General features: G+C 43.7%; 3 protein-coding genes across 5 annotated transcripts; all 3 read left to right on the top strand.

Annotated features, from left to right (window-relative positions):
* The first annotated feature begins 4,169 nt into the window (after positions 1-4,169).
* Positions 4,170-9,613, top strand: LOC141097342 (uncharacterized protein C3orf38 homolog). 2 transcript variants are annotated; one of them, XM_073584434.1, is made up of 3 exons: positions 4,170-4,450; positions 5,333-5,526; positions 7,232-9,613. In XM_073584434.1, exons 1-3 carry the CDS (start codon positions 4,324-4,326, stop codon positions 7,766-7,768), a joined length of 858 nt encoding a protein of 285 aa, XP_073440535.1. In that variant the 5' UTR covers positions 4,170-4,323; the 3' UTR covers positions 7,769-9,613. The 2 variants fall into 2 exon arrangements, with proteins under 2 accessions (XP_073440535.1, XP_073440534.1); XM_073584433.1 differs by having other exon boundaries at positions 4,172-4,450; positions 5,330-5,526.
* A 24,417-nt stretch (positions 9,614-34,030) lies between these two features.
* On the top strand, positions 34,031-54,002 carry LOC141097301 (uncharacterized). Its single transcript, XM_073584359.1, has 6 exons — positions 34,031-34,132; positions 34,494-34,712; positions 35,948-36,166; positions 38,050-38,136; positions 42,314-42,415; positions 52,348-54,002. Exons 1-6 carry the CDS (start codon positions 34,031-34,033, stop codon positions 52,795-52,797), a joined length of 1,179 nt encoding a protein of 392 aa, XP_073440460.1. The 3' UTR covers positions 52,798-54,002.
* Positions 54,003-71,923: 17,921 nt separating this feature from the next.
* On the top strand, positions 71,924-124,036 carry LOC141097341 (uncharacterized). 2 transcript variants are annotated; one of them, XM_073584431.1, is made up of 13 exons: positions 71,924-72,096; positions 90,153-90,331; positions 90,459-90,843; positions 93,229-93,401; positions 93,522-93,882; positions 95,794-95,966; positions 96,084-96,230; positions 111,586-111,804; positions 114,157-114,285; positions 115,726-115,833; positions 116,326-116,433; positions 117,770-117,871; positions 122,941-124,036. In XM_073584431.1, exons 1-13 carry the CDS (start codon positions 71,973-71,975, stop codon positions 122,956-122,958), a joined length of 2,226 nt encoding a protein of 741 aa, XP_073440532.1. In that variant the 5' UTR covers positions 71,924-71,972; the 3' UTR covers positions 122,959-124,036. The 2 variants fall into 2 exon arrangements, with proteins under 2 accessions (XP_073440532.1, XP_073440533.1); XM_073584432.1 differs by lacking the exons at positions 115,726-115,833; positions 116,326-116,433.
* Positions 124,037-144,179: the final 20,143 nt, after the last annotated feature.

Genomic DNA, 144,179 nt, shown 5'->3' with positions numbered 1-144,179 from the left:
CCTTGGGACTTAAATTTAGTCCTTACAGCCATGACAGACCATTTGAACCTCTAGATTCGGCCTCACTAAAGGTTATATCACTTAAGGCAGCCTTTCTGGTAGCGATAACATCCGCACATAGAATAAGTGACATACAGGCACTTTCCAGATTGCCACCTTACACAGAATTCTTACAGGATAGAGTAATCCTAAGGCCGGACCCGGCATACCTCCCCAAAGTAGCATCACACTTTCACAGGACACAGGAGATAGTTCTGCCTTCTTTCCTCCCTAATCCGACCAATCCTAGGGAACAAAAACTTCAGGCGTTCGATGTTAAGAGATGCCTACTTAAATATTTGTCAGCCACGGATCCTTGGAAGAAGGAGAATGCATTATTTCTATCCTTCCAAGGTCCCAGGAAAGGATGTAGAGTATCAAAACGCATGTTAGCAAGGTGGATTAGGGAGGCTATCTCTCTTGCCTACACAGCAGGTGGTGGTCCGGCTCCACAGAATTTGAGGGCGCATTCCACTCGTGCCATGGCATCATCTTGGGCAGAGAGATCTGGAGTGTCAATTGACCAGATATGTAAGGCGGCCACCTGGTCATCTCCCTTCACCTTTTTTAACCACTATCGGTTAGATATGGGTGCCTCCTCGCATCTCACCTTTGGGCTAAGGGTGCTGCAGGCTGTAGTCCCTCCCTAAGTTAGTTTACATCTCTGTAATTATCTCGTGCTGTTATGGGAGTGCGAATAAAGTATTAAGTTGCGTACCGGTAACAGTATTTTTTGGAAGCCCATGACAGCACCCTTGGTTCCCTCCCTTGTTCACGTATAGGGGTGCACTCCTTTAGAAGATTGTCTCACGAATTTACTTTATGTGGGAGATGGTATAAAAAATTGTAAATAGGATAGATAGGTTGTATATATTGTGTATATGCTGTGTACTAACCATGGTAGCCTCTCAAGCTCTGTAATCCAACTGATGCGTGGGAGAGGTGCCGCCCTTTTGTATCTGTAGGTTTCCTGTTCCTGAAGGGTGGATCCCTTCTCTCGTGGTGCTGACACCTTGGGTTATACAGGGACCGGTAGAGCCAATGATTGGTGTGGGTGTCCAGAAATTTGTACTGTAATATATTCAGGAAACTATCCTGTATTGTTTGTGACAGGCATGAATGTCCACAACTGGGTGCTGTGATTCTCCAAATGGTCTGTCCTGCCCAGGGAGGCAAGTGTGTCACAGGGAGAGTGAACGCGCTGTTCAGGAGAAGCACTGAGGGTGCAGAGGAATAGCGCTTGGTCTGTGGCTGGACGCATGTGCTGCTGGTATGAAAGACGCTGCGTTCAAGGTGTCAAACCCGTGGGTCTGATGATTTCCTACATGAATGGTGCCCTTTCATCCTCACTAGCTGCTGCTTCCCAGACGTCTGTTTCTCACACATTATTAATGAATATACCCAGTATTGAATAGTGCCTACTTATGACAGCAGTTCTTTAATAATAATATATGGAATTTTCCATTACAGTTCCTCTCAGTTAAAACCAACTGTGAAAAAATTCTGTTTCTGATGAAGGTCAACGTTTAAAGAAGTAAAAGAAGTATATTTAACTGGATGCCTTTTACAATAAAGGAACTGTCAAATCAATTTTTCTTTTGAGTGCCAAGTATCTGTAGTAAGCTCAGTTCTGCTCCCATATCTCTGTAGTAAGCTCAGTTCTGCTCCCATATCTCTGTAGTAAGCTCGGTTCTGCTCCCATATCTCTGTAGTAAGCTCGGTTCTGCTCCCATATCTCCGGAGTAAGCTCGGTTCTGCTCCCATATCTCTGGAGTAAGCTCGGTTCTGCTCCCATATCTCTGTAGTAAGCTCAGTTCTGCTCCCATATCTCTGTAGTAAGCTCAGTTCTGCTCCCATATCTCCGTTGTAAGCTCGGTTCTGCTCCCATATCTCTGGAGTAAGCTCGGTTCTGCTCCCATATCTCTGTAGTAAGCTCAGTTCTGCTCCCATATCTCTGGAGTAAGCTCGGTTCTGCTCCCATATCTCTGTAGTAAGCTCAGTTCTGCTCCCATATCTCTGTAGTAAGCTTGGTTCTGCTCCCATATCTCTGGAGTAAGCTCAGTTCTGCTCCCATATCTCTATAGTAAGCTCGGTTCTGCTCCCATATCTCCATAGTAAGCTCGGTTCTGCTCCCATATCTCTGGAGTAAGCTCGGTTCTGCTCCCATATCTCTGTAGTAAGCTCGGTTCTGCTCCCATATCTCTGGTAAGCTCGGTTCTGCTCCCATATCTCTGTAGTAAGCTCTGTTCTGCTCCCATATCTCTGTAGTAAGCTCGGTTCTGCTCCCATATCTCTGTAGTAAGCTCGGTTCTGCTCCCATTTCTCTGTAGTAAGCTTGGTTCTGCTCCCATATCTCTACAGTAAGCTTGGTTCTGCTCCCATTTCTCTACAGTAAGCTTGGTTCTGCTCCCATATCTCCGTAGTAAGCTCGGTTCTGCTCCCATATCTCTGGAGTAAGCTTGGTTCTGCTCCCATATCTCTGGAGTAAGCTCGGTTCTGCTCCCATATCTCTGGAGTAAGCTCGGTTCTGCTCCCATATCTCTGTAGTAAGCTCGGTTCTGCTCCCATATCTCTATAGTAAGCTTGGTTCTGCTCCCATATCTCTGGAGTAAGCTTGGTTCTGCTCCCATATCTCTGTAGTAAGCTCGGTTCTGCTCCCATATCTCTGGAGTAAGCTTGGTTCTGCTCCCATATCTCTGGAGTAAGCTCGGTTCTGCTCCCATATCTCTGGAGTAAGCTCGGTTCTGCTCCCATATCTCTGGAGTAAGCTCGGTTCTGCTCCCATATCTCTATAGTAAGCTTGGTTCTGCTCCCATTTCTCTGTAGTAAGCTCGGTTCTGCTCCCATATCTCTACAGTAAGCTTGGTTCTGCTCCCATTTCTTTACAGTAAGCTTGGTTCGGCTCCCATATCTCTGTAGTAAGCTCTAGTCCGTTTCCTTATCTACTTAACAATCTTGGTTCCGGTATCGTGTCTATGTAGTCAGCTTGCTTCTGTCACAGTATCTATGTAGGCAGTAAGCTTGGTTCTGCTTCCATATATATGCAGCTAGCTCTGTTCTGTTCCCATATCTATGTACCACCGTATTTAAAGCCTATTATCTCTGCTTCTTTAATGCAGCGGCCAGAGATAAGCAGGGCAAAAGCACGGCAACTCGAGGGCCACTGCCTTGTGATTGCCCCCAGGCTGAAAAGTGCCAGCCAGCCCCTGGTGCCCTCGGTACCAGTCAGTGTGATCAGCAGTGCTAAATGGGTGCGGTTGGGGCATGGACATGGGTGTGAATAGTTGTGAAATGGGTGTGGTCAGGAGTGTGGCCTAAATGTTACCACAGCCTTTGTTCCTCTTTCCCTTCTTCAAAAGTTGGGAGGTGTGCAGGTATGTTTTGCATACATAGGGTCACACGTCAACTAGATTGCCACAGCATCGCTCAATGCACATGTAAGGCCAGACAGTCTAGTTGGAATGTGGCCGGAAGTGACCGCCAGCACCAAAGAATCCTCACAGTATGCATAGAGTACACCGCGACTGCAGACTTGTACCTATCCTAATGCCGGCCGACCCCTTCACGCTGCCAAATATCTCTCTGTGCTGACGCTACATCGCAACCAGGTATGGACTGGGACTAAAATTCAGCCCCGGCATTTGCAATCACACAGGCCCATGTTGTCCCCACCTCTAAGCACAAGATGGAGGAAAACAAGATTTACTAATGATACCTGTGGCCTGCTGGGGTAAGTGATGGAGTCAGCGACTTTGTTCTCCGTCACAACTGTTAACAGTATGGGTGTCCTGAGAATGAGATCACCGATTCTGCTAACAATGTAGGAGACCAGGCATCCCACAACCAGACAGGCCCTACTGGCATTTTCCAGAATTGCCAGATGCCCAGTCGGGCGCTGATGCAGATCAGTGGGATCTCAGTGTGATTACAAGGATCCCGCCGCGGCGAGTCACAGAGAATCTCTGCAGGGATCACAATGTGACCCCGTTCACCTGCATTACATCGCGATGCGGCCGTAGCAAACAGATCTTCGGCTGCATGACTACTAGCGGTGAGCCCGAGTAGTGTAGCCGTGTGACGTCACACCGCGCATATCACGTGACGTCCCACAGAACACCAGCGGCATCTCGTTTCCCAGGTGACGTCCGATCACGTGACAAGGACGCACCCGGAAGTGGACGCCTCCACTGTAGGTTTCGTTCTTAGCTGTCAGTTTTGGGGGCGGAAGTCCCGGTCCGGGCAGCACAGCGACAGTCAGTTACCCGACGGAAGTGAACCTCGGACATGGCGGGTCTCAGCCCCCGGGAGAAGGAGGGCTGCAGGCGGCTACTGGCACAGCTGGACACCGAGGACGTGTTCTCTGTAGCCGAAACCGTCACCAATCGCCTGATCCATGTGTTCAGCAGAGAAGGTGAGCGGACTACTGATCCCGGCAGGACGTGTGTGAGCAGTGCTGGCGTCCGCTGAGATCATGCATTGCAGCTATGAATGGCGCCCCCTGTGGTGGTAGAGGGATGTGTCGTGTCCCCATACATTGCAACCATGAACAGCGCCCCCTGTGATAGTAGAGGGATGTCTCGCATCTCCCCCATACATTGCAGCTATGTATAGCGCCCCCTGTGGTAGTAGAAGGATGTGTCCTGTCCCCCCCCCCCATACATTGCAGCCATGAATAGCGCCCCCTGTGGTGGTAGAGGGATGTCTCGTGTCCCCATACACTGCAGCCATGAATAGCGCCCCCTGTGGTGGTAGAGGGATGTCTCGTGTCCCCATACATTGCAACCATGAATAGCGCCCCCTGTGGTGGTAGAGGGGTGTGTCGTGTCCCCATGCATTGCAGCTATGAATGGCGCCCCCTGTGGTAGTAGAGGTATGTCTCGTGTCCCCATGCATTGCAGCTATGAATGGCGCCCCCTGTGGTAGTAGCGGGATGTCTTGTGTCCCCATGCATTGCAGCTATGGATAGCGCCCCCTGTGGTAGTAGAAGGATGTCTTGTGTCCCCCCCCCCCCATACATTGCAGCCATGAATAGCACCCTCTGTGGTAATAGAGGGATGTGTCGTGTCCCCCCCCATACATTGCAGCCATGGATAGCGCCCCCTGTTGTAGTAGAGGGATGTCTCGTGTCCCCATGCATTGCAGCTATGAATAGCGCCCCCTGTGGTGGTAGAGGGATGTCTCGTGTCCTCATACATTGCAGCCATGAATAGTGCCCCCTGTGGTAGTAGAGGGATGTCTTTCTTACACGTCCTTTCCTGGTGTCCAGTCCTCACCTTTCTCTTCTCTCTAGAAGCCTTTGATGCAATCACAGTATATAGTAAGAGTGCGGAGGAGCTGTTGAAGAGAAGGAAGGTTCACCGCAGTGCCATTTTCAAGTATCTTGCTGCAGAGAATGTCACCGTGCTGCCGTCAAGTGAGAAAAGTCAGCTCATCCAGTGTGCGCTGGATCACTGGAGAGGTCCGAGCATCCAGCAGACAAGTGAGAAGGTGAGCGGGCGTCAAGACGAGATCTCCATCCCCGAGACTGAGCTTATTCTTCACATGCTGACTGCGCAGATCCGGGTGTAGTGACAGAGAGATCCGGACATAACCCCCACGGGTGCTTTCACATTGAATTCCTGGGTTCCGTCAGAGCATTTGTCCTAACCCCCTTCCCCTGCAAGACGCATCCTGTAGTCGTACACTCCTGAAAATGATGCACATCAGAGTGCACGTTCGCTCTGCCTTCACCGTTAGTCTATGGCTCCGTCGGCGCATTGTCCAACCCCATGTTTTGTGGGGGGCTCGACCCACGATCGCTGAATGATTCAATCTGCATTCTTCTTCAGTGGTTCATGAGGTTATACAACACTAACTTTTCTCCAGTCCAGATAATCCGCGGAACCGGGGTCATAAGTCCCCCGTTTGATGGAACAGCAGTCGACCGTGTCTGCGGCAGTCCACTCAATTTATGAGACTGACCTTGATCTCGGACTACAGCAATCTGCCAGCTCCTTCGGTTCCTCAGACTTTGCATGGACCAGTAGTGCACATGCTCACCTGCTTTTTCATTCACATAGGACTATGGGTATCCATGTTCTTTAAGGGGGCAGGTTCCCATTGATCAGAAACTTGTCACCTTTCCTGTGGATAGTTGATGACATCCAGCTTTAGTTGGTGATGTCACATATGGTACCAGCCAGGTCACACACGTGATCAGCAGGTTTCGGGCACCTGTCCTATGTTAATGAGTAAGGGAGGTGCACGAAACCTGCTGATCACGACACGTCAGGGAGCAGCAGAAGTGATGTGAGTCGAGCAGGAATTCCCTATAAAGTATTATAAATGTCACCCAGCTTGATATCATTGCCGAAATACATAGGTGAAAAGCCATAGCTTTTCCAAGGTTCCCAGACCCCTCTCCCTGCTGAAGGATTCAAAATGCTAATTTGCCGACTGCTTTGTCTGATCAGGATATTGGTCTGTAAAATGCTTCTCAAACCCATAAACTCCAGAAATGTAAGGAGTTTCGGGGCTTCTCCCAAGATAATGTGGTTTGGGATTGATCTAAGAAATAGACACAGCCTGTCCTGCAGACCAGGACAAGTGGGGCGTCCTAAGCACACAAAATGTCCTGAAGCTAGGAATTGTGGTTCTACAAGAGTTTGGGGAACTGGAGGAAGGAGATCATAAGTGATCTGAGTATTACAATCCCCTCCGGATGACCAGAATGGAGGGTCAGCAAAACTCGAAGGGGCTCTTCAATATTTTAAAACTTTTCCAATTCCATCCCAGGGCAGGATCAGGAATCTTAGCACCACTCCATTTAAGTGAACGGATGTGTTTACGTTTTGGAATGGAGCTATATAAGGGAATTTTGCGATTTACCTAGAGAGAAAAGATCTGCCTTTGGAAATCCAGCAGGCCAAATGTATTTTTCCACCGGCATCATCTGCCTGGAAAAGAGTCTGGAGGCCCCTCACATATTAGATGGTCGATCCAGACAATATCACTTGGCTAGCCTTACTTTTTATCTGTGTATAAGGGGTCTTTAGAAATTGGTTCCTATAACTAGGTACACCTCGGTATTTTTAGGGTCACAGTCTGGTGATTGATCACGACCCCATGAGCGTTTGTGGTGGAACATTTCCTTTAACTGTAAGATGAATGTGTGAATTTTTAATTAAAATATATGGATTAATTCTGTTTTTAGGTTGAAAAAGAAGAATGTGAACCTCAGACGCTGGACTGTCAGTTGCTGGGAGAACAGTTTTGCAATTGGTTTTACCCCATGCTGAATTCTCAGAATCCATCTCTGGGGCAGGACAAGGGCGACTGGGGACCCCAGCACTTCTGGGAGAATGCAGAGCTAAAGCTGGCGTACAGGACTGCAGAGCAGGCCTTCGAGGAACACAATGGCTCTCAGATGGCAAGTCTACGTCTTCTGGCACTGACACGCGAGGAGAGACTCATATTTAACCCCAACATTGATAGCAGAGGCCTGAAATGTGTGCCATCTCCTCACGGGCTGGTGGTGGTGGCAGTGGCAGGAACCATCCACAGAGACAACGTCTGGCTGGGAATATTTGAACAGATTTTTGGGTTGATTCGCTGTCCAGTGGGGAAAAACTGGAAGATTAAGAACGTGAATCTCCAAATCCTTGGGCAGAACACCTTAACCTGTGAAGAGTCTAAGCAATTGCCCGCTATTACTTTACAGAGCAGTGAACTGGAGTTCTACTATGGCTGAACCCCGTGCTCTTTCCTAGGATCGGTCCGGAATACAAAGTGGACGACATACTAGTCATATCTAGTGAGGTCCCACTGGTGAATATTTATAGAGAATTGACCACTCATTTGTGCAGCTCTTTATTCGCTTCTATCGGATTTATCCAAGCGAGCTCATTGGATGAGGCAAATTATAGAAGATAATGGAGGACGCGTTGCACAAGAGTATCCACCTCGCCATTTATTCCCTGCTTGCATGTGGCTGTTTCCTCTCCCATCGAGGAGACTGGAGCGTACCCACACATGCTTTAGCCCCCTTTCCTCTTGACGATTAATGGGGTTTTGTGTTGCTGAAATTCCCATTGATCCTCCAAATGAAGGGGCGACAAGGCTCTTTATTAGTGATGAGCAAACGTGTTCGGATAACGTGTTATCCGAGTATTTTGGGTGTGCTTGGATAATATATTTGAGTCCCTGTGTCTGTCTACCACTGCAAAACATGCAGTCCAAGGGAGTCGAGCATTATATCCAACACGCCCAAGACGCTTGGATAACACACAAGTATGCTCGGATCACACGTTATCTGAGCACGTTGGCTCATCACTACTCCTTCTCTGTCCTCATTGTGCCAATACAATATGACACTATTGACTGGTATAAAGCCAATGGCCAGGACAGACACTACAGAGAAAACATAACAGGCTTCTCCGATCTCAGTCTGAACCCTTGGAAATGGATTTGGACACGTCCCCTGGTGGAGCCAAAGACTTCAATTTTCAGATGCGCAATTTTAGACTGGCCAGTCCGAATCCTGCATCTTAAGGGCCCAGACAGATGGAGTCATGAACGTGACGCCAAAATAAACTCTGAACACGCTCTAATAGTATGAGTCCCAAAAAGAAATAGACATACTTAATTGGCCCTCCTTACTCTAGTATTAACCCTATACAATATTGGAGTAACACCATCAAGTAAAACATACATTTTTATTGACTAAACAAAAAGATAAAACGTCAAATAACACAAAGCCAATTTAAAAATGGAGATTGTCAAAGAGTGGTAGGTTCCTCACAGAATGCATGTAACTGGTATTAAATCCAGAGTATAGATGGGAATGAATATGCCATGATTCACTGCCAAATGACTCCACATTGTATTAGTTAAGCGATGGAAGGTACAATTAAATACGTGTGTAGATACCCCGTAATATGGCAACAGGCACTCAAATATCCAGTGTGTGAATAGGCACAGATGCGTGCACTCACAATAGAGTGGAAAGGGAAATGATCAAGAGCGCATGCGTATGTGCATAGTCACACAGAATCACAACAAGTCTGCTCAGTGAGTGACTACATATCAAACACAGCAATATAATTACAACCTGTCTGGGCCTAACCACCACCCCCGATGCGCGTTTCGCACATGGTTTCTTCTGACCCCTCAATAAGAAGTTATGCGAAACGCACGTCAGGGGTGTTATTCAATATAAATTTAGTTTTGCTTGGCGATGTTCCTCCAGTTTTGTATAGCGTTAACACGAATTGTATTTCAGATTTACTAATACTGCCAGTGAGATCAGCGCGCTTACAGTGAATGAATCCACCCCAGATGTGTAATTGTATTCCTATTGGGCTGTAATATAACATTGTATTACATGGCATTGTTCACTTGGTTTGCAGTTTTAATGTTTTGCTTTATATTTTATTTCCTGTTTAGTTCTCATTGGAACTTTATTATAGCGGTGCAAGATCCACCGCTCAATGCCAGAAGTGACCCCCTGACGTTATATTATATTCCTGTATGTTTATTATGGCTTTTACATAATATACATTAAACCGCACTGGGAACCAGTGCAGTTATACTGGTAGTGTGATGTAAGATTTCGAGTTTAGCTCCATATATATGTGACGGGGGGAGGTTGTATGTTGCCTCTGTACTGCACCGTATTCCCAAGGTATTCTCATCTGCTTCTAGAAATAAGCCCTTGGGGTAGGTTCACATTTTTTTTAAAGTGCCTTTGCACCGAAAAACCGCCTGAAAAAGTGCTCAGAAGGCTCTTCGTATTTGTTTGTGTATTTAAAAAAAAAAAAAAAAAATTTAAAGAAAAAGAACCATGGAGTTCAGGCTTTTTAGCATCTTTTAACCACTTCAGGTTTCCAAAGACAACCAAGCGGTTAAAAGTGACCTGACTTTTCAGGAGTTTTTTTTTTCCCCCTTGAAGATGCTCCATACTTTACAGTAGGAGTCAATGGGAAGGCAAAAAGCCTGGAAATCTCTCTTTAAAGTGTTTTGTGAGCGCTTTCACCTAATATGAAAATGCTTAACTTGACCACCATGGGAGAAAACCATTAAAAAAAAAAATACTGAAAAAAGTGTACTTTAATATTAAGGATGGGTGATACGTTGCACGGCCCGAGACTAGTACCACAATGCTACATCATGGCACAATGAATGTGGACGTGGCTTCTGGGAGACCATTAACAGGAGCTCTGGGGTGGCAGAAAAAAAAATGGCACCTGAGCACCTGCCATACTCTATTGAGTAACAATCATACCCGAATACCCCTATGCTTGCTCGATGTGAAAAAGATTGGGGATTAAAAATTAAAAAAAAAAAAACCAAAAACCAAAGCCAGTGCCAGAGCTTGCCTCTGGCTGTATCTGCTATTGTAATGTTTCCCCACTTATCTGAATGTCAGACACAACCCATAGATCATGTGTCGTCATTCTAAAAAAGAAGTAAACCTTTATTTCGGATCGTAGATGATCCCTTTACCCCCAAGGTTCATGACCGGGCCAATTTTTACAATTCTGACCACTGTCCCTTTATGAGTTAATAACTCTGAAATGCTTCCATGGATCCCGGTGATTCTGACATTGTTTTCTCGTGACATATTGTACTTCATGTTAGTGGTAAAATTTCTTTCATATGACTTGCATTTATTTGTGAAAAAAAAACCCGGAAATTTGGTGAAAAATTCACAAATTTCCAATTTTGAATTTTAAATCAAAGATATGTCACAAACAATACTTAGTAAGTAACACTTACCACATGTCCACATCAGCACAATTTTGGAACCAAGATTCTTTTTTGCTAGGAAGTTATAAGGGTTAAAAGTTGACCAGCGATTTCACATTTCTACACCCTTTTTTTTTTTTTTTTTTTTTTTTTAGGGACCACATCACATTTGAAGTAACTTTGCGGGGTCTATATGATGGAAAATACCAAAAAGTGACACCATTCTAAAAACTGCACCCATCAAGGTGCTCAAAACCACATTCAAGAAGTTTATTAACCCTTCAGGTGCTTCACAGGAATTTTTGGAATGTTTAAAGAAAAAAAATGAACATTTAATTTCTTTTCACAAAAAATTTACTTCAGATCGAATTTTTTATTTTCCCAAGGGTAACAGGATAAATTGGACCCCAAAAGTTGTTGCGCAATTTGTCCTGAGTACGCTGATGCCCCATATGTGGGGTAAACTACTGTTTGGGTGCATGGCAGAGCTCAGAAGGGAAGGAGCGCCATTTTACTTCTTCAATGCAAAATTGGCTGGAATTCAGATCGGATGCCATGTCGCATTTGGAGAGTCCCTGATGTGCCTAAAAAGTGGAAACCCCCCACAAGTGACACCATTTTGGAAACTAGACCCCCTAAGGTACTTATCTAGATGTGTGGTGAGCACTTTGAACCCCCAAGTGCTTCACACAAGTTTATAATGTAGAGCTGTAAAAATAAAAAATCATATTTTTCCACAAAAATGATCTTTTCGCCCCCAGTTTTTTATTTTACCAAGGGTAACAGGAGAAATTGAACACCAAAAGTTGTGCAATTTGTCCTGAGTACGCTGATACTCCATATGTGGGGGAATACTACTTTTGAGGCACCATATTCTAGTTCAGATTTTACTATAATGGTTTGAGGGTGCCATGTCACATTGGCAGAGCTCCTGTGGTGCCAGAGCAACAAACTCCCTATATGTGAACTCATTTTACAATCTACACTCCCGAATGAATTAATCCAGGGTGCAGTGATCATATTGACACCACATGTGCCTCACAGAATTTTATACCACTGAGCATTACATTTTTACCACTAAAATGTTGTTTTGGCCCCAAGTTTTTAATTTTTCTATGGGTTAATAGGAATTTTGTTTACAACAAACTGAGGTCCATTTATTCCTGAGTGCGCCAATACCCTACATGTAATCGGAAATACAGTGCCTTGTGAAAGTATTCGGCTCCCTGGAACTTTTCAACCTTTTCCCACATATCATGCTTCAAACATAAAGATACTAAATGTAAATTTTTGGTGAAGAATCAACAACAAGTGGGACACAATTGTGAAGTTGGACGAAATTTATTGGTTATTTTAAATTTTTGTGGAAATTCAAAAACTTTTACGTTTATTTGTGAACCATTCCATTGTAGATTTTGCTTTATGTTTGGGATCATTGTCTTGTTGGAAGACAAATCTCCGTCCCAGTCTCAGGTCTTTTGCAGACTCCAACAGGTTTTCTTCAAGATTGGTCCTGTATTTGGCTCCATCCATCTTCCTGTTAATTTTAACCATCTTCCCTGTTCCTGCTGAAGAAAAGCAGGCCCAAACCATGATGCTGCCACCACCATGTTTGACAGTGGGGATGGTGTGTTCAGGGTGATGAGCTGTGTTGCCTTTACGCCAAACATATCGTTTGGCATTGTTGCCAAAAAGTTCGATTCTGGTTTCATCTGACCAGAGCACCTTCTTCCACTTGTTTGGTGTGTCTCCCAGGTGGCTTGATGCAAACTTTAAACAACACTTTTTATGGATATCTTTGAGAAATGGCTTTCTTGCCACTCTTCCATAAAGGCCAGATTTGTGCAGTGTACGACTGATTGTTGTCCTATCGACAGACTGTCCCACCTCAGCTGTAGATCTCTGCAGTTCATCCAGAGTAATCATGCGCCTCTTGGCTGCATCTCTGATCAGTCGTCTCCTTGTTTGAGATGAAAGTTTAGAGGGACGGCCGGGTCTTGGTAGATTTGCAGTGGTATGATACTCCTTCCATTTCAATATGATCGCTTGCACAGTGCTCCTTGGGATGTTTAAAGTTTTGGAAATCATTTTTTATCCAAATCCAGCTTTAAACGTCTCCACAACAGTATCACAGACCTGCCTATTGTGTTCCTTGGTCTTCATGATGCTCTCTGTGCATCAAACAGAACCCTAAGACTATCACAGAGCAGGTGCATTTATGCAGAGATTTAATTACACACAGGTGGATTATATTTATCATCATTAGTCATTTAGGACAACATTGGATCACTCAGAGATCCACAATGAACTTCTGGAGTGAGTTTGCTGCACTGAAAGTAAAGGGGCCGAATAATATTGCACGCCCCACTTTCCAGTTTTTGACTTTCCACAAAAATTTAAAGTAACCAATAAATTTTGTTCAACTTCACAATTATGTTCCACTTGATTCTTCACCAAAAATTTACATTTGGTATCTTTATGTTTGAAGCATATGTGGGAAAAGGTTGAAAAGTTCCAGGGGGCCGAATACTTTCGCAAGGCACTGTATTTTTCAGGCACAGTGCAAAGCTCATAAGGCAAGGATCGCCTGATTTTACGGGTAGGCCGGGATCACACATGCGAGAAATACAGCCGAGTCTCACATGTTAATACCCTGCACTCGGATCGGAGCGTGTGGCCGCATAGCAATACATGCAGCCACACGCTCCGCTCCTGAGTGTCAGCGGCAGTGCTGAGACTCATCCGAATTTCTTGCATGTGTGATTTCAGCCTTGTGATTATTCTTGCTAACCAGCCTTGCTGAAGCTGATAGCTGATGGTTGCAGCCACCAGCTGTGAGTTTTGCCTGGCTGGTTATAGAAAATAGAGGTGAACTCACGCCGTATTTTTTCATTTATTTATAGTGCAGGTGGCGGCTGATGAATACCCCCATCAGCTGCTCCTGCTGTCACTGTTAACAGCAGCAGGGGTAGGCTGATGTCTCTTTTATCACTTAAATATAACTCATCATTCTCCCATGCTCGTGTTGACTGCCGGCAGTGCAGGGAGAATGATGAGAGCCATGTTCAGCACCGGCGTTGGGTAACAGCGTTTACTGTAACGCTTTTTCCCTGGTGCCCGTCCTTGTGGTACTGATGCGGCACACGCATGTCACACATGTGCCTCGAGTATTTTTTATTTCAAAAAATAGTTTTTGCATCACCACATTTTGAGAGCTCTAATTTTTCCATTTTTTGGCCCACATTGTCATGTGAGGTCTTGTTTTTTGCGGGACGAGTTGACGTCTTTATTGGTACCATTTTCGCGCACATGACATTTTTGATCGCTTTTTATTCTGATCTATTGGAGGCAGAATGAACAAAAACCAGCGTTTCATGAATTTCTTTTGGGGGGGCGTTTATACCATTCCAGAAGTGGTAAAATTGATAAAGTAGTTTTATTCGGGTCAGCACAATTACAGCGATACCTCATTTATATCATTTTTTCATGTTTTGGCGCGTTTATATAATAACTTTTATAGAAAAAATAATTGTTTTTTGCATCGCTTTATTCTGAGAGCTGTAAATAAAATTTTTATTTTGACGCTGTGTGGCGGCTCGTTTTTTGCGGGACAAGATGAAGTTTTCAGAGGTACCATGTTTATATCTGTCTTTTTGATCGCGTGTTATTCCACTTTTTGTTCGGCGGTATGATAAAACATTGTTTTTGCCTTATTTTTTAGTTTTTTTATGGTGTTCACTAAAGGGGTATAGTGGGACAGTTTTATAGGTTGGGTCATTACGGACACTGCTATGCCAAATATGTGTACTTTTATGGTTTAGATTTTTTTTTTCATTCAAATATTTATTTAGTGATAGAATATATATTTTTTCGTTCTTTTGATTTTTTTTAATATACTTACATTTTTTATTTATTTTTTTTTATTTCTAACTTTTTTTTTTACTTAGTCACACTCTGGTGCTATCATTTTTTGCAGGCTGATCGCTTCTATAGCATGCAAATGAAGCAGCATCTGCATGCCATAGAAGCTGTCAGCTCTGCACCAATTTGCAAGGTCTGGTGACCCGGATGTCATCATGGCAACGATCGTCACGCCGCGGGGCCAACGATCCAAAGGCAGAGGAGGGGCTGTCAGCCCTCTGCTGGGTTCTGGAATGATGCAATCGTGTTAGATCGTAGCATTTTGGGGGTTAATGCGCCGGGAGCCGTCTGTGACCGCTACTGGCACCTTGTCAGCTGTCAGAATCAGCTGACACCAGGCGGCGATCGCCTGCGCACCCTCCGTCTGTGCTGCCGATCGCGATGACGTAACATTCCGTACCTGGTCAGATAAGCCCAAGTCATATGGACGGAATATTACGTCTGATGTCAGAAAGGGGTTAAAGAGGACAATTCATCATATTTTTAATGTTGAATGTAACATAGTGTAACAGTGGCTGCAGATTGGAATAAAACTTTATTTCTGGCATTATATGTCTCCAAGGAAAAGCCTGTTCTGTGCTCACTACAGAGTGATTACAAGTTGCTGTGAGCTTTTCAAAGGACACGGGGGGGGGGGGGGGGGGGGGGATACCACACATTTTTTTTTTTTTTTTCTTCTCCTGAAAGGAATTTATTTAATGGGGAAAAAAAAAAAAAAATTGTCCAGTGCACTACACAAAGCACCGATTATATATCTCACATATTTTCTGTCTTTTTGTATCTGTCTCTCTGTGTAAATGACCGAGAATTATTCTATGTAAAAGCTCACGTTAAGATCACATTGCAGTCGGATCACATTCACATGTAATCAGGTGCTAGGTGTTAATATCGGACTGTACTCGTATGAAAATCGCATGGCACTTGCATGACATACATCAGACTTTTCTGGACCAAAATTGGACCGTTTTTTTTTTTTTTTTTTTTTTGCACGGTTATGAGTATGAGCCCTAAGAAAAAATGTGTACAAGGGCAGCCAAGACACCAGGGATCTGTCTTACACACTGCCAATTAACTTTAAAGTGAATATAGGTTTAAAAAAAAAAAAAAGGCCCATTTCTGTTGTCCAGTGAGCGTTCCTAACAATATTCATTCCTGATTGTCAGCCGCCGCAAAGATGCTGCCAATCACCCAACTAAGGAGTAAATGTAAAGTGCTGCAGAATATGCTAGAACCATATAATTATTATTGTCATTTATAACCGCACATCACCCAGGGTAAACGTGATGAGCTGCTGCCACATGAATCTCCAGATTAAGAATCCACTGTTTTTGTTGGCCTGCGTGAATGGGCCAGTAAGGCTGGTTTCACATTCGCGGATTTTACATGCAGTGCATGGTGCCGCTAAGCCCCACCCCCTGCCCGCTCCTTGCTCGCCCCATTCGGTCATCGCCTCCTACTATCGCACACGGCTGCATGCGATCTGCGCACCCTATCTTTAGCATAGGGTGCGCTGACCGTGCGCTAGTAGGATTTTGGCGTGCGCTGCGCACTTTTGAAGGTGCGCCGGTGTGCACCGAATGCACCATGCTGCATTTTGGTGCACACGGCGCACCTTCAAAAGGCGATGACCGGATGGGGCGGGGCTTGGCGCCGTGCGCTGCATGTAAAATGCGCAAATGTGAAACTAGCCTAAGGCTACTTTCACACTGGCGGTTTTTTGCGCTACGTGCGCAGTCCAAACGCATACAAAAAATGCATCAAGCGTTTTGCATGCGTTTGCTTATTTTATGCGCATGCATTTTAACCAGTTTGTAGCCATATTGACTCTTAAAGCGCATGCGATTTTAAACGCTGACGTGCGCATGTCTGCGTGCCCATAGGCTGTAATGTGTTATTTTGTTGCATTCCGTGTGCATGCGTTTTTTTGAGACAGGTCGGACGGACCAAAAATGCAACAGGTTGCGTCTGGCGCGCCTGGGCGCACACCACAAAAAAAAGCATGCACAGGAAAACGCATACGAATGCGTGCAAATGCTAGACCATGCGCCCCCATGTTAAAGATAGGGGATCGGGACGAATGCGCTGCATTAAACGCTAGTGTGAAACCAGCCTAAGTGAGCGCTGATCAGCTTGTACTGTATAGTCAATGTTCTATCTCTACCAGCGCAAGTGCTCATTACTCGAGTTTGCCTATGGTGCTCAGTTACGCTCCAAGTATTGCGGATGCTCGACATGTTCGGGTCCACACAGCTGCATGTTTTGCGGCTGTTACACACTACACTCTACCTCTTTGCACTTGGCTGACTTTTATTAAGATCAGTTTATACTTCAGTTACATCAATTAGACTGTGGGGTGCGTGTACATCACCTGGGAAGGAGATGCTGCCTGGAGAACTGTGGTTGGGAAAACAAACCAGCAGGGTGCCTGACCAACGTCCTGGGAATCTGTGGGTGCTGTCCTTCATGTGGATGTTAATGTGACACCACCTACCTATCACTGTCTCACCACTTCACGTCAGCACAAGTCCCTAGTAGCAATGGCCTCTCCCAGCACGATGATGTGCTCTGCAACACGTTTTCAAGAAAGTTTTCAGGGAGATGACAGAGTTCACAGTGATGGCTGGGTTCATTAAATTCCCCAAATCTTAATTCGATCGAGAATCGGTGGAAGGTGCTGGGAAAACAAGTCTCGTACTCCGATGCCGAACCTCACAACTCACAGATTGCTGCTAATATTTAGGGTTTGGCGACAACATAACTAACATCTTCATGGGTCTTATAGAGTACTGGATCCGGCTGTTCAGCATGAAGGCGACCTGCCCAATATTAGGAAGGTGGTTAGAATGTTTTGGCTGATTGGTGTGTGCTAGCTTAAAGGGATAAGACTTCTTACTTTCTGGCCTTTGGCGGGGAGGGTTCTCCACCAGAGAGACAGTCCTGGTTAATAGCAAAGCTATAGTATTAGTTGAACTGTAAAGCTCAGCACGAGTTCTGCTGTAGCACATTCAGCTATCAGTGATTTGTGCTAGAGTCTATACTGTTATCACTGTATTTACACATAGAGATAACAGGACATTTGAACAAGCAAATGGCTCAGCGTAGCAGGAGTCATAATTAGGAGAGTGCTCTGAAAAATGCTGGGATTGTGATTTTGCAAAATTTATAACAGCAGCTTGATCAGGAGCTGAGAGGCAGGTGAGCAGATAACTGGTAGGGATATCAATGGGCTTGAGAAAGCTGACTGGGATGTTAGGAGTTAACTCCTCTCTTGGAATATAACTTCTGTACACTCGCGGCCAGGGTCTGGGCAGGCACTAGAGGCCGAGCTCCTTGGAAACCAGCTGTACACTATGAAAGACAAAAGCTCTCATTGCAGGAGATTGACAGCAGATAGTGTGAAGTACAGTATTCAGATGTACGGGATATCTTGTTCTTCAGACTACATTTTTGTGCTTGTGACGCCATTTTGTTTTACAAGATAATTTTGTAATTAGGTGAAAGTTCGCAGCTGTAATGAAACTAGACTGTTCTAGCTTGTACAAGATATGAGACCCTAAAAGAATGTGCTATTCTATTCTCTACATCACTTAACTAGGGACATATTCCGATTTTCTTGCAATACTATTGGCTTATAAAGTGAATGTATTATGATGATGTTATTGGTAGCTGAGTACTTTGCATAATTAAGCAAAAGATTATAAAAGAAGTGACTAAAATAAAGGGGACTAGTGATCTGCCTGGATCCTTCCGTACAGAGACCCCCCGTCTCTGTGTGGTCATTCCCAGTTGCTAGCAACGCCCTGTGAATTAATTTGGAAATCACTGGATCAACCGTGAAGGGTTAATTTAGCCCTCCCTAAATAGCTACCTCGACAGCTGGCTGCCCAACGTGGGGCCCCCGAATAGGGACGCCTCTACCCCGTAGGACAACAAGACAAAGGGCCCTCGGAGCAGACACGGGTGCTGGAAAATTGGGACTGATCATCCCCCACGACAACCACGGTAAGTTGGCAGTTATACTGTTCAGACTGACCGTTGGTGTGGTTTTCTTGTGCTTGTTGCTGTAAAGAGGATATGAGGTTTGTCCCCGTGGTGGGGTGATTCATGGGTGGAATCATATAGAGGTGCAGTCCCGTCGGGGGCCGTGTTCGAACCGTACCTCATAAGGGACGGATACCCCGGATTGACCAGTGATTGCGACTCTATAGTCAAAATATCCTGAATTCACTGTTAGTAATCAGGCGTGGTGAGTGATCGAAGATGGGTAGGATACATAACTCAGGTGTGTGTATGTGTATATATATATATATATATATATATATATATAACACCAGAGGTGTCCAGAGGGATAGTCTGAGACGCCCTCCTCCTTTCACTGAGTACCGTGAATTTTGGGCAATCCCAGAGAGCGGGATTGACCCGGTGGAACAGACTGATACGGCAGCTCCAGATCTGCGCACAACTTAAGAAAGGATATTTAGCTCTGAGAGAATCCGTGGAAGGAAAAGAAGAATTTTGTGGCTTGGCACATGAATTGTGTGATGAAGGTGTTAGGAAGAACAGAGGAAGTGAATTCTGATTGTTTCTGTTAGGCCTCATACCCATTGGCGATGAAATCGGACGATTGCATTGCGATTTTTAATCAAACCCATGTTAGTCAATGGGTGACATCTCATTTGCGATTTTTTTTTTTTCTCAGCCAAAATCGGTCTGAGAAAATCGCAGCATGCTGCGATTTGCCGCGATTTTCGGCAATACAAGTCAATGGGTGCGATTAAAAAAAACCGACCATCCGTTTTCGATCTGTTTTTAATGGATACATCACCATTCTGTGGTATAGAACACTAAATGGTCCTGTAAATGACTGTAGAAAAAGAGTAGCTGGGAAAAAAAGCGGATGAAAAATGGACAGAAAACGGATGGGGAAAAAAAAATCGCTAAAAAACGCATGACACTGGCATAACACTCCACCCTTTTCCAGTCCAGAAATTGGACCGTTTTTTTAATCGCCAATGGGTATGAGGCCTTACTGCTATGTTGAAGAAGGAAAAATTGTCTACTATTATGGCAAGGATTGGATGTATTGTGGTTCAAGAAAGTGACTGGTTAAGAAGGAACTAAGATTGAGACTAATGTATCAGGCAGATAAATAGTTAAAAGTGAGGATTTGAAAGAAGAGGTCTCCCTGCTAGATGATAATTGTACAAGGAGACTGAGAGTAGCAGCCCCCACCTTTGCTGATGGCACCTATTATCATCCACCGCTAGCCTTAGTCCCCGCTATGCCTAATATTGCTAGTGGTTATGAGTATACTCCCTTGACCCCATCCCAAATAGACACCCTTTGCAATCAATTACCCGATACAGAGACTTCCCCCATTGCTTTCTACAGGCAAATGGCAGCAAATCGAGAGATTTATTCCACTCCCCAAAGAGATCTATCACACATACTTCGAGTAAAAGTTGGGGAGGGGTATTTTCCAATTATTGAGGGTGGCATAATGTATAATGTGAATCTGGATGGGGAAACCTATGAGAGTGGTGTTGATTTCTGCAATGCTTTGAAGGTTTGGGCACAAGATAGATTAGCGGACCAAGCTACCTCTCTCACAGATATCACACAGGCCAAAGGGGAGACTGCCGAGAAGTTCTATGGGCATCTTATGGTAGTATTTAGAGATCTGGAATTCTCACTGTATAATTAAGCCAATACACATCTTTTTGTGGCAGTTTTGATGTCCGGCCTTAAACCCGAATTGCAAGAGGCAATAATTTCAGTTAGACCTGACGTTGAGAATTCCACTCCGGGCAATGTATTGAAAGTAATAAGTTTTCAGAACAATTTAACCCATTCTGCAGCAGCGAGGAAACAGAAAAATAAATCAACAGCGGCAGCTGTGACAGCCCCTGCTCTAACAGCAGCCTCCAGCCCCCACCATCGCGCCCACAGCAGCTGCGAGCACAGTGTGCCCTTCAGCCCACACAGCAAACTCTCACCCCCCCTCAGACTTCAGCTACTGGGAACCTTGCTCCTCAGCCCCTCCCTGCTAATTCTGGCGCTGTGCCCGATTCGGACACTTTCAGAGAGATTGTCATTCCCTGCTATTTTAATCGGAGTAGATGGCAGACCCAATTAATATACTTTTATAAACCCCATTAAACCCTTGCCCGAGGTTACTATTCAGTTTGTAATCTCCCCCACATGTCCAGTAAATTTACTAGGGGCAGATTTATTATCACAGTTCCGCTCCAGAATACAATTCCAAGATGATGGTCAGATGGCTCTAACGTTATATAATCCCTATGTAGATGAAGACAGTGAGGAAATCTGTATTTTGCATGCCCTTCTTACGGTTATGATGGCCCTGATAGGCTCAGATCCACCCCCAATATTGCCTGAGGATCAACGACTCATCCCATACCTCTCAGAGATACCATCTAAACTCTGGTCAAAAGGGCCAAATGATATAGGGAAAATGCCCGTAGAACCAGTAAAAGTGTTTCTCAAACCTGGTGCCTAATCCACATACTCCAAATACCCCAGGATGCTGCTTGGTTTACAGTTATTGATCTTACCAATGCCTTTTTTAGCATTCCGTTACACCCAGACTGCCAGTTTCTATTTGCATTCATTTATCAGGGACGACAGTTAATATGGACAGTTATGCCACAAGGGGCCCAAAACAGTCCCAACCAGTTTGAAAAAAATATGAACGAGTGTCTTTTGCCATTGCTGCCATTGTTAGCCTCCGCAAGTATCTGGCAGCACTGAACTGTCGGGTTTCGGCCTCGAGACTTCAGTTTTGCCTTGGTCAAGTGATATTCTTGGGTGACTGTCTCCTTCAGGGTGCCAGACACCTCGCAGAAGAAAGAAAAATAGCTGTCAGCTCCCTTCCTTTCCCAAAAGATGAAACTAGATGAAACTGAACTCCAGCGTTTTCTTGGACTATGCACTTATTTTTGTCAGTGGATACCGGATGCATCCTGCATAATGCAACCCCTTTACAACGCCTTGAAAGACGGTATAATGAACTATAAGGAAAGATGGCAGTGATGAGGATTACCTCCAATATGATTGTTCCCAACTTCTGACTGAAGAAACAGCTACTCCACCAAATGTCAGTGAGAATCCACTTCCAAATTCTTATCTGGTGTTATACACGGATGGTTCAAGATATGCTGACGTCCACACGGGATACGCTGTTACCACAGAGGACACTGTAGTGCACGCAGCTGTGCTCCCGCCCTCACAGCACGGGAAGCAGAACTCCAGGCTCTGTCTACTGCATGTACTTTGGCCAAGAACAGACGGGCTAATATATACACGGACTCACGGTATGCATTTGGTATTGCTCACGATTTGGGGGCTCTATGGGCCAATCGAGGGTTTATTACTACTGCCGGAACCCCAGTGAAAAATGCTGAAGCTGTTAAAACCCTCATGGACTCGATCAAATTACCTACTCAGGTGGCTATTAGCAAAGTTAAGGCGCACGGTCCTAGGACCAGTCCACAGACTGTTGGCAACACATTTGCGAATATGGAAGCAAAAGCCGCCGCTCTTTTACCCGTTGAACCAGCCATACTATGGTGACCACACGCTCTCAGCGTAAACAGTTACAAGAAGCATTGACCCTACAAGAACCTGAGGATCTACAACAGACTGACGTTTTCTGTCGGACCCTGCGAGACCGCTTAATGACAACGCAGAGAATGTTTCCAAAGGAAGAGGTGAAGCAATGGAAGACTGATGGGGCACGAATGGATAATGGTCTCTGGAAAAAGGACCAACTCGTGTGTCTCCCTAAGCGGATGTTTCCTGCTATTGCCATATGGGCACGTGGACCTATATATCAAAGAAAGAATCAGACCCTCGCACTGGTGCAAAAATTCTACTGGGCCCTGTTCTCCAGTTGGCCGGAAGCATTCCCTGTTACCAACATGACTGCAAAGACCACAGCGAAGAAACTGGTGATGGAAGTCATATGCAGATATGGGGTTCCAGAAGTTGTTGAAAGTGATCAAGGTCTGGCCTTTTCTTCTCGTGTACCAAGAAGTTCTGACAATGCTTGGATCCACTGTAGCCCTCCATACTCCGTACCACCCACAATCCAGTGGGAAAGTTGAGAGGCTGAACGGCACACTGAGGGGACAATTGACCAAAATGATGCAGGAGACTACGGCTCCATGGCCAGAGCTCCTACCCATTGTACTATACCACATTCGTATTGCCCCTATTGCAAAACATGGCCTGTCTCCATATGAGATATTGTTTGGTACTAGGCCCCCAGTTGCAAATTTCCAGCCTCAGCAGTTATCAGAAGAAACTGACCGTGCTGTTCAATATGTTATTCTGCTTAGTAAAAATCTTGCTAACACCTATGTTCTAGTTTTCTTTTCCAGATTCAGCAGAAACCGACACCTGTCATAACCTGAAGCCTGGTGATTTGGTAGTCGTGAAAAGGCATGTCAGGAAGCACGGACTAGAACCCTTGTATGACTGTCCCTATCAAGTTCTCCTCATCACCCAACAAGTCAATAGCAAATAAAGGGGCATAATGTTTTGGTTTTCCGCATTTTCCATATTATTATTGGTAGAAGTTAAAAGTTAAAGTTAGGGTACCGTTACACCTAGCGATGCACCAGCGATCCCGACCAGCGATATGACGCGGTCAGGATCGCTGGTGCATCGCTAGGTGGTCGCTAGTGAGCTGCCACACAGGCAGATCTCACCAGCGACATCACTGGGGACGGGCGTCGCTACTTACCTGTCAGACGCGGCGATCCTGCGTCCTTCCGCCTGGCTCCACGCGGCGCTCGTCGGTGCCACAGGAAGTGACAGATGAGGAATGGTCCAGGAGCTTCTTGCACGATCAGCGATAACCAGCGGGGGAGCCGGTCGGAGGTAAGTATCACATGCAGCGATATCGCTAGCAATATCGCTGCAACGTCACAAAATCGGTGACTTTACAGTGATATTGCTAGCGATATCGCAGTGTGTAACGGGGGCTTTAGAAGATATTCAAAGACTCAAGAGATCAATACGATAAAGACAATGATCGTAATAAGGACAGTTGGTGTTCAGACACCTCCTTTCTCAATCCAGCCAATTGCTTTAAGGGAATTGGGGGCTGGATAGCTGGGATCTTGCAAAGCTTGTTACACATTGCTGCCTGTATCCTTGTTGTATATGTGATGCTAAAACTTGTTCTTTGGTGTATTCCTGTATGTATTAGGAAATTCTGCACTAAGCCAGCTAATGATACCAAAGGTGTCGTTGCCCCTGCTCTTCTCTGCACCGGTCTTAAAAGGCTATTTGATGAAGATGTTGAAGCCAAGCACATGGCTACCTACAAAAGATCTCCACCACCGTCATCAAAAATTGTTATTCATAAATTATAGTATACAGGGGAATGGGTGCGCCGCGACAGCCATGACTGATAACACGGCATCACTCATGTGAATACCAGTACCCCTCGAGCTTATGGCTTGGGATAGCACCTCTGATGCTGCATATGTGTTAACAAAATTTATCTAGGGGGGATTGTGAAGTACAGTATTCAGATGTATGGGATATCTTGTTCTTCAGACTCCATTTTTGTGCTTGCAACACCATTTTGTTGTTTACAAGATAAATTTTGGAATTAGGTGAAAGTTCACAGCTGTTATGAAACTAGACTGTTCTAGCTTGTACAAGATATGAGACCCTAAAAGAATGTGCTATTGTTCTATTCTCTACGTCACGTAACTAGGGACATATTCCGATTTTCTTGCAATACTATTGGCTTATAAAGTGAATTACAACGATGTTATTGGTAGCTGAGTACTTTGCATAATTAAGCAAAAGATTATAAAAGAAGTGACTAAAATAAAGGGGACTAGTGTTCTGGCCGGATCCTCCCATACAGAGACCCCCCGTCTTCGTGTGGTCATTCCCAGTTACTAGCAACACCCTGTGAATTAATTTGGAAATCACTGGATCAACCGTGAAGGGTTAATCTAGCCCTCCCTAAATAGCTACCTCGACAATAGAAAAAGCAAGTCAAATGCAAACTTACTAATCTTCATGTTGCTTGACAAATTAAAGTAATTTAATAACTTGAGAATATCTCTTTTAAACCAGCTTTGAGTATTAGAGCTAATTCACATGACTGCAGTTTTAGTGTTGTCCTTGTCTACATCAGACTATACCTGGACAATATGATATTCGATGTTACAATTCACATGAGCGATTTTCCCCTCGACCATGTGTCTGTCTGGAAATTATTGCAGCATATACCATAATACTGGGTCCTATAGATGAGAGATGGATAGGACAAATTGTGACAAACAGAACATCAATCACAGACTGGTGCAAGGACGGTGATGTGGTGTCAGCCTAAATAATGTCCATAAATTGGTTGTAGCAACATACCCGCCCTCTTATCGACATATTCTTACTATTATAAGCTCATGAATTATCATTTGCTGCATGCAGAAATGCGAGACTCTGCACACAGAAGATTGTCACTGGTGACCCCTGCTGTCAGGAAATGGCATTACAATGAGATGCAGTTTCGGTTCCTTTTTCTTACATTTAAAGGTCCAGGCAGATTTGGTTGCTTCCTGCACTGTAATCTCCATAATACTGGGGGTCATGGAGCTGAGTGCACGAGAAAGAGCGTGCAGCAGGAGGCTCCTAGAGTTACTGGACACTGCTGCCTTAATCTCCCTGGCTGGTACTGTCACTAAGAAGAAGTCTACAGCATGCACAAGGGCAGGTGAGATGGTGGGCATGTGCCTTATATACTGCTAATCCGATAGTAGATGGGACAGATTTATTAATAAGTGTATGAGAGGTGAGCCTCAAGTGTCCCCCACCTATGATAATGTGTGAATATGTAAGAAATATGTATGTCATATGCTGCGTTGTGGTGTATTGTGTTGCATCAGAAACATTCTGGGAACTTTCCTTCCCTGTGGGTTTGAGCTGTTTTCATCAGCGCTGTCACCATCTCCTGTTTAGATCGATGACCTTGTATGCGCGGTCCCCATACCTTCTTACAGGTGGAGACGGTGTCAGTCAGCGAGTGCAGTCTTGATACTTTGCACTGACTTGATAGTGAGTGTTGTGGTGTGGAGAGCAATGTGTTATATCATTTTTGGTTGGGGTTTAGTATCATCCATAAAAGTGCGAGGAGTGAGCCAGTGGTGGGCTAGGAGACTATGACAGAAGAAAGCTGTGAATAGCCCGGTCTGTGCAATCGTTAGGACCCTTAGATCTGAAGAGATAGGAAGTGGAAGAGAGCACAGTAGGACCCTCAGAAATGTCACTGGAGAAATGCCAAAGAGATTGGGAGTCTGAATTAGAAACCTTAGCGTTTGGGAAAAAAATATTGAGTTGCTTGGAGACGATAATCCTTTCTGATCACAGGTAGAAGTGTGTACTAAAGACTGGTTTCTCGTCATCCTCTCCACATGCCATAGCAGTGTAAAACAAAAGCAGGTGTGCCAGGGTTAGAATAGGTGAAGGTACCTGGCTACAATTAATCGATAACCAAGTCTACTAGGGTTACTAAGGGGCTGTAAGTGACTGAAGGACTCCCATACATATTAGAATAATTTAGGCTAAACCCAATGATATCGACAAATTCAACCAACTGTCTAATGTGTATGGGAGCACCATCCAACTGATAGTTGCGAGAGATGCCGATTGTGCATATCCAATTTTGGACTGCTGTTCTCACTGTTCTCCTGGTGTCATGCTGAGTAATAAGCGAACATGCTCGGATAACTTATTATTCAAGGGCGCTTGGGTGTTATCCGAGTATCTCGGGAGTCCTCATATATCATGTTCGAGTTCCTGCTGCTGTATAATTTGCAGCTGTTAGACAGCCTCAATACATGTGGTGATTCCCTAACAGCCGCAAATCATGCAGCCTCAGGGACTTGAACATAATATATCAGCACGCCCAGATGCTTGGATAACACTCGAGCATTCTCGGATAAGACGTTATCTGTAGAGATGAGCGACTTTGCCTTTTTTTAGGGTCGAGTCGGGTTTCATGAAACCCGACTTTCTCAAAAGTCGGGTCGAACGAAATCGGCCGACTGAAACACGAAACCCAATGCAAGTCAATGGGGAAGCAAAGTCGTCAGGGAGTGGACGACAGTAAACACACCTACATGCCGGACCGCTTTTTTAAAGTGCGCGAAAACTCTCCCCGGACGCTGCACATGTCATCTCGTTGCCCACAGTGTACGTCCTTGCTCAGTGGCTGAAAAAAAAAGTCACGTGCAAGCATTCTGGGAAATCCGACTTTGGCGCTCGTTTTGCCGACCGCATGGCTGACTTCACGCTGTGGTCGGGTTTCGGTCGGCGAAACCCGACTTTGCCATAAGTCGACGACTTATGAATCTGGCCGACCTGTTTCGCTCAACTCTAGTTATCTGAGCCCGTTTGCTCATCACTGATGCCGAGAGCCGATGCGTCAGTCGCCAACTTTAACGTAGAGAACACAGGAGCGCTCGGCCGAATTAGCAGTTCAATGTATGGGAGTGTCGGCAGAGATGGCTGTTGGCTGAATGATCGGGTGAAGTATCATTCATCTGTCATTCATCTTATGTGTATGGCCAGCCCAAGAATGCATTGTTTAGAGAGTACCACTAAGTACACCAAGTTGAAGTTGACGAAAAGTTACTGTATTTTCTAAGGAAAAAAGCTGTCATCACTTTTAGATAATTTGACCTCGTTTGATAGATAATGTTCTAAATAGGCAATCTACAATTTCGATCTTAGCCCCAAAATATCACTCCAAAGCATCGGCCGCTAGGTGTCAACTTTTTATTTGATTCCAATGACTGTTGTCAAGTGTAATCTGTCTTTAGGAGCAGAGGCAGCAAGATGAATTACAGGAATTGCTTTGTCTCTCTGCTCCAGTTTTATGGTTGCTTACAGTCCTAAATTTGCCATAACTGGCCAGACAGACTGGTCGTACTAAAGAGCTCACTGATTCCACCGGGGTCCTGTTATAGGATGTCACTGGTGCAACAAGTCAGTTCTTGACGTTTTTTCCCTCCTGAATATCAACTGTAAGTGAAAAGTAAATGTGTTTCGGAATCGCAGCAATTCAGCCATGAACAGTCATACAATGCAGAGTTGTAGAGTGGGGTCACCGAGTGCTTATGGAGCAGAGGGCATACAAGTCACCAATACCCTGCTAACTCCATAACCACCACTGACATTAACATCAGCACGATGACTGTGCACTGGGAGCTGCTGCATGCAGCCTTACATCACCAAGCAAATTGCATGCCATCACTGGACTATGCAGATGTGGAAATGTGTAATATGCAGTAATGGATCACGCTTCTCTATTTGGCATCTGATGCATGGGTTTGGCAAATGCCAAGAGAATGCTACCTGCCTGACTGCATTGTGCTGCTTGCAAAGTTTGGTGGAAGACAGATAGAGGTTATTTTTCATAGGTTGACCTAAGCCCCTTAAATCTTGTAGAAGTAAAACTTAATGCTTCAGCATGGGAAGACAGTTTGGACAATTGTAGCTTTCAACTTTATGGGAACAGTTTGGGGAAGGCTCAGCATGAATGTACCCAATGCACAAAGAATGGTCTATGAAGGCATGGTTGGGGGAATCTGCTGTGGAAGAATATGACAGAGGTCTGACCTCAACCCCATTCAGCATCCTTAGGATAGACTAGACCGGAGGTTGTGAGTCTGGCCCCTCCTCCAAAGTCAGTGTCTGACCTCAGAAATGGTCATCACATTGAATTTTCAAAAATTCCCACAAACACCTCCAATATCATGTAGAAAGTCCCAATATATTTGTCTATATAGTGTTATTAAATACAGCATGTGAGTATAAAGCTATAGTAGATCATTGGGAAACTATGGGCCTAATTCATCAAAACTGACTGCCACAGTAAGATAAGCCAAATTCATGACGACCAGCGCATCTCTTAACAAATTTGATGCTGTTGTCAACTGTCGTGCACGACTGTCAGACATATTGCTCAAGTCAGAGACTGGAGTACATTTCCAGTGAAATTTAAGCCACTTTAGTGGCAGAAATTATCATTAATTACTCCAGCCCACTTGGTCACATTCAATCTCACCCCATTTCCACCCAATTTTCTAAAAGTTATCAGAGCTGGCCGAGAGTTACATAAAAAAAGCCCCCAAAATTTCGACAATTCAAGGTGTTTTACACCTGAATTTTGATGAAAACACCTGTATGAATAAGGCACAAAATCTCACTATTGTAAGCCTCATTTTTTTTGAAAGTCACTCATTTGCCTTCTGGCCATTATATAGACCTTGCCCTGAGTGTTATGACCTATAGGATTGTAGTGCTTTAGAGATGTCTGTTCTTCCTTTCCCACTGTAATGATTTCCTAGGTGAGGTCAGTATATTTGGCCTGATTTCTTGTTTGATCATTTTACTTTTTTCTGACTTCATTACATTTCTTAAAACATTTTTGCTTCATGTGATTTTATTTCTAGATGCCATTAATACAATAGTACAGAACAGTAAGAGCGCCTATGAGCTCCTAAACCGTAGAAAAGTTCTTAGTGGCATCATTGCTACTCACCTAAAAACTGAGGGTATTTATGTACCCCCAAATTTCACAAAGAATGAAGTTATCCAGAAAACTCTTGCGCACTGGAACAATCTGGTAAGTACATGGAGATTACTGAAAATTTCTGCCCATTGGTGTTTGTGTTTATTATACAGTGGGGAAAAAAGTATTTGGTCAGCCACCAATTGTGCAAGTTCTCCCACTTAAAAAGATGAGAGGCCTGTGATTGACATCATAGGTAGACCACAACTATGAGAGTCAAAATGAGAAAACAAATCCAGAAAATCACCTTGTCTGATTTGGCAAGATTTATTTTGCAAATTATGGTGGAATATAAGTGTTTGGTCACTAACAAAAGTTCATCTCAATATTTTGCTATATATCCATTGTTGGCAATGACAGAGGTCAAACATTTTCTGTAAGTCTTTACAAGGTTGGCACACACTGTTGGTGGTATGTTGGCCCATTCCTCCATGCAGATCTTCTCTAGAGCAGTGATGTTTTGGGCCTGTTGCTGGGCAACACGGACTTTCAACTCCCTCTAAAGGTTTTCTATCGGGTTGAGATCTGGAGACTGGCTAGGTCACTCCAGGACCTTCATATGCTTTTTACGAAGCCACTCCTTTGTTGCCCTGGCAGTGTGCTTGGGATCATTATCAGGCTGAAAGACCCATCCATGTTTCATCTTCAATGCCTTTGCTGATGGAAGGAGGTTTGCACTCAAAATATCACCATACATGGCCCCATTCATTCTTTCATGTACAGGTTTGCACTCAAAATGTCACGATAAATGGCCCCATTCATTCTTTCATGTACACGGATCAGTCATCCTGGTCCCTTTGCAGAGAAACAGCCCCAAAGTATGATGTTGCCACCCCATGCTTCACAGTAGGTATGGTGTTCTTTGGATGCAACTCAGCATTCTGTCTCCTCCAAACACGACGAGTTTTGTTTCTACCAGACAGTTCTACTTTGGTTTCATTAGACCATATGACATTCTCCCAATACTCTTCTGGATAATCCAAATGTTCTCTAGCAAACTTCAGACGGGCCCGGACATGTACTGGCTTAAGCAGTGGGATACGTCTGGCACTGCAGGATCTGAGTCCCTGGCGGCGTAGTGTGTTACTGATGGTAGCCCTTGTTACGGTGGTCCCAGCTCTATGCAGGTCATTCACTAGGTCCCCCCGTGTGGTTCTGGGATTTTTGCTCACTGTTCTTGTGATCATTTTGACTCCACGGGGTGAGATTTTGCGTGGAGCCCAAGATCGATGGAGATTATCAGTGGTTTTGTATGTCTTCCATTTTCTTATTATTGCTCCCACAGTTGATTTCAGCACACCAAGCTGTTTGCCTATTGCAGATTCAGTCTTCCCAGCCTGGTGCAGGGCTACAATTTTGTTTCTGGTGTCCTTTCACAGCTCTTTGGTCTTCACCATAGTGGAGTTTGGAGTCAGACTGTTTGAGCTTGTGGACAGGTGTCTTTTATACTGATAACAAGTTAAAACAAGTGCCATTACTACAGGTAATGAGTGGGAGGACAGAGGAGCCTCTAAAAGAAGAAGTTACAGGTCTGTGAGAGTCAGAAATCTTGCATGTTTTTAGGTGATCAAATACTTATTTCCCACCATAATTTGCAAAATAAATCAGACGAGGTGATTTTCTGGATTTGTTTTCTCATTTTGTCTCTCATAGTTGTGGTCTACCTATGATGTCAATAACAGGCCTCTCTCATCTTATTAAGTGGGAGATCTTGCACAATTGGTGGCTGACTGTGATGGATCTCAGGGGAAGGGGCTGTCATCTTCACTCGCTTCGGGGGAGGGGAGAGAAGGACCCAGCAGGGATCGGCTCTCTGGCACTAACAATTGCTCCAGATTAGTCAGGGAACTGCACCGAGGCAAATAGTCGCCAGAAAGGCTTCCCTTATAGGTACAAATTATTGAGGCGCTCCCAGTGAGGGGGGATATATCACCATTCCAGGCTGGGGATATATATATAAGCCTCCCGGCCGTCACTGCCAGTGTTCCTCACTAGCACAGTACAGTATTCTGCCACCAGTTCCTCGTTCAAAATAAGCCCCGTCTGACAGCAGGCTTATATCAGGTCAGAAACCAACCCGTGTAGCGTATAATTGAGCAGCGGAGCGTGCGGACGTGGGGATTCGTGTATCGAGATAAAACAGCAGCCCAAGATTCATTTTATATTTAATCGCCGAAAAGGCGCACTAGAAATATACAAGTATATATTTACAAGAACAATATACAAGTATACAGTCAGAAGTGTAGTACAAAGGTAGGGTATAGATAGGTTGCAATTACCGTGTTATGTAGCATGTGACCACAGGGAGGCACTGATTCATCACAGGTCCAAATCTTAGTTACAGGCTTTCCTGGCTGCGTCAGCTAACGTATCCTGACAGTAGAAAAATCAGTCCAAAGTGAGTTTCAGTTTTTGTATTGAAGAACTGAAATAAATTAACTTTTTGATGATATTCTAATTTAGTGAGAAGCACTTGTATAAGCAAAACATGGAACTAAAGCTTTGACAGTGGAGACATAATTGTTTATTTTTATGATCACATTGATATTGTCACATCACCGCCCACATCTGCTCCATCTATGTCTCCTTTGGTTACCAGGCACCACCGTATTTTGTAAAACATGTAAAAGAGAAAGTTCAGCTCACCCTCAAGGAGGACTTCATGTGGATCATGACATTCCGTCTCTGCAAGTTGTGGAAATGCTGAAGTTATGAAGATAGGATAATCCAGCTCTCACAATTATTGCGATATAAAAAATTAGTCTTTATTAGTTCTGCAATAAAACAACTTGTGTTCTTAAACTCGGTATATACATCGGATATACCGAGTTTAAGAGCACACATCGTTTTTGAAACGCGTTCAGTTCTTTGACACCCACTCTTTTTCACAGGTGGTGCACAACAATGTCTATGCAACTTTATTTTTTATTGGAGAACTAATAAATGCAAATTTTGTTTCGCAATCATTGTGAGAGCTGGATTATCCTATCTTAATAACTTCACCGTATTTTACCTTCAGTCAACAGCTGCAGGTCACACTCATCTGACAGCGTGGAAACTGCAGCTCTCTGACCGACGGTAATAATCTTACCACCAATCAAAGCCAGTGTTTGCCTCGCAGTTATGCAGATGACAGCGTGGCAAACAATGGATGTTCGGGCTCCTCATTCATTTGAAACTTTTTTTTAACTGTTCGGCCGAACCAAGCGGATCTGAACATCTAGTTGTCACAAAAATGGTACTTTAATGTCCAAAACACGCTAAAAAGTAAGTAAGTAAATGTAAAATAAGTCAATTATATAAAACCCATTTAATATAATTCTTAATTATTATTTACATGGAAGAGGCATCCAATCCCAAAAATAATTGATGGAAGTCATGTCAGCCGTTCATGACAGCATACTGACCACAATTAGCCAACATTAAAGGAGCAGCAAATGCCTCTAAATGCCATTGGTGTCAATAAGCCACGTGGTTACACTATTTATCCTGGAGCTTAGCATCTCACCCTCTATTCAATTATATACATGTGTGCTGGAAGATGTTGCAGTGTTGGATTGAGAAACCCAAAAGAAGAAGAATAGACAAGACTTGTCTACCACTGCTCCTGACTTGCTTAAGCCTGCACTTGTCATGGTCACTGTGTGTCTGGGCGCAGGTGTTACCGCAAGGCGAACCCATAACACACGTGACCCTGGATACAGCGCCTCCAGTGGGGCGAATTTAAATAATACATGCAGATGGATACACCGCCTCCACCAGGCGAATGTAGGTATTACACGTTAATAAACATTCTGGAAACCCCGCCTCCAGTACGGCGAATTTAAATAATAAGGGGGACCTGGGAAACATTAACAGTGGTGGGCCCTGCGATAGGGAAAAGGGAATTGGAGACCTCCTGAGCTCCCCTGAGCCAGTGTCCCTGCACTCCTAGCATTCCCTATGCCGGTTTCGAACCGGGCGCCGGACGCGTACCTCAACGCCCTAGCTCGCCCTGACACTAAACCCTCACTAGGGAATAGGTCGGTGCGGAAACTAATCCCACCACTGCACTAATAACACACATGAGGGAAAGAGACAATACAGGGGGACACCACTTAGCTTTATGCTCTGTGCTTATGCTCCTGCAACAGAGCCCTCCACCTGCGTGCGTCTTCTCCACCCGGATCCATCACCATAACAGGATCCTGCACCATAGTGCTGCCTAGGAGCAGAGTCCACCACCAGTTGCTGCAGCTTAATAACAGAGTTCCAAGGATGAGTTCAGCTTCTGCCACGAAGTCAAGCATGCTTGAGTCCAGCTCAGCAGCCAAGTCCCACATGGTGAGTGCCACTCTCCATAGTAGCCACTCCACCAGACCATGCAGACACTTCCCGCTGACACCATCACTGCGACTCCACCACGCCATGCCAGCCCTTCGTCCAGACACCATCGCTGACACACGTCCCCCCTGGCTAAGCTGCGCAGGACTCCTCCTCAGCTCCATCCTTTCACCAGGCTCTCACAAACTCAGAATAAATGAATCAGTATCACCAGCAGTGATTGCACACCCTGAGACTCCTTTATAGAGCCCCACACCTGATTCCTAATTACGTGCACATTAACTGAAACCTAAGGTGTGATACCACTAACCACCACTGGGGACAGTCAAATCACCTTGGCAACTTGCCAAAAGGATAAAAAGTTCACACAGTGCTTTTAAAACTGTCAAATCACTTCAGATCATGACAGCACTGCTCCAGATGATTGACAGGTTTGTCAATCACCTGAAGCCAGCAAGGTGTCACAATGGATTTATTAGGTCTCTACTAGTGATGAACGAGTGTGTTCGTTACTCGAGTTTTCCGAGCATGCTCAGGTGTTCTCTGAGTATCATGGGCGTGCTCGTAAATTAAGTTTTAGTCCCCCGCAGCTGCAAGATTTGCGGCTGCTGGACAGCCTGAATACATGTGGGGATTACCTGTTAGTTAGGAAATCCCCACATGTATTCAGGCTGTCTAGCAGCTGCAAATATGCAGCTGTGGGGACTAAAACTTAATTCACGAACATGCTCAAAATACTCGAAGAACACCCGAGCATGCTCGGAAAACTCGAGTAACGAACACACTCGCTCATCACTAGTCTCTATCTATAGTCTCCGACTTATCAAAATAAATATAGGTAATATAATTAGTCTTTTTGTTCCAGGAAAGCATCCCAGCCGTGATCTTTACTCCAATTAAAGACTCTGTAACTTCACCTTCAGTAATAACACCGCAGAAGATCTCCGATGTGCCAGTTTGGCAGCTTGGACGTAATGTTCCTTTGTGCCTATTCTCTACTGATATTTCCAAACTGTCCATACGTAGCAGTCAAATGGAAGAGAGAAAAGAACAGAGGTCACCATGTCAGACCTGCTGCCCACAGGTGAGTCTACAGAAGCTTTATGATATTAGAGTGACACATATAGAATGGTGTATTCATAAACTCACAGTGCAATCTTTCCAAGATCATCCATCACTGGTCTGCTACAGGAGTTTTATCATACAAAAGTGTAAAATCTGTGGTGTGGTTATGTGGAAATACCCTAGACTAGCCCTGAGTGCCTCCCAACACCTTTCTCCATTGTTGGGTCTTCAGGGGAGGATATGTGCACGCAGCTAAACAGTGTGTGGGCTTAATAGCCACTGCCCACTGATAGTTCTGTCACAGAAAAGTTGATATGGCCGACACCTGTTTTCAACCAAAACACAAGGAGTATGAATAATGCACTGGCTGAACATTTGCCACCAGGAATGTTTTACTCAGAAACCCTTTGACTGCACACAATTGGGGAGAGGTCTGTTGGGCAACTGGAATGAAGCATGGAGAAACCGACCGGTGACAAACCTCACATTGGACCATTCCTCGTAGGTCACTTCCTGCGGCGCTTCCTGTGGCGCCGACGAGCGACGCGTGGCGCTGGGCGGGAGGACGCAGGATCGCCGAGTCTGACAGGTAAGTAGCGATCCCCGTCCCCAGCGATGTCGCTAGTGAGATCTGCCTGTGTGGCAGCTCACTAGCGACCACTTAGCGATGCACCAGCGATCCTGACCGCGTCATATCGCTAGTCGGGATCGCTGATGCATCGCTAGGTGTAACGGTACCCTAAGTCAGCAGAAACTGATAGTCCCCAGCCAGTTTATAAAGTATGTTTACAATGAAATGGTAGATACACATTGTAGGGAAACGGAGCATGCCAGACTATAGGGTGATACCGTTATAAAAAAGATATATTAGATCCAAGTAATGTGCTCACCTGAGACAGTTGTGCAGGCACAACTCCTGTGGAAGCTCAATTACGGTTGCTGCTCCTCCCGTGGCTTGGGGATGAACTCCACCAGGAAAAGACAAATCATGGTTTTAAGCTGCGCTAACCAAAATGATTGGATCCTTGATCCAATAATATAGAAGCGTTTCTTATTCCACAACACGTTTCTGACGAGTGTCTTCCTGAAGTACAAAAAACAACTGTATTATGATTCATCATTTCAGGATGAAAAAAATAACCGGCTGCAATGTCTGATTTATGTTGCCAGTGGTCGAGGCCGCATAAATCTGACGACATGTCCACTTCAAATCTTCAAAACAAAATTAGGTAATAGGTAGTTTCTTTGTTCCAGGAAATAATTCCAGCAATGATCTTTACTCCAGTGAAACATCCGGTAACTTCACCTTCAATAATAACACCAGCGAAGATTTCTGATGTGTCATTTCAGAAGCCACAGAAGGTTTCAAGTAATGTTCTTATTGTGCCTGATATTTCCAAACTGTCCTTACACAGTAATCAAAGGGAAGGGGGAAAAGAACAGAGGTCGCCATCACAAACCTGTCACCCTCAGGTGAGTCAACTCAACCTTAGTGGAGCTCTGTGATATTAGAATGACACATATTGAATTGTGTATTTATATGTCTCCAGTGTAAGGTTTCCAAGCTCGACCATCACTGATCTGCTACAGGAGTTTCATCAAATTAAAATGGCATATTTTCTATAATGGCACAGTCATCTAATGGTAGTCCTCCCCCAAATATAAATGAATGGGGGGGGTGTCATGGGAACACAGACCCTATTTTAATTATCCTGTCATTTTGGGGTTGTTTTTAATATGAGTTTAAAATGGTTTACTGATGTTCAAACTGAGATCAAAAGGTCATTCTGGTAAGCTGTGAGGTCACAAGCAGGTTCATTCCAGTTATTTCCAGCTGTTCTTGGCGCACTTTTTATGGAATATGATTGGCTGTTTCATAAAAGACCGGGAAGATTTTTGGTATAAAAAGTCTACTTTAGACCAGTTATTCCATTCACCTCAGAAGAAGAAAGAAGATCCCACCCTCCCTCCCCCTTTTTATGTTTCCTTCGTTGTTTTGAATTTTTATTTGAGGGAAATTCGTCCAGCTATCTGTGTGGATTGGTTTATTACATCATTAACTTATTGCTATTTCGGGCATTAATTTATTAAAATATTATAAAGTCTATTATGGTTACCCTAAATAAACACCACGGCCATTATTCTTCCACAATTCTGTGTTCAGTGTTTTATTTCATATATACAGTATTTATGGGTTTTGTGTTACCATGAAGGGAAACAGGGAATTCATTCAAGAACTTCCACCACCACTACTTGATTTCTGTCAGCTTCCCCATAAGACTCATAGCTAACGTCAACACCGAACCTGTCCATGGTTGTGTTTGTTATTGCACCTCAAACTCCACGTCTTCTGCATCATATCGGCATCATAGATGCCAATACAGTTGAAAGCAGTGAAGGAGGAGAGAACGTCAGGTGATGCTGCCTTCCCCATCATTCCCCTCTGCTTCTGTCTCAGTGGTAGAGCGATGACGTCACTTCATTGTGCACCACGCTGTGCCAACAGTGGAGCAGATGAGATGCGCTGCAGAAGCCACAGCAGCTGGGGGAATGGGGAAAAGGTAAGTATTAACGGCCTGAACTCAGCGCATGTAAATGCTATCTGTGTGATTGTATAATATGTGAACATTTGGGGCCCCACTTTAAACTTTTGCCCAGAGTCACACATTGTCTAAAGCCGGCCCTTCTTGCTACATCCTTCAAAATACCTTCAAAAGGGTTATCTAATGTCTGAAGAAAACAGGAGTAAAACAAAAAATATATTAATCACAACTTTCCTCAAGTGATCCAACACTGATTCTCCATTGAGCCTCCTGGCCTTTGTTAATCACTGCAGCCAACCATTGGCTGCAGTGGTCACGTGCTGTACTGCAGACGTTATGGCTCCTACTGGTCATGCCAGTAAAGTACAGTACTGACTGTTTGTGACCACTGTTTGACTGTTTTTTATTAATTTGTTTTGTTTGGATAGCCATCTAAATTGGCCATACACATGACAAGAATTTGGAGACAGACAGATCCGTTCTGGCTGAATGAACTTGTTCTTATTGTCCTAGAAAAGTTTTTGAAGAACCTTAAAGTAAAATTGTTCTCTCTCACAGTATGTCATCACTCAGCATTCCATCACCTAAAAGCTTTATTTATCCTCTCCACCTTGTCATTGAGAAAACAGAGAAAAGAGTATGTTCTCACATACCCTGTCAGCAGGGTATTTGGGAGCTTGAGGAGGTCACCATTTGTAAAGCCATTTTTTCTGTTGATCCCACACACTGAAGTAATGTGACAAGTAGATATGTAGAATTTATAAGATCACACAACTGTAATAAAGTTTTCCATTGTTATTTCATATTTTACAGACTGTGCCACACATGACCGCTCACTCCAAGATTCAGGTAGTGCCGAAGACTGAAAAAGTGTCAGACACTCCATGCACAAACTATACGGTAACGATGTACAATGCACAATAATGGTGCATTATTTTAGTGAAAATATTTAGTCTAGCACAAATTAATTACAAAAAATATTTCCATACTGAGCGCAATGCTTGTCCACAGGTTATTTATTATTTTGCAGATCAGTCCCATTCACTGAGCTCACATGCAATATGTCATAGACAATATTAAGATTTCTAATGCCACTGTAGTGAAGGTGCACCCGCCCCTCTGCCTCCTTCCCTCTCACGCAGATTTCCAGTGAGGAAGAAAACAGCTGACATTTTGAATCTCCTAGACTCAGATTAGAACAATGGACATGAAGGAGCAGGAAATCTTAATTAACGTGCAGGAGCTCCTGTTAGGGCAAAAGTCAATAATAGAACTAAAGAGGATGTCTTTTGTGCATAGACAAATTAATTGAGACAGAAGAACTCTTTTCAGAGGACTGGACAGCAACATGGCAGTGCGAGGGGAATGTGTGTCACACCATTTGTCAGGATGAAGCGAAAGAGGTACCCATAGCCTACCAGAGAGGTGAGAAAATTGTACCCCGAGTCTGGCAGGATGTCGGGAAGGTGTGTTTCACGACCTTTTAGGGTTCTCGGAATCCAGGATCCCAAGTCTGTCAGGGTGGTGGGCAGGTGTGTCCCACAGCCTGTCAGACAAATAAGAAAATGCTATCCCTCAGAAAGACAGCCTATCTAGCCACTGTCATACGTGTCTGGAGAGTCAAGAATGCAGGTAGCACCCTGCCTTCTGGACTGTTATCATCTAGCAGGATAACGTTACTAGTGACTGACCCAAAATAGGTCCCAGAGGGTTCCTGTGAGCTTGATGCCTAAGGGTCACTTCTGGCTACCTCTAGCCATGAGTCTCAGATCTGTTTGGTGGTGCTGAGTAACCTCCTGGAGAAGCCCTAGCCGCTGTCACCCATGACCTCAGAGCCTAGAATGCAGGTAGCACCCTGCCTTCTGGACCTTCATCATCCAGCAGGATAACAGGGCCATTGATTGACCCAGAACAGGTCCCAGAGGGTTCCTGTAAGGTTGATGCCCTAGCATCTCTTCTGGCTACCCCTAGTAAGGAGTCTCAGATCTGTCCAGTGGCGCTGAGAAACCTTCCGGAGAACCCCATCTCCGAATCCCCGAAAGAGAGATCCAGGAAGGGTGGGCCGTAAGATAGGCCTGTGGGGCGATCTGCGAATCAGTCATCACACTACCTCAAAAAGGAGAAAGTGTCATACAAAAATATTAAGATTTCTAAAGCCAGCCCAGACTTTATGTCTCTGAAGGAAAATTATGAATATTGGAGTTTGTATAAATCTGAAAGTGGTGGGGCATACATTTTCAGCTTCAGGGCGAATAAGGGAAAACTATGCACATTTCTTCATAATTGTGACACCTGCTTATAAGCCCCAAATCAATGTTGGCCAAATAACTGACTCCAGCCATGTCATGTTTGATCTATGGGTAATGCTAAAATCCCAATAAAAATATGGCAGCGATCTCAAACTTAAGCATCATCCAGAGAGAAGTTATCAGATAAGTTGAGAATTTCATATAATCTTGAGGGGCTGAGAACAACCCACAACCCAGCCCACATGAGGTCATCAAGGAGGATGTGTGGGTGTAACTCAGGTACTGAAAAAAGGTCAAGCCAAATTTTGATCTTGGTTCCTGTAGAGAGATACACATCATGTATGCATGAATCCCGTTCGCTGAACGTCCCCAATCGAAGTGCTCTTCTTCGGCTAAATTGACCCATCTCTGTGAGCAGCATAGTAAGTTTCTTCCATTATTCCTTTTTATTTTATGTACTGTATATGCTGCATTGTTTTGAGTTTGCAGTCACTGAATCAGCGGTATATGTATATATTCAAAACATGCTCCTAATGCAATTACCAGGATAATCTTGGCAGTCCAACACCACACCACAATCTTGGCAGTTCAACTGCTCACCCCCGTGATGTGATTGTGAGGTTCCGATGGGTGACTATGGATGACAGAGGCTATATTGCTATATTATTACTATTATATAAAATAGAATATGGCGCAGTATGGGGCCACTTGACTTTAGATACAGTCTTTCTTCCAGGGTTTCAAAATATTGATTAGTAAAACACAAACAGATTCATGAAGAGCCACTTGGAGCCTTAACTACAAACTCTTCTTCCTCTTATTTCTCCTGGTGAAGAACATGGAAAGAAAAGAATATAGAACCCCCCCCCCCCACACACACACACACACACTCCAATTGTGATGCCCCGGGGCCATTTAGACCTTATCAAATGGACATCTATTATTATTATTCTTACAAACCGTCTTTCTACAAATGCACATAAAATCAATGTATAAACCATCCAAAGAAGAAAAGGAAAGTCATTCTACTGTCCTGCACCACGTCTATCGATGCAGTCCACCAGGCATCGGGATCATACACAGCTTACTATTATAAAACCACTAAGGTCAAATAATAAATTGGGAATATAATACATTTGCAATTGCTAAGGACTGAATGGCCCACAGAGCCTCACTATTTGGAGGGTATTCGCTCTGTCTTTTTTTTTTCACCCCTGTTCTTTATCTTTGTGTTTTCAGAGAAGAGGAGTTTGTAGTGAAGACTCCATATGTCCCTGGAGAAATTTGTTTGTGCTTTGCTGCTCATAATAACCCCTGGCTAAGCGAACAAATATCCGTTTTTTCACATTCACTTTTTTCCTCCCATCCTTCCAAGAGCCACGCCCATATCTTTATTTTTCCATCGACATAGCCATATGAGGGCTTGTCTTTTACGGGACAATTTTGAATGACACCATTCATAATAATGTAATGTGCTGCAAGAAAATGAAAAAAATGTTTCAATTATTGTATGGTTAAATCAACCCAAAAACCTGATTGTAAACCAGAAGTTTGTAAAAAAAACAAACAAACAAAAACAAAACATTTTTCCTTTTTCCCCCCCTTGAGACCTATAACATTTTTTTTCTGCTGACTGAACTGTGTCAAAGCTTTGTTTTTGCTCAGAAAAATGATCATTTTATTGATGCCAATTTAGAATACATTCAATGTTTTGATCGCTTTTTCATGTGTTATTTAGTGAGGTCTGGTGATAAAAAAACACACACTTCTGGCTTTTCCCTAGTACTTGCAGTATGGATTAATTAATTTTAATATTTTGATAGGTCCCGTTTTTTATGGATGCAGCAATACCAAATATGTTTCCATTTTATTTTTTTATTTTTAATGGGGAGAAATGCCAGTGATTTGAATTTTTATATTGTTTACAATTTCTTTCTAAAACTTTTTTTTTTTTTTCACTTTTTACTTTAATTTTATTCCCTTTTGGGAGACTACAACCTGTGGTGGTTTGATCGCTTCTTCAATAGACTGTAATACTAATGTTTTGCATTAAACAGTGAAAATGAAGGTCTCCTATGTATCACATGGCTGTTCATGGTTGGGATTCACAGGAGTTCCAAGGTGGCGGTCATGAGAGACTTTAGCAGGCTCTTGGCTTCCAAGGTAAACCATCAGGTGTCCGTGATTGCTCCATTTATATACTGCTGTCAGAAGTTGACGGCTGCATCGAAATGATTAATAGCAGAAATCGGAGCTTAACTTTGATGGCTGATGTTAAAGACAGATGTCGACTATGTAACACAGCTGGCACCTGCCATGTGGCAACTGTTACCACCCACCTTTCATGTCTACCATCTTTCCTCATAGACTGTAAGCTTGCGAGCAGGGCCCTCATTCCTCTTGGTATCTGTTATGATCCATGTGATTATTGTTATGCTACGGTATATTGTCTATCGTCTGTACAAGTCCCCTCTGAAATGTAAAGTGCTGCGGAAAATGTCAGCCTATAGAAATAAAATTATTATTATTATGTGTGGAGACAGCTCACCTCCTGAGCCCGCTCCCTACTTGCAGACCCCAGCGTGGACATATAAACACATCATTTTGCACAATGAGGCTAAAGAATGTTAAAACACTGGAAGAAGGACTGTGTCTAAAATAAAGTGCCCCTTACTGTGCCATATGCAAATTTATATATTGTGACTACTTTTGCCGAATGAGCCACCGCTAAAGCCACAATTGACGGAGTAGATATTTGATAATATGGATCTATTACTGTTTATTAGCATTAAATAAAAAAACTGACATTGTTTATTTCAAATTTTCAGCAATACAGCAGAAAAGTCTTCCAGCCTCCAACTGTACCTCCATCTGCACCATATAAAATAAATACTAAAGAAGTGGTGACTTCTCTTTCCTCAGCCACTAAGGTAAGACTTGATAAGAAAGGGTATAATGACATTTAGAAGTATGTGCATGTTCATTCACTAAAACCAGGGGAAGAGTCTTGAGGAGATCATTTGCATATTCCCAGTGCCTTCTGGGATAAGTGAAGAGTCTCCGCGAGCTCAACGATCACTGGGTTTTGGCCGTTGCAGCTGAAAAGAGGAAATCGGAAAACCAGGGGAAGAGTCTTGAGGAGATCATTTGCGTATTCCCAGTGCCTTCTGGGATAAGTGAAGAGTCTCCGCGAGCTCAACGATCACTGGGTTTTGGCCGTTGCAGCTGAAAAGAGGAAATCGGAAAACCAGGGGAAGAGTCTTGAGGAGATCATTTGCATATTCCCAGTGCCTTCTGGGATAAGTGAAGAGTCTCCGCGAGCTCAGCGATCACTGGGTTTTGGCCGTTGCAGCTGGAAATTGGAAAAAAAAGGAAATCGGAATTTTGGCTCATCTTTCATCGTTTTTAAGAAATCTCAAGATGGAAGAGGCCAGGAGCCATTTGGTGAGCTGCATTTCTTGCTACATGTTCACAGATTTACCAGTGGAAAAGCCAAACTTCGCATGCCACAAATGCAAGCTTGTGTCCCTGTTGGAGGAAAAGTTGCAAAATCTCGAAGAGAGGTTAGCTACGTTGAAGATCATTAAGGAAGGTGAAGAGTTCTTGGACAGAGCAGAATTATCTCTTCATGTTACAGAAAGAGAAGAAATTCGAAGTGCACCTGAAGAAACAGAGGAATGGAGACATGTGACCCAGAGAAGCAGGAGGATCAGGAGGCAGTCAGCACCCATACTGCTCAGAAACCAGTACCAGGCTCTCACGCAGGAAAACGATGAAGAAATACATCAGGACTTTTCCAACAAACAGCAACCTTGTACGCCTTCAGAGTCCTCCTGGATGGAGAAAGAAAAATGTTGTGAAGAAGAAACGGAGAGTGGTGGTCATGGGGGATTCCCTGTTGAGAGGAACAGAGGCCGCTATCTGCAGACCGCATTTAACTTCAAGAGAAATGTGCTGTCTTCCAGGTGCAAAAATTAAAGATGTGTCTGACAGGATATCAGGACTCTTCAGACCTACAGATGACTACCCATTCCTGCTACTACATGTGGGGACAAATGACACCGCAAGAAACGACCTGGAAACCATCTGCAGAGACTTTGAAGACTTAGGCAAGAAAGTGAAAGAACTGGGAGCACAGGTGGTCTTCTCTTCCATCCTCCCAGTGGATGGCCATGGAGCAAGGAGGTGGAATAAGATTCTGCAGGTGAACAACTGGCTACGTCGATGGTGCCGTCAGCAACGATTTGGATTTCTGGATCACGGAGTGAACTACTTATACGATGGACTACTTGCTAGAGATGGGGTGCACCTTACGAAGACTGGAAAGCATGTATTTGGAAGTCGCCTTGCTACACTTGTAAGGAGAGCTTTAAACTAGAACAACATGGGAAGGGAAGCAAAAGACCAGAAAAAGCCATACACCTGACAAATGCTATTGAGAACTCTGCTATTAGAAGTGGAAAGGAAGAACAAAGATGAAAGAATCTAATTAATAAAAATATTGGAGAAAGAGAAACCAATCACAAACTAAAATGTTTCTATACTAATGCACAAAGCATGGGCAACAAACAAGGAGAGTTGGAACTACTAACACAGGAAAAGAAATATGATGTCATTGGAATCACTGAAACTTGGTGGGACAATACACATGATTGGAATACAAGACTAGAAGGATACAACTTATTTGCAAGAAACAGACTTGATAAACGAGGAGGGGGTGTTGCATTGTATGTTAGAAACGTGTATATCTGCACAGAGATTGAAGCTTCAGAGACTGGGAGTTTTGTGGAAACTGTTTGGGTAAGAATACAAGGACAGAACAATGGAAAGGACACCATTGTAGGCATTTACTACAGGCCGCCTGTGCAAGCTGAAGATATGGATGAACTCTTTATGCATCAAATGGCCAAGTTCTCCAAAAAATATGACATAGTTGTCATGGGAGATTTCAACTATCCAGACATTTGTTGGGAATCTCTCTCAGGCAAAACTAACAGGTCAAGGAAATTCTTATCCTCTCTTGCTGACAACTTTATCTTCCAAAAGGTAGGGGAGAAAACAAGGGGAACTGCTACCTTGGATCTAATCCTTATAAACAGGGAGGAAATGGTTGAGGAGGTAAAAGTGGCTGGGACCCTAGGAGGTAGCGACCATGCTATTTTAGAATTTTGGATAACTAGAGGCGGAAGACATGTGAAGACTCAGACGTCAAGGTTAGATTTCAGAAAGGCAGATTTTAAGGGATTCAGAAAGAGAATTGGAGGGATCCAATGGCTGGATATCCTTAAAGACAAAAATGTCCAGGAAGGATGGGAAATCTTGAAAAATGAAATTCTCAAAGCACAGTTGTTAACAATTCCGAAAAGAGGGAAGAATAGGAAGCATTTAAGGAAACCAGGATGGATGAACACAGAACTTAAGCACATGCTAAAAAGAAAGAAAAAAATGTTTATAAAATGGAAAGAGGGAGGCATATCTAAAGAAGAATATAATGCTATCTGCAGAACCTGCAGGGCACAAATCAGATTATCTAAAGCTGAAAATGAATTGAGGCTTGCAAGAGATGTCAAAAGCAATAATAAAGGATTTTGGGGATATGTCAAAAGTAAAAGAAAAGTCAAAGATGCTATAGGATTTTTACAGGATGAAAATGATGAAATGGTAAGACAGGATGTTGAGAAGGCTGAACTTTTAAATTCCTATTTTGCATCTGTTTTCTCTCAGAAAGGAAATGTAACATCAACTGTTATTCACTGTCCTATTAAGGGAATAGAAGAATCCAGGATATCTATAAACAGAAAGATAGTGAGGAAACACTTAGCTAACCTAAATGAATTCAAGTCTCCAGGTCCAGATGAATTACACCCCAGAGTACTGAAGGAGATAGCAGAAGAAATTTTTGAACCCCTCTCCATAATCTTTGAAAATTCTTGGAGAACAGGAGAAGTGCCAGAAGACTGGAGAAGAGCAAATGTTGTTCCTATCTTCAAAAAGGGGAAGAAGGTGGACCCAGGCAACTATAGGCCGGTGAGTCTGACTTCTATACCAGGAAAGATCTTTGAACAAATTATTAAACAACATGTATGTCAATACCTGGATAAGAATGAAGTGATTAAACAGAGTCAGCATGGGTTTGTAACTAATAAGTCATGTCAGACTAACTTAATTTCCTTCTATGACGGTATCACTGATTGGGTGGATCAAGGAAATGCTGTAGATATAGTATATCTTGACTTCAGCAAAGCATTTGACAAAGTCTCTCATACAATCCTTATTGAAAAAATGACTAAGTATGGAATGGACAAGGCAACTGTTAGGTGGATTCATAACTGGCTTAGTGATCGGACCCAAAGAGTGGTCGTAAATGGCTGCACATCCAGTTGGAAGAATGTCTCAAGTGGGGTACCACAGGGCTCTGTCCTGGGCCCTGTATTGGTCAACATCTTTATCAACGATTTAGATGAAGGAATTGAGGGTAAACTGATTAAATTTGCAGATGACACAAAGCTAGGAGGGATAGCTAATACTAGAGAAGAGAGAGAGGATTCAAAAAGATTTAAATAAACTGGAGAAGTGGGCAGCAACTAACAGAATGGTTTTTAACAGGGAGAAATGCAAAGTACTACATCTGGGCAATAAAAATGAAAAAAGCATATATAGAATGGGAGGAATAGGGCTAAGCAACAGCACATGTGAAAAAGACTTGGGTATACTAATAGATCACAGACTGAATATGAGTCAACAGTGTGATGCAGCAGCAAAAAAGGCAAATGCAATTCTAGGATGTATTAACAGAAGCATACAGTCTAGATCACGTGAAGTCATTATTTCCCTCTACTCCTCTTTGGTCAGACCTCATCTGGAATATTGTGTCCAGTTTTGGGCACCACATTTTAAAAAAGACATCAACAAACTGGAGCAAGTTCAGAAAAGAGCGACCAGAATGGTGACCGGTCTGCAAACCCTGTCTTATGAGGAAAGGTTGCAGGATTTGGGAATGTTTAGTTTGCAAAAGAGAAGACTGAGAGGAGACTTAATAGCTGTCTACAAGTATCTAAAGGGCTGTCACATTGTAGAAGGATCAACTTTATTCTCATTTGCACAAGGAAAGACTAGAAGCAATGGGATGAAACTGAATGGGAGGAGACACAGATTAGATATTAGAAAAAACTTTTTGACAGTTAGAGTGATCAATGAGTGGAACAAGCTGCCACGAGAAGTGGTGAGTTCTCCTTCAATGGAAGTCTTCAAACAGAGGCTGGACAGACATCTTCTATGATTCTAATTTGTCCATGTTTTATAAGAAAATCTAATCTAACAATCTTGAGGATCAAACAACTAGGACAAAAACTGTAGTACATTTTAAAGACGACCTGACAACTGTTCTCATATCTCTTTTTCAGTAAAAACTTGTATTGCCCATTGTGGAGCACATTTTCTTAGAACTCTGTGTTTTGATGTTCCTCTGTTGTTCCTGCTACAAATCCATAAGTGAATTGACAATTGAATCTAACATTACAGTCCAATACCAGTAACTGATAAGACAGTCTTAAGTCCCCTTCACACATAGCGAGATCGCCTTCATAGCGAGAAGTGTCATGTGACACTTACCTCTGACCCGGCTCCCCGCTGGATATCGCTGATCGCTTGAGAACGGGATGGTCCATTTCTCGTCGTCGGCTACCTGCTGGTGCCGACGAGCGACTCCATGGACGCGGGCGGAAGACGTCACCCTCGCTGCGTGTGACAGGTAGGTGACGACCGCCGACCGCTGCTGCATCGCTGGTGAGATCTGCCTGTTTGGCAGCTCACTAGCGACCATTTAGCGATGCACCAGTGATCCTGACCGGGTCGTATTGTTGTCGGGATCGCTGGTGCATCGCTAAATGTAACGGGACCTTTAGAGTTTGTAGGAACAAATCCTGTGGACAATTTTCAGAAAAGGTTTTCTGTCTCTAAATGTAAATAAACATATTCTTAATAAAGGGATATTTAGAACTTAGTAAATTAAGTTTGAATCATGGTATAATAAAAAATCCCCTGTTAGTTCTTTTTCAATTCCTTGCAGGTTTTCACAATCTCTGCTAGTAAACAATTAATGGAAGCATTCACTGGATACTTTGTGTTGGGCACACAAGTGCACACCTCATGATACTTGACTTAAGCCAAACTTTTATCATGTCACCAATTAAGATTCTGATTCAATGACTGCAAGCAGATAGCTTAAAAACTGTGATATTGATATATAAAGTATGGTACAAAATTAAGAACTTGTAATCGGACACAAGACACGGTGGATGGGAAAACTTTTTCGAGTAAATAAGTGAAAATCATTATTAATAGGTTTGAATAAAAAACTGCCTGAAGTAAATTAATTGTCCTCCCATAGTATACTCAATGAACCTACAGCATAAGAATAGACACCCAATGGATAGATGTTCCACCATGTGTAGGTCAGCATAGCTAGGGGCAAATTTGGTGCCCATGATGGTCCCCCATTTTAAGGTATAAATTTGTGTTATATACAAATTATTTTTGTTTCAGAACATATTTAATTGAAACCTATAGAATTAAATTTTATTTCTGAAAATGTGTCTTTTTTAAATGGGTAAGAAGTGGTTTCTTACAAATGTGTCTAGTTAGCTTTAGACAGATTATCAGTAAGACCAGTATGTCAAAATATGATAGGTCTTTCCAGTAGGAGACAGCAAGCTTAAGACTTTCTTAAGAGGGTAATCTTCTGTGTCATTGAAAAATTGTATACTTCTCATGTTGGTTGGTATTGTCTAGTATATCAATTCCTTTTCCTGTATCTGCAATTTGTATTGTAACAGAAAAAGGGAGGTTGTTATGCTGGACATGCCTCCTATCATGACAATCCTACACTTTTATTTTGTGAGATAAAACCACATTGTGTATGTACAGTGGGTACGGAAAGTATTCAGACCCCTTTACATTTTTCACTCTCTTTCATTGCAGCCATTTGGTAAATTAAAAAAAAGTTTTTTTTTCTCATTAATGTACACTCTGCACCCCATCTTGATGGGGAAAAAAACAGAAATATATAAATTTTTCCAAATGTATTAAAAAAGAAAAACTTGAAATATCACATGGTCATTAGTATTCAGACCCTTTGGTCAGACACTCATATTTAAGTCACATGCTGTCCATTTCCTTGTGATCCTCCTTGAGATGGTTCTACTCCTTCATTGGAGTCCAACTGTGTTTAATTAAACTGATAGGACTTGATTTTTAAAGATACACACCTGTCTCTGTAAGACCTCACAGCTCACAGTGCATGTCAGACCAAATGAGAATCATGAGGTCAAAGAAACTGGCCAAAGAGCTCAGAGACAGAATTGTGGCAAGGCACAGATCTAGCCAAGGTTACAAAAGAATTTCTGCAGTACTCAAGGTTCCTAAGAGCACAGTGGCCTCCATAATCCTTAAATCGAAGAAGTTTGTGACCACCAGACATCTTTCTAGTCCAGCCAAACAGAGCCTTCGTGGGAGAGAAGCCTTTGTGAGAGGTGTAGAGTGCTCCACAGATACAGCAGGGAGATGGGAGAAAGTTCCACAAAGTCAACTATCACTGCAGTCCTCCACCATTCAGGCCTTTGTGGCCCAATGGAAGCCTCTCCTCAGTGCCAGATATATGAAAGCCTGCATAGAGTTTGCTAAAAACCTTATGAATGACTACCAGACTGAGAAATAAGATTCTCTGGTCTGATGAGACAAAGACAGAACTTTTTGGTGATAATTCTAAGCGGTATGTGTGGAGGCACTGCTCATCACCTGCCCAATACAATCCCAACAGTGAAACATGGTGGTGGCAGCATCATGCTATGGGGGTGTTTTTCAGCTGCAGGGACATGACGACTGGTTGCTATTGAAGGAAACATGAATGCGGCCAAGTACAGAAATATCCTGGCTGAAAACCTCTTCCAGAGAGCTCTGGACCTCAGACTTGGCCAATGGTTCACCTTCCAACAAGACAATGACCCTAAGCACACAGCTAAAATAACAAAGGAGAGGCTCCAGAACAACTCTGTGACCATTCTTGACTGACCCAGCCAGAGCCCTGACCTAAACCCAATTGAGCATTTCTGGAGAGACCTGAAAATGGCTGTGCACCAACATTTGCCATCCAACCTAATGGAACTGGAGAGGATCTGCAAGGAAGAATTGTAGAGGATCCCCAAATACAGGTGTGAAAAACTTCTTGCATTATTCCCAAGAATACTCATGCCTGTACTATCTCAAAAGGTGCTTCTACTCAATACTGAGCCTAAAGGGTCTGAATACTTATAACCATGTGATATTTCAGTTTTTCATTTTTAATACATTTTCAAAAATTTCTCAGTTTCTGGGTTTTTTCAGTCAAGGTGGGGTGCAGAGTGTACATTAACGAGAAAAAAATGAACTTTTTTGAACTTACCAAATGGCTGCAATGAAACAAAGAGTGAAAAAGGGGTCTGAATACTTTCCGAACCCACTGTAGATAGGAATAATTTGTGGATGTCTCCCACGCTGCTGTATGAAGAAGTTGTGAAATCTCAGTGAATCATTATTTATTTATTGAATAAAAACCACTTGAATGAATTATTCCTATCTTCATGCTTTTGGGTTTTATGACCCATGAATCCACAGAAGCTGTACAAATGATTGTTAATATATTTTAATCATAAATCATTTTAGTAGAATCTGATTAAAAACTTTAATTGTATGTCAGATAAAACTTTGTTGCGCTACTTTCACCCTAGGATGTTACATTGTGAATGTAGCACACGGTAGTTATTTAACAAGCTACTGTCACTGCACTGCCTTTTCACATCGTAATAAAACATGTAAGCGCCCATAAGGACATGAAAAGGGAGTACATTTTTGACCCGGAACATGATCCTGTGGCTTACGGCGCTCATTCTGTTACTCCAGTGACCCCTGCAATGCAATCTCAGAAAGCCGATGGTTGTTGCAGCATCCAATCTCTGCTAAAGATCAAAGCCTAAGGCTACTTTCACACTTGCTTTTTTTTGCTGCGCGTTTTTCCCCGCAAAAAAACGCATGGAAAAAACGCATACAAACGCATACAAATGCTGCGTTTTTTTCAAGCATTTTTATGAGCATGCATGAAAAAAACGCAGCGTTTTTATGCGTTTGTATGTGTTTTTAGTGCGTTTTTACCGCGTTTGTGTTTTTTTCCAACATTAGTTGGCCCCTCACACTAACCCAAACCATGACTTTACTAACCCTAACCCTAATCCTGACCCTAACCATAACCCTTAACCAAACCATACTAACCCTAACCCTAAACCCCCTTAACTAACCCTAACTATAACCCAAACCCCTAAGTTCCATTGTCTAACTAATGGTCACAAAAAAACGCATACATGAGCATGGCAATGCGCACATATACGCTCCCATAGACTTATAATGGGTGTCTTGCTGTAAAAAAAACACATTGCGCGCGCATGCGTTTTTTTGAGGCAAGTCGGACGCCCAAAAAATGCAACAGGATGCATTTTGTGCGCCCGAGCGCACACCACAATAAAACGCATGCGCGGAAAAACGCATACAAACGCATGTGTATGCGCACATAAGCGCATCCCATGCAAAATATAGGAAAAAAAAGCATGCTTTTTTAGCGCTAAAATCCAGCGCAAAAAAACGCAAGTGTGAAACCAGCCTAAGAGACTGTACAATAAATATTGTAAAAGAAAAGTTGAGAAATGTTTTTAAGTGTTTAAAATGTAAAACAAAAGTAAAAATTCCTACTTTTTTAAATGAAAATGTTGTTTAATAAAAATAAACAACCAAAAAACTATACGTCTGCTCTCACCACATCCAATGGAAACTATATTTTGTCACACAAACAAATAAGCGCTTAAACAGCTTAGTTGAGCTCTCAGAACATGGCAATACAGAAAAATATATATATTTTTCAAACAGTATTTATTGTACAAAAGTAATAAAACATAGTCGGGTGGACCCACAAAATCAAGGTAACACTTAATTTGTGCATTGAATGAAAAGCATAACATTTAAAATGTCAAACAACAAAAACAACATAATTGCAGGTTTTTGGGTTTTTTTTGTTTCTTCATGCCTGCCCATCACATTCCTCATAACTTACTGTAAAGCATAAAGTGGCATAACTTACTCCATAAATCTACATACATTTCTGGTGGTGGCTCATGCTGGGTAACAGATGGGCCTAATTTATCAAAGGGAATATGTCAGTGGGTGTTTGCTATGTAACCTGAGAGTAGCATGATGTCAATCCTGAGACCCTTTTTCCAGCAATGTCACTTACTGGTCTGCATACTATCATTTTCATACAATCACAGTTTTCTCTTGCAGTTCTAGCAGAGCTCAAATGCTGAGCCCTGTATATCCACGCTCACACCACTGATTGGCAGCTGTCAGTCTACAGAAAGCTACCAATCAGTGGGGTTTCAAAGAGCAGTTGACTAGTAGGCATGAGACACCAAATCCTGTCATGATAATGTCCTGCTGATAAAACACCAATTTTATTAAAATAGCAACACACAGCCTAACAAGTGAAACATCAGCTGAACCAGGGTCATTCCCCCTATATTATGCTGTTCTTAGATTACATAGTAAAAACCTTGTAACAGATTTCTTTGAAGTGGTGCACGCTGCTTAATGAATCCGGTAAGTGTACTCCGTCGATCGCTTCATTAAGACTAGCATGCCCTGCGCCAGTCTTAATGAATTGCTCTCCATATATTTTAGAAAATGACCAAACTATATTCACAGTAGACAATCATGGAGACTACGTCATGAAGCGAGGAAATACATGTGGGAACCATGCTGTGACTTATTTTGCTATTGTTTACAGAATAAAGAACATGCATCATATATTTGGCCAGTCGACTGTGAACAGTTTGCTCGTGATTTCTATAAGTGGTTCTATACTCTGCTGAACTCCCAGCATGAATCCTCCAGACTGCAGAAGAAAGACTGGGGCCCGGATCACTTCCTGGAGAATGCGGCCCTACAACTTATTTACATGTCAGTCAAGACAAAGTACAACGGTGGCAGAAGTGCGAGTTCACGATTACTTGCACTTGTTCAAGAAGACAAACTTTCTTTTCACCCAAATATTACTAGTAAAGGTGTAAAGTGTGAGAAGTCCCCAAAAGGTGTGGTGGTGATGATGGTGAGTGGTACCGTTTTCAGGGATAACGCCTTCTTCGGCACATTTGATCAGGTCTTTGAGGTAGTTTGGAACTCTACAAGTAAAAAATGGAAAATACAATTTATTGTTCTAAACATCCAGAAAAGTTAATAAGATTTATTTTCTAGCATGAAATAGTCCTCATAAATCATATATCCACAGCCAAATGCATCATTGATAGTTTCAAATATCTCTCAAAAACACTTTTTTTCTGTCGTCGTGATCTACAATCACTTCACAAGCCTGTTGGCAGATATGCAACGGATACAGGCTTATTTGTGTGCAGGAGGAGTTTACACTTTTCTGACAGTAGATGGCGATGTTGTTACTGTTATATGCTTAGTTGAATGTAATGCATATACTTGTTGTACTTTGGTTTCATATCTTTCTCTGGTAAAAGGTCTTTTCAGACTTGCTGTTATGCTGTATTAAGAAGCTGATGCTTTTACCTCATGTTCTGTGAAGATAAAAGTTGAATTTCACCATATACTGTAATCTACTCTCACAAGTTTCTGCTGTGATCAAACTACACAACAAAGCCATCCAACTCAAAGGATTGTTGATCACATAGGTTTCCAGAAAATGTCAATTGCGAAGTATGCATAGAATGTACCTAAACCCCTTGCCTTATTTCTATCAGTTGCATCATTTTCATTTAATTGTTTTTAATTGTTGTCCCTACTAAAATGTGAGGTCCTTTGTGTTTGAGATCCTTGATGTGATTATTCCATGAGGTCTACCGTCTTGGTCATCCTTATTAACTTACCCTTTTGGCAAAGTCTGGTCCCCGTTTACTTGTCTCTTCTGTTCTATCATAGATTTGTAATTTGTCTCACATGAAATGCCTGTCACAGGTTCTGCAGGTCCTGTATCCTGCTTCACTGAGGTGGAGCAAAAAGGAAGAACAGACTTCATCTTTAATAAAGAGATCCTTATGCTACATTACAGCGAGAACAGACAAAGACTCAGAAAACCACAGTTATGGCATCCACATCCCTTACTAACCTACTTGATATTGAGGAATTTTGATTGTTTTCTTCAGTAAAGATGACCATACACAGGGGATTTAGATATGAAAAGACTAGTAATGCCCCCCCAAAGGAAATCATTTGTGTGGTGGGATATAATTGTCCTTGGCAATGATTCATCATTTTATATCTCAGATGATATTTATGTAAAAGCTATGGTTGTACCATCCGCAATTAATTAAAAGTGTAACAAGTGTTTTAGAAACATATCTTAGTTATTTAAATGGCCATTTTATATAAAAAGTCATGTTTGAAGAAAGAGATCTGGTGTTACAGAACCCCCCAGCACCCCGAATAGGAGATCTATGCCCTTAATGCAACAACCGACCAGGTGCGACCCCCTGGGCAGAGGTAAATGAGATATCCCACGTCTGACCTACCCCCACCTTTGTAAATCCCACAGCTATTGTAATGTACATCTGGCGTCTTAATTGAAGCCTGTTATCTACTGGCACGACACACATTGATAGTCCAGCCCTCTGTATGTATATATATATATTCTGAGACTGATGAGTAAAATGTTGTCACACTGGAAATACATGGAGTAGCAGTGATCTTTTATATGTTCCCATGTTACAAAGCCTTTCGAACCAGCGTCCGTCATTCAGAAGTGAGGAAAAGCAGAGTGAACCTCCTGAGAAACGGGGTGGTAATATAAGAGGTATTACAGCACAGAAGACCCCGTTACACTGGTGGCAGCAGTGGGATATCTCGTTTACCTCTGCCCAGGGGGTCGCAGCCGGTTGGTTGCTGCATTAAGGGCATACATCTCCTATTCGGGGTGCTGGGGGGTTCTAGCCAATGTCTGTAGAAATGAAAGGAAGGAACAATTATTATTATTACTATTATTTAATATAATTACAATTATTTAAACACTTGTTACAAGTAAAGTTTTAAGAAAACCTAACTAAAGCCCCCCCCACTCTAGATAGCTGAAGGTCGAACAATGGTTCACCTGATTGTTTGTATGGCAGCTATCTTGGCCAACTCCCAGAGCTCTGCCGAGCACTCCTATGAGAGAGCCACTGCCAAACATCTCTGGCGGCAACTTAAAGTTAATTTGTCACTAGATTTTTGCTACCAAATCTAAGAGCAGCTTGATTTAGGGACATAAATCATAATTCTAGCAATAGGTCACTTACTGGGCTGCTTGCTGTTGTTTTTATAAATTCATTGTTTTATCAGCAGGAGATTATCCCTAAAAGACTACTCAACCTGCTGCCAGGTAGTCCAGCCATGACCTCACCACTGAATTGCAGCTTTCTGCATGTAAAAAAAGACATTAAAAAACAACCTCAAGGCAGAGTGCCCATATGAAATATGTGGTATAAAATCACAGTCTTTAAAAGAATAGTAACACCACCATATGTGCACACGTGGACAATATAGAGAAAAAATAGGGAATAACCAAAGCACACAGAAGAAAAAAAAACGAAATATGTCCAATAGTACAATATTATATGCTTTATTGATAATACAGAAAGATATATAAAAGAAGGGGGTGGGAAAACAATAGGGCACAACACAATTATTGCAACCCAGCTGAGAAAAATAGCTACTACCAATGTATCAAAAATAAGCTTATCAACACCATAAAGGTGCCGCTACAAAGGGTAAATAAAGTGCAATAAGGAAAAGTGTTGTGTGCAGAGTAAAGTGCTAAATGGTAGCCATAGTGCAAATTGCAAAGATGATCCAAGGGGGGCCCAAAAGATACATGTCCAAATAAAAAGAGGAAGTAATGCGGACCACAATATTAATAAGATTATATGAGTATAGCCAAAATTAATGCCTCTGGATGGATTACCTTAATGTGCACACACGGAAGATGTACACTGGATGTGCCAAGCCCTGACGCGCGTTTTGGCATCAGCCTTCGTCAGAGGCTTGGCGCATCCAGGGGACGAAGGCTGACGCCAAAATAGATAAATGTTCCAGCCTGATGTTCACAGAGCCCATCTTTGACAAGGTTTTAACCTCTCTTGGGGATGAGTCTAGCGCCAACCATCTCAACTTGGCACATTGGCTTCATACAAGATGGACATCTTATTTTGCCCCAGTAAACTCCCCTAGAGCTATGTCAGTAGTGGTGACAGTTCCTCTGTAATTTATGCTTTTCTTAATATCTGTACCTATTGTTATATTTATGTCTATAAATATATCTATATTTATCATAGATTGTAAGCTTGCGAGCAGGTCCCTCATTCCTCTTGGTATTTGTTATAATCTATGTGATCATTGTTATGCTGTAATGTCTATTGTCTGTACAAATCCCCTCCGAAATGTAAAGTGCTGTGGAATATGTCGGCGCTATAGAAATAAAATTTATTATTATTATTATGTGAAGGCTCATTTATAAAAAAATGTAAAGTATCATTTCATGTCTTCTTTCAATTTGATTTATTGGCTTATCACTCAACCCCAGGGCTGCCACTAGGAATTTCGGGGCCCCATACTGGCAAAATTTTTGGGGTCCCCTTGAGACTCCGCCCAGGCTCCACCCCAGCCCCGCCCTTTACCCCTCGAACTGTCCACAGCCCCACTGCTCTCTCTTGGAAAAACTCCACTTCTCACCAATCACACATTAACAGTTCCCATCAGCAGATCAAACACATAGCCAGCAGCTCTTGTTATGGCCAAAAGATTTTTTAAATCTGCCACCACGACACGGTAGACTCTTTTGGCTGGGCCCTACTCTACTCTAACCTATTAAACATTTGCTAAAATATCCAATACAATTTAGGTATATTTTTTATTTATTTTTCAATTTTTAAAATGACTAATAATATCACATCTAAAGGGACAAATACCACCACACCATGCCCAGACACCATATTACCACCACATGATGACCAATAATGCCACATACAAGGAACAAATACAGCAACACCATGACCAGACCACATATTACCACCAGTGACAGAATAAAAGCACATACAAGGGACAAATACCACAACACCATGATCAGACCACATATTACCACACATGGTAACTGGATACTACAATACTGATCATTAATAAAAAGAACATATTACTATCACCATACAGTAAGAGCCATTATACACAGGAGATCTGTACTTAATATGTAGTGTCTGTGTACAGGTAATACAGTGATCACCAGTGACATTATATACAGGAACTCTGTATATAGTGTCAGTGTACAGGTAATACAGTGATCACCAATGACATTATACACAGGAGCTCTGTATATAGTGTCAGTATACAGGTAATACAGTGATCACCTGTGACATTATGCACAGGACCTCTGTATATAGTGCCAGTGTACAGGTAATACAGTGATAACTGGTGACATTGTACAAAGGCACTCTGTACATAGTGTATACTGTCATTGTACAGGTAACACACTGACTCACCAGTGACGACTCTAGGTGAAGTCCTTCATCTTTGCTTTTCATCTTTCATCCAGCACAGATCGCCATCACGTCTTCCAGCCAGGGCTCGTCTCTGCAGATAATAACACAGTTATCTAGAGCTCCACTTGCAGAACACATTATTTAATTTTTGTCCCAACTTCTACACTACACCAGATGAAGAAAAAAAGGTGACATAGTGTCACTCGGCACAGTAACAGAATCGCCCCCCCCATTTAAAACAGTATCCTCAAAAAATAAAATAAATACATCACTGAAGTAATAATATCCCTTAAATATCCCCTATGGTAATAATATCCCCCATCCTGGCTCCAGCCATATTTTCTCTCATCCTGCCCTCATGAGTATCCATTCTGCCCCCACATGATCTCCAGATCCTGCCCCATCTGTCTACATTGTATCCATCCTGCCCCATGATCCTGCACCATATGTCTCCCATCCTGCCTCGTGTCTCAAATTCTGCCCCCTCCTGTGTCTCACTGTCACATTTTGCCCCCTCCTGTGTCTCACTGTCACATTCTGCCCCCATGTCTCGCATTCTGCCCCTTCCTGTGTCTCACTGTCACATTCTGGCATGTCTCTCATTCTGCCCCCATGTCTCACATTCTGCCCCATGTCTCGCATTCTGCCCCCCCCATGTCTCGCATTCTGCCCCCCCATGTCTCGCATTCTGCCCCCATGTCTTGCATTTTGCCCCCATGTCTTGCATTTTGCCCCGTCTCTACATATTTGTGTGTCTCCAATCCTGCCCCGTCTCCATATTTGCCCCTGTGAGTCTCCAATCCTGCCCCCTGTCTCCATATTTGCCCCTGTGTGTCTCCAATCCAGCCCACTGTCTCCATATTTGCCCCTGTGTGTCTCCAATCCTGCCCTCTGTCTCCATATTTGCCCCTGTGTGTCTCCAATCCTGCCCCCTGTCTACATATTTGCCCCTGTGTGTCTCCAATCCTGCCCCCTGTCTACATATTTGCCCCTGTGTGTCTCCAATCCTGCCCCCGTGTCTCCATTCTGCCAGGGAAACATATTGCCCCTTTCAATAATAAAATAAAATAAAAACTTTCTTCTTACCTGACCTCGCTCCTGCGGTGAAGATGCTGTGTGAGCTGAAATGATCTGTGGTGACGTCATCGTCATGTGATCAGGGGGCGGAGCTGATCAATGCTGAAGGCCTGTGATAATGATGACGTCACCACAGGTCCTTCAGCACTTCTCTAACTTTTGGATGTTGGGCACTGTGGCGGCTCTGCTGATGTGTGTGCTGCAGGCCCGGCCGCAGCGCACACTTGGAGTCCCACCGCAGCGCACACTTGGGGCCCGCCCGGCGCACGATGACGCACAGCACTTGGGGCCCGATGACTGGCAGCACAGGAGCGGGGCCCCTGATCTGCGGGCCCCCTTCCGTACTGCTGTTCACCAGGCCCCATACAGCAGTAAGGGCTGTCATGCCCTGATGGCAGCCCTGCTCAACCCTTTAATGAAATAGGATTTTTTTGCTTTTCCACTTTCCTCCACTTGTTCCAAGAGCCCTAACTTTTTTATTTTCCTTCGACATAGCCTTATGAGGGCTTGTTTTTTTCTCGAGAGTTATAATTTTTAATAATGCTATTCATTTACCATATACTGTAAAAGAGGAAAAAAATTCAGAGTGAGGTGAAATTATGAAAGAAAACACATTTCTGCCACTGTTTTTTGGCTTTTTTTTTGCGTTCTTTCTTCAGTAAATATAACCTAGAGACATGATTCCCCAGATCAGTATGATTACGGCTGTAACAAACTTGTCCAGGTTTTAGGTTCTATTATTTTAGTGGTGGAAAAAGTAGTGAAATTAAAAAAAGGAAAAAGTTTGTTGACACCATTTCCTCAGATCAATAACGTTTTTATTTTTTTAGTCAATGGAGCTATATGACTGCTTGCTTTTTTTACCCTGAGCTGACTTTTTTGATATTTGTGTACATGTGATATTTTCATTGCTTTACAATGCATTCTTTGAGGCGGAAGTGCAACGACTGAAAAAAGGCAATTTTTTTCATTTGTTTGCATTTTATGGTTATATATGGTTTAAATACTCATTTCATAAATTGATGATTTTTTTTTTGAACACGGCAATACTAAATATATTTATTTTACTTTTTTATTTTTTAAGCCAGAAAACGGAGGGGGATGTAAACATTTATATCTTTTTCAAAACTTTTTTTTTTTCATTTTCACATCCCCCTAGGGGAATTAAACCTGCAATTTTTCAAATACTTGTACTATATTTTGCAACTCTACAGTAATGCAGTATATAGTGCTATTGCAGTTCTCCTGTAGAGGTCAGCCTGTGTCTGATCTTCATAAGAGGACCAACATGACAGTAAGGCCTCCTTCACACGTCCGTGTTGCCAGTATGTGTGGTATCGTTTTTTTTTTCACAGATACCACCCTTATCCATTATAACCAGAGATGTAGCTATGGGTTCAGCTGAAGGGGGTGAAACATCTGAGTGGGCCCCTAACCGGTAATCCTGATTACAACTATGGTGCCGCACTATAAAACAGTATCCACATTTTGCTCCTAGAAAGTACAGTAGTAATGCCCCTGTGCACCCTTGACGGTCACAATTCTCTCAGTGTACTGATAACAGTAATGCCTCTAAAGTGCCCACTTACCATCTAATAATGTCTCCTAAGTCTCTCAATGTACAGCTTCTCTTTATACATTAAGCCCACAGCTCCTCTATACACAGTATAATTGACCCACAGCTCCACTATACACAGTATGATGTTCCCACAGCTTCACTATATCCATTGTGAAGGACCCACAGCTCCACTATACACACTATGAAGGGCCCACAGCTCCGCTATACACAATATGAAGGGCCCACAGCTTCACTATATCCATTGTGAAGGACCCACAGCTCCACTATACACAGTATAATGGGCCCACAGCTCCACTATACACAGTATGAAGGGCCCACAGCTCCGCTATACACACTATGAAGGGCCCACAGCTCCACTATACACAGTATAATTGACCCACAGCTCCACTATACACAGTATGATGTTCCCACAGCTTCACTATATCCATTGTGAAGGACCCACAGCTCCACTATACACACTATGAAGGGCCCACAGCTCCGCTATACACACTATGAAGGGCCCACAGCTCCACTATACACAGTATAATGGGCCCACAGCTCCACTATACACAGTATGAAGGGCCCACAGCTCCACTATACACAGTATGAAGGGCCCACAGCTCCGCTATACACACTATGAAGGGCCCACAGCTTTCCTATGCACAGTATGATGGACTCACAGCTTCCCTATACCCAGTATGATGTTTCCACAGCTCCACTATATCCAGTATGAAGGACCCGTAGCACCACTATACACAGTATAATGTGCCCACAGCTCCGCTATACACAGTGTGAAGGGCCCACAGCTCCATTATACACAGTATGAAGGGCCCACAGCTCCACTATACACAGTATAATGGGCCCACAGCTACGCTATACACAGCGTGAAAGGCCAACAGCCCTGCTATACACAGTGTGAAGGGCCCACAGCTCCACTATCTACAGGATAATGGTCCCACAGCATGACTATACACAGGATAATGAGCCCACAGCTCCCCTATACACAGTATGATGTTCCCGTAGCTCCTCTATACACAGTATAATGGGCCCACAGCTGCGCTATACACAGTGTGAAAGGCCAACAGCTCTGCTATACACAGTGTGAAGGGCCCACAACTCCACTATCCACAGGATAATGGTCCCACAGCACGACAATACACAGGATAATGGGACCACAGCTCCCCTATACACAGTATGATGTTCCCGTAGCTCCTCTATACACAGTATAATGGGCCCACAGCTGCCCTATACACAGTGTGAAAGGCCAACAGCTCTGCTATACACAGTGTGAAGGGCCCACAACTCCACTATACACAGGATAATGGGCCCACAGCACGACTATACACAGGATAATGGGCCCACAGCTCCCCTATACACAGTATAATGGGCCCACAGCATGACTATACACAGGATAATGGGACCACAGCTCCCCTATACACAGTATGATGTTCCCATAGCTCCCCTATACACAGTATAATGGGCCCACAGCTGCGCTATACACAGTGTGAAAGGCCAACAGCTCTGCTATACACAGTGTGAAGGGACCACAGCTCCACTATACACAGTATAATGGGCCCACAGCTGCGCTATGCACAGTGTGAAAGGCCAACAGCTCCACTATACACAGGATAAAGGGCCCACAGCTCCACTATACACAGGATAATGGGCCCACAGCTCCACTATACACAGGATAATGGGCCCACAGCTCCACTATACACAGGATAATGGGCCCACAGCTCCACTATACACAGGATAATGGGCCCACAGCTCCACTATACACAGGATAATGGTCCCACAGCACGACAATACACAGGATAATGGGACCACAGCTCCCCTATACACAGTATGATGTTCCCGTAGCTCCTCTATACACAGTATAATGGGCCCACAGCTGCGCTATACACAGTGTGAAAGGCCAACAGCTCTGCTATACACAGTGTGAAGGGCCCACAGCTCCACTATCCACAGGATAATGGTCCCACAGCACGACTATACACAGGATAATGAGCCCACAGCTCCCCTATACACAGTATGATGTACCCACAGTTCCACTATACACAGTATAATGGGCCCACAGCTACGCTATACACAGCGTGAAAGGCCAACAGCCCTGCTATACACAGTGTGAAAGGCCCACAGCTCCACTATCCACAGGATAATGGTCCCACAGCACGACAATACACAGGATAATGGGACCACAGCTCCCCTATACACAGTATGATGTTCCCGTAGCTCCTCTATACACAGTATAATGGGCCCACAGCTGCGCTATACACAGTGTGAAAGGCCAACAGCTCTGCTATACACAGTGTGAAGGGCCCACAGCTCCACTATACACAGGATAATGGGCCCACAGCTCCCCTATACACAGTATGATGTTCCCATAGCTCCCCTATACACAGTATAATGGGCCCACAGCTGCGCTATACACAGTGTGAAGGGACCACAGCTCCACTATACACAGTATAATGGGCCTACAGCTGCGCTATACACAGTGTGAAAGGCCAACAGCTCTGATATACACTGTGTGAAGGGCCCACAGCTCCACTATACACAGGATAATGGGCCCACAGCTCCACTATACACAGGATAATGGGCCCACAGCTCCACTATACACAGGATAATGGGCCCACAGCTCCACTATACACAGGATAATGGTCCCACAGCTCCGCTATTCACAGTATGAAGGGCCCACAGCTCCCATACACATAGAATGTAGCCCTCAGACTATATAATGGCCTCTGCATTAGCCCTGATGTCCTGTGTTTTCGCCATGTGCTATCCGTGTACTGTCCGTGTTTAACATTGCAAAGTTTTGGAGAATCTTTGTAGTTTATTTCTTTGTTTCTCCATATAGGAAAACATTAATGTCACACTGATGAAAAACATTTGTGACATCGGTAGTGTTTTTTCACATACATGTTTTATATGGACGTCTGAAGGAGGCCTTACAAGAGTCTTCAGCAGACAAGGGGCTGCGCCTGCAATGGTATCATCTAAATGCCGCTGTCAGAGATTGACAGAAGCATATAAATCATTAAACTCCTGTCCCTGTAGTTACAATCAAATGCTGACTGTATAACACAGCCGGCAGCTGCCGCATTTGAAGCAGGGTCAGCTCCTCAGCTAGATTCATACTTTGCTTAATGACCTAAAATTAAAATGTACAATCATGCGTCATTAACCAATTAAGGTGCTATCACCACTCCTGGCATGTCTATGTTACTAAAGACTTTACAATTAGTATTTTATCTGTTTCACAGAAAATAATTCTGGAGCACTTTTTCGAAAAACTCTGTGAAAATGCTCAATTGTCAATTTATGCCACAAATGCTCCAGATTGTGTCATAGAGAACATATATACGGCATATATACTGACGAGAGAAGTGTCGGGAATTATAACAGGTCGTCTTGTTGTGGGAGCAGTAAAATACTCTTACAGGAACAACACTTGGTTGTTTTCCTTTTCTGGCAGAAGCTGAAGTCACAGGGGAAAATCCTTCCCTTATAATTAAGTTGTTTTCATTTGATTCATTCCTTTCAGCAATTATCACCATAAAGGGAGATTCTTTTTTTTTTTTTTTCAAACTAAGTGTAAAGTTTAAAAAAAAAAATCTTTCAGAGCCTCAATTACCCGGCAAAGAAATAGACTGTAAAAGATAACGTGCTGCTTGGCTGAAGCCCATGAGCTGCTTTCTGCTATATGTCAACTAATAACCATGCCTAATAACAGAGATTAGACATCAATATCACATCGCTGGTGATCTGACCAGGGGCACATTAAGGCTTTGTGACCACGTATGCAGACAATTTCTGCTTCAAAACTGGACTCCTTCCCAGAAAACGCTTTTTTCCGCACGCCTCGTGACTCATAGAAAATAGCTAAAAACACGGACTTTTCCGCAAAATTAGACCGTGTGCCCACGTTGCGTTTTTTAAGCGTTTCCGCTGCGCTTTTAGACGCGCGTTTCTGCCGCGGAAACACTTAAGAAAAGCATCCAATGTAATCATAATGGAATCCGCACATGTTGTGCTAATGGTGCGTTTTTTTCCGCTGCGGAAACGCTAAGCGGAAAAAAATGCAGCATGTTCATTAATTCAATTGTCTTGCAAAAATGCATAGGAAAACGCATGCTGAAACGCTTAACAAAAGCGTCAAAAATGCTTACAAAAGCGCGTCATAAAACGCATGCGTTTTCCCGGGAAGAGGGTGTGTGTTTCCGCTCAGGAATATTCTGCATGAAAAGCGCTACGTGGACAAATAGCCTTAATGAGCATGCTGCGTTTTTTTTATCACTAAGCGTTTTTTGCGTGGAAAAAAACGCATCAATGTGCACAAAAAGTGCGGAATTCATTTAAAATGAATTGTATGCTTCTTGTATGCATTTTTGAAGCGTTTTGACTAGGACAAACGCTTCAAAAATGCTTACGTGGGCACACAGCCTAAGTGTAACCAGGACCACGGGCAGTTTAACCCCTTTCCGACATTGTCAGTAATAATACATCCACAAGCCCAGGTGCTTATTTATGCAGGACGAATAATTACATCCACGCAATCGTGCGCGCACACAGGCTATGCGCACGCTATCGCCACCGGTTGTCAGCTGATTCTGACAACTGACACCCAGGAGCGGTCCCGCACCGCTCATGGCACTTTAATCCACACAATGCTGAGATCGAACATGATCACAACATTCCGTGAGCAGGCAGAGGGATGACAGCCCCTCTACCTTTGGATCGCAGACCCGGCTGCGTCATCATGGGGTCCCGATCATTGCCATGGTGATCCAATGTCGCCATAACAACATCTGGGTCACCAGAGCTAGTAAAGTGGCTAGATCATGCTCAGAGCATGATCAGCAACTTTATCTGTCAGTGCAGAGCTGACAGTTTGCATAGCATAGGGATACAAGTGATCAGCCTCCAAAAATTATAGTCCCATACTGGGACAAAGTAAAAAAGTAATGATTTAAAAAAAATAAATAATAGTAATTGTAAAAATATTTAAAATAAATAAAAAAATAACAATAAGATATTGTACCCACAAATAAATATTTATATGCAAAAAAAATATAAACAATAAATGTACATATATTTGGTATCGCCATGTCCAGAGCGACCCTACCAGTGGAATACCACCAATGGCAGCAGGCCACACGACTGCTCTGGGGCCCCGAGGGGTGAGGGGGCCCGCCGGAGTCAGACTGCAATGGCTGTGCCAGGGGAGACATACCGCATGTGCAGCCGGTGCGGCTGCATCGGGGCCCAGAGGCTCCAGTGGGCCCCTGCAGAAAGGCTAATAATGAGGACAATCTGCCCTGTTTATCTGGCCCCGAGGCTCCAGGGGCCCCTGGCCAGATTGTCCTCATGGGTGGTGGGCAGGAAGAGATCCCTGCAGCTTTGCTGCTTACAAGAGAAAATGGCAGTGGAGCTGCAGCAATCTGTCCTGCTTCCTGCCCGCGCTTCCTGTCTCACCCAGCAGTCAGCGGCATGGCTGGATGACATCATCAATCAGCGCCATGGCCGCTGTGCCAGTGAGAGGAAGCTGCTGGCGATGGTGATGCTGTGGCTGTAGGAGAGCGTGAGAGGTGCTGTCTGCTGTGTCGTACGTGTGTGTCTGTGTGCGTAGAGATGAGTGGTGGTGTGTGCATGCGTAGTGATGTGAGGGAATGTGCAGACAGGTGAGTGGTGCTGTGTATGTCTGTGTGTGTAGGTGGAGGAGAGGGCAATGATGAGGGTGATGGGGAGAAGGGAATGATGTGGGTGGGGAAAAGGACAATGATGGAGGTCAAAAGGGCAATAATAGGGTGGTGGGGAGGAGGAAATGATGGAGGTGGTGGAATGGGCACTGATGGGGTGGTGGGGGAAAAGGCAATGATGGTGGTGGTGGAAAAAGGCAATGATGGGATGGTGGGGGAGGAGGAAATTATGGAGATGGTGGAAAGGGCAATGATGGGGTGGGGGGGAGAAGGCAATGATGGCAGTGGAAAGGACAATGATGGGGGTGGTGGGGAAGGAGGCAATGATGGAGGTGGTGGGGAAGAAGGCAATGATGGGGGTGGTTGGGGAGAGGGCAATGATGGGGTGGTGGGGAGAAAGCAATGATAAGGTGGTGGTATAGGCAATGATGGGTTGGTGGGGAAAAAGCAATGATAGAGGTGGAGGAAAGGGAAAGAAGGAGGTGCTGGGGGAGAAGGCAGTGATGGGAGTGGGGGAGAGGAGGACAACGAGGGGTGTGGGGAATTGGGAAGGGAGGATAGGGGATTTATAATGGATTTAGGAACAGGAGGAGGTGGAGGAAGACGTTATTATCACTTATTATGTTTATCACAGTCCCTTAGTATATAGTGTACTCACTTATTATACATAGCAGAGCCCCTTAGTATATAGTGTACTCACTTATTATGTATAGCGCCATCCATCAGTATATAGTGTAGTCACTTTTTATGTATAGCACAGTCCCTTAGTATATAGTGTACTCACTTATTATGCATAACACTATCCTTAGTTACATAGTTTCCTCTTTTATCATGTATAACACGTCCCTTATTACATACCATCCTCTCTAGTTATAGTGCCATCCATTAATATATAGCTTCCTCTGCTGTTATGTACAGTGCTGTCTCTTACATAGTGTATTCTTGTTATTTTTGTTATTCACCGCGACATTTGTTACATACTCCGCTCTCTTGTTAGATATAAAATGACTGCTGATGGAAGAGCCGGTGACCAGACTACCAGTCCATCAGCTCCTCCATTAGAAAAGAAGCTTTCTCATGCTCCATTAGCCATCATTGCATTGTATATCTAACAAGAGAGGACGGTATGTCATAAAAACAGGGCTCTATATAATCCAATATGTAAGGGACGGTGCTGTACATAGCAAGAGAGGGCACTGTATAAGGGACAGCAATATACATAATAAAGGAGACTATGTAATATACAGTATATACATGCATGTGTGTGGGGATATATATATATATATACATAGCTTGCCTCCTGGCTGATGTAGCTTTCCAGCCAGAGAGAGCAGTATATGCTGGGCCCGGCCGGAAGTAGTTGCACATGTGAGGGTGGCTACCGGCTGTTGGAGGTGGAGCGAAAGGAGCTGAGGCTGTGTGGAGATGTAAAACGATGAGCTGGTCCGGCATTGCATTTTTTTTTTGGGGGGGGCATTCAGACTTTTGCTATGGGGCCCCATGATTTCTATGTATGCCCCTGGACCCTACCTGTAAAGCTATCCCACTTATTAACCCCTTTAGTGAGCACTCTAAAAAATAAATAAAAAACAAGGCAGAAAACAATGCTTTGTCATCATACTGCCAAACAAAAAGTGAAGTAAAACGCGATCAAAAAGCAGATCTAAATAAAAATGATACCGCTGAAAACGTCATCTTGTTTTGCCATACAGCTCCATTAGTGAAACAATAAAAAAGTTATAGCTCTCATAATAAAGGGATGCAAAAATTATTATTTTTTTCCATAAAATAGTTTTTATTGCGTAAAAGCGGCAAAACATAAGAAAGCTATATAAATGAGGTATCGCTGTAATAGTACTGACCCGAAGAATAAAACTGCCTTATCAATTTTATCACACTTGGAACAACATAAACCTCCCCTCAAAAAAGTCATGAATTGCTAGTTTTTGTTCATTCTGCCTCCCAAAAATCGGAATAGAAAGCGATTAAAAAATATCATGTAACTGAAAATGGTACCAATAAAAACGTCAACTTGTCCTGCAAAAAACAAGACCTCACCTGACTCTGTAGGCTAAAATATGGAAAAATTATAGCTCTCAAAATATGGTGATGCAAAAAATTAGTTTTTGCAATAAAAAAATAAAAAGCATCTTTCAGAGTGTGACAGCAGCCAAACATAAAAACCCAATATAAATCTGGTATCACTGTAATCGCACCGCCCAGAAGAATAAAGTTACTTAATCATTTATATCACATGAGGTATGGAATAAAAATAAATAAAACCAATTCTTCCCCTTCTGTTGATTTTTTCATTCTGCATCCCAAAGATCGCAGCAAGGCTCGGCGCACATTTATACTGCCCTCTGTGCTGAGCGCTTACACTGGGATTTCCATGTAATTCTCTGAAATACGTGATTCAGATGGAACCCTCGATGATTCCCTATTATGAGGCAAATGGAGGAACTGTGGACACCATAGGACCTGTGATCCAGCAGTATCCTTCTTTTTAGGATTGCATAAAAGTGCCGTCTGCCACAGTTGTGTGCCCTTCTGAAAAGAAGGACAATGCTGAACAGAGGCCAGATGAAGTCCAGTGTAACTCTCCTGCTTCATTATAGTGAATGGATCCCTCGGGTGGGTTTCACCTGAATCACGTCACTCAAAGATTTAGATGGAAAACACAAAGTAAGTGTTCAGTGTAGAGCTCAGGATAAATGTGATCCCAAACGTTATGTAAAATGTTCCCAATAAAAGCTTCAACTCAATCAACATAAAAAATAAGCTCCCACTCAAGTCTATCATCTGTTAACGAAAATATATGGGGCTTCCATGTTACTGGTAGCACAATGGCTCTGGAAAAGCGAAATGACTCCTCAAGTCCTAAAAGAAATCCAGTGAATTCTGTGCTTCCAAATCCAAATGCCCCCTTCATTCTGAGCCCCACGGTGTACCTAAACCACATATAGCGTCCACATGTTTGGCATTTCTGAAGTGATGAGAGCTCGCCTAACATACAGGTACATGTCTCCATAAGCCCGGGCTGGGCATAATGTACTGGTGACTGCAACGTACTGGTCATTACAGCGTACTGGTCACTACAATGGCAGTTTGCAATTCTCACTCGGCAACATTCATTGCTACGTGTTTCTGGAAAATACCCATGGAGTCAAAATCATCACTATACCTGTAGATAAATTCCCAAAGGGGTATAATTTCCAAAATAGGGTCACTTGAGGGGGGATTCTGCTCTTCTAGCAATTAGCGGCTCTGTATATGGAGTCCGCAAACTGTTCTTGTAAAATCTGCGCTCCAGGAGGCAAATAGCGCTCTGAGTCTCTCCATATGGCTAAGCAGTACTGTACAGCCACATATGGGGTATTGTCACGTTCAGTAAAAATTGTGGGACAAATTTTGGTACCATTTGTACCCACTTCTCATATGAAAATGTAAAATCTGAGGCTAAAACAAAATTTTGGTGGTAAAAAAGGAAGTTATTCTTTCTTCTTTGCCCAATGGTATAAAATTCTGTGACACTCCTGTGGTGTCACTATGATCACCCCTAGATCAATTATTTGAGAAATCTTGTTTGTAAAACGGGTTCACATATGGTGGGGTTCTGCTGTTCTGGCACCTCATGTGCTCTCCCATTGGACCATGACACCTGCAAATCATAACAGTCACTCCTTGCCTTTTGAACTTTGCATTGCGCCTGAAAAATATTTCCCAATTACATGTAAGGAATTGGTGCACTCAGGAAAAAATGAACCTCAGTTTGTTGTAAAAACAGTTTCCTATTAGCCCTTACAAAAATTAAAAACTTGGGGCTAAAACAACATTTTAGTGGTAAAAATGTAATTTATTCTTTCTTCACTGCTCAATTCTATAAAATTCTGTGAGGCACATGTGATATGAATATGATCACTGCACTCCTAGATGAATTCATTGGGGAGTGTAGATTGCTAAATTAGTTCATATATAAGGGGTTTCTGTTGTTCTGGCAAATCAGGGCCAATATGACATGGCACCCTCAAATCATTCCAGCAAAATCTGAACTCCAATATGGCGCCTCTTCCCTTCTGAGCTTTGCACTGTGTCACAAATGCAGTATTCCCCCACATATAGGGAGTAATAGTAATAGTAATTTTTACTGTTATGAAAATGCAAAATTTGGAGCCAAAATAACATTTTTGTGGGGTAAATGTGATTTTTTTCATTTTGACGGCTCAATGTTATAAACTTCTGTGAAGCCCCTGAGGGTTTAAGGTGCTCACCACACATCCAAATACATTCCTTGAGTGGTCTATTTTCCAAAATGGTGTCACTTGTGGGGGGTTTTCACTGTTTAGGCGCATCAGGGGCTCTCCAAATGGAACAAGACGTCCGCTAATGATTCCAGGAAATTTTACATTCAAAACGTCAAATGACGCTCCTTCCCTTCCGAGCCCTGCTGTGCACACAAACAGTAGTTTTCTCACTCATATTGGGTATCGGCATATTCAGGAGACATTACACAAAAAATTTTGGGGGCCATTTTTTCCTGTTTCCCTTGACAAAATAAAAAAAATTTAATTAAATTTTTTGGGAAAAAAGTTAAATGTTCATTTTTTTCCACATGCCAAAAAATTCCTGTGAAGCACCTGAAGGGTTAATAAACTTCTTAAATGTGGTTTTGAGCACCTTCATGGGTGCAGTTTTTAGTATGGTGTCACTTTTGGGTATTATCAATCAAATGTGAAGGGGTTCCTAAAAAAAAAGAATTGGAAAATTTTGCTTAAAAAATGAAAAATCACTGGTCAACTTTTAACCGCTATAACTTGTTAACACAAAAAAAGTTGATTCCATTATTGTGCTGTTGTAAAGTAGACAAATGGGAAAATGTTATTTAGTAACTATTTTGTGTGACATATCTCTGTGAATTAAGGGCATGAAAATTCAAAGTTTGAAAATTGGAAATTTTCAAAATTTTTGACAAATTTCCATCTTTTTCACAAATAAACATAAGTCATATCAATTTTTTTTACCACTAACATGAAGTAAAAAATGTCATGAAAAAATATTCTTGGAATCACTGGAATCCGTTGAAGCGTTCCAGAGTTATTACCGCGTAAATCGACAGAGGTCAGAATTGTAAAAGTTGGCCTGGTCATTAACGTGCAAACCACCTTCGGGGCTAAAGGGGTTAAAAGGCGTCGACCCTGGGTACTCAATGTATCACGTGGCATGTCACATGATTCACTTTGATAGATCATGTGATGGGTCATGTGAGTAACACACGTGCTCCAGTGCACATCTCTAGATCGAAAACAACAGAGACAGCGACGCGCTATCATAATATAGCACTATACATAAGTGCAAGGGTGCAAGATTAATTTTCCCAATGGGCCACATGAAAGACCATGACTATTGCAGAGGCTGAACCGATAGGCTGAAAATAATTCTGCTCAATATTAATTTTAACATATTAGTTTTTATTATTTTTATATCAATTGCATGACTTATTGAGCAGAATTAAGTATGCTGTCATCTCCCAATATACAATATGAGCCCACACTTAACCCCCTCTTACAATATGAGCCCCTGTAAGGTGCACAGGGTGGTAGTCATGGTCGAGAGGCTGCCTTCCCTCTGTACGGAAGGGGTGTTGGTGCTCTCCATAGTCACTCACTCGAGCCTTGAGCTCCAGATGTTGCAGGAATATCCGCAGGGAGTTTGGTAAGGCCTCATAATGCCCAGCACAACTTGTACCGGCTTCTGCTAGCAGCCCACTGCACCTTGGACTTGCCCTAGCAACTGTCACCATCAGAAAACTAGTTTCTAAGATTTCAGAAGCCGTAAAATTTTTGCGCAGTCGGCTTAAAAAAAAATATTCGAAAATCTCCTCCTATTTATTTCTATAAGATTTCCACTTTGCTGTTCATATAAGTTTTTTGAGCATTTTTTTTGCTTGAAGGGGCTTTTTAAAAGGACCTGGTGGAAAAAATTAAAGTACGTCACTTTTTTCAAAGCAACTTCTGATGGAATCCGCTCCAAGCTAGACACTGTCCAATCAAAAGGCTAAAAAAAACCTCTTATAAAATACTTTAAAGCCATTTCAGATAAAACCCCAGGAAAGGCAAACATCCTCCAAAGACTGCCCTGACGTTCTTTCTACTATCAGAGCTATGCCACCACCTCCGTGCTGCTCTGTTCGGGTCTATATGACTCGAAATTAAATTTGAGACCCTGCTGATTATTTTTGCGATTTTGAAACTTGTGATTAATTGACTTTTCCTCATTTGAGGGGTTTAATAATGAAATAGGTATTCAAATAAAACACTTACAGTCGCTTAAATCATCATTTTAATAGGTGGGTTATATTGACCCAAGTGCAAGTGTATAGTAAATGCAAACAGAACAGCAGGGTTAAGGCGTGCCTAAAATTGGTCACTGGTGACCTCTGTTGTCAGGAACTGGTATTACAATGAGCTTCAGTTTCAGTTTCCCTTTTCCGGCATCGTTCCCAAGTTAGCTGCTTCCACTATAGCTCCATAAGACATTAAAGACAGGGGTAATGGGGCTGAGTGCACAGGAAAGAGCGGGCGGCAGGAGGCTGCTTGAGTTACTGGACACTGCTGACTTATTCTCCCTGGCTGGTACTGTCACTAAGAAGAAGTCTACAGCGTACACAAGGGAAGGTGAGATGGTGGGCATGTACTTTATATACTGGTAATCCGATAGTAGATGGGACAGATTTATTTATTTTATATAAGAATTTATAACGGAAATGTAAAACTGTAATTGTCTACCGAGACATACTGGAATAAATACACAGTATATATGTTAACCTGATGTAAATGCCGCTGTTCTCCAATATCCGGAAATGTTTATTTTTTGTTCCTGCGCCTCTCCATTCCTGAGATATGATCTTGTATATGAATCTAGTCTTTTTAGTAAAGTGGGTGTGATCTTCAAGAAGACCCTCAAAGAGAAGAGTTGAGGTCTTGAAGACCACGTCCACTTACCCATAGAGGAGGCCAAAGTGGCCCCTGGAGCACTATATGAAGAAGAGAAGGTGGTGTGATACCCTGAGAAATGATCTTCTGGGAAACATTGTCTCCTGGCATTCATTTCAATAATACAATGACATCTCCAGCCCAAATATTTTTGCATACAAAGCTCCCGCCCCATCATCCCTTGTGGTGTTTCCTAATGGCAGTGGCCTTTTTCAGCAGGATGATATTTCCTTGTCAGATTGTGAAAATTATTCGCAAATGATTTGTGGAAAATCTTAAGGTAAAGGTGATGGCTTGTCCTCCAATTATCCCAGATTTCACTGTAACTGATCGGGATCGGACACAGAGAGAAGAGGTCCCCTGATCAGGACCAGAAACAGGCCCCTCTTTTTGTCTCAAAGAAAAGCTGCTTGCTGCTTTGGAGGTGGAAGTGGGCCCCTTACGTTTTGGGCCCCTGTGTGCCTGCACAGGATGCAGCAGTGGTATGTCTGTCCATGCAACCAGGGGCATAACTATCCCAGTTGCAGAGGTTGCGACTGGGCCCGTGCTGAAGGGGGGCCCACCCACCCCAGTGCCTAAGTCATCTGGATGGGCATCCTCAGCACATTTAGCTGAAGTGTGTCGCAGCACAATGACCTTCCGACTCCTTGTGCTGCAATACACACCATCCGCCAATCAGAGGCTGGCAGCTGATGTTGGCGTGCCAGGCATTGCCTATGTGCCGGCTACAGAGGAGGACGCAGCACGTCGTGAGATTGGGGGAGCGTGAGTACAATTTTTTTTATGCAGAGGCAGAACGAGGGGTGAAGTAATTATTGAACAAGTAACCAATTTTCTAAGTAAATACAAGTGCTGCTCACTAAATTAGAATATCATCAAAAAGTTCATTTATTTCAGTTCTTCAATACAAAAATGGAAACTCATATATTATATAGAGTCATTACAGAGTGATCTATTTCAAGTGTTTATTTCTGATAATGTTGATGATTATGGCTTACAGCCAATGACAACCCAAAAGTCATTATCTCAGTAAATTAGAATAATTAACAAAAAAACACCTGAAAAGGCTATCTAAGCATTTCAAAAGGTCCCTTAGTCTGTGTTAGTAGGCTCCACAATCATGAGGATTACTGCTGACTGGACAGATGTCCAGAAGGCAGTCACTGACATACTACACAAGGAGGGTAAGAAACAAAAGGTCACTGTAAGGCTGTGTGCACACGCTGCGGATTTAGGTGCAGATTCATCCGCGCAGATTTTGTAAAATCCGCAGGTGAAACCGCAGGTCAAAAGACCTGCGGTTTTACCTGCGGATTGCTCTGCGGTTTTGCCCTGCGGTTTTTCATCTCCTCAATGGAGGAGATGGCAAACCGCAGCAGAATCCGCAGAAAGAATTGACATGTCAATTCTTTCTGCTGATTGAAAACCGCAGATAATCCGTGCGGAAAATTCTGCACCATCTGCATTGCGGTTTTTGATTCCCATAGGGAATCATGGTACTGTACACCGCAGCAAAAACTGCTGCGGGTCTGCAGCGGCCAAACCGCTGCGGAACCGCAGCAAAATCCGCAGCGTGTGCACACACCCTTAAAGAAGCTGGCTGTTCACAGAGTGCTGTATCCAAGCATATTAATGGAAAGTTGAGTGGAAGGAAAAAGTGTTGTAGAAAAAGGTGCAGCGGGATAACCACAGCCTTGAAAGGATTAAGAAAAGGCTATTCAAAAAATTTGGGGGCGATTCACAAGGAGTGGACTGCTTCATTGCTTCAAGAGCCACCACACACAGACGTATCCAGGACATGGGCTACAAGTGTCACATTCCTTGTGTCATGCAATTCATGACCAGTAGACAACCCCAGAAGCATCTTACCTGGGCCAAGGAGGAAAAGAACTGGACTGTTGCTCAGTGGTCCAAGGGGTTGTTTTCAGATGAAAGTAAAAAAGTAAATTTTGCATTTTATTTGGAAATCAAGGTCCCAGAGTCTGGAGGAAGAGTGGAGGGGACACAATCCAAGCTGCTTGAGGCCTAGTGGGAAGTTTCCACAATCAGTGATGGTTTGGGGAGCCATGTCATCTGCTGGTGTAGGTCCACTGTGTTTTATCAAGAACAAAGTCAGCTCTTCATGCTTCCCTCTGCCGACCAGCTTTTTGGAGATGAAATTTTCATTCTCTAGCAGGACTTGGCACCTGTCCACACTGCCAAAAATACCAATACCTGGTTTACAAACAACAGTATCACTGTGCTTGATTGGCCAGCAAACTCGCCTGACCTTAACACCATAGAGAATCTATGAAGAAGATGAAATCAAAGAAGAAATCTAAGAAGAAGATGAGAGACACCAGATCCAAGAATGCATATGAGATGAAGGCTGCTATCAAAGCAACCTGGGCTTCCATAACAGCTCAGCAGGGCCACAGGCTGATCGCTTCCATGCCACGCCACATTGATGCAGTAGTTGATGCAAAAGGAGCCCTGACCAAGTATTGAGTGCATTTACTGAACATACATTTCAGTAGACCAACATTTCGGATTTTAAAATCATTTTTCAAACTGGTGTTATAAAGTATTCTAATTTACTGAGATATTGACTTTTGAGTTTTCATTGGCTGTAAGCCATAATCATCAACATTAACAGAAATAAACACTTGAAATAGATCACTCTGCTTGTAATGACTCTATATAATTTATGAGATTCACTTTTTATATTGAAGAACTGAAATAAATTAACTTTTTGATGATATTCTCATTTAGTGAGAAGCACTTGTATATTCCTAAAAGTGCTATTGACATGAAATTCTCACTAGATGTCAGCAACATTCCATCCAATCCTCACAGACAAAGAAATCAAACCATAGATGTCCATAAATTATGTAATGTGTAATAGTGAGAAATGACACAGGGAAAAAGTTTTGAACACACTTACCAGGAATGGACCCAAGATGGGGGACAGATATACCAGTATAGCGAACATATACCAGGATGATAGATATGTACACCAATGGGAAACATATATACCTGAAAGGAGCCCAGGAGGGGGACATTATGACATACTGAAGGGGGGGAGAGGCAACACGTGTGTCTTTATAGGATTTAGAATGCTACAAGGGCCCATACATCTGACCAACAAACAGGGAAGGAAAACACGTCTAAATTTTGCATCGGGGCCCATCGCACGCTAGTTACACCATTACCTGCTACTGATCATCTGTGGGATGTGATAGAAAATTAAGTCCAATCTTTGTAAGCCGCATCTAACATCTTAAGGAAGGTTCTGCTGCTATTGTCTAGGTTCCAGTTACTGTAACGGTATGAGGAATGAGGATTTCTTCAAGATTTTGGAGATTTCTCGAATTTTTTCGCCCCTTTAGAGCTTTTATGAGGTCAGACTTGATATTGGCTGAGAGGGCTAGGCTCACAATACCCTGTCTAGTTAATCTCTAAAGTGTTGGATTAGGTTGAAGTCAGGGCTCTGTGTGTCTGATCATGTCCTTCCACAGCAAACTCCCCCAGCCATATCTTTATGGACCTTGCTTTGTGCACTGGGGCATAGTCATTGGGAACAGAAAAGGGCCTTCCCCTATCTGATTTCACAGTTAGAAGCTACAATTGTCCAAAATGTCTTGATCTGCTTAGGCATTAGGAATTTCCTTCCACTAAAATGTACAGTTGGCACAATGCAGTCATGTGGGTAATGTTCTCCTGATAATTACCAAATTTCTCAAGGGTCTATGAGAAAGCTTAGTGAAGTAATAGTGAATCGGACACAAGATTCCATCTGATGGTGCCAAGTTGGACTAAGCGGGAAGAGTATTATTTATCATCTAAAATAATGTGGAAGGACAAAGATACACAATTTAAGTTAAAATATTTGTTCCCAAATAGAAGTGGTGAGAAGACCTGGGGAGTGAAAACAATGATTGCTGCCATAGACTATGGTTAATTACTATTTAATATACTTGATGACACTAGCTCCAAGCCTATAAGTTATAGTATTATTTCTTTTGTTCTGCATTACCTTTTAAAGAGTAGTGTTTTTTTCTTGCGTTAAGTTATATGTTATATGTTAAGTTATATGTTTTCTTATTGTTTGCAGAATTTAAAGAAGCTTTTTGTATGTGACAAATTTAGCTCCTAAACTTTAGCTTAAAAAAACCCATTTCCATTTTCATTATTAGAGAATTTTGAATAAATGGAGGAGGAACTGGAGCAGGATCTTCAGTTCTTTTCCAAAGTGGAGACATGTTACAGTTGCTTTCACTCTGGAGGATATACTCTGGCCTACATTATTTGGATTATTCACTGATTTCAATGGGCACTGGGTAATACTTAATTTAATCATTTACCTTGCGGCACTGTGAAGATTTTAAACATTGGTTATGTGAGTTCTTTATAATTTACATGATTTCCTATTTAATTTCATATCTAAGTCTAACATCCTTCCTAATTCGAATCTCCCATTTCCATCTCCAAGACTTCTCTTGTGCTGCTCCAGTTCTCTGGAATGCACTACCCTGAATGATCTGATCAATATGTAACTCCCATATTTTCAAGCATGCTTTAAAATCACATCTCTTTAGACAGGTCTATCACCACACTTCACCAATCTAACTCTTCTCTGTTTCCTCTTTCTAAAATGTTCCTCCTTTTCATCTGTCTCCACATCCTCCATTCACCCAATAGCGCTTGGTAACTGTACTTAGATACTGGCTCATGATTGGATCATGCATCTTTATGTTTGTATGTATTATAATGGTGGATAGACTGTACATGGCAAGTACATTTAACCTATTGTGTCCCCCCTATTTCCTTATAATTTGTAAGCAGCGTCACAAAGCTAAAAGCGCCAAGCCATGTGGCTGCTATGGGGTCCATAAGTTGGTGAGAGCCCAGTGCCAGCGTACCTTCAACTGTATTGGCATCCTTGAAGCTGCAGTTGAAAGCAATGACGGTGGATGGAGTGTCAGCTGACAGTAATGATGGAGGAGGGAATGTCAGCTGACAGCAATGATGGAGGAGGGAATGCTAGCTGACAGCAATGATGGAGGAGGGAACGCCAGCTGACAGCAATGATGGAGGAGGGAATGTCAGCTGACAGCGATGATGGAGGAGGGAGCGTCAGCTGATGCTTCCTCTTTCATTATTCTTCCTCAGCATCTGATGATGTCACTACATGGTGCCTGCTGCTCTGAGGTATGTGGTGCTTCATAGCACTTGCTGCAGAGACCGGAGCAGCTGGAGAAAAAGGAGTAGATGTGATTATTGTATTTTTTTAAATTATGGTGACCATAATGCTATAGGGAGGACTATGGGGAGTGCATTATACTTTATTGTGGACTATGAGGCGTGCAGTATACTGTATAGAGGACTATAAGGAATGCATTATACTGTACAGAGGACTGTGGGGAGTGCAGTATAATGTATGGAGGACTATGGGGAGTTCAGAATACTGTACGGAGGACTATGAGGAGTGCAGTATATTTTATGAAGGACTATCGGATGCATAGTACTGAATGGAGGACTATGAGGCCCAGTGTAAGCATCGTTCCTATTATGCTGTGTTCCGGACTTTGCCCTTACTGTTGCCCTTAAGCCTGGCTTCATTCGGCCATACTGGTTCCTGTGACATCACCGCCTGTTGGTCCCGCCCGCCGGGTTTAAATAGCTTTCCTGGACGTGACTACCTTGCTTGTATATCTCGTCCTGTACCTGATCTGCTAGCTGGGAGTTGCACGCTGTGCTACCTCCTTCCTTCCTTCTGAATCCACCTGGATTACCTGCTGCCTAACCGCCGCCGCCTGGACCTTCTGACGGTGTCTGCCTGAAGGCTCCTTCCAGCCCTGCCTCCACCGCTCACCGCTCCTACAGCACTCACGGTATGCGCTGAAGATCTTGACTGCTGTGTGCGTTTCACCTGAGAGACTTATCCCTGCTACCTTTACTCACTCAGTATCAATTACCTAGTGACTTTCTCTGCCACTGCACTGTGCCCGAAGATCCCCCTCCCGCAAGGGAGAGGGCTAAGTGACTGTCCTTGCCTGCATTCTTAAGACTGTGTCTGCTTACATCTACATAGTGCTGGTGTACAACTTGCTATCTACTGGACTGAGTTCTGCTGCTGTTACCACTGCTGTCATTGTCTGGCTCCGCCAGCACCTGTGCTGTTCTGTGCTGCTTGTTTAATACAAACTACTTTCACGTATACCTGTGTCTGTGACTCTATCATCTAGCCACTGTCTTCATAGAAACCTACTATACATCATTACAAGATATACAAGCCCCCAATATGGAGACCGCAGGTGTAGAGTCCCTGGAGAAACGTGTAAGCAAGCAGCTTGCTTTGATACGGCAGGATGTGGCAGGCATTAGGACCCAGCTGGACACGCTGGAGCAACGTATCGAACACAAAGCCGGGGCAGCAGAGGCACAGTTGCAACGACTGGCAAATCGGATTACGGCGCTGGAACAAGCAGCTCCTCTTCAGGGTGATCGTGTTCTGGCGTTGGAGCAAGCGATTCCTATGCAGCTCGATCGGATTGCTGCTCTGGAACAGGCCCCAGCCGCGCAGGTAGCAGGTGCTGCCCGGGATACTACACCGACCTTCCCGAAGCTTCCACCCTTCCGGTTCGCTGGTGAGAGGGATAAATTCCGAGGATTTTTGAACCAGTGCCGGATCTTCTTTGCTGCTCATGCCCCACAGTTCACTACTGAACGCTCCAAAGTTCTGACTATAGTCATGCTGCTGTCTGGTAAGGCGCTCGCGTGGGCCAACCCTTTGATTGAGACCGACGACCCCCTGCTTAACTCTATGGACAATTTCATTGCCGCAATGACGCAGATGTTTGATGACCCGAACCGAGCTAATACTGCTGAGACGACGCTGCTGACCCTTCGGCAGGGGAAGCGTTCGGTGCTGGAGTATGCATTGGACTTCCGTAGATGGGCTTTAGACACCACCTGGAATGGGGCAGCCAAGCAGGCCATCTTCCGCAGGGGATTGTCTACGGCAGTTAAGGATGAACTGGCACGCGGGGACTCGCCCGTGCTTCTTGGGGACTTCATCAATCACTGCATCCGCATTGACAATCGACTCTCCGAGCGCAGACAGGAGCGCTGGTCTGATCTACGGTTTAATAACACTGTTCCGTTCTCTTCTCCCTCCAGAGATGTCACCAGCAGGAGGAATCCCGAGCCCGAGCCCGAACCGATGCAGGTGGATGCCGTACGTAGAAATCCTCCTGATGCCCGCAAGGAGCATCGCTTTAAGGAAAACCTGTGCTTCTACTGCGGGGGGACCGGTCACTTCATCTCCGAGTGTCCAGTCAGGAGACGTAAGACGGCTGCAGCTATCATTGATTGTAACTCCGAGGCGGGGGAGTCCTGCGTCCTAGATCTGAACAATTCGGGGGGCAGAGACAATCAGAGAGACCTGGACTTTGCCGATATGAATTCGCTGGCATCTCTTCCATTGAACGCAGTGGTGATCTCGATGACATCCGTCGTTTCCTCCTACTCCGCTACTTAGAAGAATTCCCACTATTACCTATCCTTGAGGGTCTGCTTCCGGGGTCGGTGTGTCGAGAGCGCCGCCATGTTGGACTCCGGGGCCAGTGGGAACTTCATGGATATCGCGTTTGCAAGGAAGCATGGAATCAGGGCAGTGAAGAGGGAGTCGTCAGTCTTGATGGAGACAGTAGACGGGTCGCCACTTACATCTGGACCGGTAACCATGGAGACTGAGTCGGTGAAGGTATGCATTGGAGAGGAACATGTGGAACATTTGTCCTTTTTACTAATATCTTCTCCTCACTTCCCTATTATCCTGGGGTTACCTTGGCTCCAGGTTCAGAATCCTCGCATCAACTGGGAGACCAGGGAAGTGCAGTTCCCTCCAAGTTCTAACAGCAACCCTGCTATTCCTAAGGTCGCTGCTATCCCCAATTACCACCGGAGTATCAGGATCTGGCAGAGGTATGTGACAAGAAGAGGGCAGATATGTTACCTCCCCACCGGCCTTATGATTGCCCGATAGAACTGGTATCTGGGGCGGAGATCCCATTCGGGCGTATTTACCCTTTGTCTGGTCCTGAATTAAAGGCCTTGAAGGACTTCATCGACGAGAATCTCGCCAAGGGCTTCATCCGACCGTCTACTTCTCCTGCAGGTGCACCAATCTTCTTCGTGAAGAAAAAGGATGGGGGTCTGCGTCCTTGCATGGACTACCGTGATTTAAACAAGGTAACGGTCATGAATCGGCACCCGCTACCCTTAATCTCTGAACTACTGGAGAGGGTGAAGCAGGCTAAGATATTCACCAAACTGGATCTTCGGGGAGCCTACAATCTCGTGAGAATTCGGTCTGGAGATGAGTGGAAGACGGCCTTCCGCTGTCGTTATGGACACTTCGAGTCACGGGTCATGCCGTTCGGACTACGAAATGCTCCTGCAACCTTTCAGCATTTTGTTAATGACATTTTCCGAGATGTGCTTGATGTATTTATGGTTGTGTATCTCGATGACATTTTAATCTTTTCCAGTGATCTCGAGGAACATCGACTCCACGTAAGGACAGTGCTGCAACGCCTGCTGCATAACCATCTTTACATCAAATTGGAGAAATGCGAGTTCCACAGGGCAACAGTGCAGTTCCTCGGTTATGTCATCTCTCCACAGGGTCTCCAGATGGACGATCAAAAGACCAGAGCGATCCAGGAGTGGCCAGCGCCAGGATCGGTGAAAGAAGTTCAGAGGTTTGTGGGATTCGCCAACTTCTATAGGCGCTTCATCCATAACTTCTCTGAGATTGTGGCACCCATCACCCAACTGACTAAGAAGGGGGTACCGTTCCGGTGGACTCCGCAAGCCCAGGAGGCGTTCACACGGCTGAAGGACAAATTTGTGTCGGCTCCCATCTTAAGACATCCAGACCCAGACCTGAGCTTTACTCTTGAGGTGGATGCATCGGATGTCGCCATCGGCGCAGTGTTGTCACAGAGAGGAGGTGAGAAGGCAGTTCTTCATCCTTGTGCCTTTCTTTCTCAGAAGCTATCCCCGGCGCAGAAGAACTATGACGTAGGGAACAAGGAGTTACTGGCGATTGTGACGGCATTCAAGGAGTGGAGACACTTGCTGCTGGGGTCCTCAACTCCGATTACAGTTCTTACCGACCACCGAAACTTGGAATTCATGCAGTCCGTAAGATGTTTGAACCCACGTCAGGCACGTTGGAGCTTGTTTCTAAACCAATTCAACTTCATCATCTCCTACAGGTCGGGGGCACGGAATGGTAAGGCAGATGCGCTATCTAGGATTGCTGCTCCTGAGGAAGTGATTGAGTCGTCTCCTAGTACTGTTGTGTCTCCCGCTCATTTCATCTCTGCAATCCATCATCAGGATCTTCTGTCTGAGATCAAAGCAGCATACGCAGCAGATCCGTTGCTAAGGCAACCTACCCCCGAAGTAAGCCTAAATTTCAGTGGAGGAGTGTGGTTACAGGAGAATCGGCTGTATGTACCAGAGGTGACAAGACTTGAAGTCCTCCGACTGATCCATGATTCTAAGATTGGGGGACATCGTGGAATAACGAAGACCCAAGAGTTCCTGGCTCGGTACTTCTGGTGGCCTTCGTACCGGAAGGACGTGGAGGGATACGTGTCATCCTGCGAGGTATGTGCTCGGTTCAAGACGCCTCGTGCGTCGCCTTCCGGGTTGTTACAACCCTTGCCTATACCATCTCGTCCCTGGAGATCCATCTCAATGGACTTTATTGTTGAACTACCGGTCTCCAAGGGTAAGAACACCATTCTAGTGGTCGTGGACCGCCTCACTAAGGCAGCACACTTTATCCCTTGCGCTGGATTACCCACAGCAAAACAGACTGCAGACTTGTTGATTCAAGAGGTGGTCCGTCTGCACGGGGTCCCGGATGAGGTGATCTCGGATCGTGGGGTGCAGTTCACGTCTAGGTTCTGGAGGTGTTTCTGCGCGGATCTGGATATTAGAGTAAGTCTGTCTTCGGCTTACCATCCACAGACCAATGGACAGACGGAACATACGAATCAGACCCTGGAGCAGTACCTCCGTTGCTACTTAAGTCATCTGCAGGACGATTGGGTAGATCTGCTTCCCCTGGCAGAGTTCACATATAACAACTCGCAGCACTCCTCGACTAAGCAGTCACCGTTCTTTGCTAATCAGGGTTACCACCCAAGCATCTTGCCGCAGTTCCCCAAGGAGGCTGCAGTGCCTGCTGTGTCTGACCATCTTTCCTTCTTACAGCAGAATTTGGAAGCTCTAAAGACCACCTTGACGACAGCGCAGGAGAGGTATAAGAGAGCAGCAGATCGTACCAGGAGGCCGGCTCCGGTGTATAGGGTGGGAGATACGGTCTGGTTGTCTACCAAGAATCTGAGGGTGAGGGCACCGACTGTCAAGCTTGGACAGAAGTTTGTAGGGCCATACAAGATCGTGGCTCTAGTGAATTCGGTAGCGGTGCGTCTGAAATTGCCCCCTGCCTGGAAGGTTCACCCGGTGTTCCATGTTTCCCTACTAAAGCCAGTTGTACCAAATTCCTTCCCAGGGCGTACTTCCTCTCCTCCAGCTCCAGTGCTCGTTGATGGACATGAACAATATGTCGTGGAGAAGATTCTGGATTCACGGATCTTCAGAAGGAAGCTGCAATACCTGGTCAAGTGGCAAGGATACTCTGTCGAGGAGAATTCCTGGGAACCGGTGGAGAATATCTGTGCTCCGCGGCTGCTGGAGCAGTTTCATCTAAGGTACCCGGACAAGCCTGGTCGAAGATTGTCCGGAGGACATTCTTTAAGGGGGGAATAATGTAAGCATCGTTCCTATTATGCTGTGTTCCGGACTTTGCCCTTACTGTTGCCCTTAAGCCTGGCTTCATTTGGCCATACTGGTTCCTGTGACATCACCGCCTGTTGGTCCCGCCCGCCGGGTTTAAATAGCTTTCCTGGACGTGACTACCTTGCTTGTATATCTCGTCCTGTACCTGATCTGCTAGCTGGGAGTTGCACGCTGTGCTACCTCCTTCCTTCCTTCTGAATCCACCTGGATTACCTGCTGCCTAACCGCCGCCGCCTGGACCTTCTGACGGTGTCTGCCTGAAGGCTCCTTCCAGCCCTGCCTCCACCGCTCACCGCTCCTACAGCACTCACGGTATGCGCTGAAGATCTTGACTGCTGTGTGCGTTTCACCTGAGAGACTTATCCCTGCTACCTTTACTCACTCAGTATCAATTACCTAGTGACTTTCTCTGCCACTGCACTGTGCCCGAAGATCCCCCTCCCGCAAGGGAGAGGGCTAAGTGACTGTCCTTGCCTGCATTCTTAAGACTGTGTCTGCTTACATCTACATAGTGCTGGTGTACAACTTGCTATCTACTGGACTGAGTTCTGCTGCTGTTACCACTGCTGTCATTGTCTGGCTCCGCCAGCACCTGTGCTGTTCTGTGCTGCTTGTTTAATACAAACTACTTTCACGTATACCTGTGTCTGTGACTCTATCATCTAGCCACTGTCTTCATAGAAACCTACTATACATCATTACAAGATATACAAGCCCCCAATATGGAGACCGCAGGTGTAGAGTCCCTGGAGAAACGTGTAAGCAAGCAGCTTGCTTTGATACGGCAGGATGTGGCAGGCATTAGGACCCAGCTGGACACGCTGGAGCAACGTATCGAACACAAAGCCGGGGCAGCAGAGGCACAGTTGCAACGACTGGCAAATCGGATTACGGCGCTGGAACAAGCAGCTCCTCTTCAGGGTGATCGTGTTCTGGCGTTGGAGCAAGCGATTCCTATGCAGCTCGATCGGATTGCTGCTCTGGAACAGGCCCCAGCCGCGCAGGTAGCAGGTGCTGCCCGGGATACTACACCGACCTTCCCGAAGCTTCCACCCTTCCGGTTCGCTGGTGAGAGGGATAAATTCCGAGGATTTTTGAACCAGTGCCGGATCTTCTTTGCTGCTCATGCCCCACAGTTCACTACTGAACGCTCCAAAGTTCTGACTATAGTCATGCTGCTGTCTGGTAAGGCGCTCGCGTGGGCCAACCCTTTGATTGAGACCGACGACCCCCTGCTTAACTCTATGGACAATTTCATTGCCGCAATGACGCAGATGTTTGATGACCCGAACCGAGCTAATACTGCTGAGACGACGCTGCTGACCCTTCGGCAGGGGAAGCGTTCGGTGCTGGAGTATGCATTGGACTTCCGTAGATGGGCTTTAGACACCACCTGGAACGGGGCAGCCAAGCAGGCCATCTTCCGCAGGGGATTGTCTACGGCAGTTAAGGATGAACTGGCACGCGGGGACTCGCCCGTGCTTCTTGGGGACTTCATCAATCACTGCATCCGCATTGACAATCGACTCTCCGAGCGCAGACAGGAGCGCTGGTCTGATCTACGGTTTAATAACACTGTTCCGTTCTCTTCTCCCTCCAGAGATGTCACCAGCAGGAGGAATCCCGAGCCCGAGCCCGAACCGATGCAGGTGGATGCCGTACGTAGAAATCCTCCTGATGCCCGCAAGGAGCATCGCTTTAAGGAAAACCTGTGCTTCTACTGCGGGGGGACCGGTCACTTCATCTCCGAGTGTCCAGTCAGGAGACGTAAGACGGCTGCAGCTATCATTGATTGTAACTCCGAGGCGGGGGAGTCCTGCGTCCTAGATCTGAACAATTCGGGGGGCAGAGACAATCAGAGAGACCTGGACTTTGCCGATATGAATTCGCTGGCATCTCTTCCATTGAACGCAGTGGTGATCTCGATGACATCCGTCGTTTCCTCCTACTCCGCTACTTAGAAGAATTCCCACTATTACCTATCCTTGAGGGTCTGCTTCCGGGGTCGGTGTGTCGAGAGCGCCGCCATGTTGGACTCCGGGGCCAGTGGGAACTTCATGGATATCGCGTTTGCAAGGAAGCATGGAATCAGGGCAGTGAAGAGGGAGTCGTCAGTCTTGATGGAGACAGTAGACGGGTCGCCACTTACATCTGGACCGGTAACCATGGAGACTGAGTCGGTGAAGGTATGCATTGGAGAGGAACATGTGGAACATTTGTCCTTTTTACTAATATCTTCTCCTCACTTCCCTATTATCCTGGGGTTACCTTGGCTCCAGGTTCAGAATCCTCGCATCAACTGGGAGACCAGGGAAGTGCAGTTCCCTCCAAGTTCTAACAGCAACCCTGCTATTCCTAAGGTCGCTGCTATCCCCAATTACCACCGGAGTATCAGGATCTGGCAGAGGTATGTGACAAGAAGAGGGCAGATATGTTACCTCCCCACCGGCCTTATGATTGCCCGATAGAACTGGTATCTGGGGCGGAGATCCCATTCGGGCGTATTTACCCTTTGTCTGGTCCTGAATTAAAGGCCTTGAAGGACTTCATCGACGAGAATCTCGCCAAGGGCTTCATCCGACCGTCTACTTCTCCTGCAGGTGCACCAATCTTCTTCGTGAAGAAAAAGGACGGGGGTCTGCGTCCTTGCATGGACTACCGTGATTTAAACAAGGTAACGGTCATGAATCGGCACCCGCTACCCTTAATCTCTGAACTACTGGAGAGGGTGAAGCAGGCTAAGATATTCACCAAACTGGATCTTCGGGGAGCCTACAATCTCGTGAGAATTCGGTCTGGAGATGAGTGGAAGACGGCCTTCCGCTGTCGTTATGGACACTTCGAGTCACGGGTCATGCCGTTCGGACTACGAAATGCTCCTGCAACCTTTCAGCATTTTGTTAATGACATTTTCCGAGATGTGCTTGATGTATTTATGGTTGTGTATCTCGATGACATTTTAATCTTTTCCAGTGATCTCGAGGAACATCGACTCCACGTAAGGACAGTGCTGCAACGCCTGCTGCATAACCATCTTTACATCAAATTGGAGAAATGCGAGTTCCACAGGGCAACAGTGCAGTTCCTCGGTTATGTCATCTCTCCACAGGGTCTCCAGATGGACGATCAAAAGACCAGAGCGATCCAGGAGTGGCCAGCGCCAGGATCGGTGAAAGAAGTTCAGAGGTTTGTGGGATTCGCCAACTTCTATAGGCGCTTCATCCATAACTTCTCTGAGATTGTGGCACCCATCACCCAACTGACTAAGAAGGGGGTACCGTTCCGGTGGACTCCGCAAGCCCAGGAGGCGTTCACACGGCTGAAGGACAAATTTGTGTCGGCTCCCATCTTAAGACATCCAGACCCAGACCTGAGCTTTACTCTTGAGGTGGATGCATCGGATGTCGCCATCGGCGCAGTGTTGTCACAGAGAGGAGGTGAGAAGGCAGTTCTTCATCCTTGTGCCTTTCTTTCTCAGAAGCTATCCCCGGCGCAGAAGAACTATGACGTAGGGAACAAGGAGTTACTGGCGATTGTGACGGCATTCAAGGAGTGGAGACACTTGCTGCTGGGGTCCTCAACTCCGATTACAGTTCTTACCGACCACCGAAACTTGGAATTCATGCAGTCCGTAAGATGTTTGAACCCACGTCAGGCACGTTGGAGCTTGTTTCTAAACCAATTCAACTTCATCATCTCCTACAGGTCGGGGGCACGGAATGGTAAGGCAGATGCGCTATCTAGGATTGCTGCTCCTGAGGAAGTGATTGAGTCGTCTCCTAGTACTGTTGTGTCTCCCGCTCATTTCATCTCTGCAATCCATCATCAGGATCTTCTGTCTGAGATCAAAGCAGCATACGCAGCAGATCCGTTGCTAAGGCAACCTACCCCCGAAGTAAGCCTAAATTTCAGTGGAGGAGTGTGGTTACAGGAGAATCGGCTGTATGTACCAGAGGTGACAAGACTTGAAGTCCTCCGACTGATCCATGATTCTAAGATTGGGGGACATCGTGGAATAACGAAGACCCAAGAGTTCCTGGCTCGGTACTTCTGGTGGCCTTCGTACCGGAAGGACGTGGAGGGATACGTGTCATCCTGCGAGGTATGTGCTCGGTTCAAGACGCCTCGTGCGTCGCCTTCCGGGTTGTTACAACCCTTGCCTATACCATCTCGTCCCTGGAGATCCATCTCAATGGACTTTATTGTTGAACTACCGGTCTCCAAGGGTAAGAACACCATTCTAGTGGTCGTGGACCGCCTCACTAAGGCAGCACACTTTATCCCTTGCGCTGGATTACCCACAGCAAAACAGACTGCAGACTTGTTGATTCAAGAGGTGGTCCGTCTGCACGGGGTCCCGGATGAGGTGATCTCGGATCGTGGGGTGCAGTTCACGTCTAGGTTCTGGAGGTGTTTCTGCGCGGCTCTGGATATTAGAGTAAGTCTGTCTTCGGCTTACCATCCACAGACCAATGGACAGACGGAACGTACGAATCAGACCCTGGAGCAGTACCTCCGTTGCTACTTAAGTCATCTGCAGGACGATTGGGTAGATCTGCTTCCCCTGGCAGAGTTCACATATAACAACTCGCAGCACTCCTCGACTAAGCAGTCACCGTTCTTTGCTAATCAGGGTTACCACCCAAGCATCTTGCCGCAGTTCCCCAAGGAGGCTGCAGTGCCTGCTGTGTCTGACCATCTTTCCTTCTTACAGCAGAATTTGGAAGCTCTAAAGACCACCTTGACGACAGCGCAGGAGAGGTATAAGAGAGCAGCAGATCGTACCAGGAGGCCGGCTCCGGTGTATAGGGTGGGAGATACGGTCTGGTTGTCTACCAAGAATCTGAGGGTGAGGGCACCGACTGTCAAGCTTGGACAGAAGTTTGTAGGGCCATACAAGATCGTGGCTCTAGTGAATTCGGTAGCGGTGCGTCTGAAATTGCCCCCTGCCTGGAAGGTTCACCCGGTGTTCCATGTTTCCCTACTAAAGCCAGTTGTACCAAATTCCTTCCCAGGGCGTACTTCCTCTCCTCCAGCTCCAGTGCTCGTTGATGGACATGAACAATATGTCGTGGAGAAGATTCTGGATTCACGGATCTTCAGAAGGAAGCTGCAATACCTGGTCAAGTGGCAAGGATACTCTGTCGAAGAGAATTCCTGGGAACCAGTGGAGAATATCTGTGCTCCGCGGCTGCTGGAGCAGTTTCATCTAAGGTACCCGGACAAGCCTGGTCGAAGATTGTCCAGAGGACATTCTTTAAGGGGGGAATAATGTAAGCATCGTTCCTATTATGCTGTGTTCCGGACTTTGCCCTTACTGTTGCCCTTAAGCCTGGCTTCATTTGGCCATACTGGTTCCTGTGACATCACCGCCTGTTGGTCCCGCCCGCCGGGTTTAAATAGCTTTCCTGGACGTGACTACCTTGCTTGTATATCTCGTCCTGTACCTGATCTGCTAGCTGGGAGTTGCACGCTGTGCTACCTCCTTCCTTCCTTCTGAATCCACCTGGATTACCTGCTGCCTAACCGCCGCCGCCTGGACCTTCTGACGGTGTCTGCCTGAAGGCTCCTTCCAGCCCTGCCTCCACCGCTCACCGCTCCTACAGCACTCACGGTATGCGCTGAAGATCTTGACTGCTGTGTGCGTTTCACCTGAGAGACTTATCCCTGCTACCTTTACTCACTCAGTATCAATTACCTAGTGACTTTCTCTGCCACTGCACTGTGCCCGAAGATCCCCCTCCCGCAAGGGAGAGGGCTAAGTGACTGTCCTTGCCTGCATTCTTAAGACTGTGTCTGCTTACATCTACATAGTGCTGGTGTACAACTTGCTATCTACTGGACTGAGTTCTGCTGCTGTTACCACTGCTGTCATTGTCTGGCTCCGCCAGCACCTGTGCTGTTCTGTGCTGCTTGTTTAATACAAACTACTTTCACGTATACCTGTGTCTGTGACTCTATCATCTAGCCACTGTCTTCATAGAAACCTACTATACATCATTACACCCAGTATACTATATGGAAGGCAATGTGGGGTCCAGTGTACTATATGGAGGGCTATATGAAACCCATTAAATTATATGAAAGGCTTTATAATATTTGAAGGGCTATGTAGAAGCCTTTATACTTTATGGAGGGTTATGTGGGGCTGATTATACTGTATGCAACCAGATATGCAGTGTGAAAGTTTGTGTGGGGTCCATCATATTATATTGAGGGCTGGGTGGGGGTGATTATACTGTTTAGAGGGCTAGTGCAAGCCATTTTACAGTTTGGAGAGCTGTGGGGCCATTATAATGCATGAATTGCTGTGTGGGAGTTACATATTTTGTTGGGGTCACCATACTTTTCCGGGGGAGTTATGGTAGGGTACAGTAGGATCATCATGTGTGTGGAGGATACTGTTGAGGAATTCACTGTGGGGGTATCTTACAATGTCTGTGGGGTACAGATTTGTTGGCATCGCACTTTATGGGTGTAATGAAAGGGGAATCTAGGGCTTCAGTAGGAGGAAAATTACTTTGTAAAGGTTGCAAAGTTTGAGATATGCTCGTCTGTGACCCTGACGAATATTTTTTTTCTTTTAGAGTGGGGGGGAATTGGAACTTCTTCTATGGGGTCCCATGAATTCCATGTAAGTCCCTGATTAGAAGCTTGTGAGCAAAGTCCTCACTCCTCCTGTAACTGTTGAACTGTGAGTTACTTTTAAATGTTTTTATTATCTAAACATGTCCCCATCTAATTATAAAGTGCTGCAATTTTTTTCGTGCTATAGAAATAACATTATTATTATTCAATTATTGTAAAGCTTTGTTACCTAATTAAGAAAGTGATGCTTATAATACAATTAAACTTTTATGTTGCTTTACTATTAGATGCCATTGATACAATAATACAGTACAGTCAGAGCGCCTATGAGCTCTTAAATCGTAGAAAAGTCCTTCGTGACATCATTGCAGCTTATCTAAAAAGTGAGGGAGTTCCTCTACTATCAAAATTCACAAAGGCTGAAGTTATCCAGAAAACTCTTATATATTGGAACAATCTGGTCAGTGTAAGTATATATTTGGGTTTTACTAACAAGAGGACTCTCAATTCTAAATATTTTTGTATTTTACTAACGAACCCAAATTTTTTGCGAAGAATACTAGAATAGAATTTTGCTTTCTCCAATGTTGCAGGATTCCTGTAAACATTTTATTCCATCATCAATGACACAACGACAGGAAGATTCTGATGCCGATTCCTCTTATCCGTTCTATTTTCATACACTGAAATCATCTACAAAAAGCCCCTTAGAAGATGACAGCAAAACATCAAATCTTGACGCTCTGACACCTTGGAGCTTTAACAATGAGATGCATCTCTCGTCCAATTTTACAACATGTAAAAGCACAAACAAAGTTAATTGTGTACCTTATAATTTCCAAAATATGGGAATCATGGGGCTGACTGGGCAGCAAAGTGCCGGCAGCCGGAAGCTTCTGGAGTTACTGGACACCGCAGACTTATTCTCCCTCGCTAGCACAGTCACTATGAAGAAATCCACAGCGTGCACATGGGCAGGTGAGATGCTGGGCATGGGCCTTAGATACTGGTAATCAGCTAGTAAATGGCATGGTTATGTATTAATAAGTGTGTGTAATGTACGGTGTATATAAGGGCATATAGCTAAAGTGAAGAATTGATAAATGCTATCTCGGTCCCTTTATAAAACTAGTGCGAGTCATTCTTTTTAAGATTGCAGATATTTCATACCCCGGTCAATGGCCTTATAAAAACAAGCAACTTTACAATTCACCTCTCATTAAAAATAATCTTTGTCCTCAAATGGAATTTTAAATTTTATAATTTAATGCTTGTCACCTAGGTAGCCTTTTACCACTTGCCCGCTCAGAGGTGGCTGGTCTCCTAGGCAAGGAATGTGCATTTGCAAGCTGTTTGCGCTACAGCTTTGAAGGGCAGCTTAACTGTATCCGGCCAGCTACTGCTCTGATGCTGCAGAGGCAACGTTACCTCTGCAAGCTGCATGGGAGAGAGCACACTACTATACACACCAGATAAAACAAACGAAAAAACCGAGGAAAATGTCCAATCATTAAAATTTCTTTATTTTATTATTTAACAAACAAATGTATACATTATATATATAATTAAAATAGATTAATAAGGGGAGGTCAATGCCAAAAATGAAGGCACAGCCAGGGGACAGCTGTAAATACTTAGTAAAAATGCACCCACAATAATGTCATACAAAATCTAGTGAAAACAAAAATGTATAATAAATGTATAATATATAAATATATAAACATATATATCAAGTGCAAAACTACAGATGATAAGTGCAAGCAAAAAAGAACTGTGTAAAAAAATATATATTAAAAAAAAAAAAAAAAAAAAAAAAATGTAAAATAAAACTAAAATAAATATACAGAGAAGAAGATTAATTAATAATTAATAATAAATATATTACCACAAATAAAGTGCAATGTGTTGAAAAATAGTGAATAAAAAAGTGTACAAAAAATCCCTGTATAAATATATATATATACACATATATTTAAGACCAAGTGCTGAAATAATAAATAATAAATAAAATAAATAAATAAACTAATAAGCTGCCGCACATAAAGTGCGATGTGCTGCGGTGATACAGGTGATGCGGTAAATCAGCGCTGATTTTTGCATTGCTTTACTCTGAGACATATTACTTTTAATTTTTTTCTCTTATGGAGCAGTATTGTGGTTTTTCTTTTGCTGGACAATATAACGTTTTTAGTGGTACCTTTTTTATTTAAATTCATATTTTTGAGCTCGTTTTCCTGCACTCTGTTCAGTGGTGCGATGATATAGCTTAGTTGTTTTTGCCTTGTTTTTTTATTTTTATTTTTATTTATATTGTTCACTGAAGGGGTTCACTAGTGGGATAAATTTAATATGTCGGGTCATTCTGGACGCAGCGATACCAAATATGTGTACTTTTATTGTTTTTTGTTTTATTTTTGCATAAATAAATGTATTTATTGGAATATTATTTTCCTTTTTTGTTCTTTTTTTTATCTTTATTTAAGGATTTTTAGAATATTTTTACACTTTGTAATTATTTTGTTTTAACTTTTTTAAACATTTTCCCAGGATGGCACATTATTGTATAGTAAAGGATCGCCGATCTCATACTCTGCAATGCTTCTGCACTTCAGGGCAACAGAATAGCGTCTGACAGGCAGGGAAGGAGGCACGTCAGCGCCTGCTCTCAGCAGCCTCTCACAATCCACCTTCCCTGCAGTACCTAGAAGGACTCATCTTGCGCCCAGGGGTCACCAGCACAATGCCATCGCATCACTCCGACTCCCCGTGCGATGCTCCTCGGTGTTGCAGTTACTATTGACAGCGGCAGCAGATTGGTGCTAGCACTGATCGTGGACATTGCTGCAGGGTGTCAGCTCTCACATAGAACTAACACCCGCACCCATTAGCTGCGGCGCCCAGTGTGAACCCTCGCGATAGCAATGCCGTCCATATTCTTCTCTTTGTGGGAACTCAGCTCCCGCAGAGCAGTGTATGTATGGCATATGTCGAGACGGAGGTTAAAGCAGTAAATATAAGAAAATCTACATAAATTTGATATCCCAATAATCCTATTGACCTGGAGAGGCAATATACCACTCAAAGAATGGCATAAAAACAAAGCATAAAACAATTTATTTTTAAACTTTACAATGTACTCGGAAATTTCCCACTACATTAAATAGTAAAGTGAATGGAGTCATTTACAACTACAACTCAATTTGCAAAAATACAGGTCCTCATATAACTATGTCGGTAAAAAATAACTAAGTTGAGGCTCTTAGTCAAAGGGGAGAAAAAGAACAAAGTTGATCTTTTTGCTGTTTATTTGTAGGAGGAAGGTTTGTCGTTATCTTAAACATGTTCTTGTTCTTTTATTATTAGCGGCCATTGATACCATAGTACAGAACAGTCAGAGCGCCTATGAGCTCTTAAATCGTAGAAAAGTTCTTCGTGACATCATTGGCGCTTACCTAAAATATGAGGGCATTCCTCTACGCCCCAAATTCACAAAGGCTGAAGTTGTCTTGAAAACTCTTACATATTGGAATGATCTAGTGAGTATGAGAGATTCTTAAAATAAATCATGTTTATTGGTCTTTACATTTATGCATATGTTTTAGTAAATTAACCTAATGGTAAAGAATACTAAAATATTGCTTTCTCTGATGTTGCAGGATTCCTGTCAACCTTTTGCAGAAGCTTCAATTCCAACTTCAATATTGCAAAGACGGAAAGCTTTGCCTTCTGATGTCTCTCACTCATACTATTCTCATACCTCTAAATTGTCTACATATACCCCTCTAAAAGATGGCAGCAACACCTCCAATCTTCGAGCTCTGACAACTTGGAGCTCTGACAATGAGCTGCAGTTCTCATCCGCCCTTCCTGGCTTTAAAAATCTGGAGAGGTTTAGGGGGATGAATCCACATGAAAGAGTGGGCAGCAGGGGGCTGCTAGAGTTACTGGACACCACAGACTTATTCTGTCTGGCTGGTACTGTCACTGAGAAGAAATCAACAGTGCGCACACGGGCAGGTGAGATGCTATGCATGTGCCCAGCATACTAATTATTGAGTACAACATATGGTATAAAGTCATGGCCGAACGTGTTGGCACCCTTGAAATTGTTCCAGAAAAAAAAGTATTTCTCCCAGAAAATTATTGCAATTACACATGTTTTGTTTGACACAAGTTTATTTCCTCTGTTTCTTATTGATTAAAAAAAACAGGAAAAAATGTAAATTGGACATAATTTCACATAAAACCCCAACAATGGGTCAGACAAAATTGTCACCTTTCAAAAATTGTGGGTAAACAACTTTGTTTCAAACATGTAATGATGGGTCAAACTCACCTGTGGCAAATAACAGGTGTGGGTAATATGAAAATCAAACCTGAAACCAGATAAAAAGGGGAGAAGTTGATTCAATCTTTGCATTGTGTGTCTGTGTATGCCACACTAAGAATGGAGAGCAGAAAGAGGAGAAGAGATTTGTCTGAGGACTTTAGAACCAAAATTGTTGAAAAATATCAACAATCTCAAGGTTACAAGTCCATATCCAGAGATCTTGATGTTCCTTTATTCACGGTGCGCAAGCAGTTTACAACACATAGCACTATAGCTAATCTCCTTGGACATGGACAGCAGAGAAAAATTGATGAAATGTTGAAATCCTGTATAGTCCAGATGGTGGATAAGCTGTGCCAATCAAGTTCCAAAGAAATTCAAGCTGTCCTGCAGGTTCAGGGTGCATCAGTGACAGTGTGAACTACCGTATCCGTTAACATTTGAATGAAATGAAGCACAAAGGCAGGACACCCAGGAGGACTATAAAATATATGTGAGTAAGCCAAAATCCTCCTATAAAGAGTCTTGTGGACAGACGAAACCAAGATAGAGCTTTTCGGTGAAACACATTTTTCTACTGTTTACCAAAAATGGAATGAGGCTAGCAAAGAAAATAACTATGGAGGTTCAAAGCTGCTTGGGGTTTGTTTTGCTGCCTCTGGCACTGCGTACTTTGACTGTGTGCAAGGCATCATGATATTTGAAGATTATCAAAGGATTTTGAGTCGCTATGTAGTGCTCAGTGTCGGAAAGTCTTAGGTCATGGGTCTTCCATCAGGACATTGACCCCAAACATACTTCATCAAGCATACATAAATGGATGGATATAAAGTGCTGGAGAGTTTTGAAGTAGCCAGCAATGAGTCTAAATCTAATCCCATTAAACACCTGTGGAAAGATTTTAAAATTGCTGTTGGGAGAAGGCACCTTAATATGAGGGACCTGGAGCAGTTTCCAAAAGAAGAGTGTGCCAAAATCCCAGTTGAGAAGTGTAAGAAGCTTGTTGATGGTTCTAGGAGGTGTTAGATTGCAGAGTGTGTAACCAAATATTAAGTGGAGGTTGGTAAGAATTTTCTCTGGACCATTTTTGGGGTTTTGTGTGAAATGATGTCCAATTTCCCTTTTTTTTCATGTGTAATTGCAATAATTTTCTGGGAGAAATAATTTTCTAGAACAGTTTTAAGGCCATGACTGTATATAGAGAGTATATAAGAGTATATAGGTAAAGCAACTCATTGTTAATCTGTTTCTCTCTACCTATCGGTCCCTATTTAAAAGTTCCTTCTTTATAAATGGAATGTGTCATCAGAAAACTACGTCTAGTATGATGCATAATGCTCAGTACAAAAATGTAAAAATTGGTGCTTCAGTTTTTTTAAAAAAAATATAATGATATGTTTACTCAGATAAGCCCCTGTTATGAATCTGCAATTCCTAATGTTCCACGTGGTGGTGCCGCAGAGAAGCCAAACATTTGTTACGTGTGGTCATTCTTATTGACCAGAAATCTTGTTTCATTGTCGCCCTTTTTGTTAGTTAATTGTAGAAGTAAAGTATGCGATAATATTGAACTTGTTCCTTGTTCTTTTATTTTTTAGAGGCCATTGACACAATAGTACAGAACAGTCAGAGCGCCTATGAGCTTTTAAACCGTAGAAAAGTCCTTTGTGACGTCATTGCTGCTTACCTGAAAAAGAAGGGCATTCCTCTACCACCAAGAGTCACAAAGGCTGAAGTTATCCAGAAAACTCTCATGTACTGGAACAATCTGGTATGAGAAATTCCTGAAAAACAAGCATAATATTTGATCTTTATGAATATTTTTGGTGTGACTTAATAAATTAACCTGAATTTATTTGAAACAAAAAACTTTTCTCTGATGTTGCAGGATTCCTGTAAATCTCCTTCAATAATGCAACAACAGGAAAGTTCTGCTCCTGATGCCTCTCATCCATTCTATTTTCATTCCTCCAAATCGTCCACATATATTCCCCTAGAATATGCCCACAAAACAGCTGTGAAACCATTATTGGAGGTACGTTACAGTACATGTTAGTGAAATATCAATATATTAGAGGAACCTATTGTGTTGCACTAGTTGTTGCTTGTAGTATACTTGTATGCATGTCACTAAGGGCCCCGTCACACATTGCGACTCACTAACGATCCCGACAATGATATGACCTTGTCAGGATTGCTGGTGAGCTGCCAAACAGGCAGCTTCACCAGTGATCAGCACCAGCGACAGGGGGGTAACAAGCGACACACGTCGCTTAGTTACCCACTGTGTACCTTAGTTACCAGCGCGCTGATGCAGGGAGCTGGAAACCAAGGTACACATCAGGGTTCTAAGCAGCGCGCGGCACTTAGAAACCCGATGTGTACCTTGGTTACCAGCTCCCTGCACCAGCGCGCTGGTAACTAAGGTACACATAGGGTTTCTAAACGCTGCACGTCGCTTAGAAACCCAACGTTTACCTTAGTTACCAGAGCGCTAATCGCTAGTTTCCCGCCTGTCACACGCATTCCAGGACGATCAGCGATAACCGGCAGGCGGGCCGGTCGCTGGTCAGTGTCACACACAGCGATCTCGCTGGTGAGATAGCTGTTGCGTCACGAAACTTGTGACTCAGCAGCGATCTCGCTAGCGGGATCGCTATGTGTGATGGGGGCTTAAGACGATACTTTTCTACAAAATGTAGACCTTCCTTTGTATGCACTTAAAGGGAATCTGCCTCTACGTTTTTGGTATCTGAGAGCAGCATTATGTAAGAAAAGAGACCCTGAATCCGATGACTGACACAATCAGAGTTTTTAGATATAGCAGAGCTGAGAAATCTAACCCAGCCCACACCAGGTTCATTATGTACATAGTCTATAGACAGTTAGCTGCTCAACTCAGGATAGAGTTTGGTCGGACTACTTGGCACAAATCTGCTAGTTGCAGCAGTGATAATGTCCTAGAGATAAAACCTTCATTGTGGGAAATTCCCACACAGCAATGGCATAAAGTGAGACTAGGGACTTTTTTTTTTTTAAGTGGCGGAGGAATACAGTGCGGAAGGATACCTACCTTCCGTCATTGGATTCCTGCAGCCCGTAGAGAACGGCAGCATCAGCTGATGCTGCAGTTCTCTACCCAAGATCGTCGTGGGACACACTCGTGGACTGCTTCGGATCGTGGGTGAGTATTTTTGTGGTTTGTTATGTTAATATTTATTCCGTAAAAGACAATGGCTTCGGGGAACAATGTGACAAGTATTGGTAAGTATGTTACTCTATGTTATATGTACTGTATGTCTATGTATGTATTGTATGAATGTATTGTATGTAGCATGTATGTAGTATGTATGTAGTATATATGTGGTATGTATGTAGCATGTAGTATGTATGTAGTATGTATGTAGCATGCATGTAGCATGCAGTATGTATGTAGCATGCATGTAGTATATATGTAGTATGTATGTAGCATGTAGTATGTATGTAGCATGCATGTAGTATGTATGTAGTATGTATGTAGTATGTATGTGGTATGTATGTAGCATGTAGTATGTATGTAGCATGCATGTAGTATATATGTAGTATGTATGTAGCATGTAGTATGTATGTAGCATGCATGTAGTATGTATGTAGTATGTATGTAGTATGTATGTGGTATGTATGTAGCATGCAGTATGTATGTAGCATGCATGTAGTATATATGTAGTATGTATGTAGCATGTAGCATGCATGTAGCATGCATGTAGTATGTATGTAGTATGTATGTAGTATGTATGTGGTATGTATGTAGCATGTAGCATGCATGTAGTATGTATGTAGTATATATGTGGTATGTATGTAGCATGTAGTATGTATGTAGCATGCAGTATGTATGCAGCATGCATGTAGTATATATGTAGTATGTATGTAGCATGCATGTAGTATGTATGTAGCATGTAGTATATATGTAGTATGTATGTTGCATGTAGTATATATGTAGTATGAATGTAGCATGTATGTAGTATGTAGTATGAATGTAGCATGTATTTAGTATGCATGTTGCATGTAGTATATATGTAGTATGTATGTTACATGTAGTATGCATGTTGTATGTATGTAGCATGTATGTAGCATGTAATTTTTTTTTTTTTTTTTTTTTTTTTTTACATTCAACACATTAGCCGGATGATGGGACTACTACTGTCCCATCATTGGCTAATGTGTCAATCACTGTCATGGTAGCAGGCATCGCCCGATGGGACTTGTAGTCCCATCGGACGATGCCTGCACAGACCCCCGAAGCCTGCACAGACCACCGGCAGGCCGGCACAGCCCCCCGGAGCCTGCACAGACCACCGGCAGGCCGGCACAGCCCCCTGGAGCCTGCACAGCCCCCCGGCAGGCCGGCACAGCCCCCCGGCAGGCCGGCACAGCCCACCGGAGCCTGCACAGACCACCGGCAGGCCGGCACAGCCCCCCGGCAGGCCGGCACAGACCACCGGAGCCTGCACAGACCCCCTGGCAGGCCGGCACAGCCCCCCGAAAGGCCCGTACAGACCCCAGAGAGGCTGTACAAGGCAAAAACAGGGTTTTTCTTATTCCGATACCGGAAGTCCCATAGACTTGAATGGGACTTCCGGTATCGGAATCGGCGATACCGATACTTTTTTTTAAGATCGGCCGATCCATTCCGATCCGATACTTTGAAGTATCGGATGGTATCGCTCAACTCTAGTCACTACGCTATAAGTAGACTTGTGTAAGATAGGTATTCTAGACTGCCTTCTCTTTACTCCTAGACTCACCATGAGATTGTCAGATTCGCTGTTAGCAGGGGACAGATTTCCACATTCCTCTGCAGATGTGGTATCTGTTTCTGGAGCCATTTCATTTAGAGTCTCTACTTCATCTGGTGCAGTAGGCTGATGAAAGGTTAGGACTGGTACTACTATTGCCTGATTTACTTGCGTCCACGTCCGAGAAAATTCTCCAAGTATAGTTTGAATCTTTTCTTCCACCTCTACTATGGGTTGTGGAGCGTTTTGGACTTCTTTCTTGTCCTTGAATTGATCAGGGCACATCTTTAGATGATCTCTTGAGACTGCTTCTAAGGTTTCTCCTCCATCTTTGCTGATGATACATACTTTGGTGTTATTAAAATCTGAAGGTATCACGGTGTATGGCTCTGCTTCCCACTGGTCATCTAGTTTGTGAACACGTCTCTTTCTTTTAAGTACTTGTGCTCCTGGTGTCAAGGGAACTGCAGGGGCATGTTGATTGTAATTTCTTTCCTGCCTCTGTCTTGCTTGGGACAAACTTTTCTCCACACATTCTTGTACTTTGCGGTATTGTTGCTGCCGCTCTGTATCCCAGTCTGCATCTGGTGATGTTTTCTCAGGTGTTAAGACTCCCATGTCTAAATCAATAGGTAACTTGCCAGGTCTTGCTCTCATCAAGTAGGCCGGAGTGCAATTTGTAGAGTTTACCGGTATATGATTATATAGATCTACCAGATCAGGCAACTTCTCTGGCCACTGGTTTAGTTCTTCCAGAAGTAAGGTCTTCAATAAGTCAATGACCACCTGGTTCATCTTCTCACACATACCATTTGTCTGTGGATGGTACGGCGTCGTTCTGATTTTCTTGCAACCATACATGTTACAGAACTCCTGAAACACTTCTGCCTCAAAGGCTGGACCTTGGTCAGTGAGCACTTGTTCAGGGTATCGGCGTGGTCGACAAAAGTGCTGCTGAAATACCTTGGCTGCTGTCTCGCTGTTTGGTCTTTAATGGTATGACTACCAAGAACCTTGAGTAATGGTCCACGATGGTCAAAGCAAAAGTGTAGCCATTCCTACTCGGAGTTAACTTCACGTAATCCAAGGCTACCAGTTCAAGCGGCTGTTTTGTGATGATCGGCTGTAATGAGGCTCTCTGGCTGCTACGGTCTTTTCTGGGCAGGTTGCATGGGCCACATTCTCGGCACCACTGCTCAATGGAACTCCTCATGCCAACCCAGTAGAACCTTTCACGAAGTAGAATTTCCAACTTCTTCCAGCCGAAGTGTCCTGCTCCATTGTGGTACACCTCTAAGACCATTGGTGCATCCCTCTTCGGGACTACCACCTGCCAAACCAGTTCGTGTGTGCGCGAGTTGATGTTCCTCCCACACAGTTTACCCTCGTAGATGAACAGCTTGCCTCTTTCCTTCCACAGTTGCTGTGCTTCCTGTAGGTCATCTGGACTAGGGTGTGCATCAGCTTCTGCCAGGCACTCCTTTACGAGGCGAACAGCTGGGTCACTGTCTTGTCTCTGACCATTCATGATGGGGTAATGGGTTCAATGTTACCTCTCGTACGATAAAGCGCTTGTTCCTTACTCCTTGAGAACGCTGGGCTGCAATTGGACGGTGGAAGGCTGGTAACTCGATTTCTTCGAGTCCTTTTGGATCTTCTCCCCTGTCTGGTGAATTGGGCATCCTGGACAGCGCATCCGCTTTAGCGTTCTTATGTCCTGCTCGGTACTTGATGGTGAACTCGTAGTTGGACAGCTGGGCCATCCATCGCTGCTCAAGGGCCCCGATCTTTGCCGTTTCAAGGTGGGTTAGCGGATTATTGTCTGTATAGATGGTGAACTTTGCAGAAGCCAAGTAGTGCTTGAAGTGCTCTGTTACTGCCCAGACTATGGCGAGGAACTCCAGCTTAAAGGAACTGTAGTTGTAGGGGTTCCTCTTAGTGGGACGAAGCTTCCTGCTGGCTTAGGCAATCAATCTCTCTCTGCCTTTCTGCACTTGTGACAGCATTGCTCCCAATCCCACGTTGCTGGCATCAGTGTAAAGTACAAATAGTTGGTCATAGTCAGGATAGGCCAGGACCTCATCTCCTGTGAGGCCAATTTCAACTTGGTGAAGGACTCTTCTATCCTTTTGTTCCACTCGAATGGAAAATTTTTGTTCTTGGCCTTCTTGGATTGGCCCACTAGAAGATCTTGCAGCGGTGCTGCTATCTTGGTGAAGTTCTTGATAAATCTTCGGTAGTAGCCTACTAACCCAAGAAATTGCCTCACTTCATCGATAGTGCTGGGTCTTTTCCAGTCCCGGATAACGGTGACTTTGTCAGGATCGGGTGCCACACCTTCTGCGCTCACCACATGGCCTAGGTACTGCACCTTGGGTTTCAAAAGGTGACATTTGGACGGTTTTATTTTCAGGCCAAAGTGTGACAGGGCTTCGAATACCTTGGCTAGGTGCTTCAAATGGTCTTCATAGGTTTTGGAGAAGACGATGATGTCATCCAGGTACAGCAGAACGGTTTCAAAGTTTTTATGTCCAAGGCAGCATTCCATTAACCGCTGAAATGTTCCTGGTGCATTGCTGAGCCTGAATGGCATGTACTTAAACTCGCAGAGGCCCATTGGTGTAGTAAACGCTGTCTTCTCTTTGTCTGCCTCTGCCACAGGAACCTGCCAATACCCGCTGGTGAGATCTAAGGCAGAAAAATAATTAGCAGTTCTCAGTGCAGCTAGTGATTCCTCAATTCTAGGCAATGGGTACACGTCTTTATGTGTAATCCTGTTAATCCGCCTGTAGTCTACACACATTCTCATAGTACCATCTTTCTTCTTAACGAGGACTAATGGAGCTGCCCAGGGGCTACAACTTTCTCTGATTACTCCAGCCTCCTCCATCTCTCGTAACATACTCTTGTCACATTGGTAGTGTGCTGGGGGTACAGGCCGGTGTCTCTCTTTAATGGTTGGATGATCTCCCATGGGGATATGATGTTGAACCCCTTTTGCCTGCCCAAAATCTAGAGGATGCTTGCTGAAGACCCGTTCAAATTCTCGAGCCACCCGGTAAGCCCCATGCTTTTGGTGTGAAGGGGTGGAGTCAGTGCCTACATGTAGCTGCTGACATCAATCCTCCTGTTGCCCTTGAGAGCCATTCTCTTCCACTTTGTCAGACGGAAGCAATGGTTCTAGTGCCTCTATTGCATTGTTACTGACGGTGAACAATTTAGCAAGGGTGGCCTACCGAGGTAACTGGACCTCTCTCTCCCCACAATTTAAGATGTCTATTGGTACTCTCCCATTGCGGACATCAACTACCCCTCTGGCTGTCAGGATAGTGGACCTACTATCAGAGTACATGGGTTCTACCAGGGCTTGGTAATCTTGATCCCTTAGGCCTATTGCTGCCCGACACCAAATTAACATTTCACTTCTGGGAGGTACTGCAATGGGGAAAGGATCACTTACTCTGACACTGCCGACTTCTCCACCAGACAGCTCTACCTGTTGTCTCTGCATCAGGGCTCTGATCTCCTTTTGCAGGACCCGTTGCTGACTGGAGCTGGCGGTCTCGGCTACCTGTTGTAACAAAACAATAATTTCTCCAAGACAATTTTCAATTACATTAGTGCCTAAAGTGATCATAGGATGGCATTCTCGTTTGTCAATATCAATTATTATCAAACCTTGCGATTGCAATTCTACTCGGCCAGTTTTGATGGTCACCTCTTTATATCCCATCTGAGGCAAGGGCTGACCATTGCTGGCAAAAATAGTAAGGTCTTTATCTGGGCTATGAGTAATGTCTGAATCTGCCTAGTACTGCTTAAAAAGAACATATGGTATCGTTGTCACCTGGGAACCGGTGTCCAGTAAAGCGTTCATCGGAAAATCGTCAATCACGACAGGCAGGACTGGTCGCCCTCCTACGTACTTGTCTCGCCAATTTGGTGGGCCTGGTCGTCTTACTCCAGGGGGTTGGCCCTTTGCCCCAGGGGTTGCTTGTTTAAATGACAGTATCTTGCTAGGTGTCCTGCCTTGTTGCAGCGGCGACAGAAGGGCTGTCCGTCCTCGTCGTAACGATCGCTGTCTCTCCCTCTGGTCGGCGGGATCCTCTTCTGCTGTCGCCACGGGACGTCTTCTGGACTGGAGGCTAGCTGGATCTTCTTTGGAATCACTTTCAGGGACTGCACAGTTTTTGTGAGTGTAGCCACACTTTTAGTTAGTTCCTTGACTTGGAGACGTAAGTCTACAGCAGAATCATCATTTTGGGATGGCTTGTCAGTCTCAATAGAGGTCTTTTGAAAGGAGGCTGTCTCCTGCTGGTATGTAATTGCTGGATGCTTAGAGGGCTCTGTGCTGCTAGGGTTCGGTTCATGCAGCACTCTGATGGCTCTATCCTTAAAGTGTGCAAAGTCCAATTCAGGATTTTGTAGTGCCATTATGCGCAGCTGTGTCCTTTGATTGTGAGACTGGAGTCCCTCTATGAACTGCTCTGTTAATAATCTATCTTCATCTTGCATGCTCTCAGGATCAACCTGTTTTACAGCCCATAGTGTCTCCTGAAGATTAAGGGCATAGTCCCGTATACTGTCCTGCACTCTCTGTTTGCACCCAAAAAATCTCATTTTTATCTCTGTTGCAGTACGGGTATCAAAAGTGTCTTTCAGTCTGACTAAGATTTGTTTGACAGTTCTTTTATCAGTGTCTGGCCAGGACTTTACTTCCCTCTGAGCCGCACCAGTTAACTGGCCAATGAGGATACTGACTTTTTGGCTTTCTGACAGGGGGTACACTTTGAACAAACTACATAGTCTTTCTTTAAAATCGCTCAGGGTGTGCGACTCCCCTGAGTACTGTGGTAAGCAGGCCACTCCTGGTATATATTGCATTGATAGCAGCATTATGGAGGCTGCGGCTGCGACCACCGCTGAATCTTCACCCGCGTTGGGCATTTTTCTTCCTGCTTTTTCACTTGCTCACTAACGTCAGAGCATGGGCAGGGGCTTTGCGTCGTGCTTTATTTCTGGCTCTGTCCAAAATGGCACGTCCCTCTCTGCTCGCACGCACTGTGTGACGCAGTTATGGTGGTTATTTAAAGCTCATTAAAGTCTATAGCACACAATTTAATAAAGTCTATGGCGCACAGTACCCAGCTTTGGCTACTTTCACATTTCAGTTTTTTGCTATCCGGCATGATGCGGCAAAATATGTAAAAGCCGGATCCGGTGCCTGTTACGACCGGATCTGGCTTTTTGCCCGTACACTTTCATTGTCGCCGCATTACGCCGGATAGCAATGCGGCACGTCTGGCTTTTGCCGGATACGGCAAGAATTGCCGGTCCGGCGTCTGGAAAAAACGTTGCATGCAACGTTTTTTTTTTGCAAACGCCGGACAGGTTTTTCATACTGCGCATGCCCGGAAGACCTTCTCTGCCAGGAATATATCCAGCAGAAAGAAGGATCCGGTGTCAGCTTTGCGGCCGGATCCGGTAGTCCGGTATTTCACCGCATCCTGCCGGATAAAGAAAACTGATGTCTGAAAGTAGCCTTTGCCAGGCTTCTTTATCCAGCTTTGCTAGGCTCGCTAAATCCTGTTCGTGACACCAGTTGGAGCACCCTGAGGGGCCTGGGGGTACTCGATACCGGACCCGTCGACTTCCATGAGGGACGGTGTCACGGCGGCGGTGACCCTGTCCGTGGCCCAGAGGCGTCTAGTAATAAAATAGGGGAAAGTTGTGTGGTATTTATGTGGTAAAAATAAAGATAATGTTTATAGATGGTGAAATACGTGACGCCACCTGTGGTATTCTGGTCAGAGGTGACCAGCGCTGCGGTGTTGCTTCTCTGGGATGGATGTTGGGCACAGCTATGATGTTGTAGGGCTGTGGTGCCAGGGCAAAGATGTTAAATAAATAGTAAAAATGGCTGTAAACGTTGGGGTGCAGATAAATGAGAGAAAGACACAGAGAGGTGCAGTTTCTTTACCTTTTACTGGTAATTGGTTGTAGTCCGGAGTACCACATACAGGTGATGGAATCAGTCCGGCTCACCTGGAGGCATTCAGGGGATCCACCTTGCCAGGTGGGGATTTAGGACCTTCCTTTCTGCGCTTTGTGTGTGGGTCTCCGCTGTATATAACTATGCTGCGACCCTCTATACGTGATAGTTTCACTAACCTGTAAGGCTGTCAGCGTGAGCCTATTCCACAGGTACCGTTCTCTTCACCGTTGGCCCCGGGCTCCTTATCCACTGCCGTGCCCTCAGTTGATTAATGTGCACAGGAATTTACAATCCCCTGTACTTTCAGATTCGGCTATCAGGACTTACAGCTCCTGTCAGCCTAGGACTCTGATGTCCCTTTTCTCTTTATTAGCGCTTCACTCAGGGGTCTGCTATATGCAGTATTTTAGCTTCCTTAGAGTCTCAGTCTCTGCTCTTGTCCTTTCCCTCTTCACAGATCAGCTGCCTGTCTTTATCTGACAGGATCTTCCTGAAAGACTTTTTTACCTCACGTCCTCACGTTTAACTGTCATTATCATTTTTCCTCACAGCTCACAGCTGTTTCGTTTCCATGACAACCCTCACAGCTGATTTCTAGCTGACTCACCAACCCCCTCTGCTGGCCAGAATTTATAAGGCATCTCCCTTTTCTGATCTGCAGCAGGAAATTGTGATTTAATCTCTGTTACCTGGCATGGGGGTCCCCTTCTGCCTCCAAGCATGACTTCACCTCTTAGAGGGAGGTGATGTCACTGTGACAACCGAACTCTTGGGTGTCACAGATGCGCATGTGAAGTCTTTTTGCTGAGTTTTTAGGCCAGAAACTGAGGGGAGACTCCAAGTTTTTAGGACTTGAATTAATCTGAAAAAGAACCACAATAGCATCTCATAAGATGGGCATAGAGCACAGCAATGACAAAATGACATTGCCATGTATAGTTTCCATCTTATGTTATTTATTGTAAACATTTCAGAATTCAGAAATCCTGACACAGTTAAAAAAAATGACATGCTCAGTGTTTGGGCGGCTTCTGCTTATAAGTCACTCGCTCTGTACTCCATATATTCCACACCATAGAGTAAAGCTAGTGACAGCAGCGTTGCCTCAGGGAAAGGACCACTGGTATTTTCCTGAACTGGTTTCGCCCGGGAAAGTAATCTAAATGATACTGTGTGCACATACCCTTTTCACTCAACTTCTGCACTAAAATCTTCCCAAAGAACTCTGTGTGCACATAGCCTTAAAGGGGTTGTCCGGGCTTTTCACATAATGTCAGTGCATATCTGGGCTGCAGAATGGTGACAATAAGTAATTTACCTTCTGTCACCAGTTTGCAGGGTTTTCTAGATATCAGTCTGTTGCTTCTGAGCAGAACGTCCAAGGGTGGGTGTGTTCTGGCATTGAAATGAGAACTTCTCGTTAGTCGCTAGTGTGTGTGTGTTGAGTGCAGTGTTAGGAGTCCTGGGTGGTGATCCACACATGTCACACAAGCATAGAGCACACGCCACACAAGTACAGGAGATACACTAAACACATGGATCAAACAAGCACAACACATGTGCACAATTAATTATGAACTAAGCAAATTATAAAATCTTAAGCGTCACTGTAATATAAATAATTGCCACATTTAATGCTGATCTTCAAAAAGCTCCCACAGATGGAAAGCTCTACACTCTAACTCTGCTCAGTCCTGCCCCTATTGAAATGTAAGTGTACTTTTCCTAGGGTCATTAGTGTCATGATCCAGGTTGGATCTGACAGATTAAATGCACAAAGTAACCTTTTTTTTTCCTTTGGCTGTGTGCCAAAAGTGGTTTTCCCCCCGGTGGCCATTAGGGTCATTGCACTCTGGTTACCTTAGTTTGTGCACGTGATTATGTAACAGGTGTGATTGCTCTATAAAAGAGTATCAGGTGTGTTAATCACTGTTGGTGATAGTTCCTCATTTGCAAGCAAGCCTGGGTGAAGGATGGAGCTGAACGAGAGTCCAGGGCAGCCCAGTCTGAGTGCTGGAGTAGCAGCTATGGTGTCCTCAAGGAGGGCTGGCATGGATTGGTGGAGTGTCAGCTATGGTGTCTGCAAGGAGGGCTGGCATTGCTTGGTGGAGTGGCAGTTATGGTGTAGAGCTGCACTCAGGATGCTGGACTCGGTTGCTGGAAAGCTGGACTCAAACTGTTGGACTCTTTGGCAGAAAAGCTGGACTCATTTGCTGGACTCTGTTTCTGGAAAGCTGCACGTAGGTGGTGGACTATGTTTGATCCAAACCTGCACTATAGTGCTGAGAAGAGTCCAGGACAACTCAGTCAGAGTCCTAGAGTGACAGCTATGGTGTCAGCGAGGAGTTCATGTAAAGCATGGTGGAATGGCAGCTATTGGTGCCAGTGAAGATTTCTTGCAAAGCTTGGTGGAGTGGCAGCTATGGTGTAGAGCTGCACTCAGTTGCTGGACTGTTTTTCTGGAAGCTGCACTCAGATGCTGGACTCCGTGGCTGGACAGCTGCACTCAGGTGCTGGAATCCGTTGCTGGACAGTGCACCCAGATGTTGGACACAGTGGGAGGAAAAGATGCAAACAGGTGGTGGGCTCTGTTGCTGGGAGTGTAAGCAACAGAGCAAAGCTAAGTGGTGTTCCCCTGTTTTGTCACTTTTCCTTATGTGTGTTTAGTGCAGTGGTGGGATTAGTTTCCGCACCGACCAATTCCCAAGTGAGGGTTTAGGTGCAGGGCCAGTCAGGATTTTTAGGTTCCTGATCGGCGCCCGGTGTGGAACCGGCCTAGGGAGCGTTTGGAGTGTAGAGACACTGACTCAGGGGAGTGCAGGAGGTCTCCACGTCCCCGTTCCCTATCGCAGGGCCACCATTGTTATTGTTACCCAGGTTTTCCCTATCCCCTGTGTCTGGTTGTATTAGTTACCAGCCTGCGGGCCGCGTCACACTGGACAATTATACGTGCCGCCTCCTGTTGTATCAGAGAATATATCAAGTGGGCACCATCATAAATAATTAAAGAATTATAATTAAATGGGATCGCTAAATGCATGTAACCTGTACTATATCAATGAGACAAAAAGAGCATGCATATAGTTAGGATCACCACACCAAATAACTAGAAAAATATCCAATTTTATTGTGTACAAAACCAGATGGACAACACACAGTTTAAAAGCATTTAAAACATGCATTGACTCAGGACAAACATAATCCAGTCAATACAGGACATTAAATAACCACTGGCCACAAATATATAAATATAGTACAACAGCCATATAATCTGTAAGCATACTGCCAATATAACCTCATAAAATACCAAATGCTTTATACACCATGACGAGGAGAAGTAGAGACATTGGTTATTGTTAGCCCACAAAAGAGTTAATCATAGTGGGTCCCATACTCCCCTGTACCTCATATAGGAGATAAGCTTTTGTAAACAGACATTTCTGACCTAAATAAATGAAGTGGACTAATACATCACTGCCTCCTGTTGTATCAGTTACCGACCTGCTGGCTTTGTCACACAGGACGGGGCACATGACAATTAGCTAGCAAGTACATGGGGCCGGACAGAGTACTAGAATCTATTACTTTTAAACATGAAGCTGTGAAGGCTTTCCTCTCCCCTCTGGCACCTGTGCACCTGCTCGGTCGCCCTCCCAGGGCTGTGGGGCACTCGGTACCGGGCCGGTGTCAGTGGGATGTGTCACGGCAGCTGTGACCCGGTCCGTGGCCCTGGGCGCCCAAATCAATGGTGGTTTGTAGTTAATGGAATGGAATAGTTCGTGACGCCACCTGTGGTGTTTGGCAAGCAAGATGTTAAGCCAACGCTGCGTGCAGATCCTCTGGGACTGATGGTGTGTTGCAGCATAGATGGTGTAGCTCCCCACAGGTGAAGCTGTAACCCCAGGGCAGTGTAATTGCAATAGGTGAGGATAGGCGCAGGCTGTGTGAGAATGCTGGTACCCAGATGTAGCGGTGCTGACGGTGTTGGTGCACAAATGAATGGAAGACACCAGGGCTTGCAGTTCCAAAGCTTTACTCACAGTCCGTGGTAACCACTGGTGCCTGCCTCCGTGCCGTGTCCCCCGGGGTAGAGACTCAATCAACCTCCCAGGCAAGTCAGGATTCTCCTCTCCAACACTCCGCCAACATGAACCTTTCCTGAGCGACTCCTCTCCAACACTCCGCCAACATGTACTTTTCCTGAACGACTCCTCTATTGCGCCTTAAGGTGTGAAGAGCTCCAGTACCGTGGTACTCTGGAGTTCCTCCTATCAGATGTTCCTAACAACTCTACTCGTATGGCAGACAGCTGTAGCCTCTGTCGGGGACCCCCTTCTCCGGAGTCCTGGCTGTCTATTCAGTTGCTGTTGTGCCCCGAGTCTTAGTTGGGAGTAGTGCCTTTACAGCCAACTACTCCACCGGTGACTGCTGCAGAGCCATAAGCGTCCATACAACCTCGGGGACCGGGCCCCGACCTTGCGCTGAGAACCTATAGGCAGGGTTCCTCTTCCGACCCACAACTCCTCTCTGTTCTCTCTACTCCTTCGTTCCGCACTGATCCTTCTCTCTCCTATGGAAGCTTAGGTTGCAGTTCTACGTCTTTATCCTTCTGTTCCTTTCCTGTGCCAGCTGGCTCAGATCACTGAGACAGCTGCAGCACCCCTTCTCCTCGGACCCGTCCTCAGACTCTCCTGACTGACTGTCCTTACTCACTGACCTCCCATCAGACTGATCTCAGACTGATCTCAGACTGAACTGTAATTATAAACCTTCCCAACCTTTTATATGGATATCAACTCCACCCACCTCCCAGCACATCCAGTGTTCCATGCAGGGAACCACCAAGGCACTCCTAATGTCTAGGAGGAGAGAGAACCCTCAATGTGGTTGTGCTGAACTACCCTGTCGTGTGGGATGCGAGTGTTGGAGGGTGGAAAAGAGTTCCCAACTTACCTAGGTGGGGGGGCACTACACCTTAGGAGAAGGTGCAGTACCCCTGTGGCGACTGAGCCTCAGGGGCGCCACACTGCACCCACAGGATTTATGTCTGCCCCATGTAACGGTTTCCATCAGCTGTAAACGTCAGATTTTAAGGCCACTCTGTTTAAAAAAAGTGTAGGAAACTACCTGGTTGTAACCCTTTTGGCCTAGTTGTCTGAATGTCATTGTAGGCATTAGGATTGTATCTGCAGACCAATATGTTTAATCTAGAGAAGACAAACAGATCCAAATCTAAATGCAGAAATAGTAATCAATTATATAGAATTATAGAAAAACAGTTTTTTCAAGTATAGAGTGATACAAAAGCTTTAAACCCTACGGAGAGGCAATCAGGCAGAATATCACACCAGATGGAAGAAACTCTTTCAGGTCTTCTGTCCTATATAAGAGCGGAATAGAATACAAGGGGAGATGCTAACCATTAGTGATGAGCGAGTATACTCGTTGCTCGAGTTTTCCGGAGCATGCTCAGGCATCCTTCGAGTATTTTGGCGGATATATAGTTTTCTATAGTTTGATTTTGTATGTTACTGTTAAAAGCTGCAGTCAGAATCCCTGTGGGTGCTGCTTCCATCTCTCACATACCGTGATTGACAGTTATTGCTGATAAAAATGTAATATACAAATACTACACACCAGTTAATCTCTTTGTGTGCAGGAGGGTATTTGGACTTGTTGGCTTTCATGGGATTTTGTAAAACAGTACAAAACTTGACCTCCATCTTATGCTGACCTAGAATAAGCTTGGTCATTTCTGGCTGCCTGTCACATGTTTACCACAGCAGAGAGGGTCCAGAAGACTGCGGCGTCTGATTTCACATACTCCTGCACTGACTAGAAGCACTTCTCCATCATATTAAACAGCGCAGGTTTCTGCTAGCAGTAGAAAGCTTAATCTGTTCAGTTTAGAGCTCCTGGAGCTTTCCTGTTTAGATGATCGAAGATGTTCAGTGTTGGCCATTCCCCTCTGCTATATATATTCATCCCTGGCAATCAGGGATTGCCAATATTAGTTCATACTGCCTGGTTCTGGAGTTGTAGGTGTTGGTTGTTGGAGATGGCATTTGGAGAGTTGTTGAGAAGACTGTTGCTTATTGATTTGTCTGTGTGCACTCCTCTTCGTCTCCTATTTGTTTATCCTTCCTTAACTACTCGGTGTTCCACTCTTTTGTTTGTGAGTGCATTTTTGTATGATTGGTATTTTCATTTAACCCTGTCTGTCTTCCCTTGTTTGTCTGGTTGGTGGATTCTTATACACTTCTACTCCCCATTTCCATGGGTGGGGGAGGGGACAGATAAAGGTTGATATAGGAACACAGCAAGGCCCAAGGCCTCGATATCTCCATTATCAGAAGTAATCCGAGGAAAAGGGGTAGACTAGGGCACCTCTAGCTTGAGGGATAACGAAGGAGCCCCTAGTCCTAGGATATCCTGCAACAGTGCCGAGACAGTGCCATTATGTGTGTAGGATGATGTTGAAGTTTGGACATTTTAGTGGGCAGTCTCTGTGGTGGTATCAACTATATGGCAAAGTATTTCCACCATGAATATCTGACTTTATTTTAAAGCCGTAAGCTTCCAAATAAATATAAATATTATAATTAGTCTTTATGTTACAGGAAGTCCCAGCAGTGATGTATAGTCACAATAAAGACTCGGTGACTTCTATAATAAAACAAGAAATGTTTTCCGATGTGTCAGTTCGTCCACGACATAAAGTCTCTAGTGATGTCTCTTCCTACACATTCCCCTCTGATGATTCCAAACTGTTCACATGTAGCTGGCAAAATAAAGCTAGAGAAGAACAGAAGTCATCATCACTGGAATGCGACCCTCAGGTGAGTTAACATGACCTTCGTAAAGTTTTACGATGTTAGAATGACACTTTCACAGGGCATTCATACATCTCCATTTTAAAATTTCATGTGCAAAGGTGATAACTTGGCACAATCCCTTTAACCCTTTCATGACCCGACGATTTTGTTTGTTTCCTCCCCCTCTTCAGAGAGCTGTAACTTTTTTTTTTCTATTTTTCTGTTGACATAGAAATATAAGGACTTGTTTTTTTCTGAGATAAGTTATAATGATACAATTCATTTTACTATACAATGCATTAGAAAATAGGAAAAAAATTTCAAGGAGCGGTGAAGAAACCCCTTTAATTCTTCCCATTGCTTTTTAGGGTTAATTTTTACAGTGTTCATTCTGTAATAAAAATGACCTAGCAACTTGATTCTTGAGGTCATTACAATTGCAGTAATTTTGTTTTATTTCAGTGGTAAGAAGAGTTTGAGAAATTTATTTAAAAAAAAAATACCGCAGCTTGTGTCGCCATTTTCTAATGTTCATAACATTTTTATTTTTTGTCAATTAAGCTGTGTGAGGGGTTGTTTTGTGCATGGCAAGATAACATTTTATCAGTACCATTTAAGGAAGTTTTTTTTTATTGCATTTTTGAGGGAAGGCGACTTAAAGGGTCAATTCTGGTATCTATGTATTTTTTGTGATTTATGTAATATACCATATGGGTTAAAAAATAATTATATTTTGATAGATTGGACTTTTGTAGATGTGCTAATACCAAATTGGTTTATTTAAAAATTAAAAAAGAGCAGCAGCTCATCTTCTTCTTTATTGCTTGTCTTATGGTCATCCAATCAGTAACTGAGTTACAGTTGTACTGTTTCTACAAACTGAGCTAAGAAGTCTTTGGTAGCAGGTCCTCTCAAACCTTTCATACTTGTGCTTCATTAGACAAACCCAAAAAAATCTCCTGGCCTCACCAAAGAAACCAAGATAATTCCAGGGTATCACCCACTGTGCTGGAAGCTACCGTAATTTGAAAATATTTCTTCGTTTTTATTTTTTTCTGTCTCCTCACATGATGTAACATTACAATATATACCCAATAAGTTAATTAGGTTTTTAAACTAAATATTTCTGAAGCCATAGGAAGGTACAGAGAAGTAAATGATCACTCATCAGCTCTGTGTCACTAACAACTAACTCATTTCTTTAAAACAGTGCTTCACAAACTGGGATGCTGACTAGCTGGTGGCTCACTGGTAAGGCCTGCCTCAAAGTTTGATAAGCACTGTCTTAAAGAATCAGTACCCTTTTTTAAAAGATATACTTACTTTGAGACTTTGTTATCCACCCAGTTGCCTGGGAGTGTACTCTTGATGCAAAGGCTATTGTGTAGAGTAAATAATCTTAGGCTACTTTTTCACTTACCGCATTTTTTGCAGTCCGTTATTGTGGCCCATTTTTGCGGGCCATATCGCCACATTTTTTGTGGTCTGCCTCAATAATGGACCGCAAAAAATTTTGCGGCTCGCTGCTTTTTTCCCAATACTATGGAAATAGTATTGGGAAAAAAAAAGGCGTTCCGCAAAACTGGAAGTCATGGTGTACCGCAAAAACAAACTGAGCTGGCCTTTTTGGATACTAAATGGATACATTTTAAATATGTGTTCACTTAAACTGAACACATATCTAAAGTTAACTTGAGGCAGCTAAAACCTGACCCACCTGGGTGCTGCAGCCAGTCAATGAAATTGCTGGGTGGGAATGGTTTCATTGGGATAGGTGGGGTTTTGTCCGCTGAACATCATCATTTGCCCCCCCAAGTGAGAGACATTCATAGACTTTAGTGGCTCTCACTGAAGTGCTGGCTTCCTTCGTTCACAGCAGGGGTTTGACTTTTTGCATCAGGCGGTTAACAAATGACCCGTAACTAGCCAGCAGCTAAATGTGTAATGTGTACTAAATCCATTACACATTGACATAAACATCAATATTCACAGTATAAAATATTGCAGGGGTGTCAGACATCTTTTCACTCCTTTACAGACCCACAGTAGCAGAGTAGGATGGGCTGATAGCCAGCAGTCGCTTTGACACAACCCAGCTTGGCGGTACCTCAAGCAAATTGTTATGTTTGTAAAACAGAATTTAAAGTTTTTCTGATGGTGTTGCCTAAAAATGAGGATAGTTCTTATAAGCTTCTTATAGGATGCACTAGTGAGTCGGCTTTCTTCCTTATGGAGGAGAGCTACTTTGCATACTTTCAGAGATAACACTGCCTTTAATTATATCTACACCACCTGGATAAATGCAAGGAGAATTAGAACCTTCGAAGAGCAGACTTTGGATTAAGAAAGATACAATTGTTTTTTTTTCCACCACAGTATGATGTGAATCATTTCGGGCCATCATTTAAAAGTCCCACTTATCTTCTCCGAGTTGTTGGAAATACTGTAATTAAAGGAGACAAAGGTTATCCTCAGAAATCTCAGTCATCATCATTTGTGAGTGAGGTAAGTGTGAATTTTTAGAAGCTACCAAATGAAAGGATGCTTTCACATTGCGTTTAGAGACATGCTCAATGGCCCTGTCAGGGCGTAGTGTACGTCTGGGATTCAGATGTATGCACCTACTGGGCTATAGACTGTACATGTAGTGTATACTCTCGAAACTGATGCACGTCAGATTATGCGTTAGCTCTGCCAGCACTATTACTGTCTATGCCCTCATCGGCACATACATCCGAATTCCCTTTTGCAGGGTGCTAGGACATACGACCTGATGGGGCCACCAAGCGTGTCCCTAAACGCAATGCGAAAGCACCCTAAGGATTTTCATGCTAAATAGTAAAGCAGTGTGACAAAGCTATAACTGTTGTGAGTTCATTTTTCCCCTCACCATTGAGGTCTGATGAACTCCCTCCTCTAGTAAAGGAAGGTAGTGAGACTGATTACCAAACACCTGGGCAGCTAGATGATGACTGGGTGGCTGGAATTGAGGACTGGATATAAGGCTGCCGACACCCTTCTTCCTGGCTGGTGATTCTGTTATGATGAGTCACCGAAGGAGGAAAAAACAAAATACCAGCTAAGTCCAGAAAAACCATAGAGGTAGGCAGCTATCGGATTGCAGACCCCTGAACCTATCCACAAAAACTAGCAGTAGCCGTGGGGGGTTCCTATGGTGCCCTAGACCCCTCGATCACAGCCGGAGAACTACATAGCCTAAAGACAGAAAGGGGAAAAACTAAACTGCCCCAGAGCAGACCCCAAAGCAATAGGCAGCCCCCAACATATAATGACGGTAAAGCAAGATGAAAACACTAACACAGATAGAAAGATAGGTTGAGCAAATGATGGGGCCCAAGCTAACTACATAGGACATGATAGGAAAGCTGCTGTCTGCCATCCGCAAAAACCCTATCAAAATGAGCCAACCGACTGATAGGAAAAACAGGCCCTGAAGTCGCTAGGCTTCAAAAGACTATATCAGCACTCAGGTATATTCTGAAGACAGAGCAAAAGATCAACAGATCAGAGACAAAAATGGAATTCAGCTCACCCCCGGCCGGGGATGGCAGAACTCCCAAAAAACAAGGCAAAACAAAACTGAAGAGTACAAAGCAGAGCAGAAAAACTTAGCTTTGAGATGCAGGAATCAGACTGGTCTCCAAGAATCCAGCAGGAAAATCACCAGCCAGGAAGAAGGGCGTCGGCAGCCTTATATCCAGTCCTCAATTCCAGCCACCCAGCCATCATCTAGCTGCCCAGGTGTTTGGTAATCAGTCTCACTACCTTCCTTCACTAGAGGAGGGAGTTCATCAGACCTCAATGGTGAAGGGAAAAATGAACTCACAACATATAACATTTTTAAGCAACAGCTTATCAATCAGAAAGTTTTACCTTATTATCTTATTATTATTATTATGATTATTATCATATAATTTTTCCCAGATTGTGCCACGCAGGACATCCCGCTCCACTTTGCAGACTATGAGACATGTTGAAGATTTTGAAGCAAAGATTGAAAAATTGAAAGCCACTCCGTTCACAGGCGTTAGGGTAAGGCTTCGAAAAAAAAATTGTGTGATTTTTAGTGAACAAATGTATGGAAGAATTTAGGAAAGTATGTAACAAATGACATACCAATGCCAAGCAACGTGCTCACGCTTCAGCTGGTAAAAATGGTTCAGTTCTGGAAAACATCTTATATGATTTCATTTTGCATTTTCAAAGCAAAATTACATAAAGAAATACTCCATTATTAAAAAGGTTGTACAAGATTCAAAAAACATGCACCTTGCCTATTGAGAGATTCGATGGGATAGCGCAACTCCAATGGTAAACTGATAGGGAACTTGGATTGTGAACCCCATGGGGACAGCAATAATAATGTCTGTAAAGCGTTATGGAAATGAAGCTATATAAACGAGTAAAAAAAGGAAAAAAATAAAATAAATTGCAGCTCAGACACTGAAGTAATGTGACTAATATATAAAACTGATGTAGGAGTGCTCAATAATCATAGCTACTGAATTTTTTCATCTTTTACAGACTACACCACACATGACAACTCGGGCAATTTTGCAGACTGAGCAGCAATCTGTAAATGTAGGAGCAAAGACTGAAAAGATGGTAGCTTCTCTTCACAAAGGTGTTGCGGTACGGCTGTACAATTCACAATGATCGTTTGATTTTTGATAATTTTTTTTTTAAATTAGCAAAATTGTAGAATGGTTAAAAAAATAATTTACTAATACTAGTACCAATGTCTCCCTACGGAAAAACAGCATATAGTATTACAATGTTGTACCAGTGGTCATGTCATCACAGATTCAAGTCCTTTAGGGTATTGCACACGTTGCAGTTTGGCGATTCTACTGCTTTTTTGCTGTGCGGATTTGTTGTGAACTTTGTCCCTTGTGCTGAGAGAGAGATTTTCATGTGCCAGAGTGGAAACCGCAGCTGCGGATCCGCAAAAACAATTGACATGCTGCAGAAAATAAAGAGCTGCAACTCCGCGCGGAATTTTCTGCAGCATGTGCACAGCGTTTTTCCATTTCCCATTCATTAACATTGTGTGCACAACGCACTGCGGATTTGATGGAATTCCTCACGTCCAAAAACGCTGCGGAAGCGCATCAAAATCCGCAACGTGTGCCCATACCCTTATGGGGACTAAAGACATTGTTTAAAACATTTTTAAAAACATGAAAAAAAAAAGTTCCAAAAGTTAAAACGGAATCTGTATGATATAGGAGCATTAAGTGGGGAATGTTGTTATACAACAATATAATGCTAAATATGTCTCTATTTTAATTTCACAATGGAAATTTCTCCATTGTGAAATTAAAATAGAGACGTATTTAGCATTATATTGTTGTATAACAACATTCCCCACTTAATGCTCCTATATCATACAGATTCCGTTTTAACTTTTGGAACTTTTTTTTGTAATTGTGTAATACCAAAAAAACCAAAAAGTAATAAAACAGGTTGTTTGGGGTATTGCAGCTCTGTTCTCTAATTGACACAACCCATAGACCAGGGTTCCCCAACTCCATTCCTCAAGGCCCTCTAACAGGTCATGTTTTCATGAGTTCCTTTGTATTGCACAGGTGAAGCAATTATCACCTGAGCAATACTAAGGAAACCCTGAAAACATGATCTGTTGGTGGGCCTTGAGGAATGGAGTTGGGGAACCCTGCCATAGACAACCCTTTCTTTTTTTATAATACCATGTGCCATTTTAAGAAAGTATAAATAAATTGCTCTTTATTTCCTCTTTCTCATTAATTGATACATTCTCCCAAAATGTTGTTATATCCGCCATAATGTCTTTTAATGTTGTTTTACAAATTGTTTGATTTAGTCATTTAATTTCCTATTGTGGATGTAGTGTAATAATTTCAATGACACTGGAGGATTGTAAATCAGTTTTTCTTTTTATATCTGAATTATCGCATTTGTGTTTTTTTTTTTTATTTTCCTTTTACAGCAACATAACAAAAAAGTCTCCCAATCTCCATTTGTACATCAATCTGCAAGAGATAAAAGAGAGAGTGCAGAAAAGGTGGCTTCCCTGTCCTCAGCCATTAAGGTGAGGCTTGATAATACAGTGTATGCTGACGTGGGCTGACATAACATTTTCATTTTAGGTCAATGGATCTCTGTGAGGGTTTGTTTTTTTGCAGGGTGAGCCATTTTTTTGTTGACACGATTCTAGGATAGTTATGCCTTTTTGATTAATCCTTACTGTATTTTTTAAACAACTAAAAACGCGATTTTGTCCCTTTTTTATGGAGCTTGTGTATTTTTATATTTTTGAAAAATCTATTTTTAATGGGGGAATAGAGGGATAATTCCCCCAATAATGTTTGTGTTTTTACATTTTTCATATGTTTTAAAACTTTTTTCTTCTTAATTTCTAGTATGTTTGTTAGTCCTTTCAGTGGACTTGAACCTGCGATAGTCCGATTGTCCGAGCACTATTAATATATTAATATAAAGTACTTCTGTATTTCTGTATATAGTAAAAAACTCGGTCTCCATTGAAGCACAGCCATAGCAACCCATTGTTGGGGGGTAGCCGATGGGCACATAAGTTGGCTCTGCCGCAGGCCAGTGGGCTGTTTATGCTGTTCATGCAATTTTTGCAATATATTTTTTTACTTTTTTATTCCAGGATATTTGTTTTGTGTTTTGTTTTTGGTTTTCTCTGTGTAAAGGTCATGTGTTCATATGCAATTACATTTTGCATGCACATTAATTTACTTTTTCTGCTCAGACCCAGTTTCTCATTTGTTTCATTGTGCATTCTGTGCATATAAGGGTGTGACCGCCCTGTTTCTGAGTTGGAAAATCCATCCTGTCTGGCCTATACTATTACTGGTGGTTTAGTCCCTCTGTCCTTGTTCACATTCACGTCACTTGACAAGTGGAAAGGTTTTAAATACAAGAGTTAGGACTGTACCACAAGGGTTGCCGTGACGTGGCGGGATGGCTTCTACATTATTTTGATCAAAATTGTGTTAACTAAATACCCTTATTATTACTATTGTTACTACCTTCATGCAATTTTTGCAATATATTTTTTTACTTTTTTATTCCAGGATATTTGTTTTGTGTTTTGTTTTTGGTTTTCTCTGTGTAAAGGTCATGTGTTCATATGCAATTACATTTTGCATGCACATTAATTTACTTTTTCTGCTCAGACCCAGTTTCTCATTTGTTTCATTGTGCATTCTGTGCATATAAGGGTGTGACCTCCCTGTTTCTGAGTTGGAAAATCCATCCTGTCTGGCCTATACTATTACTGGTGGTTTAGTCCCTCTGTCCTTGTTCACATTCACGTCACTTGACAAGTGGAAAGGTTTTAAATACAAGAGTTAGGACTGTACCACAAGGGTTGCCGTGACGTGGCGGGATGGCTTCTACATTATTTTGATCAAAATTGTGTTAACTAAATACCCTTATTATTACTATTGTTACTACCTTCATGCAATTTTTGCAATATATTTTTTTACTTTTTTATTCCAGGATATTTGTTTTGTGTTTTGTTTTTGGTTTTCTCTGTGTAAAGGTCATGTGTTCATATGCAATTACATTTTGCTTGCACATTAATTTACTTTTTCTGCTCAGACCCAGTTTCTCATTTGTTTATGCTGTTGTCAGAGAATGAGGCAGATCTTGGCTGAGACATTTGTGAGGCAACCTCCACCTGTCAGCCAGCTCCATGCACTTGCTCCTGAGTGGCACTGTACATGTACAGCGAATGATTAAGTTAAGGCCATGTTCACACTATCAGAATTTGGTGAGTTTTTTACCTCAGTACTTGTAAGCCAAAACCAGGAGTGGGTGATAAATACAGGAGTGGTGACGTGTTTCTATTATACCTTTCCTCTGATTGTTCCACTCCTGATTTTGGCTTACAAACACTGAGATAAAATACTGACCAAATACTGACCGTGTGAATGTGGAATGTAGCTTAATAGCGTTAGGCCCCGTCTCACATAGCGAGATCGCTGAAGCGTCACCGATTTTGTGATGCCACAGCTATCTCACCAGTGATCTCGCTACATGTGACACATAGCGGCGACCGCCCCCCCGCTGGATATCGCTGATCATGCTCGAAAGTCCTAGGCCATCTTTTGATCATTGGTGTTCCTCTGGCCAGCATGCATCGCTATGTTTGAGGTCGCTCGTCGGCGATGCAGAACTCAGGGATGCAGGCTGGAATCGTTCAGAATAGCTGCTGTGTGACAATGCACCAGCGATCCCTACCAGGTCGTATCATTGTCGGGATCGCTGGTGCGTCGCTATGTGAAACGGGACCCTTAGAAAGATGCCCAATATTGTGACTGACAGCGGGCTTTGAAGTGCACGAATGCTGTCAGTCAGTGCCGGGATGAGCTTACAGCTGCCACTTGCAATGCTGTGAGCTATGACTGTAGCCGCGCTGCCACGCCTCCATGACTGAAAGTCGGTGGTTTCTGGGAGAAATCAAATTTATTTCCTCCCCGAAGCTGAACTTTTAGTATGGTGTATGGGCACCTATGTATCACTATCAAGCTGCAGTGTAACCATACATCTGCAGGTTAATAACGTTATCCGATCTGACAGATTCCATGTAACCTAAAAATCCTGTTCTGATTCAAGAACTGTTTATTTTCTAATGCTTTTTTTAAAAAAATAATTTAGAAATGGATATAATTTATTTATTTATCTTTTTTATCATTTTGATATAATTATTGTAATATAATAATAATTGATAACATACTGATTTATTGCTGTACAATCACATGATCCCAATTAATTAACCAATAATGATTATGAAAGTAGCACATTGCACCAAAGCAGAAGTTAACTTCCCATGATCTATATGAAATAGTATGGATATAACAAAAATAATATATACGGTATATATTGAGTCTTAAATCAAAAAACACCTGAGGATCAGTAAAGTAGCCACTTTTTTTCACATTTAATTTGGAGTGCTGCCTATTTTTCTTGATTTATATTGAGCTTTAGATATAATCATGGTGCGCCTTCATGTCTACATATAGCTTAATATGTGATTGTGTTGAACAGAATAACATGTTTTAACCTTTAAGGTACTTTTTCCTGTTACTAATTTTAATTCACCACTCAAAATAATAAAGTGGACACTTAAACAACACAATGTAACTCCAAGTCAATCACAGTTCTGTGAAATCAACCTGTCCAGTTATGACACAACATTGATTATGAATCAATTTCTCCTATTGTTGTGCAAATGAAACAGACAACAGGTAGAAATAACAGGCAACTAGCAAGACAACCCCTATAAAGGAGTGGTTCTGCAGGGGGTGATCACTGACCATTTCTCTGTTCTCATCCTTTTTGGCTGTTTTGGTCACTTTTGCCTTTGTCACTGTTCTCACTTCTACAGTAGCATGAGTCGGTGTCTGCAACCCACAGAAGTTGCTCAGGTACTGCAGCTCATCCAGGATGGCACACCAATGAGAGCCATGGTAAGAAGAGTAGCCGTGTCTGTCAACACAGTGACCAGAGTAAGGAGCAGATACCAGGAGATGTGGAGGGGGCCATAGGAGGGCAACAACCCAGCACCAGGACTTCTACCTCCTTCATTGTACAAGGAGGAACAGGAGGAGCAGTGCCAGACCCGTGCAAAATGACCTCTAGCAGGCCACTAACATCCATTTGTCTGCTCAAACTGTCAGAAACAGACTGCATGAGGGAGGCTTGAGGACCCAATTTCCACAAGTGAGTGTTGGACTTACAGCCCAACACCAAGCAAGGTGATTGGCATTTACCAGAGGACATCAAGATTGGAAGATTTGACATTGGCGCCCTGTGTTCTTCAGGGATGAGAGCAAGTTCACACTGAGCACTTGTGACAGACGTGACAGTCTGCAAATGCAGTGGAGAATTTTCTGCTGCCTGCAACATCCTCCAGCATGATCGATTTGGCAGTGGGTTAGTAATGGTGTGTGGAAGCATTTCTCTGGAGGGCCGCACAGCCCTCTATGTGCAAGCCAGAGGTACCCTGACTGCGATTAGGAACTGGGATGAAATCCTCAGACTCATTGTGAGACCATATGAAGGTACAGTGGGCCCTTGGTTCCTCCTGATGCATGACAATGCTAGGCATCATGTGCCTGAAGTGTATTAGCAGTTCCTGCATGATGAAGGTATTGATGCTTTGGGCTGGCCCACCCATTTCCCTGACCTGAATCCAATCAAGCACATCTGGGACATCATATATCCTTCCTTCCACCAACTGCACATTGTACTACAGACTGCAGGAGTTGAGTGATGATTAATCCAGGTCTTGGAGGAGATCCATCAGGAGAACATCCGCCGCCTCATCAGGAGTATGCACAGACACTGTAGGGACTTGGGAGGTCATACAGGCACGTTGAGGCCACACACAAACCACTGAGCATCAATTCCTCGTATTGAGGCATTTCCACGGAAATTACCATAAATCAGCCTGTAATTTAATTTTCCACTTTGAGTATCATTCGCCAAACCTCCATGGGACATGAATTTTGATTCACATTGATCATTTTTAGGTTTTATTGTTCTCAATGCATTCCAATATGTAATGAATAAACATTTCCAACTGGAATATTTTATTCAGTGATATCTAGCATGTGTTATTTTAGTACTCCCATTATTTTTTTTGCTAATGTATATAACGACCATCTGTATAAAAGAAAAGGCATACTTACCACTCAAATTGGACACCCATTCCATTAATTTTCCAAGTGCATGTAAATAAAAACTAGTATAAAGATTGTTGTGATTAACTCATGTTTTTGAACACACTGCTATTATTTTGAATTTTACCGTACGAACATTGGCCCGAGTGTAATCCGATGTTTTGTCAGATCACACTTGGACAGCAAATGCACTCATCTTCTCCTACCCTTACTGTGATTACAAACTGTCCTGTTTATGTGATGGTCACGTAGGTGCAAGGACTCATTTCAGTTATCATTGCTCTCCCTTACAATAAAGGTTCCCATTCAAAAACTGCCAGCAAAGCTCTTGACAACTATGAGGAATTGATACAAAAGTTATATTAGAATAAATATAGCCAGGAACTCACACTCTTTTATATATATTTAATTTGAGCCTTCTTCCTATTTTGTTTGCTCACAGGATGAAGAAGATAATTAATATATTTGGCCAATTGACTGAAAAGTTTACTCATGATTTCTATAATTGGTTCAATGCTCTACTCAACTCCTAACATGAACCCTCCAGACTGCAGAAGAAAGATTGGAGCCCTCAGCACTTGAAGGAAAATGCGGTCCTACAACTTACATGTATGTCAGTCAAGACAAAGTACAATCATGGGAAAAGTGCAAATTCACGTTTACTTGCTCTTGTACAAGAAGACAAACTTTCCTTTCAAACAAATATTACTAGTAAAGGGATAATGTGTGAGAGGTCTCCAGAAGGCATCGTGGTGATGATGGTAAACGGTACTGTCTCCATGAATAATTGATTTTTAGGCACATTTGATCAGATAGTATCCTTGAATAATTGGAAAATTGGATTTGTTGATCTGGAAATCTTGAAAATTTCTTTAGATTCTACATCATGTAGATAACTTGACTGTCATTTGAAATCTAGACATTGCTTTATAATTTTGGCCTGGAAAATAATAATGGCATGGACCATTTTGAGGGAGTTAGATTACTCTGTACAGTGTATCCTGCATCCTTCTATGAAGCATAATGCTGATTGTACATCGAAAATATGGTCTTGATTTTACAAGAAATGGTTATTCTCCCACATATGAAATCACTTCAGTGATGTGAGATATAGTCCACACTCAGTCAAAAAACATATTATTAATTAACGTTTATCTTCGAACTTCTATTCATGCAAAAGTCAAGATCCCTTTTAAAGCACTTATTTGGAATTGATTTTAGATTATTTCCAAAATATCGAAAATAGTACTCATATAATCTATGCTAACAAGCTCACAAACAAGAAAAATTGACTGTCCAATCCCTAAAAATCAACCCCAACATTGTCATATAGTCAGCTGACAAAGGGGGCAGGGGTATAGTAATACAGGATTGCAAAGACTATATTAAAAAAAAGCTCAAAACATTTTGTCTAGCCCAAAACATTACAAACTTGTAGATCCTTTTCCGTCAATACAAGCCAATTATTCCCAATGGATTTCCAAAGCCTACAAACAAACTGGAAATTTTGATGAAAAAATAAAAACGTTTTGATGGTTGTTGGTCCAAACATGCCATTTTTGCATCATCTACTACAGATCTATAAATCCCTGAAAGATCCCCCTGGGAGGCTGATCATATTGGGGATTAGATATTTAACAAGCAATTAATTATTTTGTCTAGACAACATTCTTTAGTCCTATGTCATGTCAAAAGTTTGTCTAGCCTTTTAAAGAATTACGTTCACCTCATCAGAATCCCACAAGACATATCTTGGGATGAATTTCATTTTATTTTACCTTTGACGCCTCCTCCATATATACTAACATTAAGTACAAAATTGGTTTACAATGTGTTAGTATATTCTTAGAAAATAACATGAAGCTTAGTGCACCTCACAAAACTTTCATAGTTGATACTTATCACCAGATACGTGGAACAGCAATGGGGGCGAAGTTATCCCCAAGTTATGCCAATAAATTTATGGAGATTTTTTAGGACAAATTTATATACAACTAGCTGAAGAGCCCGGCGCTGCCCGGGCATAGTAACTAACTACGGTTAGTTATCACAAATTATAATGATTATATATATATGAAGCTGAGTGTATAGCCCCGCCCACTCCGCATAGCCACATTCACTATAATATCCCACATCATCCCGTCAGCCAGACCTACCGGACTACTACCCCTAATATCCCACATCATCCCGTCAGAGCCACCGGACTACTACCACTAATATCCCACATCGTCCCGTCAGCCAGAGCTACCAGACTACTACCCCTAATATCCCATGTCATCCCGTCAGAGCCACCGGACTACTACCACTAATATTCCACATTGCCCCGTCAGCCAGAGCCACCAGACTACTCCCCCTAATATCCGTCCTTTCCTCAACCCTCAATCTACTAAAATGCTCGTGCATGCCCTCATCATCTCCCGCCTCGACTACTGCAACATCCTTTTCTGTAGTCTCCCTGCGAACACCCTCGCACCTCTCCAGTACATCCTTAACTCTGCTGCCCAACTAATTCATCTCTCTCCTCGCTACTCCTCCGCTTCTCCCCTCTGCAAATCTCTTCACTGACTCCCATTCCCTCAGCGTATCCAGTTCAAATTACTAATACTGACCTACAAGGCCATCTATAACCTGTCTCTCCCATATGTCTCTGAACTAATCTCCTGATACCTTCCCTCACGTGATCTACGGTCCTCCCAAGACCTCCTTCTCTCCTCCACACTTATTCGCTCCTCATCCAACCGCCTTCAAGACTTCTCCCGAATTGCCCCTGTCCTCTGGAATTCTTTGCCCCAACAAGTCCGACTATCAACCACATTTGGATCCTTCAGATGGAACCTGAAAACCCACCTCTTCAAGAAAGCCTACAGCCTGCAATGACCACGCTACCTCCTTCTCTCTCACCACTACCGGTGATATCACGTCAACCAACACCGGAACTGCTGCAACCCACCAACCTACTGTCTCCTTCCCCATAATCCTGTAGCATGAAAGCCCGAAAGGGCAGGGTCCTCTCCCCTCTGTATCAATCTGTCATTGTTAGTTTGTTTACTGTAAGTGATATCTGTAATTTGTATGTAACCCCTTCTCATGTACAGCACCATGGATTCAATGGTGCTATATAAATAATAATAATAATAAATAGAGATTCCAAATTCTACATCAACATTTTATACAAATGTTACCGTATATTGATGATCTTTTCATCCTTTGGAAAAGAGACTATAACAAGTTATCTGGCTTTGTTTTTAAAAAAATTGAACCGTAATGATTGGGGACTTTCTCTAACACCCACAGTGAACAAGGACAGCATTAATTTTTTTAGATACTGCGATTTCTCAACTTGAGGATCGTCTAATTACTTAAAACGTTTTTAAAGATGTTGATACCAACAGCCATATCCATTTATCTAACAGCCACTATAAAAAAGGCTTTAAATTGTAACATTTAGTCGGTACCAAGTGCAACTGCTGTAATGAGTTGTACATAACGGTCAAACCAACCGATCAAATCATACACATCAATTTTTTTCCTCAAGTCAAATATGAATTGTCAGCTATGGCATGTTATATATCTTATAGTGCCGATGTGATCTGTAATATATTGGTAGGACCACCCAAACTCTACATCAAAGGATTACTTCCCATTGGGCTAATATTGCAAAGGGTTTTATTGAGCATGGTCTTCCACGGCATTGCAGAATCGAACACAACAAGGTTCCAGCTAGAATTTCCAGCATATCAATCGAATCAATATCCCTTTAAGTCCCTTACCCTATGGAAACTCTCGAAAAGAAAGAATCATACTGGATTTACAGGGAAGGCAAACACACCACACGGGCTTATGGAAACCACTGAAATTTTTATTTAATTTTATCTGCTCATTTTTTATCTTAGGTCCTTGTTCACATTTTTTATTCTATAGAGATTTACCCCTAGTTCATAATTTTTACCTCCTTTTACAATATATTAGCATCTTTTAGCTCTATAATTTTTATGCATTTTTTATGTTTGATTATCATCACAAATTAGTGTTGTATCCATATATTTTTTGTTACTCTGGGTTATATATCTTTTAAACATTAACCATGTGTATGTTTTAGTATACATTGATACCTTTATTTTATCCCCAGACATTTTGTTTTTGTAATTTTACATGTTAATCTTCTCTATTTGATACTTCTTGTTACCTTGTTTCAATCAAATGTCTCTCTTTTTAGATAAGTTCCCATATTTTTATCCCCCTTTCAGGAAATTTTTTATTGCTTAATATATGTACTTGTAATTTTTTTTTCATGTTCTCTGTTAATTTTTAGAGTGGTATGTCATGAATTTACCGTATATTCATTTCTTTTATCAAGCCCTTGATGGACATCTTATTATTCACTGCACTCCTATTCTCTCTCATCTTTGTTTTTCACTACTTTGCTCAAAATGTTTATAATCAATAAAACTATATTCCTTTCCCTTTCATATTGTAGCTTTTTTATTGCAAATTATCACTCAACCGCTTCACATCCCGACACTTTCATTACCTATCCTCACACTTATATCCTTCATCTAATTCCTTTATTTTACATTAGTTTCAATACCAATAACTGCCACTTTCTTATTGTTTCTCCTCCCCCATTTTCCCCTCTCTTGCTCCTCCACTTACCACATACTAAAAAGCAACTTTTATTTGTTAGTTTATGTCACAATCTTCCGAAAAAATTCTTTGGCTTTTTATTCTTCCCTTTCTCTTTCTATATATTCTTTGCACAATCCAGTCGCTTTGCTGATTTTATTTCGCAAACCTCTTTTCTCACAGCCTCCCCTTCCCACTTTCACATACCATAACTTTCACAGCACACATTTCTTCACAGGAAAAAACATCTTTAGTTATTGAACTTCTCCTTTTCAAATTAAATATCTTTTCTCTTTTTATTCTTCACCACTTTTTAAAGCGCTCCTTCACATAAAAATCCATCTCAGGCTAAGAACACCTTCTCACACTTTAACTCTGTACACCCTAATTTCACAACTTTCCCACCTGACCAAAATTTCTCTTTGTTACAACTTCACTAATGGTTTCTCTCTTTTTAATCTATTCAAGATTCTTTCCTTTCTTGTCTGTGCTTTTCCTTTCCCTTCATCACCCTTTTTCACACAACCTCAGTTATCACCTAACACCCTCTACTAACTTTCTTTCAACACCTCTTCTTGAGTTCTAGCCTCTACTCTTTCACTTTCTTCCTGTTCTTTACCATATCCAGGTTACCAGCAGGGCTGTGGAGTCGGAGTCGGAGTCGTGGAGTCGGAGTCGGTGCTCATTTTGGTGGAGTCGGAGTCGGAGTCGGTATAAAATGGAGAGACTCCGACTCCTAAAATATATAATAAATTGGGTACAGTAATTCAATGCAGGATGTGCTGAATATTTTTTCATAGGAGTTTGGGAAAGTTATGAAATGTCCTATAAATGGCTGTTCTATTCCTGATCTAAGGCTACATTCACACACAGCGTTTTTCCTGTGTTTTTTGAGGATACGTTTTTCAGCTGCAAAAGCTGATCATCTTTTTAAAAAACCGCATCACCTGAAAGGTTTTTGAGCTCATAGATAATGTTTTCAATAGCAAAAGCAGATTAGAAATCTGTTCTATCTATCCATTTATCCATATCTGTCTATCCATATCGTATCTGTACCAAAAAGAATGAAAACCGGGTAGTACACCAATATATATTCTGTTCTATCTAAATATCTTGATTATTGGATCATAAAAATGATTAAATGTCTGAGGTTCACATTGTACTACAATAAATTTTTCACTCAAATATAAGCAATATGTGTGGGAGTCGGAGTCGGAGTCGTGGAGTCGGAGTCAGAGTTGGAGTCGGAGTCGGTGTAAGGGAAATTGAGGAGTCGGAGTCGGAGTCGCAGGTTTGGCTTACCGACTCCACAGCCCTGGTTACCAGAGCAGAGAGACTTCCTGTCATGCACAGTGCATGTCATGAAGTCTCTCAGATCTGCATGTCATATAAGCGATCAGCCTACACAAAATGAGTGTCCCATAGTGGGACAAAGTGTAAAAGTAAGAATGAAATAAAATGTAAAATAATTGTAAAAATATTTAAAAAAAAATACAAAAAAATCAATATTTATTCCATCAATAAATAAATATTTGAATTAAAAAAATCTAAACAATAAAAGTACACATATTTAGTATCACCACATCCATAATGAACCGACCTATAAAACTGCCCCACTATTTAACCCCTTTAGTGAACACCATTTATAAAAACAAGGCAAAAAACAATGCTTTATCATCATACCGCCGAACAAAAAGTGGAATAACTCGCGATCAAAACAACAGATATAAACGTGGTACTGCTGAAAACGTCATCTTGTCCCGCAAAAAATGAGCTGCCATACAGCATCATCAGTGAAAAAATAAAACAGTTATAGCTCGCAGAATAAAGCGATGCAAAAATAATTATTTTTTTTTGTATAAAAACGCCAAAACAAAAAAAAATAAATGAGGTATCGCTATAATTGTACTGACCCAAAGAATAAAACTGCTTCATCAATTTTACCACATGTGGAACAATATAAACACCCCCCCAAAAGAAATTCATGAATTGCTGGTTTTTGTTCATTCTGCCTCACAAAAATTGGAATAAAAAGCGATAAAAAAAGTCATGTGCTGAAAATGGTACCAATAAAAACTCGTCCCACAAAAAACAAGACCTCACATGACTCGGTGGGCCAAAATATGGAAAAATTATAGCTCTCAAATTGTGGTGATGCATAAACTATTTTTTGCAATAAAAAGTGTCTTTTAGTGTGTGACAGCTGCCAAACATAAAAACCGCCATAAACAGTAAATCAAACCCCCCTTTATTGCCCCCTTAATAAGGGGAAAATAATAGAACGAAAAAAAATTATATTTACATTTTCCAATTAGAGCTAGGGTTAGGGCTAACGTTAGGGTTGAGGTTGGGGCTAAAGTTAGCATTAGGGTTGGGGTAAAGTTAGGGTTGGGGCTAAAGTTAGGGTTAGGGCTACAGTTGGGATTAGGGTTAGGGTTAGGGTTGGGATTAGGCTTAGATTTGGGATTAGGGTTAGTGGTGTGTTAGGGTTAGGTTTGTGGTAAAGGTTATGGTTCCGGTTGGAATTAGGGTAAGGGGTGTGTTGGGGTTAGGATTGGAGTTAGAATTGGGGGGTTTCCACTGTTTAGGCACATCAGGGGCTCTCCAAAGGTGACATGGTATCTGATCTGAATTCCAGTCAATTTTGCATTGAAAAGTCAAACGGTGCTCCTTCCCTTCCGAGCTTTGCCATGAGCCCAAACAGTGGTTTACCCCCACATATGGGGTATCAGCATACTCAGGCCAAATTACACAACAACTTTTAGGGTCCAATTTCTCCTGTTACCCTTGGGAAAATAAAAGATTGGGGCGAGAAGATCATTTTTGGGAAAAAAAATGTGATTTTTTTATTTTTAAGGCTCTACATTATAAACTTCTGTGAAGCACTTGGGGGTTCAAAGTGCTCACCACACATCTAGATAAGTTCCTTAGGGGGGTCTAATTTCCAAAATGGTGTCACTTGTGGGGGTTTCCACTGTTTAGGCACACTAGGGGCTCTCCAAATGCGACATGGCATCCAATCCCAATTCCAGCCAATTTTGCATTGAAAAGTCAAACGGCGCTCCTTCCCTTCTGAGCTCTGCCATGTGCCCAAACAGTGGTTTACCTGAATATATGGGGTATCAGCGTACTCAGGACATATTGTACAACAACTTTTGGGGTCCAATTTTGCCTGTTACCTTTGGTAAAATAAAACAAATTGGATCTGAAGTAAATTTTTTGTGAAAAAAAGTTAAATGTTCATTTTTTTTTTAAACATTCCAAAAATTCCTGAAAGCACCTGAAGGGTTAACAAGCTTCTTGAATGTGGTTTTGAGCACCTTGAGGGGTGCAGTTTTAATAATGGTGTCACTTTTGGGTATTTTCTATCATATAGACCCCTCAAAGTGACTTCAAATGTGATGTGGTCTTTTAAAAAAAATGGTGTTGTAAAAATGAGAAACCGCTGGTCAACTTTTAACCCTTATAACTTGATGACAAAAAAAATTTTTGGTTCCAATATTTTGCTGATGTAAAGTAAACATGTGGGAAATGTTACTTATTAAGTATTTTGGGTGACATGTCTGTGTGATTTAAGGGCAAAAGTTGGAAAATTGCGAAATTTGCCACATTTTCGCCATATTTCCATTTTTTTCACAAATAAATGCAAGTCATATGAAAGAAATTTTGCCACTATCATGAAGTACAATGTGTTAGGAGAAAACAGTGTCAGAATCACCAGGATTCATGTAAGCGTTCCAGAGTTATTACCCCATAAAGGGACAGTGGTCAGAATTGTAAAAATTGACCTGGTCATTACCATGCAAACCACCGTTGGGGTAAAGGGGTTAAAGGGCGGGTCTAGAACTAAAATTTATTTTCATCCAACATGCTTACCTATTTATTGTCATAATCTAATCAATGTTCTTATATACTTTAATTAGAAATTCCCTGCCGTTCCATCACTACTCTGTTTTTGTTTACCACATCCGTTTTCATTTGAGAATCCCAATGCTTTCTGAGATAGTCATCATCTGGAGCATAAGTGCGGTCACTGCTGTAGCCTCCATGCTTAGTAGGTTCTTATCACTGCTCAATATTCACAGTGGCAGTGCACTCGCTCGCAGGCTCTGGCCATAATGCAATGAGTGCACTGTCAGTGCATCTTGTAAGAAGAATACCAGATATACAGAGACACCTGAAGTGATGTTACTTTCAGGGGCAGCGCTGGTCTCTGCACACCGGTATACTGATGACTGATTATGCTTTGTTTGAAGCTGCGGCAATGACTTCAGCCTCTGCCCTTTGATAACGACTTGTTTGACTATGCCAGCAAGCAATGGGATTCTTAAAAGAAGCAACAAAGAGAAAGTAGTAAAAAAATAAATAAAGTAGTTAGATAGTGTAGAGTGGAATCTGTAGAGGATTTTAAAATTAAAGTTTACTACAAAAGAGATTAGATTATGACATTAAATAATTACATTTAGCAGTAAAATAAATTTTAGTTTGAGACCACCCCTTTAAGTTTTGATATTTTCAACTTTTTTTACTTAATTCAAAATCACATTCTTCTTTTCACCCCACTGTCAGTTGAACACTCCACTCCCATCCAATCTGGTCAAATTTCCCAATAGGCATTTCCAATGCAAAGCTTTATATGCCTCAAGCTGTGATGTGTTATGTACATTTGATTTTTTTAATTGAGAAAGATGCCGGTTTGGTGTTGAAATGCGTTGGGTTAATAAAAGCCTTAACTCTAAATCCAGTGAAGAGTCGTTTTAATCATGGAAGCAGCCCAATCTATCATGATCTATCCATCGGGAATAAAAGACATATTAAAGCATTATAAGTAGGCACAAATATTTAGTAGCATATTATGGTGATTTTCACTAAAATAAAGAGTCAGATTTAAAGGATCTTAGTCCCTACATATAGGCCCAATTCTTATATAAATGAGTAAAGTGTTTATAATAGTTACTGTAAAAGCGTCTGTTACATTTTAGCATCACTTTCCATAAAATAAACATTTTTAACTGTGTCCATTCCACTGGTGTATACATTTTTATGCATTTTTGTATGTTTTGAATTGAAACAAATATTGCTTATTATTACCGTACTTACATATTTTTTCACTAAAGATTTAACGTGTATCCTGTTTACAAGCAGATGATACTTGAGATAAATTGTGCCTCCTTTATTCTTTTCTACATAATAAGTAAAGACATAGTCCTTCAATTTGGGTGACTTTGGCATGTTATTTTGTTACTGTGACACAAAGTAAAAGGTTCTATATTTGTTCATACTATAAATAAAATTGATTTTATGCGGTTTTTCCAAATATTGTTTTAAACATCTGATCTCCTTTAGAGTTGAGCGAAACGGGTTGGCCAAATTCAGAATTCGACGACTTTGGCTAAAGTCGGGTTTCGCCGATCGAAACCCGACCATAGCGTGAGGTCGGCCATGAGGTCGCCGACTTGAGCGCCAAAGTCACGTTTCCCACAATGCTTCCAGCGCCTTTTCTCAGCCAATCAGCAAGGACGCACACTGTGGGCAATGCGATTACATAGGCAGCGGCCCCCACCATCTTAGAGAAGGGCATCCAAGTGATTGGCTGGCTTTGTGTGGCGTCACAGTGGCTATAAAAGGCAGTGACCGCCGACCGCCATCTTACTTCTGCCGATCTTAGCATAGGGAGAGGTTGCTGCTGCTCGTTCTCAATAGGAAGAGTGTTTAGGCAGGAAAAAAAAAAGTGCTTCTGCTGATAGTGATTTTCACTGTACAACACAACTGCACATATAGCACACAAGGCTATATTTGTATGCAGCAGCTCTGGTGGTGATTAGGCCGCCTTATAAGGCTACCTGATAGCTGCACTGCTGTGTGCACACTGCTGTGCAGACTGCTTTTTTCAAAGCAAAAATACTTTTATTCCTTTTTTTCTGCACAGTAGTTACTGAGCGTACATTTTTGCACACACTGTATAGAGGTGTACGCTCCTCACACACTACCGTGTACTGGCTGGTATCACGGACAAATACATGCTATATGTGTGTGACTCCGTAAAAAAATACACGGAGATTAACATTTTTCCATACATACACCATATAGAGGTGTCTGATTCTCAAACAGTATCGGATATCTGCTGTTCTTATTACGGTCATATGTACACAGAGTCAGCGTGTGTCTGTGAGACTCCGTAAATACATATAAAGACATTTCCATTTCTCCATGCACCGTATTGAGCTGTCCGATTCTCAAACAGTATCGGATATCTGCTGTTCGCTTTACGGTCACATCTACACAGAGTCAGCGTGTGTGTGAGACATTCCATAAATACATATACGGACATTTCCATTTCTCCATACACCATATTGAGCTGTCCGATTCTCAAACAGTATCGGATATCTGCTGTTCTTATTACAGTCACATCTACACAGAGTCAGCGAGTGTCTGTGAGACTCCGTAAATACATATATGGACATTTCCAGTTCTCCATACACCGTATTGAGCTGTCCGATTCTCAAACAGTATCGGATATCTGGTGTTCTTATTACAGTCACATCTACACAGAGTCAGCGTGTGTCTGTGAGACTCCGTAAATACATATACGGACATTTCCATTTCTCCATACACCGTATTGAGTTGTCTGACTCTCAAACTGTATTGTATATCTGCTGTTCTTATTACGGTCACATCTATACAGAGTCAGCGTGTGTGTGTGACACTCAGTAAATACATATCTGGAGATTGACAGTTTCACAAACAATATATACAGCTGTACACTTCTGATACAGTACTGTATATCTGCTGTAACGTCCGTCTGCGGTTCTGGCCTGCAGCCAGGCAACACCCCGAGAAACACTGATACCCTTTACCCCTATACAGGGATCTGGATTTACAACAGAGCCCAGGAGGTACTGTCTGAATAGGAGCAGCGGCCAGAGCAGGACGGTCGTCAGAGTGAAGTACAAAAATGGCAGGCAATAGCAGAGTCAATTTCAGGCCAAGGTCAGAGTCAAAAACCAGGAGGGCGGCAGAGGTACAGAATCGTTAGGAAGTAGCAGAGTCAGAATATCCAGGCCAAGGTCACAAAACAGGAGAGTAGCAGAAGTACAGAATCGTCAGGCAAAAGAGGGGTCAGAAATCCAGGCTGAGGTCAGAGTCAAACAGAAATCAATCACTAAGTAACACACAGGGGAACCAAGAATATATCCGGCGGCTTGCAAGACCAGTCCCAAGGTATTTGAGGGATCAGGTCATCCCTCACAGGTTCCTGGACTGGTGATGTCATTAGGGCCGCCCCCAAGACCAGGCCAGATGGAGTTGCAGTAACCCCCTGATGACTGACAGAGGGGCGGAGCCTGCGCCCACCAGATGCCTGCGCAGGAGCCACTTCTCTGTCACCACCATAACTCACGGGCGGACCACGGCGCCTCCCAGTGGCCGAGGCAGGAACAGCCGTCCCCGAATCTGACAGTGAAGTGGCGGTCTGGCGCCTCCTAGTGGCCGTGACCGGAACAGCAGGCCTTGAATCCAACGGTGACGTGACAGACCGGCGCCTCCTAGTGGCTAAAGCTAGGATCATAGGCCCTGAGTCTGACGGCGACGTAATAGAACCACGGCGCCTCCCAGTGGCCGAGGCAGGAACAGCCGTCCCCGAGTCTGACGGCGAAGTGGCGGCCCGGCGCCTCCTAGTGGCTGCGACCGGAACAGCAGGCCCCAAATCTGACGGAGACGTGACAGTACCCCCCCTTCCAAGAGGGGCCTCCGGACCCTCAAAACCTGGTTTGTCAGGGTGGAGGAGGTGAAACCTTCTAATTAGTGCTTTTGCATGGATGTCCCGCGCAGGGACCCAGGACCTCTCCTCCGGGCCGTAGCCCCTCCAGTGTACCAGATACTGTACGGACCCTCTTACAAGGCGGGAGTCAAGGACACCCTGGACTTCATACTCCAAGGACCCTCCGACCGAAATGGGAGGAGGAGGGGACGGGACAGGGTGAATTGGGGAGCGATACAACTTGAGGAGAGACTTGTGGAAGACATTGGGAAATTTGAAAGACTGAGGGAGTTTTAAACGGAAGGCCACCGGGTTAATCACCTCTATAATCTCGTATGGACCAATAAATCTGGGACCCAGTTTTGCAGACGGTACTTTAAGCTTGATGTTTTTGGTGGAGAGCCAAACCTTGTCTCCAACTCCCAGGTGCGGTCCTTTGGATCGCCGTTTGTTCGCTGCCGAGGTCTGTCTAACCCGGGCCCCTTTCAAGTTAGAGTTTACCTCAGACCAAATGGTTTTTAAACTATGTATATTTTTCTCTACCCCAGGAAGCTCCGACATTCTGGCCGAGAATGAGCCAAAGCGCGGATGCAGCCCGTGGTTGCAGAAAAAGGGGGTAGACTTAATGGAGTCCTGATACTGATTGTTTAGGGCAAACTCGGCTAGTGGCAGATGTTCTGCCCAATCGGACTGGTGTTCTGAGATGTAGCAACGAAGGTATTGCTCCAGAGCCTGGTTGACACGTTCGGTTTGCCCATTGGTTTCAGGGTGGTAAGCCGAGGAAAAAGATAGCTCAATACCAATGCGTTTACAGAACGCCCTCCAGAACTTTGACACGAATTGGGTACCCCTGTCAGACACAATATTGACCGGGGCACCGTGTAAACGTACCACATGTACAATAAACAGTTTACTCAACGTTTCCGAGTTAGGTAACCCCGACAGGGGGACAAAATGACATTGTTTACTGAACCTGTCCACCACCACCCAGATACACGTCTTTCCATCTGAGGACGGTAGGTCCGTAATGAAGTCCATGGAGATGTGGGTCCATGGACTCTCGGGGGTGGGCAAGGACTGGAGCCAGCCGGCAGGGCGAGTATGGGAGGACTTGGCGCGGGCACAGACCTCACATGCTAAGACATATTCTTTGCAGTCCTTAACCACCGTCGGCCACCAAAAATTCCTAGTTATCAATCTGGCGGTATTATTGAGACCAGGATGGCCTGCCAAGACAGAGTCATGTGATTCTCTAAGCACTTGTAGGCGAAACGCAGGTGGAACGAACAATTTGTTGGGTGGCGTAGTGTCAGGGGCTTGTTCTGGGGATTTACGGATCTCCTCCAGAAGGTCCAATGACACTGCGGAGACAATGATCCCAGTGGCCAATATCGGAACTGGTTCACAGTCCTCGGCTTGTGAGGGGCAGAAACTGCGAGAGAGGGCATCGGCCCTCACATTTTTTGTACCAGGGCGGAAGGTGATTATAAAATTAAACCTAGAGAAAAACAATGCCCACCTTGCTTGTCTAGGATTTAACCTTTTTGCTGATTCTAGGTATGTCAGATTCTTATGATCGGTAATTACCGTGATCTTGTGTTTGGCGCCCTCGAGGAAGTGACGCCATTCCTCGAAGGCCCATTTAATTGCCAATAGTTCCCGATTCCCAATATCATAGTTTTTCTCCGTGGGAGAGAATTTGCGGGAAAAAAACGCACATGGACGAAGCTGAGTGAGGGATGTAGTGCCTTGTGATAGCACTGCTCCCACTCCGATTTCAGAGGCATCCACCTCCACAATAAATGGACGGTCCAGATCCGGCTGAACCAAAACTGGGTTGGCCACAAAACTCTCTTTTAACGTAGAAAACGCCTGAATTGCCTCAGGATTCCAGTTGGCCACGTCCGCCCCTTTCCGGGTCAGATCCGTGAGTGGCTTGGCAATCTCTGAGAAACCTCTAATAAACTTGCGGTAATAATTAGCGAACCCCAAAAATCGCTGCAGCGCTTTCAGCGATTTTGGTTGCACCCAAGCCTTAATAGGCTGGACCTTGGCAGGATCCATGCGGAAGCCTTTACCTGAAATCATGTATCCTAAAAACAGTACCTCCTCAGCAAAAAATACACATTTCTCCAGTTTAGCAAACAAGGAGTGTTCACGTAGTCTTTGTAGCACAGAACAGACGTGTTGAGAGTGTGTCACTGGGTCAGCAGAGTAAATCAGAATGTCATCTAAATACACCACGACATACACCCCACAAATGTCTCTAAAAATATCGTTAACAAAGTGCTGAAATACGGCAGGTGCGTTGCTGAGTCCGAACGGCATAACCAGGTACTCAAAATGGCCAAGGGGTGTATTGAAGGCCGTTTTCCACTCATCCCCGTCTTTTATGCGGACTAGATTGTATGCCCCCCGGAGGTCAAGTTTAGTAAACCAACGGGCTCCTGTTAGCTGATTAAAAAGATCAGGGATGAGTGGAAGCGGATACTGGTTTTTTATAGTGATTGCATTCAACTCCCGATAATCAATGCAGGGTCTGAGACCACCATCTTTCTTCTCCACAAAGAAGAACCCAGCCCCAACTGGAGAAATGGACGGTCTGATAAACCCTTTTCTTAGGCTATCTGCAATATAGTCATTCATGGCCTGACGCTCTGGGCCAGAGAGATTAAATATTCTTCCCTTAGGGAGACGGGCATCCGGAATCAGATCAATAGGGCAATCATACTCTCTGTGAGGGGGTAGCTTTTCAGATTCTACAATAGAAAAGACATCCTCAAAATCTCTGAAAGCAAACGGTATGCGGGGGGTTTTAACCTTAACTTGGTTTACTGCCAAGGATATGCAATTTTTCTGACACTGTGGGCTCCAGCGTACAACGTCACCCAAGTGCCAGTCGATGACAGGATTGTGCTGGCGTAGCCATGGCATACCCAGAATAACTGCAGAGGTTAAATTGTCCATCACAAAAAATGACACCAGCTCAGTGTGTAAGGCTCCCACAGACATGGCAACCTTGGCAGTAACAAACTTAACCCCCTCCTGAATAATGGACGTGCCATTAATAGCCGTGGTTTTAATAGGGGCATTAAGTTTTAGTAGAGTTACACCCAAATTCCTAGCAGTCAAGGAATCCATAAAATTTCCTTCAGAACCACTATCCACATACGCGTTTAAACACAGCGATTTCTGACCACATGAAACTGAAATGGGTAATAAAACTTTAGCCGCATCTGCGGGCAATACCTGAACCTCTGGGCAACCATAGCCAGAGTAGTTGCCCAGAGGTCGACGTGCCAGGAGCATGGATCTCTGAGGTGCAGCTCTCTCCCTGAAGACTCCAGACTGCCGCATAGTTGTCCAAGAAAATGAGAGAGATCTTCCAGGCTGTGCACTGCAACAGGTGTTCAGGCCAAAAATCAGCTCAGTCAGAAGAAGAAAAAAAAAAAAAAAAAAGTTCAGGGAGACTGCTTTTGTATATGTTGGGTATATACACAAGAAGCAGTTAATTTTATGGCCGGATATAATGTAACGTCCGTCTGCGGTTCTGGGCTGCAGCCAGGCAACACCCCGAGAAACACTGATACCCTTTACCCCTATACAGGGATCTGGATTTACAACAGAGCCCAGGAGGTACTGTCTGAATAGGAGCAGCGGCCAGAGCAGGACGGTCGTCAGAGTGAAGTACAAAAACGGCAGGCAATAGCAGAGTCAATTTCAGGCCAAGGTCAGAGTCAAAAACCAGGAGGGCGGCAGAGGTACAGAATCGTTAGGAAGTAGCAGAGTCAGAATATCCAGGCCAAGGTCACAAAACAGGAGAGTAGCAGAAGTACAGAATCGTCAGGCAAAAGAGGGGTCAGAAATCCAGGCTGAGGTCAGAGTCAAACAGAAATCAATCACTAAGTAACACACAGGGGAACCAAGAATATATCCGGCGGCTTGCAAGACCAGTCCCAAGGTATTTGAGGGATCAGGTCATCCCTCACAGGTTCCTGGACTGGTGATGTCATTAGGGCCGCCCCCAAGACCAGGCCAGATGGAGTTGCAGTAACCCCCTGATGACTGACAGAGGGGCGGAGCCTGCGCCCACCAGATGCCTGCGCAGGAGCCACTTCTCTGTCACCACCATAACTCACGGGCGGACCACGGCGCCTCCCAGTGGCCGAGGCAGGAACAGCCGTCCCCGAATCTGACAGTGAAGTGGCGGTCTGGCGCCTCCTAGTGGCCGTGACCGGAACAGCAGGCCTTGAATCCAACGGTGACGTGACAGACCGGCGCCTCCTAGTGGCTAAAGCTAGGATCATAGGCCCTGAGTCTGACGGCGACGTAATAGAACCACGGCGCCTCCCAGTGGCCGAGGCAGGAACAGCCGTCCCCGAGTCTGACGGCGAAGTGGCGGCCCGGCGCCTCCTAGTGGCTGCGACCGGAACAGCAGGCCCCAAATCTGACGGAGACGTGACATCTGCATGTTGGATTATGGTGAGATACATACTGGGTTGAGCGTCTGTGACTCACAAAATATATACAGAGATTTCAATTTTTACATACACCTTACACAGCTGTACGCTCCTAATACAGTACCATTTCTCTTCTGGTATTTTTGGTACATCTTCCCAAACATGAGGAAGTATGGTGGAAGAGGCAGCGGACGAGGGCGGTGGGGCGCAGCTGGTACTGATGGTGGTGGTGGGGCAAACGCACAATAGCAGCTAAGGCAGGAGGTGTTGAGCCTGAGTCATCATCTGGCACAAGAAGGCCTTTAAGGTTCCCTTTTCTGGGAGTAGGTAAACCGCTTTTAAAGCCGGAGCATCAGGAACAGGCTTTGGCTTACATTGCCGAAACAGCCTCCATCTCTATTGCCTCCTCTTCTGAAGTTACAAAAACTGCAAGCACAGAGTTGTCAGTGCAGGCTTCTGGTCAGGAACAACACCTTTTCTTGTGTCCTTCACCCACACCAAAAGTGAAGGATTCCGCAGCACACACTACAGATTACTCCATGGAGCTCTTTTCACATACCATTCCTGGGTTATCAAGTCAAATCCTCAATTCCCCAGTCCAAGATGAATCTGACATGGAGTGCACTGATGCACAACCACTGCTAGATGATTCCGCTGGTACATTCACCCACTGCACTACATTGCCATCGCAGTCTATGGAGCCCGAATCAGACCCTGATGAAACTCAGGTGCCCCTTCCCGCATACTATACCACCTTACACGGTGACACAGAGGAAGGTACAGAGGAAGGTGCAGATGACATTGAAGATGAGGTCATGCATGACCCAGTTGTTGACCCAGATTGGCATCCATGGGGGAAGAGGGTGCCAGTGATAATAGGTCAGACTCAGAACAAGAGAAGGATCCGCAGCAGGCATCGTCATCACAGCAGCGGTTATCCGGCAGGCCCGTAGCTCTCAAAAAACTTGGTAAGAAAACTAAAAGAGTTGCAGGACTGCTTGGCCCCAGACGGTCAAATTAGCACAGCATGCCAGCCCTGAAAATTTGTACCATAGTAGGAGTGCAGCGTGGCACTTTTTTGAACAAAATCCAACTGATGACGCAAAGGTTATCTGTAAGAAGTGCCGAAGAACCTTTAGCAGAGGGAAAAATCTACGAAATTTGAATACCAGTTGCATGCTTAGACATTTAACCAACATGCACTTGCAAGCGTGGACGGACTATAAAACCTCAGGTAGCACATGTGCACCTGCTCCAACTGAAGTCAGCTGGCAACGCTCCATCGCTTCCCCCACTGTAAGGCTACCGCTAAGCACACCGCCATCAAGAAATATTGAGGTGTTGTCGGTAGGCCAAAGCAGTCAGGGAATCACAATATTTTCACGAGGAAACACTGAATCTAGGCCATTAACACCCTCACCATCACCAACCCCTTCTCAGTCCAACAGGTCCAATGCTAGTTCCCCCATATGCAGCTCTCGAGTCCAGCTCACTCTACCAGACACTGTCAGTAGGACAAGAAAGTACTCATCCTCTCATCCGCGTACACTGGCTTTGAACGCCTACATTGCCAAACTGATCTCATTAGCGATGATGCCCTTCCGTTTGGTTGAAAGCGAAGCTTTCCGAGAGCTCATGGCCTACGCTGTCCCACGCTATGACCTACCCAGTCGGCACTTCTTTTCTCAAAAAGCCATCCCTGCCCTCCAACGGCATGTGAAAGACCCCATTGTCCATGTACTAAAACAATCAGTGAGTGGAAAGGTGCACCTCAGAACAGATGCATGGGCCAGTAGGCATGCCCAGGGCCGTTACGTGTCCATCACTGCGCACTGGGTGAATGTGGCGGATGCAGGCTCCACAGGGGACAGCGGCGGTGGAATTGTGCTGCCTAGCCCACGGGATAGGAAACAGTTGGCTGTAGGCATTCAACCCTCCTCCTCCTCCAGAAGCGAAAGCTCGTCATCAGCGCAGTCGCACGAGCACTCCATCCACATCTGTTAGTGTTGCACACGAGGTGTCCCACTATCGAACAGCTAGTGGTAAACGGCAGCAGGCTGTTTTAAAAATTATGTCTTTGGGTGACAGCAGAAACACCGCGGAGATACTGGCTGACTACTTGCATCGACAACCTGTGTCACGGCTGGGCTGTCTACATCTCGAGCCAGGCAAGGTAGTCAGTGATAATGGGTGGAATTTTGTGGCAGCCATAGCCCTTGCCAAACTCACAAACATACCTTGCCTGGCTCACACCTTGAACCTGGTGGTGCAGTGCTTCCTAAATAATTATCCGGAGTTAACAGCCCTGCTCCATAAGGTGCGAAGACTGTGCTCGCATATCCGTCGCATGCCCGTCCACTCCAGTCGTATGCAGAGGCTGCAGCGATCACTCCACCTCCCCAAGCACCGCCTAATCTCATAGACGTTACTACAAGATGGAACTCCACCATGCACATGGATGAGAGGCTGTGTGAACAGATGCAGGCTGTAATGCACTTGTGGGATGATACACGGGCAGGCAGTTTGAGGGCAGACATGGAGTTGTCAGGTGTGCAGTGGTCAAAGCTGAAAGACCTCTGTAAAGTTCTTCAGTGTTTTGAGGAATGCACACGGCTGGTAAGCGCAGACGATGCCATCATAAGTATCAGCATACCACTTATGCGTCTGCTCATGCAAACTTCGACGCATATTAAGGATCAGGCGTCTGCAGCTGAGGAGCAACAGGAGGAGGAGGAGGGAAGCCTTGATGACAGTCAGCCATTGTCTGGTCAGGGAACTGTCGTGGACGAGATGGAGGAGGAAGATGAGGAGGAGGATGAGGGGGATGATTATTTTTGGGGAGGAGGATGCTTCTCAGGGGGCAAGAGAAAATGTGGGCGTGCCAAGGTCAGGTACAGGGTTTGTGCGTGACTGGAGGGATGTGGATTTGCCAGAAAGTGCTCCTCCACCCACCACTGGCAGTGCAGCATTGACAACTGGAACATTGGCCCACATGTGTGATTATGCCTTGCGGATCCTAAAAAGGGACCCTCGCATTGCCAAAATTATGACGGATGACGACTACTGGTTGGCCAGCATCCTCGATCCACGCTGTAAAGGCAAATTACACAGCATCATGCCACAGGAGAACCTAGAGCTAATATTGGCTAACAAACAAGCAACTCTGGTAAACCGTTTGTTTGAGGCATTCCCAGCACACAGCAAGGGAGCTGGTTCTCCCACAAGCCGTAGTGGGCAAAATGGAAGAGGTGTTCGTGGTGCACACAGCCGAACTGGAGACAGGGGTTTCCTGACCATGTTGTGGTCTGATTTCTCAAGTACCGCACACATGACAGCTAATACAGAATCAACTGCAAGTGACAGGAGACAGCAGTTGTCAACTATGGTTACAAACTACTCCCATATCGAGGTTCCCCCTCACAGGTCATTCCCCTTTGATTATTGGGCCTCAAAACTGGACACATGGCCTGAATTGGCACAATATGCCTTACAGGAGCTCGCTTGCCCTGCTGGTAGTGTGCTATCTGAAAGAGTCTTCAGTGCTGCTGGATCAATCCTGACAGAAAAAAGGACCCGTTTGTTGACCCAAAATGTTGATGATCTAAACTTCATTAAAATGAACCATGCATGGGTTTCAAAGGATTTTGTCCCACCTTCCCCTGATAACACATAGGTTGCCAGAAAAAAGGCTCGCTTTTGTCCTCCTCTTCCTCGGACTTCTCTAATTCCTCCATTTGCAGCAGCTGAAACTCCAGCCTACACATCAACATATGCAATTTTTTAAACCTCACTAACTGGGCTGCCCCCCCAGGACCGGGGTCACCACCTGCTGCACCCGGGTAAGTACTGTTGCCCTGAACAGGTGTGTGTCCCCACCCCTGGGCGACGGCACTGGCACAGGGCCTCTCATAGTACAATAAAGTGTCTCTGATGGTGGGGGGGCCCACTCGCCGTCAGACACACTGGCGAACTATGAGGGGCCCTGTGCCAGTACCGGCGCCCACGAGTGGGTCCCCCCTGCTTGCTCAGGGACACAGCACTTGCAATACTTACCTCTCCCTGCTCCACCACTGTGTAGTCTGGCCAGTTAAATCCTTCACAGGGACGGCCACTACAAATTTGGTGTACTGATCTACTGATCGATGATGGTTAAGATGTAGCTATGTCCTATCCTGCTGGCCTCTACCTTCAGATTACCAATGGCTACCATTTGTAATGGACGTCAACTCACAATCGGATGCAGTGGTGCTTTCTGAGCACCTTTCACAGTTTTCATAGTCACAGACGTGTGACATTCCTGCCACCATTATTCAATGTCTCCTCTCATGGCAATCCAAAAGAATCCCCTATAGCCTGTGGCTTCTGTGTTTTGCACTCCAAAGTGACCAGACAGATCATGATAGGCAGTGAGGACCATGTCTACAGCTCTCCCTGTGATCACAATTTGATGGAGACGAGTAACGGTGATGGGATCGGCGCTACTGCAATACAGCAACCCTTTCTTCACTAAATTGTGTTTTAGCTGTATCCACAGCAGGGGCTGGCTTGCAAATTTTAGCCTGGGGGGCAAGCACATAGCAGTGGCCCACGAGTAGTTGCCCATCCTTAAAGGGGTTGTCGGATCTTAAGCTAAATGTCTATATTCACTATGTGTGAATCCTCACATCATGCGCATCGTGTGCTGTGATGATTGTCTGGTGCCGGCACCGGGAACAGGTGGTCTTGTGACCTCAAGCATGCGATATATACAGTGGGTACGGAAAGTATTCAGACCCCTTCAAATTTTTCACTCTTTGTTTCATTGCAGCCATTTGGTAAATTCAAAAAAGTTCATTGTTT

The sequence above is a fragment of the Dendrobates tinctorius genome, unplaced genomic scaffold, assembly GCF_039654945.1.
Source record: "Dendrobates tinctorius isolate UK_male_01 unplaced genomic scaffold, ASM3965494v1 ptg000084l, whole genome shotgun sequence".
Classification (NCBI taxonomy): domain Eukaryota; kingdom Metazoa; phylum Chordata; class Amphibia; order Anura; family Dendrobatidae; genus Dendrobates; species Dendrobates tinctorius.
Note: the sequence above shows the minus strand (reverse complement) of the source record. Positions and strands in the feature narration are given on the sequence as shown.

Bases quoted from the DNA above. Each gene is read 5' to 3' on its own strand.
- LOC141097342 (XM_073584433.1), top strand. From the start codon at position 4,324: ATGGCGGGTCTCAGCCCCCGGGAGAAGGAGGGCTGCAGGCGGCTACTG. The intron at 4,451-5,329 runs GTGAGCGGACTA...TCTTCTCTCTAG, and splicing joins CCATGTGTTCAGCAGAGAAG to AAGCCTTTGATGCAATCACA. The intron at 5,527-7,231 runs GTGAGCGGGCGT...TTCTGTTTTTAG, and splicing joins TCCAGCAGACAAGTGAGAAG to GTTGAAAAAGAAGAATGTGA.
- LOC141097301 (XM_073584359.1), top strand. From the start codon at position 34,031: ATGACAGCACTGCTCCAGATGATTGACAGGTTTGTCAATCACCTGAAG. The intron at 34,133-34,493 runs GTTCGTTACTCG...TTTTTGTTCCAG, and splicing joins TACTAGTGATGAACGAGTGT to GAAAGCATCCCAGCCGTGAT. The intron at 38,137-42,313 runs GTAACGATGTAC...TCAAATTTTCAG, and splicing joins CTCCATGCACAAACTATACG to CAATACAGCAGAAAAGTCTT.
- LOC141097341 (XM_073584431.1), top strand. From the start codon at position 71,973: ATGGGGCTGAGTGCACAGGAAAGAGCGGGCGGCAGGAGGCTGCTTGAG. The intron at 72,097-90,152 runs GTGAGATGGTGG...CTTTACTATTAG, and splicing joins TACAGCGTACACAAGGGAAG to ATGCCATTGATACAATAATA. The intron at 93,402-93,521 runs GTGAGTATGAGA...CTGATGTTGCAG, and splicing joins TTACATATTGGAATGATCTA to GATTCCTGTCAACCTTTTGC.